At 38.9% G+C, this 102,981-nt stretch overlaps 4 protein-coding genes across 6 annotated transcripts; 3 read left to right on the top strand and 1 right to left on the bottom strand.

The window, feature by feature from the left end:
* The first annotated feature begins 11,164 nt into the window (after positions 1 to 11,164).
* Positions 11,165 to 35,365, top strand: LOC129376858 (axin-1-like). Its single transcript, XM_055056475.1, has 13 exons — positions 11,165 to 11,316; positions 13,497 to 14,178; positions 16,500 to 16,693; positions 18,203 to 18,343; positions 18,873 to 19,007; positions 19,130 to 19,226; positions 20,120 to 20,257; positions 21,862 to 22,252; positions 28,090 to 28,261; positions 28,406 to 28,591; positions 28,952 to 29,251; positions 29,336 to 29,485; positions 30,159 to 35,365. The coding sequence occupies exons 2-13, from the start codon at positions 13,567 to 13,569 to the stop codon at positions 30,283 to 30,285; spliced, it is 2,643 nt and encodes an 880-aa protein (XP_054912450.1). The 5' UTR covers positions 11,165 to 11,316; positions 13,497 to 13,566; the 3' UTR covers positions 30,286 to 35,365.
* Positions 35,366 to 37,135: 1,770 nt separating this feature from the next.
* LOC129376889 (general transcription factor 3C polypeptide 1) lies at positions 37,136 to 60,243 on the top strand. Its single transcript, XM_055056535.1, has 40 exons — positions 37,136 to 37,561; positions 37,783 to 37,995; positions 38,296 to 38,472; positions 39,163 to 39,306; positions 39,780 to 39,876; positions 39,956 to 40,079; positions 40,200 to 40,376; positions 40,931 to 41,046; positions 41,511 to 41,563; positions 41,651 to 42,000; positions 42,107 to 42,175; positions 42,451 to 42,584; positions 42,672 to 42,760; positions 42,838 to 42,991; positions 43,707 to 43,810; positions 44,032 to 44,162; positions 45,419 to 45,733; positions 45,851 to 45,996; positions 47,122 to 47,219; positions 47,328 to 47,424; positions 47,781 to 47,964; positions 48,071 to 48,167; positions 49,283 to 49,415; positions 49,503 to 49,590; positions 49,705 to 49,766; positions 49,891 to 49,999; positions 50,773 to 50,915; positions 50,996 to 51,138; positions 51,218 to 51,302; positions 51,385 to 51,497; positions 51,957 to 52,016; positions 52,204 to 52,297; positions 52,927 to 53,099; positions 54,139 to 54,702; positions 54,886 to 55,025; positions 55,217 to 55,321; positions 55,400 to 55,689; positions 56,991 to 57,931; positions 58,017 to 58,203; positions 59,788 to 60,243. Exons 1-40 carry the CDS (start codon positions 37,341 to 37,343, stop codon positions 59,995 to 59,997), a joined length of 6,930 nt encoding a protein of 2,309 aa, XP_054912510.1. The 5' UTR covers positions 37,136 to 37,340; the 3' UTR covers positions 59,998 to 60,243.
* An 835-nt stretch (positions 60,244 to 61,078) lies between these two features.
* Positions 61,079 to 84,286, top strand: LOC129376829 (uncharacterized). The gene is made up of 14 exons (XM_055056426.1): positions 61,079 to 61,207; positions 62,101 to 62,376; positions 62,536 to 62,877; positions 65,409 to 65,525; positions 67,173 to 67,448; positions 67,599 to 67,925; positions 68,255 to 68,509; positions 68,680 to 68,841; positions 73,603 to 73,652; positions 77,984 to 78,299; positions 80,919 to 81,194; positions 81,354 to 81,680; positions 81,983 to 82,237; positions 82,409 to 84,286. The coding sequence occupies exons 1-14, from the start codon at positions 61,123 to 61,125 to the stop codon at positions 82,579 to 82,581; spliced, it is 3,237 nt and encodes a 1,078-aa protein (XP_054912401.1). The 5' UTR covers positions 61,079 to 61,122; the 3' UTR covers positions 82,582 to 84,286.
* Positions 84,287 to 87,313: 3,027 nt separating this feature from the next.
* LOC129376794 (anionic trypsin-2-like) lies at positions 87,314 to 95,369 on the bottom strand. Of its 3 annotated transcripts, XM_055056368.1 has the most exons (7): positions 95,034 to 95,369; positions 91,635 to 91,809; positions 91,220 to 91,412; positions 90,949 to 91,137; positions 90,561 to 90,622; positions 90,317 to 90,455; positions 87,314 to 90,240 (listed from the first exon to the last, which is right to left on the bottom strand). In XM_055056368.1, the coding sequence occupies exons 2-7, from the start codon at positions 91,669 to 91,671 to the stop codon at positions 90,084 to 90,086; spliced, it is 777 nt and encodes a 258-aa protein (XP_054912343.1). In that variant the 5' UTR covers positions 91,672 to 91,809; positions 95,034 to 95,369; the 3' UTR covers positions 87,314 to 90,083. The 3 variants fall into 3 exon arrangements, 1 of the variants encoding a protein (XP_054912343.1); XR_008607822.1 differs by lacking the exons at positions 91,220 to 91,412; positions 91,635 to 91,809; positions 95,034 to 95,369 and adding an exon at positions 90,824 to 90,878 and having other exon boundaries at positions 87,314 to 87,639; positions 87,825 to 90,240; positions 90,334 to 90,455; positions 91,002 to 91,197; XR_008607821.1 differs by lacking the exons at positions 91,220 to 91,412; positions 91,635 to 91,809; positions 95,034 to 95,369 and adding an exon at positions 90,824 to 90,878 and having other exon boundaries at positions 90,334 to 90,455; positions 91,002 to 91,197.
* Positions 95,370 to 102,981: the final 7,612 nt, after the last annotated feature.

Consider the following 102,981-nt stretch of genomic DNA (forward strand, 5'->3'; position numbering starts at 1 on the left):
AAGGATGAGCGAATCTCTGCTAACACGTGTCAGAAATTTTAGATTAATCTCAGAAATTTTCTAGGAAAAACATGAAAATTTTGAGTTTGAGAAGTCAAACATTTTTGATTTTTGAAATTTTCCGAGTTTAAAAAGTCAAGCATGTTCAACTTTTGAAACACAGAAATGTTCATGTTTTTTCAAGAATATTTCTGAAATGAATCTCAAATTTCTGATGTTTTTCCAGCTGAGAAATCTCTGAAATTTACTCCTCTTTTTTTCTATCTACAGTGTCTCCAATACTACATTGAACAATTCACAATTAGCAAATCAAGACTGTATTTTACTGATGACATTCAGGACATTCCCATCAAAAACAGAAACGTGACAGTGTTACTTCATAACAGGGGCGCCGCCAGGAATCTTGGGCCTCAAAACAAAAAATTTAATTGCCCCCTTACCCCCCTTCGCAGCTGCTGTTACAAGTTCTTGTGTCTATCTGACCCATCAAAAGTGTCACAATTTTAAAGGCTTGCAACTGCCTTGCTTTCTTTGTCAATACCGATACTAGCACAATATTTACATACAGAATGCAATAGGTTGCTTACATTTTTTCTAATAGTTTTAGATTACTGAAATGTCTCTCCCAGGAGCAACAGTCATAGGCAACATGCAAAATACACATAAAGCAATCCAGACTTCTCAAAAAATGCTATGGAGTTGCATTTTATTCAAGCTGTAATACATAACTTTAATAAAAAAAATGTTTTCTCCATATTTCTTTCAAGCTGTCACCATGTCATTTTGATTTTGACAACTGGTTCAAAATGTTTGTATGAAATCTTGTCTCAGGCAACAAGGACTTTTATTTTTATTTAATTGACTAGTCAGCATTCATAGGTATAGTTCATTTTGACTGGTGTGACATAAACAAATGATAATGTGATAAAGCAGCAGAGAATAGTATGGCAGCAACTGATGCATGTCCATAAAGGTTTAGCCTTTTGTCAGAAGGAAGAAGAAACTCCAATGTGCACAAATGACTAAATGTTGTGCAGGTTGAACTAAAAAGTTATGAAAATGTTCATTTTGATCAGAGAAATGTGCCAAATCAATTGTGAAAACTAGGAAACCTCTTAAGACTTTCTTTCCCTCAGTTCACTTTGGAGACGTGTCCAGCTTTTTAAATCAGTACAGTAGTCGTTATGTAAATCTTGTAACAGACTTGCAGAAGTTGCTGGTATATTGAAAGTTGGACAAAAGCTTCTCCTTCTTTTGGTAATTGTGTGTTTTTGGAAGAAGATCTTATTGGATTGGATAGCAGCTGCCTCCCAGGTCTGACAGTGTGACAGTGAAACATGTATATGGGCTTTTCAGGCAGATGTCAAACAGACAGAGGGGTTCCTTCAGAGGACACACAGCTCTAACAGGATTGGAAATGGTGCTGACCGGCTGCACGAGAAAGCAGGGGATGAGAGTCAAAAGTGTCACTGAGGAGGGGTTTTCGAGGCAGGGCTATATTGTCTTTCAGCGACAAAGTTGTCCTGGAATACAATTTTCTATGCTGCAACAGCTTGAGGAGATGGATAAGGAGGATGAATTAAATTTGGAAGAAAAGCACAGAGCTTAGCGAATGAATAAAGCTGTTTGAACACGTCATCAAACGCTGCTGGCACAGCAGGGGGGCCTCGGGGATACACCCGTCTCTGAGATGGCTGCGGGTGTGGGTGTGTGTGGAGGTTTTTGCATTGGCCAAATAAACCATCCATCTTCATGCAGAGGCAAGCGGCGGATGCGAGTTGTGGGGTGGGGACTTACGGCGCTCTTTCCGCTCCATATTCGCACCTCTTTCAAATGTGCAGGGCCGACAAGCTTGGCGGTCCTGGGCAGAGGTTCTTTGATGTTCGTCGATACCTCTGCGTGATGATGTCACACGGCAGAGAGCAAAGGAGGGAGGTGAGATCAAAGGAGGAAGGGAGGGATGAGGAAACAACAGAGGATAACCAAGACAACAACAAGACAAAGATGGCGACTACTTGTTCTGCAGCGGGGCGTCCACTGGTGTCCACTCTTCCCAGCCGTCGAGAAGAACCGAAGGAACGTGATGCGCTTGTTCCCCTTTTTTGTCCAAACCGGATGACCGCCAGCGTTAGATGCTGGGAACCGCCACGCCAACATCAGCCGTCACCACCGCCAGGCTAGCAAGGTGAGCTCTCCGTGTACCATAGCCTTTTCCTCCGCTTCGACCTGCTACGCCCTAATGTCTGATAGTCTTCACTCTGGGCCCATGCATTTATCATGAGTTGCCATTCTTTTTGATATCACATTTTCTACCCATTATCCCTTCTTTTTTTTTTCCAGGCCTTTCATCATGGTGTTTTTTTTGCTGTTAATATAGGCCTCTCCTTCCCATCAAAGGCAGCACATCAATTGCCTTGACTCCCAAGTGTATGTGCGAGGGTGAAAGGAAGAAAGGGAGAGAGAGTGGGAAGAAAAAAAAGGAATAACACTATGTATCAAAGATCAAGGCACGCTTTCAAGCCTGTTTTTTGGCCTCGGTTTGGGTTTGCCTTCCATCGCTTTCTCCTCGTCTTGTTTTTTTTTTCCCCTGCGCCAACTAAGGCGAGCGATGCCGTCTCCGAAACTCTCCTACGATTCCAGCAATAGCGCCGCGGCCCCGAAGTGAGATTTGCCAAAAGATGAAACCAGACGCTTTTGTGACGAAATGGAAAGCATGGAAGATTTTTCTTTGAGAATATTGGGTAGCTAGTGGACTCCGAGGCCAGAGCTTTGCCCCGATGATGACAATACGTGAAACAATATTTGAATAAGCAGCAGGAGGGCACCCAGCTAATCCACTGTGGCTAATCCAGTATTGGTGCGGGCCATATTGGTTAGCTGGAGTATTCAGCCCAATCACAATACACATCAGCAGGACGCCATGGCAGATATGCTGACACTCTGACTACAGGCATGGAGAGGAAAGACGAGCAGATGGGTAGATGGACAGGAGAATAAATGGATGGATGAAAAGTTTAATTCCAGTCCACTTGTACAACTTAATTAGAGTATTTAGGGAAAATAAATTAAGACAAGATCATTTTTTAGGAACGATAAACTACAAGAAACAGAAGTAAGTGCCAGGTTATGTCTTTATATTAAAGGATTGAGACGAAGCGAGGGAAAATATCAAAACAATCCTACACCAACCTGCTTCACACATAAGGTCCACTGCACACCTATTTTAGGTGTACAGTGGACTCCTAACCAAATAATAAACACGTGTCTAATTAACGTCTATAAAATAGCAGGAATCGGCTTCCATTTCAGGAGGCATATAATGAAGATTTCATTCTCCCTGAGCATCTAAATGGGTCTTTGTGTCGAGAGGCCCCAAAAGAGATAAGCCTGTTTCTGACAGGCCTCCGTACAGACGCCCAAATTTGCTGTGGCAGCTGGAACAAAGAGACCCCTGAGCTAAACCAGCAGACTGACAAAAAGAAGAAAAAAAAAACAGAATATTACTCTGTATTTTAAGGTGGATGTCTCGGTTTAAAATTAAGTGATCTAATTGGTTTATATATATATATAAAGTTATTTCTACTGCTCCTATAACAGCAGCTCAAGAGTGACTGGAAGCTGACTCATCAATCAGTCATTCAGTGCTCTGGTTGCACCGTCACCACTCAGCAAAAGCACCATTACTGCTTGTTTATTAGTTCTGCAATATGCCTCAAGACCTGTCGCAACAAGCACTTAATGTCACTCTCTTTCTGCCAAAAACTGGGTGACAAAAGTCTTCAGTCTGGTGCTTTGGTTTAAACTAGTTTTTTTGTGAAGGATAGTTTTATTTATAGAGACCTCATAATTCATTTTATTTGTTGTTTCTGTTTATTTGAATCTCCTTCCAGATGCAGTGTTCAACGTTCATTAGAATTTAAAGTTTGATTTTTGAGAATTTGCTCTTACATTATTGTCCCATCACCATTATATTACTTGAAAATGGCCTCAAAGCAACATTATTTATCACAATAACTTCTGGGCCAATTTATCATCCAGCAAAATTAGTCACTGTGACAGCAGGTTTATGTGCTACAAGGTATAAATCACATTAAAATAAGACACACTTATACGGATTAATTCCTACATTTGCATTCAAATGACCAAATGTCTGAATTAAGCCACATCAGAGTTAGCTTCAATTTATTTTTCCCGTACAATTTGCCAGAAAGAGGCAAAATTCAACGATGGGACTTGTAGCATATGACCAATAACAGAAATAATGAGAAATAACAGGTAAAGGGAGTAACGCTAATTATCTCTTCTCTTCAGACATCTATGAATATTTTCTCAACAAACAAATATCCTAAAAGCAAAAAAAGGGCAAGAATAAATATGTGCGTTTGATAAAGGGCCACATCTTTGGACAACGGGGTCAAATAATCTTTAAGTGCAACTATTTGCCAAGTGCTCGAGTTCTGCAGTGATCAATATCTATTAAAAGATAGAATAGAGGGGATTGGCGGCACTCTTTTAGTTTCCATACCATTTCAAAAAGCTGAATTTGCATTTCTTGTGAGCAAGATAAATGGACGGCACTCCTTTTTTCAGACAACTGAGCGACAGTAAACTAAAGTGAAGCTACTATAAAAACTGAAGGATATTTCAGTAACTCTGGAACTGTCTCTGGCACCTTATTAAATCACAGAAGCTATATGCCAGAAAATTTCAGCATTATATCTTGGTATACCAACGTAAGCAGCTCTTGCATACTTGCAGACCATGTACACCTTTTCAATGACAGCAGCTCATACAGATAGTTGTCATTATCCTGCTTGCAGAATAATGATGTTTCAGGTTTTGTCTGTGCTTTGTTTATTGTTTCCTGTCAAGTGATTCTGTGCTAGGGGCCTGTTTGTTTGCTTCATTTGATCCACCTGTGTCTTGTTTGATTATCATCTAGTCTCGCATGTTGTTCCCATTATTTAAGCCAGACAGTGTCAATCACGCTTGGTTGGATTCTGTTTTTGTTTCAAGTCCAGTATTACATCTTGTTTTCATGTCCTGTATCCACACTCAATTCAACAGGTTACTATTTTTACAAGTTTATTTCTTTTTATAAAATTTCTCCATACATCCTGACACATTTGAACAATTTACACAATAACAATCTGTAATAGGTTTGGTGAAAAATTGCAAGTCAGGAAAGCTGCTAACAGTACACCTAAAAGTCCAAAATGTTACCCAGAATACACTTTTTGTAATGCAAACATCAATAAAACTTTCAGAAAATCGTAGTTGTAGTTAAATAATGTGGTTTTTAGCATCTGTTTTGCAAAGCTGATTGCGTAAAACTGTGTAAAAAGTCTACATTGAGGTAATTGACTAGTGACGAAGGTTTTCACACAGATTTGTTAATAAAATGGAAATATTTTAGCATAATCCAAGAAACTCAAAGTCTGCTTAAAGCTGCAGTATGTAGCTTTTGTAAAAAATAAAATAATATATTTTCCATAATTGTTAAAACAACCACTTTACTGTGGCAGTGCAAGATGAGACAGATAATCTGTGAAAAGAACAAGTTCCTCCACCTTCTCCCAATGCTGCTATTGTGGTCTGCATAAATGCACTGCTCCTGGTCAAACACAACCAATCAGAGCTACAGAGCCAGGAGGAGGGTCTTAGTGCTGTCAGTAAAACTCCTGTATGCTGCTCAGTGTGGTAATGATGGAAAAACAATATACCATTTCAGAAAAACCATTTATCTGCTGTCATTGTAGATAGAGTTATTTGAACCAGCTAAAGCTGTGATAAACTAGCTTTAGCGTAGCACAGAGTAAATGGGAGGAGGTGACCACGAGTTTGATTAACAGCTCTAAGACCCTCCTCCTAGCTCTGATTGATTATTTCCAACTGACTGGTGTATGTCTGCTCTTCGTACCAGGAGCATCTGTTGGGAGAAGGCAGAAGAGCTAAAATGTTTCACAATTATCCATCTTATATTATTATACTGACACGACATAAAAAAGTTACATACTGCAGCTTTAAACATGGAACAAACAGACTTCAAACAGACAGACAGACAGACACAGACAGAGACAGATAGACAGACAGACAGACAGACAGACAGACAGACAGACAGACAGATAGATAGATAGATAGATAGATAGATAGATAGATAGATAGATAGATAGATAGATAGATAGATAGATAGATAGATAGTAATTATTGTACTGTGTACACTTGTGTGATGACCTTTCTTTAAGTCCGACTTCTACAACGCTCTCTCTCTTACACACCCACACACATAAGCAGCGCAGGTTCATTATAGATTCATAGGTAGCAACATGGCCCCAACCCCTCCTCACCAAGACATCATAAAGGTCAAGTTCATCTTCGTCAGTATTCTCTCTTTGTCTCCCTTCCTCTCTCCTCAAAGTCTCTGGGGGAGCTACCGCAAAACAACACCAGCCTGTTGGTACAGGAAGCTGTCGATGCATATTGTTTATAGCTATATGTACATACTGACGCCTGAGAACGCAGCCACAATAATATGAATGTTTCCATATTATGGCATGTTTTCTTTGGGTATAGCATCTGCCAATTAAATATCTAATTCTGGTTAACAACAAGCCGACTTCTTTACTGGCTTTTGAAAGCATCGGCTTCGTAAATGTTTCAGGTGAAAGTGAAGTGGATTTTATTGTTCCACAGAAAGACATGCTGTATTTAATATTTATGTACTCCAAAGAAATATTTTTAGATAATAAATTCTGCATTTCCTTACTTAATTCAGAGGTTTTTGAACCTGAAAGCCACAGTTTAATTCAAATGATATTTGCACATAAATTTTTAAAAAGCATAAATTATTGGTGCTGTTTACATCCATCCATCTATTGACTATACACTGAAGAAAATTATTTAATTGAACCAACTTTTAAAAAGTTACTCTAATTTGTTACAGCCTATTTTGATTCATTTTGACCAAGCTTTTATTGTAATTTCAGAATTATTCAAATAAGAATTAAAGCTTGATCAATAAATGAGCTGTAACAAATTAGAGTTATTTTTACAAGTTTTGTTCAAAGACAATTTTTTTTTGTGGACACTGAAAAAAAAGAAAGGAGCTTCAACTTAAAAAAAAAAGTTGATTTGTTACATGTAATTGAGACTTAATTTATTTACATGGCAATTTAATAAACTTAATACATTTACATGGATAAGCTTAATTTGATTACTTAACAACTCTTATTTTTTTTAAAGTTGGATCTCCTGTTTTCTTTTTTCAGTGTACTCCCATACACACAGGGTTCAAGAGGCAAGAGGCAAGGTACACTCTATTCAGTCCGTCTAATCAATAATTGTTATTATCTTTTTATTATGTTTCCCAGAAACCGATAGTCATGGGTAAACACTCGGACAGTGATTGGTCAGAGATGAGGACCAGTGCTGGAACCTCACATGAGCCACCAAGCCCAGACGTCCTCTCCATGGGATCGCCGGCCTCCAACAGGACACATGGTAAGAAACTATTTAATATCTGCAGCCAATGTTTTGACTGCATTTTGTTTTGATCAGATGAATCAAGACCTAGTTGTATTTTTCAACTGCTCGTCTTAGGAAGGTAATCAGTAAATTTGCAGATATTTCTGTATTTGAGTCCTCAACTACCTCAAGAAATAATTTAATTCTAAATAAATCTGTTGGTCTAATTAAAAAAAGAAAAAAAAGAAAATCAATTTTCTGAAGCTACATTTTTTCAGACGATTTTGCAAGGAATGCACGACTACAGAATTTCAAAAAGTATTCACAGCCAATTGAAGTTTGCCAACTTTTGTCACATGACTACTTGTTTGCGAGAAATTACCTGTCCTCTCTGAGCGAGTGACGTTTCTCCAGGTTATCAATAAGCAGTTTGAACCAGTTGTTTCGAGAAATGGTTGACAAAATGTTAAGATTTGTGTGAGAAATGTACCAAAGCAACGTAAAATAGAAACCAACACTGTAAGGATTTATCTCTTTCTGTCTCCCCCACCCCCATACCCACCCTCGTTCCTTCCTAACACACACACACACACACCCACACACACACACACACACACACACACACACACACACACACACACACACACACACACACACACACACATCCTCTCTCTCTCTAACACACACTCACCAGCTCCTGGATGACTGACGGCGGAGGAGAGTGACAGGGAGGATGTTGGAGCGGCGGCAGCGGCTGTTTCGGTCCTGCCAGCGTCTCTGCCTGTGTGGACATTGGCTCCTAAATGACTTCACACCTGTTCAAAGGAACAACAAGGCTAAGAGGTGAGGTCGCCATTGGCATGTGTTTTGCTTCAGGTACGTCGCGTATTTACAGCCAGAAGGGACGTCGAGCTTACCTGCGTATCGCTCGTGCGCCTCTTCTGCTTCTTTAATTTTTATCTTTCATTTCATACAAACAGCGACTTGGATTTATTTTTTATTTAAATTTTTTTTTTATCTAGCGGAGTTTGCTTCTGTTGTATCCGGGTAATTCGTGTAATAACTTATCAGTCCCTTTCGTCGCAAATCTCCCACTTTCTCTAATTGATGTCATTGTAAGTTCAAATCGATAGGGGCGCTGTTGGGCACATCTCTATACCTGCAATAGAAAATTAAAAAAATAGATAAAACTGAATCAGCTTAATTACTCCTTTTTATAATGGGCGCTCATATTTTTTATTTTTATATATTTCCATGTACTTTTTGTTTACTTGTTTCCTGCTTTCTCCTCTGCAGGAGAAAGCGGGAATTCTCTTCCTGCTTTCTCCTGCAGAGCAAGAAAAAGCTGCAAATATATCTGCCAGATATTATATTTTCCCTTTCAAAAGAATCATTTCATCCCATACATTCAAAACATGTCAACACATACACATTGACATGTTTCTCACACATTAGTGTATATGCCAAGTTGATGTGACTGTCAAAGCCGATTTGCCTGGCGCCCCATTTTCCTTATGTGGGATAATAAAAATTCTGCACTTTTATTTTACATTAATACAATCTTTATTGATGCATTGTTGCCCAAGTCAAATTGTATAATTCTTGCATTATTTATTTCTGTTATATTTATAAAACATCTATGAAAATGTCAACCAACCTCTGACCCAATCAATACTGGAGAAATGCACCATAGAGAATATATAAAACTTTTTTTTTTTTAACATTAATACTGACGTTATGTAGAACAGGTGAAACTAGCTGTGTTACAGGTATATATGAATGACCAGTGGTGAATAATTACATTTTAATTGCTGCCCATGTTGTGACTACATATTTCAAAATAAATAACTGTAATTACATCTGAAACCATTGGAAATGTCAATATACTGATGGTTTAAATGGTTTAATTTTAATAATCGTGAAAATATTAGAATTTTCACCCTGGGTAGTTTGCTTAATGCTGCTTATTATGATACAATATTACAAAGTCTGACTGAGTTTTATTTTCTGATTACATTTTTATTCTTTTATTAATCCACACTCAAATGAGGATCAATATTTGTAATTATTTAAACACTGTATCATTGTTTTTATGCTATTTTAAAAGAGCAGAAACATTTGGTTAAAAAAAAAGCACAAAAAAAAAAAACAAAGCACAAAAAGATCATTTCTGTGTCATGCATTTAGTCATCCAATTTGACCAATCCTAAATCTGCTTTTAATTTACTCAAAGAACTTAACAGGGGACGTATTTAAATATGAGAAATTATTTTGGTTATATATTTATTTTATTTCTTTTTTTAAATATCCACTTTAGTTATAGAGTGGGCAATAAAAAACAAATGTAATCTCCAGGTATTTTTGAAAAAACTAATGTTAAGTAGAATTGCATCAAGTCAGTAAAAAGAGATTCATATTCAAAAGCAAACAGTGCAGCTGAATCCATCCATCCATTTTCTAACTCCCTTGTCCCTAGGGGGGTCAGGAGGTGCTGGTGTCTATCTCCAACTAAAACCCTGGGCGAGAGGCGGGGGCACCCTGGACAGGTCGTCAGTCTGTTGCAGGGCAGCACAGAGTAAGACAGGACAAAACAACCATGCACACAAACTCACATCTAGAAAATACAAAATTTTGATTTTATTGTCTGCCCTTTGTCAGACAATTCCAGTTGGTAAAATAAAATCTATTGAGAAAAACCAACAGATTTATCATCCTAAGCAAGCATGGGGTGACAGTGGAGAGGAATAGCTTCATTTAAAGTTGCATCATGTAACTTTTATTAGGAAAATTATATTTTTTACATGTTTGTTCAAAGTGTCACTGTGCTGCAACAGTTTGGTACAAGACAGATAATCTGTTACTAAATGAAGCTCCGGCATCTTCTCCCAGTGCTATTATTGCAATCTCCAGAAATACTGGTTAAAAACAACCAATCATAGCCAGAAGGAGGTCTTAGAGCTGTTAGTCAATCTTGTCACAGGCTGCTAAATCCGCTAATGGCAGAGAAACAGCTTATTGTCAGCTGATGCTGACAATAAGCTATGCTATGCTTACTAGCTTAAGCATTCATGATAGGTGCTACTGTCAGGAAACACTGACAAGTTGGACTGTGTGAGTAGTGCACGCTCAAGCTTGATTGACAGCTTTAAGACCCTCCTCTTGGTTCTGATTGGCTCTTTCTTACTGAGTAGTGTATTTCTTCACTGGGAGAGGACAGTGAAGTTTGACTTTTTTCACAGAATATGTCTCTCATACTGTATAATATAGCGAGTTTTAACAGATATGTAAAAGATCAATTTTTAAATAAATGTTACATATGGCAGCTTTAAAATATTTGAGTAGAGCAATCTTTAAATAAAAAGCTTTTTTTGTGTTTTTTATTAATACTTTTAATTTTGTTCAGATTTTTATGCACATTTTACGGGTGGGATGCTGTAAGGGAATGTAACTCAATCTGTGCAATTGAGTTACATGAGCACCATAAAGAAGGGATATAATTTCTTACTCTGTATGTATGTTTTACAGTTATAAAACTCAGTTTTAAGTAATTGTTTTTGCTTCAAAACTAAGTATAAAAGAGCTGCTAGTTCCTGCAGGTTCAGTTCTGGACATCGCTCGGCTTCCTGCTGTCCCTGTGAACGTTCTTCACAGTTGGCGTGCTCGCACGTACTCCGTCCCTCTCTGTATTATTGCTCTGAAACTAACCACCATGGGGAGTTGAGGGCAAGGCGACGGGATATTTTTGTTAATGTTTTATTCACTGAAATCGATCCATATGCCGCGTTTCGGAGCACCGTGTTCACGCCAGTATCCCCAATGCAGCGGACCACGGGGAACGGGGTTTCAGAGACGGTAGGACGGACACTTTTGGGGGGAAAACACGGGACGTTAACGCACCTAGCTTCGGAAGCTAACAAACTAGCTAAGAAGCGAAGCTAGCTGCTTCTGCCGCCGCTGCTGCAGCTGCTGGAGTGGAAAGTGTGCCATCGCTTTCTTGTTTCTTTTGATGTTACATCAGCCGGTTTATGTCGGGCGTATTCATTGGGAAAGTTGGTGTTGCTTTCGCAGGAGTTTTCTCTAAGTCTAAATCACGCTTGTGTTGAAAGTGTTGTTGCATGCAGGCCCGTCTTGTGTGGCTGTGGAGTTTGTTGCTGTACCCATCCCCCAACCGTCTTTTGCAGGCCAACATGAATGAGATTCTCACTTCAAAGCTCTGGCATCGCTGGTGGCATTGCTACGAGGCTAACTAGCTGTCTTAGCTTCTTAACACTAGTTGATTGTTTGAGAAATGTCGTTTAACTTTCCGAAGAATGAGCTACACCGGCTCTTAGCGCTGCTCGGCGAGTTTAATGGTAAACAGACAGCAAGAACTTAGCAATAAACCTCTGCTTTGAAATTTGCATACACTGTTCTCAGTTGTATTTGGTCCCTCGGGAGCTTTGCTTTCAAGTCGCAAAACTTACAGTTGCTAGCTAGTTTGTGGGGCGAATCAGCCGAGCAGAATTTTAGTATTTAAGCTGCTGTTTTGTATTCAGTCTCATTTTTGAGTTTTTTTTTCTACTCCAACTAGGTCTGATAAGATTTAGAAAAGAATTGTCCGCCACTAGAAATGGTTGTATTTAATAGAGCACTACAAGCAGCTGTTGGCGTTTTTTAAATTAAAGTTGTATGGCAAACTGTAGCCTCTCCTTTGAAGAGCAATAAAATAACTTATTGCTCTTGCATTCTGTCAAAGTTCTATGTGTAAATGAAATGGGACAACTGAAATGATCAATTCAGTTTTTGGCAAATGATTAGCTTGCAGTAGTGATTTTATTTAGTCAAGGTAGAATGTGATATGAAACAAAAATACATTTGACTTCATCATTAACAGGATGGTAAGAAAGAACAGGTTGGTTATGTTCTAAATATGCTCAATTTGCATTATGGCATTGAAAATTCTCAAAACTGCTAACCACTATGGCACATTAAAAAGGTTGCTTTTAAGGGATGATGCAGTGTCAGTTTCGAAATCACAAAATCTAGTGGATGACAAACAGCAGCCGAAGCACTTCGATACTGATGAGCAAGACTGGAGGGTTTATAAATTCAAAATTGTGTTTTATGTTCTGCAGTTTACTTTAAAATAAAAGCAAAGTGGTGACCCTTTATTAAATAGTAGAAGAAAATTGGCATAATTTCATAATTTGTTTTCGTTATTGCTTGGAAACATTTAGCGTTCGGCTGTCTCTTGTCATGCAGTGTAACCAGAGATGCCATCATATATTTTATACATGACATTATGTATATCATATGTTATATTTGGAGATTGCTTACTATGTACCAGGCTTTAGAAATTTAAGATAAAACCAGAAATAGGTCATGGCCAGTAAAAGCCCGATCAGTGCAGCTGTATTTAAAACCTAAGAGTTTTGTGTATTAACGTCAATCAGTTTACAGGTTAGACTCAAATCAGACTATTTATCACTATTTGCTGCTTGGATACTGGCATGATGCTGCTTTTGGATAAAATTTATTGAGTGTGCTACATGTTTTTAAAAGCAATATAAACCTGGCAGAGTAGCCATGTTCTCTTTTTACGTGACAATCAAATTTTACGGGGGTCAAAAGGAACTTGAGTTGGTGTACTTTAAAAGTTAGAGATTATTTTGTCCCATTTCAGATTAATCCTACACACTCTCAGGATAACTAAGTATGTTTCCATCAGATTTGAAAGTTTTTATTTTGTAGATGGAAAGAAAGAAAAAAAGAGAGAGCAGACTACAAATGAAAATCTGTCTTTCGTCTTGTCTTGGGGATTGAAAACGAATCCAACCTGCTTTAGCTAATAAAAAGCATTTTCTACGATGGCCCTGCCAGGTTGTAAAATAATAAATCCAGCAGCTGTGTGATCTCTGTTAGTAACCTCTCTAACACAGGCGGTCTGACTCATGTGGGTTGAGATAGAGCAGTTAGTCATTCCTATATTTTTACAAGTTTACGTTTGTTGTGTCGAGTCATACTGCTAAAGCTGTCTTCGTTTTCCTTCCCAGGGTGAATTGTTTTCCAGCAAACTCACTGCTACAGAGGAAGGTCTGACCTCCTTCTTCTGCAACCAGAGACATGAGCGTTGTCAGAGATTTACATGGGGTCGGGTACAGGGGCAGCAGAGGCGTCATGGCCTCTCTGAACGGCCCCGCGCACTTCACCGAAGATGCCCCCAGGCCTCCCGTTCCTGGCGAGGAGGGCACTGATCTGGACCCGCCGGTCCAGTCGGGCAACAGCCGTCCGGGCGGCCTGTCCCAAACCCAGGGATATCCCTCTTCTAAAATGGGAGACCCTTCAAGTCACGCGCCTTCCTCTTCGTCGTCTGCAACCCCACGCCGGCCCGACCTGGACCTGGGCTACGAGCCGGAGGGCTCGGCGTCTCCGACTCCACCGTACCTGAAGTGGGCCGAGTCGCTTCACTCGCTCCTGGACGACCAGGATGGCACCAACCTGTTCAGGAGCTTCTTGTGTCAGGAAGGGTGCGAAGATCTGGTCGACTTCTGGTTTGCGTGCTCGGGCTTCAGGCAGACCAGCCAAGACAAGAGGGCCAAGTTGGCCAAGGCCATCTACAAGAAGTACATAGTGGACGGGAGCGGGATCGTTTCCAGGACGATCAAAGCGGCCACAAAGAGCTTCATCAGAGACTGCGTGGGAAAGCCACATCTAGACCCCGCCATGTTTGAACAGGTGATTAAAACACTGCATGCATTGTGGGTATTATTATAGAAAATTAAAGGGAGGGTGTAATGTGAAATAAACGTTTTTGATCTTTACATCATCTTACAATGTCATTCCCCAAACAAAAACATACCTGGAGTATGTATCACAAGCAACAACTGTAATTTGTTCAGTCTTTGCAATTAGGAGTAAAACAGCCAATGAAAAGTGAGTTATCAAGAAACTGACAAAAGCAATAGATAAAAGAAATAAACTGCAACAAACTTTGTTTCAAATTGTTCAGAAAGTGCAAATAGAAATTCTAAATATAACATTAAATGAATAATAAAGCATGACTTTGCTCAGAGCACAAAACAGTTAAACTGAATAGATCTGCCCTTCTGGATTTGGCACATTATCACTGATACGTGATCTATATTTTTTTTCCAACATCTGGATCGACAAAGATGATATCGAATTGATGCATCTCTAGTGGAGGATCTCCCTCGCTTCGGGCTTCCGGGTCCTGTGTGTGTGTGTGTGTGTAGGGGGCGAGGGGTTATGTGTGTGTGTCCGTACAGTTTCCCTCCTCTCATTGGGCAGCTTTGTTCTGCACTTTCTAAACAGACTCGAGGATGAAGTGTCTGGTTCAGTGACTAATTAGGCGGGGTGTGCAACTGTTTAGAAGTTTTGGAAGACCACGCTCTGCAAATTTATCGCTATGACAAAAGTGCAGTGCATGAGGAAGGACGATTTGTTTGAAATTACTACTGAATTTAGTTTATGAAGCCGGTCAGATTTCTGTTCTCCATTTCATTCTGAACAAATGAGAATCTGGAACCATGTGTGATTGGTGAATTTGTCTTTGCCTCAACTTCATTTTGTCCATAATTTTCATTATCAACATGCTGAACACTTTAACGTTATTATTTTGAATAAAGAAATTCTAAGAGCTTCCTTATTTGATTTTATATGTGCCGATTATAATATGTTAATTTTTATAAAATGCTGTCATATTTGACAGCATTTATAACAACTGAAGGCAACATAGTTACTTGACTGTGTGATAAAACGACACTATATGGAGTATTGGCCCTTTAAGACACTAAAATGAGCAAAAATCAAATGGACAACAGCTTTCTTTCTTTTACTACAGATGTCTGTAAAATGACATCTTGCTTGTCACCAATGATGCAACCTTTTATAGGGAGATTGCTTTCAGATGAAAGCAGAGCAGGGCTCTGAAGCTTTCTTTATGGCTCACTTGTCAAATGTTCTATTCTTGTCATGACAATTTTGTACACACCATTACAGCCAAGGGATTAGTTTGAATGAAGCTTTTGGAAATCATGTTTGTAAAAACAACAAACCACTGATCAAACAGTGGGAGGACTCTGAAGTCGCATAGTTTTAGAAGTGAAGCTGGATGACATTTCAGCCAATAACAATAATCATAATATTGTATAATGTTTAATCAATACAGAGGAAAAGTAGTCGAAATATTTCACAGTTTGAAATCAGTCACTGCTTGTTTTCTCGTTTTCACTAATCAAGTAATGAAAACAATTGGTGCATTCTGCAGATATTTTTTTTATTACTAAAGCTTATTTTATACAATATTAAAAATTTATACAAAATGCAAGTAAACAAATAATTAAATTCATTTTTATTAAATACAAGTATAATAAATATTTTAGTCTGTGTGCCCCAGTTATCAAATAAGCTATTACTAGATTAGTGGACAATAATCAAGTAATCACGATTAATGCAAATTAACTGTGTAAAATGAATACTAAAAAGAAGCAAAGACCAAACAAAGTACAGGGAGAGGAATCGTTCAGTTGCTATTTATTGTGATGAGTTTTGTTTGTTTTTTAATTTTAGCTCAATGGGGAGACTACCAAGTTATTTGTAAAACAATTAGAAGAAAGTTGTCGTGGCACTCTGCTCGAAACAGACTGCGTAACAATTTAATTAAATTTTCCGTTCTATGTGAACACACTTACCCTTTCTCAGGATCTCAGTAATTGGGTACTGACCTGAAAATTAATAGAAATAAGCCAATATGCAAGAAAGACGAGATGATTAATAATCAAAACCCTCAAAGTCAATTAGAGAAAACTTATATTTCTAAAGTAAAATATACCAAAATGTGAGATGAGTCATGACTTTTGATTTGTATTATAAATCTTATTACATCCTGAAACATTGTCTTGTTTTCCCTGATCTCAGACACAATTCAAGTTTTGTGTTAGACCGCTCCATCGTGATTCATATCAGCAACTTTGAAACAGTACAATATCAGTCATAAACTTGAATAAAAAAATAAAAAAAACAACCTTCTGTTCTAGGCTCAAACAGAGATCCAGGCCATGATGGAGGAGAACACCTACCCGCTGTTCCTTAAATCGGACCTTTACCTGGAGTACACCCGGACAGGAGGAGAGAGCCCCAAGCCCAATCCCAGCGATCAGAGTCCCTCATCGGGCCCGGCCAAGCCGCCGCCTGGCTATCTGCCGACTCTAGCTGAGGATGTGGAGTGGAGGTGAGAAAAAACTTTTAATCAGCGTTCAAATCTTCAGCTTTTGTCGTCTGGTTCTTTGAAAGTGCATATTCCAAAACGATGAATGATTTGTAAAATCATCTGCTGTTTCTGAGAAGCGTCGTTCACATTTTTGTATCTCGCCTACCGTGCCAAGGTACTACTTTAGAAATTTGACCCGTTCAGTAATGGTTGTTGATGCAGATGGAAACTTTTTTTAAAATTTGTAATCAGGGTACAATTATTACAGACATAAAGTTCTCACTATGGAAAATATTAAGAACAGTACAAAGTATAAATTTTTTTAAATAATCAAGCTTTTGTAATAACTAGAACACCATCAATCCAGAGACATTTACTGACAAGCCAACAATACTGCTCCCAAACTAGCTCTTGTCTAATTTATTTAACTTTGCTAAAAAAAGCAAGTGTTTGATGCAAGCATTTCAAATCAGTCAATATCCATAATCATTGATTAGTTTTTTGTTTTAAATATCTGAAATACTGCCAAACTGGTGACGTGACGTTTCATTTCTCTCCAAGGAGTTTTTTTATTTTCAAGCAGTTCTGGCAAAATCTGAAACTATTGGTGCACAAGCTGCTCAGCAGGTTGTTGCTAGGTAACCAAAGAGAGAGGGCGTTAGTTTAGCGTAGCTCATCGTGAGAGCTGGAGCGGCGAAGCCTTTTTTCTGCCCACGTCTCCCAGAAAACTGATAGGTGCTGGATTGGAGTTCAGTGAAATGATTGAACATTCTTTCAGATGTATTGCATATTGATATTGATCACATGTCTTTTGCAATATTTTCTTATTTTTTTATTGTCCAGCCTAGGCTCCATCCAGAAAAACAAACTGTCCAAACCTCCATTTCAGTTTCAACTCTGCAGTGGTTCAGAGGGATTATATCTCACCAACTACTATGAATACTTTAAAACTTGAAATATTTACTACAAGTATCTCTTTTAAGTAGAGACAGAAACATGTATAACAGATAAATACATTTTAACTCATGCCTTCAATCTTTTGCTGTGCTTTTATCTTCATTTGACACACCTGTTGTGTCAAATGAACACACACTTACACACACTGCGGTTTGTTTTCCGCACAACTTACTGAACGTTACTTAATGCCTTGCAATGCAGCCACTATGACTAGTTGGCACATGTAACATTAGCCAAAATAAATCTGTAACATGACAGATTATCACACATTTATGTAAACATTTTGACAACATTTTGAAAATGGACAAAAACAAAGCCTGTTGGCAACTATAGATTAGTTTCCATTTTTAGCTAAAAATGGTGCTTAGCATGGCACAGCACACATGCATCAATAGAGTAGCAGTCTGTGGAAGCGTTATGTTTTCATGCAACACAAATAACCTTCAAAAATCCCAATATTGAACTTTGTGGATAGAGTGTTTCAAGAAACACTGTAGTTGAAACTGAAATTTACACACACTTTACTACTTGGGGAAAGTTTGCCTGTTTGAATGCGTTTTCTTTACGTTTTAGAGGTGGAGCTCGAGAGGAAGAGAAAGATGAAGACAATTGCGGCGACACACCAGTGAGTAGGCTGACTCAAAGCCTGCTGATGCAGACGGCACCGCAGAGGGCCTCACCCAACAGGAGGAGGCAGGACACCAGGGAGTACAGGTGTGTGCTGCCATGACCTAATTAGCAGTAGCTTAAAGTTTGATGCCATAATCCGTTTTGTTATTCAGGCAAAGCTGAGGGCTGTATAGAAAGGTTTCAGTTGTGTTGTTTTGCTTTAGCTTAAAGAAAATTCTTGTTACACCTCTTGTTTCTGTTATGTAACTTCATATAATCCATTTAATAAGTCAAACTGAACCCTTAAAGAAGTGTGAACAAATGAAAAATTGTCAAACTAATATGTGTATTTTAAAGTTGCAGTATGCAACATTTGTTTTACATTTGTTGAAACATGGTATGAGACAAATGTGTGGGGGGGAAAAAAAGAAATCGAGCTCATCTGCCTTATCCCAGTGCAAACTAGAAACAACCAATCAGAGCCAGGAGGCGGGTCTTATTGCTGTCAGTCACTCTCCATGTGGTTCTGCTCATATGTCTAGCTTTTTTTTTTTTTTTCACATTTAACGATTCTGAATCTCTAATCTATTTAAAAGTGCAGCATTAATGTCAACATCCTGATTTTTGTTCTCAGACCTTGGAAAGAGCCGGTAAACCCTTACTACGCAAACATGGGCTACGCCCGGGCCCCAGTAACCAGCGCCAACGACAGTGAGCAGCAGAGCATGTCAAGCGACGCAGATACAATGTCCTTGACCGACAGCAGTGTGTAAGCATTTAATCTTCACTTCATTCACACCTTTTATCCATTTAAATGCATTAAGACCCATTTGCTCAGGAGAATAAAGTTTCCGTTTTTAATATTTTCCTGTTTTTTATTTGTGTTCCCAGAGATGGTATTCCTCCATACAGATATCGGAAGCAGCATCGGAAAGAGATGCATGAAAGTGCCAAAGCCAATGGCCGTGTGCCCCTACCTCATATACCTGTGAGTGTCTTTGCTTGTGTGTTAGCTAGAAATATAAATATATGTGGAAAATTAGACGCCTAAATCCTCCTCAGGAGTAAATTCTTTGGACTTTATTTATCCTAAGAAAATGCAGGCCAAATATATGTATCTAGGTGCATACAGTTATTTCAAAGATGGTAAAAATATGTTTTTTCTATCATTCCTATTATTTATTGTCACTTAAATGTGATTTTGTTTGCCTGTATCGATCAGAAAGTAATGCAGTGCTGCCCCTCCCCCACATGTTCCTAAATACTAGCTATGGAAGGCAGTAACACATTTCCCTTGTTTATAAGAAAGACGGACATATTTTCAATTAACAATCCTTCTAATACCAAAAGTTTTGAATTCAAGAAAGTAGGTGTTTAAGAATTTTTGGAGTTTTCTTGAATCTTGTTGTTGATTAAAAGAAAACAAAAACTTCCAATTCTCCATGTCTGACTCTGATTCTGATTGAATCAGAACACCTGAGTGATCTGGAAGGTTGATACAACAACAGCTGGTCTTTTAATCCATTTTGGTTCTAAACCATGCATTTAATTATAAACAAATGTTTTCTAAAGTCTTTTCTCTGCGCTTTAGGGACCTAATGCCATGTAACTATAGTAACTAATTTTATTATTGTAATAACCCCGAGCAAATGGCAGCATGTAGAGATTAAATATGTACCCCAAAACCACTCTTAAATTTACCAGGTGAAATTTTTATAAACTTTCTAGATGATGTCCTCTAAAAAGAACATCGTCATCTAGATGATCTGGGGAAAAAACCCCATCCCGTATGGGTTTTTTTTTTTCCTCGTCTTAATATTCTTACTCGGGAAGCAGAATGTAATTTTTAAAATGTGATATGTTTGCATGTTTTCTTCAAAGCGCACGTATCGCATACCAAAGGACATCCACGTAAAGCCGGAGATGTTTGCAGCAGAACTCATCAACAGGCTGGAGGCTGTTCTCAAAGATCGAGATGCCCAGGAAATGCTTGAAGAAAGGCTGAAGAGAGTACGACTGGTGAGTATTCAGATTGTAAACGCTGAGGAGGTCTACGTCAGAGAAAGCATGCATTTGGTCTTGCATTAGGGAAGTTGCAAGACTGACCAGAAACGAGTTTCACCTTGGAGTTTATCCTCTAGGTTACATCATGTGTGTTAGTGTTGGGTATTTCATCTAATGTATTACGTATGTCAAGAAATTGTTCAACTTTTAATATCTCCACCTGTCAAGAAAGACAATATCATGTTCTTATTTGACATGACAAATAAGAACACCTGACAAATTGGGTCTGAATTTCCATAGCAACCATTTCACATCTGCATCTAGTTTTACTGATGGCCCAGTTTCGCTTAGAAAACGATGCAGCAAGCAGTCGGTTTAGCAGGTGAGGTGAGAGGGAGCATGACTATGATAAAAAATGTAAAGTGCTGGTGTCAAGACGCCTGACACCAGCAAAATACAACAAAGGAAACGAGGAGTGTGATGACAAAAAGACATAAAAAAATCTGAACTTTTAACCAGCAGGCATCATGGATTTCCGCTTGATGCCTTCATATTGCCCGATTTGTGAAAGCTATATTTTGGTTGATGATCTGACGAAAAGTATAAGTAAAAAAGTCATTGGCACAAAGCAGAAGTCTTTGATATTTCATATTTTGCTATTGGTCTGATGAAAAAGTAAATGGAATTGCTGATGCCAATTGGGGATGCACCCATCCATTCTTTTCACTGTCGATATTGATGTATCAGCTGATGCATCTGATGTTTATCATCTGATAAATATCAGAATTTTTTTTGAAACAGATATAAATATACAGTATTATATTTCTGATAACGCTGCACACTTAAATACACCAATAGTTTCACAAGTTTGAACAACGTGTAAAAACAGCTTTCATTTGTTCAGTCTGTGCAATTAGGAGTAGGACAAGCTATGTTGAAAAATGGATAAAAACAAAAACGGTAGGTTGACTACGCTGATTAAACATGTATGTAAAAATAAACTGAAACAATCCTTTCAAATTGTTCAGAAAGTGTAATAAGAAATTCAAAATATAATCTCAAATAAGTGACAAAGCATTACTTTGCTCACAGCACAAAACATAGAATTAGACTAGATTTTGCTATTATGCATCAGGCACATTGTCACAATTTCTAGATGTTTTTTCCCCATTATCTGGTCTGAAATTGATATTAATTTGAGATCGGTGCAGCTCTAGCGCCAATACTGAAATCAATCCAAGTTTGACGAATCATCAAACTTTTGACCTTTTAAGTGTTTTTGTGGTTTTTCTTTTGAATGATTTTGTTCAAATCCAGGGTAGAATTTGGATGAAGTTAATTTGTTACATTAATAACAAATTAACATAATTTCTCTGCATTTTGCTTGAGTAAATAAAGTATAAAAATTATTATTTGAGAGTAGAGCGAACCAAACTCTGTTTTGAAGTATAGTTGAGAAACTACAATAAAAATATTTTTAAAATTTTCGACAGAGAATCTGAAACTTTAAGTCTTAATGTGGTACCGATACCGATGTAGTATCGATATATCGGATTGATCCGCCCACCTGCAGCATAAAGACTCATGGAAACATAAGGATTTGTCTCCGTTCCCAACAGGAAGAAGAGGGTGATGATGCCGACGTCTCCATGATGACCTCCATGTCTTCTCACAGCATACCACTTCCCATCCCCTCGTCGTTTCCACCTCTGTACGGGGCCCGTTATTCAGAGACCACTGCGAACACGGGAACAGCCACCACGTACGGCGGCCTGGTGGCCATGGAGGACGCTCACGAAGACGACCCCGAATCCATTTTGGACGAACACGTGCAGCGGGTGATGAAGACGCCGGGCTGCCAGTCGCCAGGGGCAACTAACAGCAGCTTAGGCGGCGGAGGACGGCATACTCCGCCCAAATCGTCACGCTCCCCAGACGGAGGGATCGGGCCGCCTCACTACCCCTCACACAGAGGAGGGGGACAGAGTCTGCCAACCGTGGGGGCCAAAGGTAAACCACCCAGGGTTCCAACACTTTATCCATTTTGTTTTGTAGGAAGTCTTGCTCCTCTGTTTGCTTGGATTATGTATTTATTTCAGGCATTTATAGTTTAAAATGAACATTTATATCCAATTCATTGAATACCCCAGTGCATTGCAACATGCTAGTGATACTAGTCACTGTTAGTCAACATGCTAATGATAGCCCACATACTGCCAAGTAGTGTTTACATGCTTGTTCCCCTGTATGTAGCAATAGCCCTCAGGCTAACAATAGCCTTACAGCTAAAATAAGCATCTTGACTAATTTTTTATGTAAAAGCTACATTTAGCTACATTTAGCATACTGAATGGTGTAAGTCAATGTAAATCCATACCCAAATGCTACTGACAACATTTAAACTAACCTTAGCATTCTAGCTAATTTTAGTAGATACAGTGTTGGCATAGTGAATAGAGTAAGTCCATGTTAGCCAACATGTCACTGATACAGCACCTGCTGTTGACTATATGTTAGTTCAGAATCAGAACGCTGGGTTCTGACTGACATGCACTTTGGCTGTCCCCAATTAAATTTCTTCAGAATTTTTCTGGTTTTAAATTATTTCATTAGGCCCGAGCAGCTAAGCGCTGCGAAGGCCTATTGTTTTCCTATTGTTTTATTATTATTATTATTTTTCTTCCCACCTCTTTGGGGGGCTTTTTGGGGCCTTATCATATTGGAAAACTCACCAAACTTGGCGGAGGCCTTAAGCCTGTTTAAAAATTTTGATTTTTAAGGTCATCACAAAAATCCCACAAGAAATGGCTCAATAGCGCCACCTAGAAATTTTCAAAGGACCTTTGCTATTCACTTACTTTATCCTAGAGACATGAAATTTGGTACACTTGTAGAGCTCCCCAAGATACTCAAAATTTACAATTAATGTCATAGTGCAAGTATCACAGGAAGTCAGCCATTTGGATTGAAGGTCCAATTTTGAGGCCATTTTTGCCATTTACAGCCTCCGTATTTGATCGAACTCCTCCTAGGGATTTCGATTGATCGGCTTCAAACTCGGTCAGTCTGTTCATAAGGCATGTCCCATCTAAAGTTATCAAAACGGTGAGTTTTTGAGTATGCTGAAGGGGGTTAGCAGGGGTCAAAGTTCACCTACTCGCCGTAAAAAAATAAACTGCTATATCTCCTACACAGAAACTCACAGAGGCACCAAAGTTTCTATGATTGATCATCATCGGGTGTCCTACAATACCCTATGGTCGAATGATGACATCACTTTGGCCACGCCCCCTGAGAACAGGAAGTGTAATGTTTTACTGTGAACTTTCACTATCTGACCCCTTTGACCTCATCAACATGAAACTGTGCCCAGACACAGAAGACATGTTGGTGTATTGAGGATTCCAACCCCGACCTGCTTTGATGGAGCAGGTGGGCGTGGCGGCGTGGCGAAGTGACCTCTAACGCCATCGCCATACGTTTGGCTCTCAATTCCACAATTTGAGGCCCAGCTGCTCCAAACTCACAAGGATGGATCCCCATCAACTCCCCGACAGGAATCCATCATAATATTTGGTGGGTGTGGCCTAATTTCTCTATAGCGCCCCCTAGAAAACTTTAAATGATCAGCCCCAAGCCATGCTTTAACCTACAATTACGAAACTTTGTACACATGTGTACCATGTCAGGACTTACAAAAAAGTCTCTTGGTGCCATGGTCTAAACCCCACAGGAAGTCGGCCATTTTAGATTGAAGTTCAAATTTTGACCCCATTTTTGCCATTTACAGCCTTGGTATTTGATCGAACTCCTCCTAGGGATTTCGATTTATCGGCTTCAAACTCGGTCAGTCTGTTCATAAGGCATGTCCCATCTAAAGTTATCAAAACGGTGAGTTTTTGAGAATGCTGAAGGGGGTTAGCAGGGGTCAAAGTTCCCCTACACGCCATAAAAACATGAACTGCTATATTTCCTACACACAATTCACAGAGGCACCAAAGTTACTGTGATTGATCATCATCGGCTGCCCGACAATACCCTATGGTCGAATGATGACATCACTTAGGCCACGCCCCCTGAGAACAGGAAGTGTAATGTTTTACTGTCAATGGTCGCTATCTGACCCTTTGACCTCATCAACATGAAACTGTGCCCAGACACAGAAGACATGTTGGTGTGTTGAGGATTCTAATCCCGACCAGCTACGATGGAGCAGGTGGCGTGGCGGCATGGCAAAGTGACCTGTAACGCCATCACCATACGTTTGGCTCTCAATTCCACATTTTTGGGCACAGCTGCTCCAAACTCACAAGGATGGATTCCCATCAACTCCCCGACAGGAATCCATCACAATATTTGGAGGGCGTGGCCTAATTTCTCTATAGCGCCCCCTAGAAAACAGCAGCCCATAGGTTATGTTGTTATTAATTATTTAAATATACATTATTATAACTTTTTATATATATATAAGTTTATTTTGTGGGTTAAAGTACAAACATTCATTCATTTTTGCTAGAAATAATACAAACAAAGTCATTCAGCAAAATTTATGACACAGCGAAGTAAGAACACACTGGGGTCAGTGTTGATGGAGTACCACTGGCACCTTGTGGCGATATACTGGTACTGCTAGTGCAATACCAGTATTGCCCCAGCAGGAGGCAGTGGTACTCCATCAATGAGAAAACAGATCGACGCTACGTAATAACAGTCAGCCGGCGACAGCTGGAGCTGCGAAGTTTTCCTGAACATTTTGCCTGCTCTTTGGAGCCACAGAACTGGACTACGCTCAACATTTTGCTTGGATTTTGGAGTTGCTAATCCGAACCACGCTTTTGAGCAAGAAGGCTCTGTTGGACCGGAGTTGGAGAAGTTTAAACTGAGCAACAGCTTCCGCGGTGCGGGCGGGCGCTGAAAACTGCGTGAGAGCTTCTGTGGTGGCTGGCGTGAGGCGGCGGTTGCTCGTACCCCGCGGTGGCAATAGGCCGGAGCGGCGCTTGGGTGCGAGGGCCGTTCGAGGCTGCTTGCAGCTTTAATTATTATTATTCTCCCTCCAAATGAATTGGCTTTTTGGGGGCTTTATCATATTCAAAAACTCACCAAACTTGGCGGAGGGCTTAAGCCTGTTTAAAAATTTTGATTTTTAAGGTCATCACAAAAATCCCACAAGAAATGGCTCAATAGCGCCACCTAGAAATTTTCAAAGGACCCTTTGCTATTCACTTACTTTATCCTAGAGACATGAAATTTGGTACACTTGTAGAGCTCCCCAAGATACTCAAAATTTACAATTAATGTCATAGTGCAAGTATCACAGGAAGTCAGCCATTTTGGATTGAAGGTCCAATTTTGAGGCCATTTTTGCCATTTACAGCCTCCGTATTTGATCGAACTCCTCCTAGGGATTTCGATTGATCGGCTTCAAACTCGGTCAGTCTGTTCATAAGGCATGTCCCATCTAAAGTTATCAAAACGGTGAGTTTTTGAGTATGCTGAAGGGGGGTTAGCAGGGGTCAAAGTTCACCTACTCGCCGTAAAAAAATAAACTGCTATATCTCCTACACAGAAACTCACAGAGGCACCAAAGTTTCTATGATTGATCATCATCGGGTGTCCTACAATACCTATGGTCGAATGATGACATCACTTTGGCCACGCCCCCTGAGACAGGAAGTGTAATGTTTTACTGTGAACTTTCACTATCTGACCCCTTTGACCTCATCAACATGAAACTGTGCCCAGACACAGAAGACATGTTGGTGTATTGAGGATTCCAACCCCGACCTGCTTTGATGGAGCAGGTGGGCGTGGCGGCGTGGCGAAGTGACCTCTAACGCCATCGCCATACGTTTGGCTCTCAATTCCACATTTTGAGGCCCAGCTGCTCCAAACTCACAAGGATGGATCCCCATCAACTCCCCGACAGGAATCCATCATAATATTTGGTGGGTGTGGCCTAATTTCTCTATAGCGCCCCCTAGAAAACTTTAAATGATCAGCCCCAAGCCATGCTTTAACCTACAATTACGAAACTTTGTACACATGTGTACCATGTCAGGACTTACAAAAAAGTCTCTTGGTGCCATGGTCTAAACCCCACAGGAAGTCGGCCATTTTAGATTGAAGTTCAAATTTTGACCCCATTTTTGCCATTTACAGCCTTGGTATTTGATCGAACTCCTCCTAGGGATTTCGATTTATCGGCTTCAAACTCGGTCAGTCTGTTCATAAGGCATGTCCCATCTAAAGTTATCAAAACGGTGAGTTTTTGAGAATGCTGAAGGGGGGTTAGCAGGGGTCAAAGTTCACCTACACGCCATAAAAACATAAACTGCTATATTTCCTACACAGAAACTCACAGAGGCACCAAAGTTACTGTGATTGATCATCATCGGGTGTCCTACAATACCCTATGGTCGAATGATGACATCACTTTGGCCACGCCCCCTGAGAACAGGAAGTGTAATGTTTTACTGTGAAAGGTCGCTATCTGACCCCTTTGACCTCATCAACATGAAACTGTGCCAAGACACAGAAGCCATGTTGGTGTGTTGAGGATTCTAATCCTGACCATCTACGATGGAGCAGGTGGGCGTGGCGGCGTGGCGAAGTGTCCTGTAACGCCATCGCCTTACGTTTGGCTCTCAATTCCACATTTTTGGGCGCAGCTGCTCCAACCTCACAAGGATGGATCTTCATCCACTCCCCGACAGGAATCCATCACAATATTTGTAGGGTGTGGCCCAATTTCTCTATAGCGCCCCCTAGAAAATTTAAAATGATCAGCCCCAAGCCATGCTTTAACCTACAATTACGAAACTTTGTACACATGTGTACCATGTCAGGACTTACAAAAAAGTCTCTTGGAGCCATGGTCTAAACCCCAGAGGAAGTCGGCCATTTTAGATTGAAGTTCAGATTTTGATCCCATTTTTGCCGTTTATAAACCATTTCAGTAATTCGTCAATTGGGGTCAGCAGATAATCAGGATGAAGAACAATATCAGTATTTCGCCAGTAGGTGTCAGTGTTCCTCCACCGATGATAAACAGATCCACGGGCGGATGGGCGTGAAAACTTTGTGAGTGTGTTGCCATGACATTTCTAAAAGGATAGAAATGTCTCAGATAATTTTTGTTGAATTAAATCATGCAGTAAATGTAGCATTTTCTTACTTCTTACAAACCATTTCAGTAATTCGCCACTCTGAGTAAGTATTACTCCAACAATAAAATAGAGTGCTTTAGAAACACAGCTGAAAATGATGAAAAATGACGAACTGTAGTACTTCGCTATGTGCATATGATCGGCTGTAAATGTCACGTGGATCATCCGACTGACGCCAAATTGGATACGTATGACCTTTGTTGACCTCTAAAAAGAACAACAGCATTGAAATATGTTTTGACTCCACTGCGCGTCCTACATTAATCCGCCAGCTATATTTCCTCGCTAAAGCAATGAATCTATACCACATTTTTTTGCATCGTCAAGGATAGCCGCCGAACGCATAGATGCGTACCGCCTGGTGGACGGGCGCGGAAACTGCGCAACAACTTCTGTCTTAGCACGTGCGCAGCTTTGATGAAAACTGAGCAACAGCTTCCGCGGTGCGGGCGGAGGAGCTGAAAACTGCGTGAGAGCTTCTGTGGTGGCTGACGTGAGGCGGCGGTTCCTCGTACCCCGCGGTGGCAATAGGCCGGAGCGGCGCTTGGCTGCGAGGGCCGTTCGAGGCTGCTTGCAGCTTTAATTTAGTTTCTTTTTCCCTAGTTATCAAATCCATTTGAGGAAGAGCCTTGTGTTGTGGCTAAAAGCACATCATTGAACCTTTCCCTGATTTATTTCCAGGCATTTACCACCATAAGCAGGTTTACCACAGAGGAAGAGATGGACAAGAGGAGACGGGAGGTCGGCCTCTGCCCAACCTGGTGTGGAACGGAGACCAAGCCAACCAGTACGCGGGCCGGAGAAACTATGCAGACGGAGCTGGAGCCAGCACCCTCGAGGGCATGGGCTACGGGTATGCATGCGCATCTGCTCACTAGTAAAATACTGTCTTTTATTTTTTATTCAGTTGACCTAGTAACTGCACCAATACAGCACACTTAAATACACTAATAGCTTCACAAGTTTGAACAACATGTGGCTTATTATGTTTTTGCAGTAGCAAAGGCAGCACAATGTCGCGGCGGGGCTTTAAGAAGACGGAGACATCGAGCAAAAGTGACGAGAACGGGCGTGGCCTGGAAACCCAGGGCTATCCGGGTACTCAGGTGGAGGATCTGGAGAGGAACCAGAAGATTCTGCAATGGATGATGGATGGAGACAGGCAAAGGAAGAGTTCTCATGGGTCAGGACAACCTTGCATTTAGTATAGATGGTATTTTATGTCAGTTTTAATGTATTATTGCTATGTGGTAACATCTAGCATTCATTCTTCTGTGGTGCTTGAGTTATTAGAAGGTTTGTACAGATGTTTGAAATTGAATGTAGAGTTTTGGAAAGTGCTTTTTTTCTGTCTAAGGTCCTTGAAAGTGCTTGATGTTGAAACTTTTCTTATTTTTATCTCATTTTTTGGTGCTGGAAAAGATTAAAAACCTTAAAAATCCTTGAGAGATAAACTGTACACACCCAGTTACCATCTCGCTCAGCTCTCTTCACCTCCCTGCAAGCTCTGAACCTGTTTCTCCATCCTCTCCCTCATGCTCAGCGGCAGCACCAGCAGCTCCAGGAGAACGGGAGCCAGCACAGAGTCGCCACGCCCGACCTCCGTGGAACGACCTGGAGCTGTGCACCCATGGGTCTCCGCCCAGCTGCGCAACAACTCCTCCTCGGTGTCCACGACGATCCCCGGCTCGTCGTCCACTCAGGTCCAGCCTTCGCACCCGTTCATCCAGGATCCGGCCATGCCGCCCAACCCCGCCCCCAACCCGCTCACACAGCTGGAGGAGGCGAGGCGGAGGCTGGAGGAGGAGCGGAGGAAGGCTGCTCTACTGCAGTCGAAGCAGAAGTACAGCTCGTCTTTTTGCTTTAACTTCAAGTCTTCTGTCATTTCAAGCGTTTGACAGGGATTGTCCCCCACTCTTTCTGTCAGACACAAGTCTGGGAAGCGGCAGGTTTGTGAGAACATGACTGTGGCGTACTACTTCTGTGGAGAGCCCATCCCATACCGGACATCGGTGAAGGGCCGCGTGGTGACTCTGGGCCAGTTTAAAGAGCTGCTTACCAAAAAGGGCCACTACAGGTGAGAACACACAGCACACACTCCATTTCAGAAGTATTCATACTTCTGAAGCTTTATTACTTTAATTTATTAAAGACTTTTTTTTCACCAGGCTAACAATGCTTAGCCTGGTGGCCTGCCAGGCTTATAATACCCTGGGGGAAACCCTGGAAATGGTAGTTTTCAAATATCTGAAATGTGTGGGGTGTGTTTTCATTCAGCACTTTTTATGCTGATATTCCTAAATAAAACCCAGTTTTGCACATTTCTCTCAGAAATTGACTTGTTTCTATATGGAATATAATGTTGGCAGGTGATCATGCAGGATTGTAAAGACTAAAAAAGGGATATAGCGTATTTTCCATACTAAATCTCTCTGGAGAATAATAATTCGAACTGTGCTACCTCGTTATATTTTCCTATTGTAGCCAGCGAAGTGCACAGTGGAGACGCCTACAGTAATTTCGAGTGATGGACTGATCAGAGGAAATGAGGCACTACAGACCAAAACTGAACTTTTTGGCTTGCAGAAAAAAAAAGATAAAAAACTGAGACTGGTCAAAGTTTTGTGCTACTTTGTTGGTTTTTCCAATAAAATTGAACAACCTTTGCAATTGAAAAAGTTTCAGCCTTACAATAGGCTGGCATTTTGTTACCATATGTGGAGAACAACGGATTCTCCTCTGATCTTCAGGTTCTACTTCAAGAAGGTGAGTGACGAGTTTGACTGTGGAGTTGTGTTCGAGGAGGTCCGCGACGACGACGCCATTCTGCCCATCTTTGAGGAGAAGATTGTCGGGAAGGTGGAGAAGGTCGACTGAAATTCTGGGAACGGGAAACGGAACAGATGACTTTCGAAACGAGGAGATGCGACACCTACGAGAAATTGGAACGTTGGCAAGTAGAAAGATGGACGAGTGATGTCTCACAAGGGTAGAAAAACACAGCATAGAACGACTGATGGAAGATGGGAATTCATGGATAAACAAATACCTGCCTGGATTAAAAACAAAGAAAAAAAAATTGGGTCAGATAATGCTGGAATGGAGAAAAGAACAAAATATTTTCCCTATGTTCTGTTCTTTACAGATCAACAAGGAGAGGTATATATTAAAAAAATGTCGATGGAAGAGGGGTGAGGGAACTTCTGGAAGAAAAAAAAAAAGAGAATGAAAGTTGTCTTCCACTTCTGCTCTAAAGGAGGAGCGCGTGTCCTCTGCAGACCATTACAATGCTGCTACATTACCACGGAAACGCTTCAGTTGGTGCTCAGGACGGCAGCTCGCCGTCTTCGTTCCTCGTCAGCTGGGGACCGGTGGGGGAGAGGACAGAAACAAAAAATCTGAACGTTTTCATCTAGCTTCTTGGTTTTTTTATTTTATTTTATTATTTTTATTTTATTTTTTACAATTTTTGCCTTGGTAGCTTCAGAACAGAGAGACGTACTCACCGCCAGGCGGGCCCAACGCGTTCCAATCGCTCACATCCTACCGTTCAGACGACAGTTCTCCGCCTAACTTGTTTACCAAAGCTACATATTTTGTTTTGGATAGGACAAGTATTCTAGCTACTTGTTATCATTTTATTTGGTTTGTATATGAACAAAGGCAGGTACTATTGCTTATTTACTGCATTTTTGTTTTGTCATATCACACTTTATATAGTATTATTGTGTATGTTTTGAAAATCACGTGGAAGCGGCGATGGAGTTTCTCGTCACTAAATCATAAAAGTGCCCCTTGTTTCCGTTGTTTCGATAGGATTCGTCTGCTCTAAAGTTTTTAGGTTTTTTTTGTTTGTTTTTTTTCCCCCTAACTCTAGATTTTTTTTTTCCTCCAATATGTTTCTCAAAATTCCCACTTTTCTAAAACGCCTCTGCATGTTTTTCACATCTGCCCCAGTTGATAGCGTCGTGTGTGTCACAGCGGAAGCTGAGGGAACATGCAGGGTGGGTACACATCGCTGTGTTTACAAGACTTTAGAGTAAGCTAATAGAAATAGCCTTTTTTTTATGTTCTCTGCTTTATTGGAATTCTCAGCAGTAGGTTTATCCCGGGTGCTTGCCTTGTCGGTGCCATTAGGCTCTTCAAACAAAGGAAAAAAAAAAAAAAAGCAAATTCTCAATCACATTTGCGCCTTTATCCATCTTTTATGTGATCTCTGCCAAAGAACATGTGTCCTGCAAGCTGACATGAGTGTCTAAGAATCATTTTTATCGTAACAAGCCGAAGGGAATGTTGCTCCAGTAGTTTAGCCAATCTAAAAAAGACAGTTTATTTTAAATAGAGATCCACTGATACATTTTGTGATCCATTTTGACCTCCGTTTAGTTTTTTTTATTTTATTATCACCAGTTCTTTGGGGTGCCAGTGGAACCAGTAAACTTTTGTTGATTTCAAAGAATAATTTACTTAAAACAAGCTCTTATGTCTTGCTGAAACTTCGTTTGTTTTATCAACTCTTTGCCAAAGTTGATTTCATATCAATTCTGATTTCTCTTTACAAAGTTTAATTATCAGCATGCAATATATATATATTTCTTTCTTTCCTTTTAGCCATGAGCAGTCACTAATCAGGTTGTTAGAAGTGGGGGGTGATGCGTGCACATATGTGGGTGGGTGAGCAAATGGGCACAAAAAAAAGTCTTTACAATTTAAAGCAAACAAACAATCACAGGAGAGACTTCAAGATATTTTTTCTTTATTAAATATCACGTGGTTACAACAAGAGTATTTGTTTACACTAGAGGTCTGGAGCGCCGCAGCCACTTGTGGCTTAAATCATCCATAATTTTGTCCAAAATATTAAGGAAGTGAGTGAGCAATTTTTTTAAAGGAAATAAAAAACAAATGCTAGCTTCAGCAGTTTTTCCCTAGGTGATGGGCTTCTTTCTTTTGTCGATGAATTCTGTTCAGCTAGGCTAAGGGCAGAAATGGCTGACCCAGGTGAATGTTGCTGACCACTGGCCCCTTTACCTGAACCAGAAGAGAGGTTCCTACCAAACTGGTTTAAGTAATAAACGGTGCCAATACCTGCTTGTCACCAGTTCTTTGTGCTGCAGCAAAGATCAATAAACAATTTTAACTTTATCTTTTTAGCACCAAGAAGCTAAAACTAGCTAAAAAAAAAACTAACCCAGCCACCAGTTCAATTAAACTTTAATTAAACCAATCAAAACCTTCTGAGTGCCGATTTAGTCTTTCATCTAATTTAAGACAAGAAAACACTAGAAATGTCAAACTTCAACATTAAGTAGTTGGATTTGCATTGGAATGGCACAAACTTTCGCTTTTCTCCCCTCCTTGCTTCAACACAGTTAATCTTTTAATGTCACCAGGTTTTGTAAATTCTGGTCTAAAACTTGTCTCCCAGTTTGGCTGCTGGTGCAGATTTGTTTAATTCTGTGTCAACATCTTAAGATGGTGATGATATGACATCTGTTTGAGATGATGTGACTTCTGTACTTAAATTGTGTCCATGAACAAAACTGAGGGAGTATCTAACTTCTACTGATCAAGATGTTTAAAGGCGGCTCTGAGAACTGAAACTGGTTATTTTATAAAACAAGCACACAAAAATAAAACGGCCAATCAGATTTCTAACAGGCTCCTAATATGTCCAGCTGATTTTATTGAGGGAGGTTGGAAGCTCAAAAAGAAAAAAATATTCTGATATATTTAGCTACTGAAATATCACTCCCCATATAGAGTTTAAATAAAGCACAGACATTGTACCCATTTATGAACCATGATACTTTCCTTTCCAAATAGCCACCTTTTGTGCTTTTTTCATTTTGAAGACCTCATTAATAATAAAAATAGTTAACTGTGAGCCTTCCTCGATTTGTAGCAACTTCCTCCTTAAAGAGCACTGCAAAAAAATAAAATAAAATAAATAAATTATAATTTTACCAAGTATTTTTGGTCTAGTGTTTAGTACAAATATCTTTGTACAATATTGATGAACCAGGGTAACTGTTCAGATCTCGCCAGACTCCCGTTGGAGTCTGGCAGATTTTTTCAGATTATTTCACTTATAATATCTTGTTTATAAGTGAAATAATCTGCCAGTGGAACCAGTAAACTTTATTAATTTCAAATAATAATTTACTTAAAACAAGCTCTTATGTCTTGCTGAAAAGTTGTTAGTTGTATCTTTCTTCAAGTGTAATAAAAAAAACTTGTGCTATAAACTAGACCAACAGTACGGTGTAAGATTCAGTGTTTTTTGCCGTGAGTGTAGCTGAGACATTGGTAGCACTTTGAAATGGTGCGTTCTTTGACTGAAAAAAATAGAAAAGATCAGGTTGAATTTCAGGAGCAGTTGAGCTGAAATCTGGTGAATTTCTTTTTGCGCGCGTGTGTGTGTGTTTCAGTGCAACTTTTATTTGCAATCTGCAGTTTCTATAATTTACAAGTCTGCCATTTCATCTTTCTGAGAGTTAGATGACAGGATGTACAACTCCAATCTGAAAAGGCACACCCGAAGCCAAAGCAGCTGTTAGTTTACAGGACAGATTTTTTTTTTTTTTTTTTGTAATTATTTTGCTCATTTTTGATCTCATTGGATCTATAACTAAAATAGTCAATGACACGCTCAACTAAAAATGGATCAACTTAGAGAAATAGCAGAAAAATAAAGTAAGTTCAACTGTAATCTGGGTCTGGAACAATTTTGAGCTTCTGAGATGCAAGTTAAAAGGGAAAATATTATATATATATATGCTTTTTAATCCAGACCTGCTGTTTACTGTTATTCTAATCTCAGTTAGCCTGCTGTAGGTTTTGGTTCATGTTTATTTTACAGACACGATTGGCATAAAATCTCGTCGTCCAGTTGTTTCTGAGGAAATGGAACGAACACATTTTAAAGTCCCCTGTCTTTCCAGCAGTTTCCATCAGTGCCACAACATATTTTTGTACAGCTGGTTCACTGAAACACCAGGTATCTGAGCTGAATGTATATTTTTTATTTTTATTTTTTTGTCTTTAGCCGATTTCCTGTAAGGAATCCTCCCAAGTGATCATATATCATGTCTGTCTCCGGTATTGATCTCATGCTGTTGCAGACGTGTCGCGCTTTTCCCCATGCTGGTAGATAATTGAATGTTCCTGGCTTGTCGAGAACGTCGTCATACCCGGGTTGAAAATCTGAAAACTTGCCCTTAAAACCCCTTATGCCTTCAGATGAAAAATGAAAAATTTTAAATATGTATTTGTTTATAAGAAAAAAAACTTAATCACTGAGCATGTTGTTTATAAGGAATGTTTTTGATTGAATTTAAATCTATTTTTATTGTTTTTGTGCAGACTGCTTTGGCCCTCTGACATCTTGTTTTAACATTAGTGATGAACAGTCATGACATTTTTTTTTTTTTTTTAAAGAAAATTATAAAAAAAAGAAGAAGAAAAAAGAGCGCCTTCATCTGCAGCGTTGGGGATTGTGAAGCTCAGTGCCTTTTATTATGTACTCTTAATCAGTCTATAATTTTAATATAAAATTTTGTCATAAGTCACTCCTGGTGCGTGTTTTTTTTTTTTTTTTTTTTTTTTTTTTTTTTTTTCCAAAAGCCACAGTGTTGCTCTTTCTCCCTTCTGTTCAGATCAACCCTGTGCTGTAAATATGTACATTATCATTTCATACGTGTTGTCAGACCTGCACCACATTGTCCATGGTGTTTCTGTTTCTTTTTTTTTTTTGGTTTGTTTGTTTTGTTTTTTTTGTTTTGTTTTGTTTTTTTCCAATGCCAAGATGTCCCTGTGCTGGTTTCACTTGTACATTTCTTAAAAAGGTACTTCATAATAAAGATGTTGAATAAACTTTTTCTGTCTATTTCAAATTTGTGGGACTAAAAATTTATCATTTATGTTCAAATGGATTAGAACTACTTCTAGAAATCATAACTTTTCCATGTTGAAAATGGAAAAAGGAGCAAAATATTTATTTCTGCTGCAGGTGAATTCTTCAGCTAAATAATCCTGTCATTAAGATCAGCACTACAGGGTTGGTACTCCATGTACATCACATCAAATATATACGTGTTTTTGGTAAGTTTATTTTAATGATTGAAAAAGTTCATTTCATAGTAAGTAAGATAGAATAATGTTCAGGGAGTCGTTTTTAGCTCTGAAATGGGGAGAGAAAGCTGGTCGGCCCCTTCAGAGTCCCCGAAGGTGTGAAAATGACCTCAGCAAAGTATATGGACTTTCTGACTGACCACTTTTTCATGGTTCAAAAAGAAGAGCCATACCTTCAATAGCAAAATCATCTTCATGCATGACAATGCACCATCTCATGCTGCAAGGAATGCCACTGTGTCATTTGGCTGCTATGGGCATAAAAGGGGTGAAACTCATGGTGTGGTTACCATCCTCCTCTGACCTCTGACCTTAGTGAGAACCTTAAGAGTTTCATCAAGCAGAAGATCTGAAGGTGGGATACAGTTCATATCAAAACAGCAGCTCTGGGAAGGTTTTCTGACATCCTGCTAAGAAATTCTAGCAGAAACTCCACAAACTCACAAGTTCAATGGATGTAAGTGATAGATGATATCAAAGAAGGTTCTATGTTAACATGTAACTCTGTTAGGGTGTTTTTGAATGAAATAGCTTTTGATTTTAGTACATGTGACCACTAAATGCTGCAGATTCAAAGAATGACCGTTTGCAGTTCTTTACAATCCATAAAATGTTTAGAAAATCTGCCGAGCATAATAATTTGAAACAGTGCATTTTGAAGTTTTATTAGTTTTGAAAAGGATATTGTCCTCCTGGTTTATACTGTAATAGTTTATGACTTGAAAACTATATTGACCATCATTTGCATTGACCATTTAAGAAAATCTGAGAAAATATCACTTGCATAATAATTTGGAACATGGTGTATGCGGCTAATGAACATACTGTTCTTTAAGCACACATTTCTGTGGTATTTGGATCTGATATTATATTCAAATTTTAAATGCTTTTCTTAGCTCTAAGCATAAATTTCATTTCATGAATGAATTATAATCCTTTGTGTCATGATTTTTTTTCTGACAGAGTGAATTGGAGGTTTTTCCAATTTTTTTATTTTTATTTTCTTAAGGCATAAAAAAGGCTGGAAGAAAAATTTTGGAAGAAAATAAAACAAAGTATACATATTTTTTTTATTTTTTTAGGTGATTAATTGTAATTTTCTCCAAATGCAAATTGTTATTTGAATAATAGAATAGTAGGAGGAACAGGGTCGGTAGGCATGCTTTTGTTTTGTCTGTCGGTCATATTGGATTTAACAAAAAAATGGCCAGAAGTTGATAGTGTATTGAAAGGGTTAACAGGAATGAATGCCTGGAAGCATCAGTCTGTGTATTATACATTTATTTTGCTTATTGAGTTGAGTTACTGAAACAAATGATTTGGGCCTGTTAAATATAATTCTAAAGAATTGGATGAGGATGTATAGAATTGGAAAATAGAATAGTTACACAAATTAATAACAAAATAAATAGTCGCAATATGAAAGGGAAAAAAAATGTGTGTAAGACGAGCAAAATCCTCGCGTTGGCCTCCAGACCACTGGGCTTCGTGAAACCGCTGCTTTTTAAAGTGTCCTCGAGCGCCGCCTTGAGACGAGGTTCATTCATACATACGTACGTGCGTAAGGTCAAAGTTGAATCATGACGTAAACAAACATTAGCTGGAGTCTGCAATCTGGTTGCTCCAGATGCGGTACCGTATTGTCAGGCATACTTTAATGAAAAAAAGTTATTGTTTTCTTGATTAACAGCAAGAAATAAGAAGAAGAATCAAACGGAAGGGAGCCGAACGGGTTCAAAGGTTCGGTTCGATTCGGTTTGCTCGCGTGGCGGCGTGTAGCATGCAGGGCTAGCTCAGCTATGGATGCGCTCAGCGTCGTTGTGGATGAAGTGGCTTTGGAGGGACTGGACGGAATAACCCTCCCGACTCTATGGATAAGACTGGAGGACAGAGAGCCCAAGTTTCCCTTGAAGCTGGACGGCTGCACCAAGGGTTTCATCTGGAGGTCTCTGGTTAGCAACGCCGACCTGAGCTTCTACGAGCTGCCCGAGGAGAGAGAGGACGTCGAGCTGTTTGATAGGTGCTCGTTTATCCAGCATGTTCTCTGTTTAACTCGCACAAATCAGTCTATGCAGTAAAATGCATGCCTAAAGATGACGTCATCACCATCGCGTTCCAATACATGGAGACGCATGGTGTTTTGTGCTTTTCTTTATACATTTTATTATTAAAGGTTTAAGCCTAACATAAACCTTAAAGTGGTTTTCCCTTTGATATCTTGTATTTTTTGTTTTGTTTTAGGTTTAAGGACATCGACCCAGAGACGGGCTGTGAAACACAGAAACAGAAATTCTCTCATGAGAGAAGAGACGTATATCCTCTTCATGTCATTCCTGAGAATAAGGATGGCATCCAAGGCTCGTGTGTCTTCTTTAAAGAGAGGAAGAACGTCACGAAGCAAATCCGCTCCAAGTCCTTCGCTCCTCTGGTTAATCTAGAGGAGGCTCAGGAAAGGTCGGTGCATTTTAATAGCAATTCATGATGATAATGATGAGGAACATGCCCTAAGGCAGAGACAATTGCCAGTAAATGTGGTTGCTCATGTTGAGCCTGCTTCAACTGGAGGTCTCTTTTTGTCAAAGCGGAGATGTTCCCTTTCACTGTCACCACATGCTTGCTCTGAGAGGGTTCCTGCACAGTCAGTGATTCAATGAACTTGCCTAGGCTTCCTTACATCGATAACTGTTTACCAATGAGCTTTCAACCTGTTTGGTCACTTAAAGCTGAATACATGTCTCTTACTTCACCCTCTAGATATGGACGAAAGCTCGTGGTCGTGGCTTCCCAGGCTCTGCGCTTCCGAACCCTGATCGGAAGCGACAGCGATCCCGAGTCAAAAATCAGCAACGACTCGTACTGCGTGCTTGAGAGAGTTGGCCGGGGCCGTTGGCAAGGAGAGCTGCAGAGCGATCTGCATGGGAGTCTGTTCAAGTAGGAGACTCTCGAGATGTCCTTCGCTTCAGTCTGCTGTTACAGTAGCTGCGTTTCCATTGCAAATGTGCGCAAATCTTTGTTTTCTGCTAATGCCCAAAAAAGATAATTTCACAATTGCGGCGTTTTCATTAAGAAATAAAATGAATACGGTTGTTCACATGAGGAGTTATTGAACATTAAGGCAGTGACAGATGTAAACAGTTACATAATACATATTCATAATTCAGCCAAACAGAGGAGACTTTGGGGTCTTATTCAGACGTTGGAACGACACGCACCTTATTCTTGAGAGCGGCTACACATGTTTTGGGGGAATTGTAGTCAGTCATTTTACGAAAGAGCTATGGCTTCAACACGTTGGAATGACTCACAGCTTTTTATGAACTATGTGATGCTGTGAGAGCTCTGATGCAGCCGGCTGCAGATTGTCTGAAACAATCCGCAGTTCTTCTTCAATGTTTTCGTCATTAGCAACATCCGGCTAATAAAGAATGAAGTGTCTCTATTCCAGTTTTGCAAAAATATTCTATTTCGAAAACCCCACCTCATCCTAGCGGGGGAAAACCTTTAATCAAAACAGTTTTTGCAAAATTGGCGTGCTTGCTTTAAGCAATTTCATGGTTGATGGAAACGCAGCTAATTGTTATTTTAATGCTCACACTGACACAAGCTGTTGATTCTGTGCAGGATAGATGCTCGAAAAATGCACTACTTGAGGAAGTGTCTTGTCAAGCATGAACTGATCACCATGCAGTCTTACGTCAGACGGCTGAAGACGGGACAGCAGCAGCACTCCATTCTGCTCCTGCTTAAGCGTTTCCATGTTAACAGGTCTGTTTTGTTTTTCAGCACATTTAGTCAACTCTTATAAATAAATTTAAAGCGTGTGAATCGTAAGATGCCGATTTACGAACCCCTGTAGTGTCAATATAATTACATTTATATATTTGATACAGTCAATATTAGTATAGACCAAGAATGGTCAATACTTTAAGCTTCTGGAAGCTTAAAACAACAGGAGCAACTGTGACTATGTATATTTAAAGTATGTAGTCTGGATTAATAAACCAACTAAACAAAGACAGAATAACAGAAAAGGTTTTGTTGGTGTGTATGTTGTTTTTATCCATTTCTACAATTGTTTTCATGCTTTCCAAAAGCAAAAAAACATCAAAATAAATTTAGAAATTCCACTTAAAAAAAAAAGTCTCAAAGAAAATATATATCTTTTGTAAATAACCTGTGTTGTGATCCTGTCTCATTTCATTTTCTTGTGGTTCACCTCCTTCTTTCTGCTCTCTCAGGCGGAACAAATACGACATCCTGATGGAGCACGTGTCCGACTTTCTGCTGCAGCTGCCTGATCACTTCACCACTGTGGACAATCTCAAAGAGCACCTTGTGAGCGTCTCGAGTGTGTGACTGCTCACGTTTCTTCTTGTTCGCTTTGCCATTATGTTCCTCCGTTTTCTTCTTTCAGAATTTGAACGAGAAGACCTTGAAGCGTCTGTTCAAAAACCTCCGATATAGCAAGCTGGTGGAGTTTTGTCAGTACGCTTTAGAAGACTTGGATCCCAGTGCTGAACATTGCACCAATAAAAATGGTAAACGGGATTTATTTCATACGTGACCACCACAATGAGGGATTATTTTAGTAATTGTTTTAATCGGAGTTTTTGGTTTAGCGCCTGATGAGTGATCATTCCTGTCTGCTTCTGCTCCAGGCAGTAAAGTCCTTATTCGCTGCATAAAACTCTTGAAGCCGTACGGAAAAAAAACTCCTGCAGATTTTGACGACGACGATGAGGATGATGACGACTACACTGAAGGAGGAGGAAGAGTTCTCCCGTCTGAGGGACGAATCATGGAGAGGGATATCATGTCGCAGGCCTACCACATCAGTAAGTTAGATTAATTTAATAATGAGAAATCGCAAAGTAAACCGATCATTTTTAAGCCATTTATAAACTATAAGAAGTGAAATATTACAAGAAATACAAAGGCAAAGAGTAAAAGCAGATCTTAAAATAGCCTTTTAAAAAGACGAGCTGCTCATTCCTCACTTTCTGTCATTAAATTTTCCTTATTTTGGCCTACATTTGACAAAATTATTAACTTTTACAATATACTAGACCAATGAGAGAAGCATTGTTATTTTTTATTTATTTCATAAAATTTGAAAACATATATACACTATTTCTTTTTTATTTAAAAAGCGAGATGGTCTGAGTTAGTTATACTCGTTCTGTTTGGAGAAATGGGCCAAAATTCCAGCATTTGACCCAAATGCTAAAGTTACGAGTTCACCCTTCTAATTTTGAAGGACTTGATTGAAAATCTCTTCTCTTATTGTGGCATTTGGCAAGTAAAAATAATTGTTTCTCATGTTTCTCCTTATTCCTAAACTGTGGAGCTAAATATTTTCTTTCTATTTTTTTTTTCTTTTTCCACTCAGTACTGTCTTCTGGTACAAAGGGAGTTCCTCACAGAGACATTGGACTAAGAATGAACGTTGGTCGGCTGGAATCTCGCATGATCTGTCGAAAGATGGACAGAGATGGTGTTATTAAGGTAAATTTAATTGTTTATTTCACCCTAAAGTCTGTGTTTATGTTAAGAGCAAAGTCTGTTCTGTCAGTCAAACCTAACCTCCAGTTAACAGAAAGTCTGACATAAACCCATAATGGGTTTTTCTGCAGCTTTTGCTTGGAACCCTCTCGGGGCTTAGAGGGTTTGTTTTGGCTCCCACTGGGTCAAAACAAGCGGCTTTTTCGTCCATCGCTTGTTGTTGCTTGTGCGTCAGATTTGTACAGGAAACATGTGAATATGAAGGTTCCACTTTGGGACTTTTGTCTGTTTAAAAAAAAAAAATGGAAAAAAAAGTGTGATTATTTGTACATTTCTAACATGTTAAAATCTCTAATTAATTTAGCAAAATAAACATGTTAAAGGGTTAGGATGTCCTTTTTTATAAAAGAAAAGTTACATCTGTTCTTCAGTCATTTTATTATATTCGATTCTTTTCCATCCTACAGAGTTTTATGGAGGACGAGGGTCGGCAGAGGACCACAAAATTTATCAGCCACAAGTCTGTATAAACGATTGACTGTTTTCCGTTTTTTGGATTCCTTCGTCTGCAGCTCGTCACTTCAGTTGTAATCGTTTCTCTCTACAGGTGCGCGAGCGCCAGCGATCAACTCCAGCTGTTTGCTAAAGAGCAGGAAAGGAACAAGCTGCTGTCCTCTTCAGCGTCGCACAAGTCCGACACCAAGACATCGTCCACCTTGAGCAAAAGCCGCAAAACTCCCAAAGCCCAGAAGGGTAAGAAAGCAGGCGGAAGTCGAAACAAAGACCAAGAGGAGGACCAGCCGGTTCTTGTTGATCACACTGAGGATGAAGAGCTGAACGGAAAGAATGACGAAGCAGATGAAAAATGTGGAGCAAAGAGGAGAGAGGAGGAAGACTATGTGACAGGAAAGCAGACAGAACCTGATGCTCCCGATTCACAGTCTGCTCAAGCTGAGAGTGAGAATCTAATTGATCATAACTTTTGACATCTCATGAATTATCAGCTTGGTGATGTGTTTAAAATGTTTAACTCTGTGTTTTTATCATTCCTGTCATTTCTCAGGTGAGAGCCCGTCCTGCAGCGGATCCAACAGTGCTACACCACCTGACTCCGAATCCATTCCTGCTCCAGGTAGTTTGACAAGAATAGACCGTAGTATGTAAACTTTGTCCAAAGTGCAGCTCTGCAGTCATCTGTGGCCCGCTCTGAAGGATTTTGTAAATTTAAAAAAAAATCTTTTAGGGCAACATTTACAGATAAACTACATCTTTAAAAAAATGTTAGGAACAAAAACCTAACCTATGTCAACCCACTTTTTCTGAAATGGAAACTGAATAGCTCAGATAAGAAATCAGTCAATGAGTTAGGGTTTTGGTTTGCTAACATTTCTTTTCTTGCATCAAAAGAATCTCCAGTGGAAGGAGAGGATCAACCCAACTCGACTCCTGCCAGCTCTTTGTCTCAGAGTGAGGCTGTGCATCCATCTGACAACCCGGCGAACGCCGAGATCGTTGAGATTGACAGCACCTTCCAGCCGCAGGTGATGACGCCTTATTGTCATCTGTTTGTTTTTTCCTCATGAAAAGGTTAAAGTTGACCACTTTTTCTTCCCCTCTTCTTCCTTCAGAGATCCCATGAGACCTACCGCCTGCTGAAGAGGAAGAACATGATTGTCGAAGCAATTCAGAGCTTTAAGATCATAGAGGGCTTCTTCCCGTTAGTTTTGTTTCCTTTGCTTTGTGAAGTGAATTGAACTCTGAAGAGGAAATCTCAACATGGTTAATTGTTTTCAGGCTGCAGAAAATCATCAATGATGCAGAAAAGAAGGATGGCGTCAGCTCAAAGTGTTGCAAGAAGACTGTTTTGCGGCTTGTCCACAATCTGTCCAGGGAAGGCCTGCTGAAGCTTTACAGCACCACTGTCATACAGGACGGGGTCACGAAGAAGGTAGGCAGACTCCACTCCACGGGTGGGAAATGGCCTGCATTTGTGTGGAGCCATACTTGAATTTATGCTAGGAGAACCACATGCTGTCAGCTATCATGAAGTAGTCACCAAAGTTATTACAGCTAATATTAATTATCACTTATTAATTAATATTAATGAATTGGCAAAAACTGAAATTGCAAAAAACATTTTGCTAACTGAAATAAATAAAAATGGTAATTAATGGCTGAAAGCTATAGTTATCTGAAACTGTACTGTGTTTATCAATCATACTAAAATTATAGATGGAATATGCTTTGTTTTTGTGTTTATGAATTTTTTTATCCGCCTTTCAGACTGAAACACAAGCACTTTGTCACCTGTCACCAAATTACGTCACTCAATTTTCCTGGCTGTTCTAAAATGGCGACAGCAAAATTTGGGAGAAAATATCAGAATCAGTTGTTCAGCAATAATTGATTGCTTTTGCTTTTGAAAATGGTTTCTCTTGTTGAGTATTTATAACAATTAAACTAACCAACTAACTAAACTAAAACTAAACAATACTTAACTAACATAAAATAGCAAGCACTCTAATAACTAATTAAAACTGACTTAATTAGACAAACAAAAGTCACATTGAAATAGGACTAAACTAGAATGAAAATACCTAAACTGTTAACTCTTGCTATAATGTTTTTGTGATTTCTTTCTCTTTTTTTTTTCACACACGAAGGTGGACATAATTGCTCATCCATCCATTCAGCCGAGTGATGGGAGGGTCAGTCAACTCATTGAACAGATCCGGTTCAGGATCTCCAGCTCCTATGCAGCTGGACGGTGAGCACCAACAAGAAATGCCATTTCTACTGAGGTCCAGTAAAAAGTTCTGCGTCGTTGTAGGATAGGAAGGAGTTTTTTTTCTCATCTTCCCTCCAACCTTCCTTGCCCCCCACAGCGACCACAACTTTGATAAATAGCAGCTTACGCCATGTTTGGGTTCTGATTGCTTTTTTTCTTTTAACTTATGTTCATTTAGTCTTTTATTGTCTGTCCCTCAGTCTGCAGGTTGCTGAAGAAAAAAGAGAGCAACTCAAATCAGAAAAGGCAACCACATCAAAAGCACAGAAGAGTGTCTCAAGAAACAAGATGTTAGGATCTGACGAAGACGCAAGCTTTAAGCCCACGCCAGGTTCTCTGTGATTACTTTTACTGAAGTATCCAGACAACACTGTGGTTTCAGGATCTTTTATTGATATACATTATTAATAATCACTTGTAATGACACATTGGGATTTAAGTGTTTGTCAAGCCAGCTTTTGTAAGCAAAGATGTGCATATTTGTTTTCTAGTTGATAGTTTGAATATCCATGTTAGAGGGCTCAACCAAAATGTGCTGGTGGGAGATTGTCACACTATGACATGAAGTAGAAACAACACAGTTTCATAGTATTTTCAAAAAGAATTTAAAACAAAATTGTATAAAATATTCATACTTTTATTTAAATTGGAAACTGAACTATAAACAATAACATTGTTTTTGGGACTATTTTCCAGTAATTTGTTGATAATGGAATAATAATGTAAGTTTGCTCTCTCAGAGGCCAACAGACTTTTATTTTGTAAAGAACACTTATTAGTGGAACTGAAAGACATTTGAAATATCTAAAATAAAATAACCAAAAGCAAAAAATAAAATTGAAAAAAAAAAAAAAAACCACACAAAATAGAAATCATAAACAAAACGGACTGTGATGTCTGGAAACAAAATTCTTTTTCAAAAAATAAAACACATCAGAATGGAAACTATCACTCTCATTTTAATTTACTGTACGATTGATTTATTAATTGCTTATTGTGACAGGCATATGCAAAAAACACATGCACAAAAAGAATTCTAATAAAAAAAATTAATAAAAAAAATTGTGGGGACCCCAAAAAATTGCCGCCCTGACTAACTGCCTCTGTAGCCGTCTGGCCCAACGTATGCTAAATCTAGCATGTTGATTATTATTAGAGTTCTAATTAAGAATTTTAATTTTGATGCATCGACTCAAGCAAAAATATGAAATAAATCTGCAAAATTTGGTTTTGAAGTGCTACAGATAGTTTGCTCATTGCAGTTTCAAAACAGCTGCAGAGTGATCAAAAGTATTTCTTTCCTCTGAGAAAAGCAAATCTGCCGCTTATAGTGGAGAATATTGTTGAGCTCGATAATTCCATCCCATCTGTTAATGAGGCTAATTATATTAGAAAATGTTTTTATGGCACTTTAAAAAAAAAGAAAATTAATACAATTTCAAGAATTCCAGGGAGTATAGTGCCTAATTTGTTATGGAAAACAAATAATTTTGCCGTAAGACAGCATTATAAATACATGCAATTTCAGGACTCTTTGTGATGTTAACTAATTTTCCAACTGTATTTCTTCTCTTTTGACTTTTATAGTTCCTGGATTGGGCAAAACGTTGGGCTTCCAGCCCAAGATGATTCGTCTGCGTGCCATTCACAGTTTCCTCTGGTACCTCATCTACGGCCACCCGCTGCGGGACAACATGACCGCGGCTCTCTCTGCCAGTCAGAGTCCGGCGGAACCATCCAGCTCCGATCCCGGCAGCTCCGATCCTGGCGCCGGGCTCCCAGAATCGCAAGCAAAGCAGGACGAAACCTCTAACCCGCCTCCAATAGACGAGGGATTAGGTGATGAAGAAGGGCTGCAGGGTGATCAGTCTAAACCGGATCCATCTGACGCCGACATGAAAGGTAAGAGAGTGGCATTGGGGTAAAGTGATAAAAAAAACTACAGGCATTTCTATGTAAAGCTACTTACCACTTAAGGCCATTAAAGAAACATATCTATTTCCTGCATCTTTCTGACAGTGTATGCTGATGAAGACTCATGGAGGAGATTTATCCCTCCTGTTCCTCTACACAAAGGCTTTACCAGCGGCTGGGCGATGGTTCGCAGTCTCCTCCTGTGTTTGCCTCTCTCTATTTTTGTGCAGATCGTCCAAATCAATTACAAGGTAAGAGCAAAGTTTTATGCAGATGTTAAAGCAACATGTGGTGCTCCAGTAAATCCTTTGTGGTGAGCTGAATACTTTTTGGTTGAAATTAAATCAAAAACTGTTGATGGTCAAGTCATTGACCCCAGATTAGGAAATGAGAGATAGAAAAACATAAAAGCGCTTTTTCTGTTTATCAGTTTGTTTCTTCATTGTCAAATCATTTTTATGTTGTTCTCAGTCAGATTTAGAAATTTCTTTGGCATTGCATCAGTCACACCCTACTTATAACCTGACAATGCCTGATAAATAGGGGCAGATCTATTCAGTCTAATTCAATGCTTTGTGCTCTGAGAGACAACAAGTGCTATTATTTATTTTACATTATATTTGGATTCCTAATTGAACTTTCTGAACCATTTGAAAGGTTTGTTGCAGTTTATTTTTACACGTTTGACCAAATTAGTCAACCTATTGTTTTAGTCAGCTTCAGTTTTTTATTTATTTATTTTACATTGGCTTTTATAGTTCTATTTGCACTGACTGAACAAATAAAAGCTGTGTTGTTTTTACATGTTTGACCTAGCTTGTGAAGCTATTGGTGTATTTAAGTGAGCTGTACTAGTGCAGAGTTATCAAGTACATTTGTATCTGTGTATAAAAAGAAAAAAAATCTGCACATGAATTTCTCAGATATCAGTATTGGAAGTAAAAACAAAAGTGGCTCTGTACATCCATAGTACTTAATCTTGCACTACGTTATGCTGTTGGCACCAATAAAAAGTTTTTGTCCTGATTCCTAAAACTGATGGCTTTTCCTGCTTTGCAATTAATTCAGCTAATAATTTTGGGGGTCTTTCACGGAACATTGAAATTTAATTCCCAGTTGATTCTTGAAATGTTATAAAATGTTTAAAAAAAGCAAACAAAACAAAATTAGCACAACAATGTGAATTCCACACATTCGATCCTAACATACATGCATTATTCAGCATCAAATGTGAAAGACATACTTCAAAGATATGACAGGACATGATGTTTCACAAAATCCACTCTATTTCCTCATGGTTAGACACGGGAAACATCCTTCTTTTTTCTTTTACGTTTACAAGCAACAATTTTCTGCTTATGCTTGTGCGTCCGCAGGTGGATGAGCTGGAGGATTACCTCAGTGACTCTGTGAAGCAGCACTATCTTGTCAGAGCGCTGCCTGCTAGAATGAAAAGACAGCTTCTTTACAAAAGGTGATTTTCATTTCTTCCTCTTTTTCTTCACCTTTGAATTGAATTTTCTGTCAGAAACCATGACCTTGTCTGCTGAGCAGCAATTACTGCCATTTCTTTTTTCTCCAGGAAATACATTTTTGCCTTTCATGAGAACCTGCAGAAGTTGGCCTACATGGGTTTGGTGCAGTTCGGTGTAGTTGAGAGATTCAAAGACAAAGACCAGGTACTGAGGGATCTCATAGATGGAATTAAAATAAAAACATTTATGTACTGACCTATTCAATTCATTAAAATACTATTAAAAATAATATTATTAATATTCTAACAGTGTTTTTGGTAATTTAAGGAACTTTATCATTAAGTGAAACACATTATATCATTAAGTGAAACACATTATACAGATTAATTACACACAGATTGATGCTTCAGATCCTCTGTTTCTGCTAATTAGGATGATTTTCTGCATACAGCTAAGGAAAATGTGACATTTAACATTAGAATGCTACTTATCAGTCTGGTATTCAAAAATTTCAAAGACAGAATTTGATTATTTCTGTCATTTGTTTTACTCTCATCCAGGTGTTTCTCTATCTGAAGCGCAACGCCTCCATTGTCGACACAACCACTTCGGAGCCTCATTACTGGCTGGTGCAGGAGCCGCCTGATTCACCTTTCGAGAGGCGCCAGTACACGTTCAACACCGCCGAGGACGTGGAGAGCTTCTGGTTTGACCTGATGTGCGTCTGCCTCAATACGCCACTGGGTACATTGACACATCAGCACAAAATGCTAAATCATTCCTTAAAACAATGTTAAGTAAAACAGTTATTTTAAGATCTGACTAATGTCTCGGTTTTTTTCTTTTGAAGGGGTGGTTCGTAGCAAGAGAAACAACCCGGACGATGTTTCGTCGCCTCCTTTTGTGCACGATCACAACATGATTGCTGGAATGAGTTACCTGCTAAAGTAAGCAGAATAAATTCTTCATGTATTAGAAGAAAAGATAATGTTAGAAAAAAAAACTATTAATTTTTGTAGAAGTCTTTCTAAAGACACTTCTAAATCGAAAGTGTCTTAATTAGGTAAGGAGAAAAAAAAACATATCTCATTTGCCAATATACAGCATTATTTGAGTTTGAATTGATATGAGTTACAACAACAATCCATTTCCCTTTGGGATGAAGAAAGCATTTTTGAATGTTGAAGTTTTGAATTATATATGCATACAATTTCAGGACCTTTTGAAATTTTATGCAGTTTCCAAGCTTTCGAGCTTTCGTCTCACAGAGCAGTGCAGGGGAAACTGTTAAGGTTAACTGAATCAATAGTACTTTGTATTATGATTCCTGTGTGATGCATGAGCTCATCAAAAGGCTCCTGATGCAGTTTCTCTGGCCTTAGCATTACAATAAAGTCATTGAATTGTTTCTTTATTTCTCATGGCTCCCCTAGTGAAAGAATATACGTGTGCTTTCTGTCTGTTCTGTAACCAAGTGGATTATCAAACGATGTGAATGGAATGAAGCCCTCCCTATAAAACTGTGTTCTGCTCCAGGCTCTTTCTGGAGCAGAACACCAGATTCTAAAATCATAATTTAGAATCTACCTTTTCAGTTAGATCTAAATTATGGCCCTCCACCTCTGTGGTTTATTATAATAGTTTGGACAGTTCGTTGCTTGGTGAAGAACTTTGTATGAGCTTACTTACATTCAGTGTGCGTACGTGTTTGGAAACGATCCGCCTCTCAGCCCGTTTGTCCTTGTTTTTGTGGAGTTGTGGGAGCGGATTAGTAAGGTCCAGCGTGGGAGGTGTTGTTTTCAGTGGTGTGTATCTTGTTGCTGCAGTGAGGCTGCACAGGGCCTTCAGGAATAATAATAATCATCTCAGCTGTTCTATGGAATCTCCAGAGGCTCTTCCTGTTGGCTTCAGTGCGGCTGCTCTATCGCACTCTGAATAACAGATAAAATGATGTAACGTTACATAGAAGCTTGCATCTACTTGTCGTTCACTTTTTTAGATTGTGAATTAAATCAGCTGTAATAATTAATATCTTTCATTTCTCCCATGTTTGCTCCCTCAGAGGTAGCTATGAAGTTTGTGACGACGGCTCCGTACCGGGAGACGGCAGAGGAGCAGCAGGTCTGGACTCTGAACTCTTCAGTCATCTGAAACGCAACTGGCTGTGGACATGTCACCTTCTCACCAATAAGCCGGTACCATAAACATCGGAATAGCAGGCCAAAATTGAAGCAGTATGTAGAAGTAAGACTTTTATTAACTGATATTATTATCATTTCTAGAGGCCAAATATTTCAGAGGGACCAGATTCCAAACTGAGACTGAAGAGCCTGCTGAGTAGAAATTCCCTCAGAATGAGTCTTCAAGCTGGTGAGTTTCTTGAAAGGCTTTTTTTCGTCACTTGTATCAAAACCCGGTGAGTTATCGTGAAGTTCCCGAGGTGTCATGTTGTTCCTGAATTTAACATGACGTTTGTAATTGCAGGAAAAGGCCTCACACCTTGTTATTTGACCAACAAGCGAACTCTGATCCCAGAAAACGTTGAGGTATGACTGCGTGTCAGCTTCCATTTTTTCTAATATCCACTTGCTGTAACTGCAAAATCATACTAATTTAAGTTTTTTATATCCACTTGCTGATTAAAAATATTATCAATTTCTCTGTAAACAGATGGGGATAGAGTCAGTTTTAAGAAACAAGCTGGTGGTTGGAGGAAAGGGACAGACGAGGAAGAGGAAGAAAACAGAAGTGATTAAGGCCCCACGCAAGAAGAAAAAAGGTATTGTGTTGTTTACCATGAAACATGGTTCGGAGGTGCTTGAAATATTTTTAGATTTGAAAGGTGTAATTTTTTTGACAGTAAAATTTCCAGGATGTTTTCTGGAGGGTTTGTAAAAATTCACAAAATCTGTTGAATGAAATCATCAATATCCAGACCTTAAAAGTTTAAAATGTTTTTCTTTTTATTTAGTAATATTATTTGTTTTTGTATTTGTTTGTTCAGTGGAACTCCACATCTGCCGAGCTCATTATAGGAGCTACTTCTCAGTGAAACACTGGTAAAAACATTAAAAGGTCAACAGGGGAGCCAGGTTTTGGAGACTTCCTGTGGGCGGACAGAAGTTTTTAAAGAGATAAGGGTCCAATTTACATAACAAAGTCAAATTCTTCTATTTCATATTTGATATGTAGCTTTTGTATAACAACTGAAGGCAACAGTTACTTGATCGCACTATAAAATGGCGCCGTGTGCCTGGAAATGCGTAATATCGCCCCTTTAAAAACAAAAATTAAAAGTATGTTTAATAGCTGCTTGAAGGTTGCTGTTTGCTAAAGATACTTTTAATTTGACAAGCGAGACTCTGTGTTACATATGTTCTAATTTAATGTATCATATTTCGTATTCAATGCACTGAACTTGGGTTACTATGCAAGAAAATTCTTAAACCTTTAACTGTTGTAAATTTGAAACTGAGCATACTGAAGCCCTAAAAAAATGAACAAAAAATAAATACCTGAAATTCCACTATTGTGTGTGCATTTGTTGTACAGAACCTAAAAAACGCAGTCGAGCCCATGATGCGACTGACCACCAGGCCCTGAAGAGAATGACCAGACACCGAGTCTACTGGTCCGTTCAGGAGGATTCAGTCATGATGCTCTGCTCCGTGGCATCACACCTGCTCAACAGCAAGGTACAAATACCCATATGCTTTCTTTTTTTACTGTTTTCTTTTCCTGTTATTTTTTCCTTTCTTTCTTTCTTGTTTTGCAGATAAAAAGACCGTTTGTGCCTCACTGTGTCGTAAGAGATCTTCTCCATGCAGAGTTTGACATATCAAAAGATAAAACGTCTGTCGCTGTTGGACGTCGCACAAGATACATCCTGAAAAATCCTCAAACACTTCTGAACTACAGGTGGGACTAGAGAGCACATGTTAGACTGAACTTTTGCAATTAAATTCCTCAAGGCGTTTTAATGAGCTATGCGTCTCAGGATCTGTTTGGCTGAGGTGCATCAGGACAAAGCTTTGATGAGGCTGCTGGAGAAGAACAAACCTGCTGACCCCGATCAAGCAGACGTGCGTTAATCCGTTTCTATTTTCTTCCCGTTTCATGTTGACGGTAGGGGATGTGGATTCACACTTGCTCATTGTGTTTCAGGACTGCGCCAAAGCCTTCTCGGAGTACGTGCGGCTGCTGAGACAGAAGTTCAGCACCATCATGTTTGATCGCAACCTTGTCATACCAGACTCTCAAGAGCAGATCTTTGCACGGTAAGAACAGATCACTAGGTGTCCAAAGTGTGGTTTAGGGGCCATTTGTAGTCCTTTAAAATGAGTTTTGTTCGGGCCCTGACGACAAGTCAAGATTGGAGAAAATTTGCCCAACAAAATAGAAAACAATGGATGATCCACAACATTTCTAAATTGCCTTTTTCTTTTAATAAGGCAGCAGTCCAAGGCCCATTTTTATGGTTTGGATCTTTATTGATATACAGATATATTTTTTTTAAGTTTATTGTTGAGCAAGTAAAACTAAAACAAAAAAAATTGCAAGAAACAAATGTGTGCACTTTTAAGTTAATTTTTTGACCCCACGGCAAAAAAGTGCCTTAGCTCTTTCTGAAAATGTAGTTCCAGAAAGAGCTGGAGTTCTTAAAGCCAACACTAGAATAGATGATTTTTGTGTGTTTATCTTTAAAGCAGACCATTTGCATAATGTTTCATCTGCAGATTTAAAGTTTCTGCGATAGACAGTGGAAAATATGTCCCATCCAAAGACATCATCAACTGGTAAGGATTTTTATGGATTTCACAACTTTTGACTCAGTGAGGTGTCTTTGATATTTTTTGTTTTCAAGATGTAAAGCACTTTGAACTACCATGTTGCTGAATTGCATTATACAACTAAACTTGATTGAATGTTTTTTTTTTTTGGTTTTGGTGCCTATCATAGTTTGTTTGTGTTTATTCCTCACAGCAAAGAAGACATCCATGCTATCGTCTTACACAATCTGATCCAGAGCTCTCTGTCTATGACCAATGGTCAGATGAAGTCTTTCAGATCATTTCAGGTGACAAAACATAAATGTAAAATGCAATAGGACATTATTTAAGCTCTTATTGTTGCGAGGTGTTCATTTATTGTGAATTTTATCTTCAGACGTGCTTCTGCTGGTCTTCTGTTGAAATTTCACAAGAAAAAATGAGCATTATTATGTTATATTGACCATTTGAGCTTTACATTGCATTATGTTATAGTGTTATTCCTTCGTCAAAAACATATCTGGAGTGTTGCTCTGATTAAATCCTTTAATCTCCCGTGCCAACTACTCAGACATTTGTGGAAACTGAGTTTCTTCTCAGTGCAACCCTTGTAATAATGTTGTTAAGGGGTTAATAGAGATGACTTTCTGAAAGTGGAGTTTCAGAAAGAGCTGGAGTTCTTAAAGAGACAGAGGCCCAATTTCAAGGTGTTAAATTATGAAGTAAAAATTATTTTTAAGTCATATTTGATGCAACATCTCATCACTGCTGATGTTAACATTTACTTCATTGTGCTGCAAAATGGCACTGTATGGCTGGAAAATACATCATATTGCCCCTTTAAAATATTTTGATTGAGTCTCATGACCAGATTCATAACATTAAATTATGAATTCTTAAATTTCTGCCAAATGAAGTTTTATTTTTCATGTTTTAGACTTTCCACACATACAGTAAGTATAACCCGGACCTGCTCTGTCGAGTGTTCATCCAGTGCAAGAAGAGGCGCATGTTCAATCGCCGTCGCATCAGTAAGACGCTGGAGCCCAAGAAGAACCGAGGTCTGCCCATGCTGCCCATGTCCTTCCAGATGTCCCAGACCTACTACAGGTCAGCGTTCTTATTTCCTGTATAAGTGATTTACATTTTTTAAAATTCAGGTTTGAACACAAAAACACGATTAAAACATTAATGTTTTCTGCTTTTAGACATATATAAATAAAATGACAGAACATAGCAGTTTGCAAAAACTGCGCCAGTGCAAACCTCCAACTCTTAATAATCAGTTTTGAGAACACAAAGCTCTGTATTATTTCTGCCAACTCATAAGTCTCAGACAAAATTTGAACCATTTTCGTAATGAATTATCCTCACAGCTGCTTCTTTGGCAGGAATCGTGCTCAACTTTGATGCTGCTTTTCTGTTTTGTGTTGTAAGTTTGGATGAACAGAGCCAAGTTTGCCAAAGTGCCATTTATGTTTCAGTTATGTTGCTGGGGGTTTGTTTTTGTAGTTTTCTTGTCACATATTGGAATTGATCTGATAAGTAAAAATTTTCTATTTACATATATAGAGATAATTTTCTCTCTCTCTCTCTCTATATATATATATATATACATATATACATATATATATATATATATATATATATAGAGAGAGATCTTTATTGATATACAGATATATTCTGTATATCAATACATATATATATATGTATATATATATGTATACATATATATACATACATATATACATATATATATATATATATATATATATATATATATATATATATATATACATATATATATATATATATATATATATATATATATATATATATTATATAGAGAGAGAGAGAGAGAGAGAGAGATTTTATATATATATATATATATATATTACTTTCTATATATGTTTGTGTTTATGTTATATATATATATATATATATATATATATATATATATATATATATATATATATATATATATATATATATATATATATATATTATGTTTTTTTGGTTATCAATATTGGCCCAAATTCTGAAACATACATTTTAGGGTGACCTGAAATTAATGAAAAAATGATATCCAGTAATTGATGGAAATTAACAGCTTAAACAAATAATTTGTGTGTATTTTATTTTCTGGCAGGCATTTTGTGTGGCGCTTTCCGTTTTCCCTGTGCACTGACTCCTTCTGCTTCCTGAGAAATTTAATAACCAGAGGGCCAGGGGCCGACAGGCCTACCACCGCTTTCTATCACGAACCTGAAAACAGGTCACAAACCGACGAGGAAGTGTGCGACAGGAAAACGTCAAAAAATGCCAAGCATGGCTCTGAAACGGAACCTCAGATACAAACAGCTGGATCCGAATCCACAGACAAAGTCGACAACAACCAAAGTGTAACGCGGGGAGAGGAGAAATCCCGGGAATCAGAAGAGAAATTTGAGAGCACAGAAGAGAAGAGCCAATCAGATGAGCAGAAAGATCCATCTGAAGATGATGATGCTTCATCCAGCAGAGAGCAGACGGATGAGTCGCCGAATCCTCCAGACCTATCAGATATGCTGCAGTTCCCTCTGAGCTCTCCAGGGGGCGCCTGCTTGGTCTCCCTCAGCCTGATGACTCTGGGATGGCTGAACATCCACGTGTCCATCCCCAAGCAAATCGTAGTGGTGGACAGCAGCCTGGTGGACAATGAAATAGTCAAGAAGTGAGTTCCTGTTTGAATGAAACCAGTGTCTGATCAGCTTCCCATTTTTCTTTCTTTTCAAAGATTTGAAAGAAGTTTATTTTGAGATAGACAAATCAAAAATAGCTAATCTTAAATAAACACATTTTGTGCATTAATATTGCAAAAATGTGATATTAAAAAATACGACTTATTAATTTCCAGCATGGCTTCTTTGGAAGAAGATGATGATGACGATGACAATGGGGATGAGTGTGATGGAAGAAAAAAGCTTCAAGTGAACGCTCACCAGGCGTCACACACCAACTACTTGTTGATGAGGGGCTACTGCTCTCCAGGGATTGGTAAAACTTTTTGTTATTATTTTTACTTTTCACTTTTATTTCCGCTGTGTTCAATGAAATTTGTCATTCTATTGATGGTGTTTTTTTTTTTTTTTGGAAAAACATGTTTTTTTCTTATGCAGCAGTTGTTCTTTGAAAACACTGAGAAAAAAACCTTCAATTTAATAAATGCATTTTTTGTTTTGTTTTAGTTAAGTTGCGCAATCTTAACATGAACGACAACATTGTGGTGGAGTCGTGCATCCTGAATCTCAGTCTGCGAGACGCTCCCGCTCACCACATCTTTTGTGAACAGAGTAGGTATCAGAGGATTCAAAACTTGCACGAGTAAGTTTTTGAGCTGTAAAAATCAAAGTTTTTGTTGTTGTTTCTAGCTGCTCCGCCTTTGGAGTTGACCAAATCCGGCCCCTCGCTGCTGCCCCCTGTCCTCACCCGCATCATCCTGTCGCCGTCCTACTCTCCGCCCACTGCAGAGGAGTGTGACAAGCGTTTGGTTGAGGACAGACAGTACAGCACTCAGGACATTGAGGCGTGCGCTCGGCTCAGGAGGAGTTTAGACGAAGCCGGTGAAAAGGGGTTGGATGAACGGGATCTCCACGTCTCTCATCTCCACCTGCAGGAGGCGCAGTCTGGACGCACGAGGAGCCTGCAGCAGTACCTGAAGGTAAACGTGCAAAGCTAATGTTGTCTACTCGCTGCTAACCTTTCACTTTTGCTTCACAAGTTAATGAAAGTTAATATAGAACTGAAGAAATGTTGGAACAGCTAAATGAACTTTCCCAAATAGTTGTTGAGATATCGATACATCTATTTTTTTAAAGTTACTGCATGAATAACGGTGATCTATTTTGGTGTATGCAGCAAATTATGTTGCCCATATTTGGCTTATAGGCTGCAGTGGCTGGACATTTTTGTCACCAGCTGCATTTCCATTAACCATAAAATTGTGCAAATTGCAAGTACAAAGTCAAATGAATAAAAAAATAAATAACACTGCAATTTTGAAAAATGTTTTTCACTAAAAGTTTTTGCACCACAATAAAGTAAATTTTTTTTTTGGCCATATCCATAAGAATGTATTTCGCAAAACTGCAATGGAAACACTTTTTTTTTTTTGCATCACACAAGTCATATGATCAGCAGCCGGATGTTACTACTGGCGGAGACAACAAAAAAAGAACAGGAAGTAGTAGAAGGATGATGTTTTGTATTTTTCAGACAATGTGCAGCTGAATTTTCACATCATCACACAGTTCGTAAAAAGTTGTGTCATTCCAACCTATTGAAGACATAGGTCTTTCGTAAAATGGCCAACTACAATTTCATGCGTAGCCACTCCCAAGTACAAAGAACTTGTCCTTATACTTGGGACAACGCTTCCCCAGCCTGTTGTTCGGAAAAAATGTCAAGAAAAAACTCAAAATAATTACTATTCAAAAGTATAAGGATGAACAGGGGTGATGAATTTGACTGGGAATAACAGCACTGTGGATGTCTTGGGCAATTGGGTGCAGGATGTTGTATGCGAGTGTAAATATATGTGGGTGTGTAAATAGATATATATTATTATGTAAATATGCAGGTAGATGTGTATGTATATATATGGGTGTATACTTACATCTTGTTCAGGGAATATTATCAGAGGAGACACCGGCTGAATTATGAATATAACTTATGTAACAATTCACATCCGTTACTGTTGTGATTTTCAGTGACTTATTGCATGATCTATCTTATTCACATGTGATTTTAATTGAATTTCTTATTTAATGGACAAACTACAATATCAAAAAATTGTTTTTTCAAATTTTTTTTTTTTTTTACATTAATAGGATGTCAACAAAGATTTGTGCACATTTGTATTGGAAATGCAGCTGGTGTGATTTTTTGTGGATGGAAAGTCGTAAAAATCTGGGATCCTCTTGGGCAAAGTAGATGTTTCTGATAGACGCTTTTCTGCTTCAGGACCTGCAGGAAGAAGGCCAGGTGGTCCGAGTCGGCAGCCTGAGCGTCCGCTGGGTCCTCATGGAGCACGCCGAGCCGTGGCTCCTGACCGTAAACTGCAAGCAAATGTCTCAGCCTCACGAGAACGCCAAGAGGCGTCCCCACCTGACGAGTCAGTACAACTTCCCCTTTGCACGTAAGAGGTGCATTAAAGCGATGCAGCTGGAGGCCGAGGGACCGCCTGCGAAAAAACCTGCATCTGACAAAGAGAAGCAAACAGACAGAGAGACCTGGGCTGATGGAACTGGGAAACCCAATGCAGACGATGGAACTGGGAAACCCAACGCAGACGATGGAACTGGGAAACCCAATGCAGACGATGGAACTGGGAAACCCAACGCAGACGATGGAACTGGGAAACCCAACGCAGACGATGGAACTGGGAAACCCAATGCAGACGATGGAACTGGGAAACCCAACGCAGACGATGGAACTGGGAAACCCAATGCAGACGATGGAACTGGGAAACCCAACGCAGACGATGGAACTGGGAAACCCAACGCAGACGATGGAACTGGGAAACCCAACGCAGACGATGGAACTGGGAAACCCAACGCAGACGATGGAACTGGGAAACCCAACGCAGACGATGGAACTGGGAAACCCAACGCAGACGATGGAACTGGGAAACCCAACGCAGACGATGGAACTGGGAAACCCAACGCAGACGATGGAACTGGGAAACCCAGTGAAGCTGAACAGCAGAAAGAGCAAACAGATAATGGAAGCGGAGATAAAACACTGATTTTAGAAACAGGGAAAGAAATGTCGACACAGCCTGAACAAGAAGGAGAGGAGATGGAAACTGAGCAAGAACAAGTCAGACCAAGGAGGTTCAGAAAATGCAGGTTAAGTGGTGAAAAAGTGGAAGAGGCTGTAGAATCACCATCAGTCGATACAGAGTGAGTTTCCCCTGCAGCGTGCTTTAGCCACACTTCCCAGATCCGGTTATTTGCTTTGTTCTACCGCCGATCTCGTCTCATGCAGGGAGAATTTGAGCTTCATCAGCCGGCCGTGGCGCTTCATCGACGGAAAGGTGAACCGGCCGGTGTGTAAGGCAATCCTGGAGGCGGTTCTGTACCACATCATGTCTCAGCCGGGCCTCACTCAGCAGACGTTGCTGGAACATTACAAAGACGCCCTGCAGCCTGTGACGGTGCTGGACATCGTGCAGGTAAATGGAAATCCACTTACGACAGGCAGCAGGTTTTACGTTCTCTTCTGGAAATGATGTTAGTGGAATTTTGGTTTTCCTGGTTCCTGCAGGAGAACGAGCTTTGCACTGCGTTTGCTGAGGAGAAGATGCATGCTGATGCTGCATTTCTGAGAAAATAGCTTTGTTTTTTGTCATTTACATTTTGATTTCTAGATTTTGTACATCACAAATCAACTTAAGAAAGTAAATGAAAGCAAAATTAGATAATTACAAAATGTCAGGTCTGACATTTTGGACAAATTTGACCTTTTTGACTAATGACATTCAAAAAACTGTCCATTGTGAAGGAAAATAGTTTTAAAAAATATATATTAAGGACTTCATAAAGCCTTTAATTTTACAGTTTAAATATAAACTGCTGTTGATAAAAATAAGAGATTGACACACGAGACCAAACTGTGCTTTTGCAACAATGGATGGTTTCCTGAAAGGTTTGAAGAATAGAATAGTTATTTATTAATCCCAGCGGGGAAAAGTGTGGAATTATAGTTAGTCTTTTATTACAATATGTTGGTGTTAAGGAGATAAATAAGTCTCACCGAAGGTGAAACACTGAGTCAATCAAAAACGAATCAAAATGCATTTTTGTTATTATTTTATTAAGAAATGAAGCAACGAATCTGAGCAACGACTCCCCTGGCCAGTCCAGGGAAGTGAGGAAAAGCATCTCTTTTGATATCCACCAGTCCTCTTACAGAGACGGGAGCAAAAGGGAGTATCCCACCAGCTTCAGTTTACTTCACAACTCTGGTATTTGTACTTGCAGATTGTGAGGGTTCGACAAAAGTTCAGTGCTTTACAGATCAAATTGATTGATTCATTGAAATAAAGCTACTTTTTTCATAACAGTTGGTCATTAATTGAACATAAGCTTCACTTAATGAAGCTTATGTTCATTAAGTGAGTATGCTCTGTATAATAATATCGTGGCACGTCTCTGCTGTTTGCCTGGAATGTGTGGACATTTCTGCGCTGGTCAGGAGAACCCAATCAGAGATGGTTTGGTTCCAGCTTCTGCATCTGGAGCTGCAGAATAACAACTCCTTATTAGGAAATATCACTCAAAAAACTGAAGCTGTTAGAAGTAACACAAATCATTAGTTATGCAAGGGGACAGAAAACAGTTTGTTTACAGCTTTTGGTGTGGCTTACAACTGAGAGTAATCAGTATGTTTGATTTAAACAGATGTTTTCCATGTAATCTGATTTTAAGATAATTAAAGCAAAACTGGTGCCTACCCAGACTGACCTGAAGCAAATGTTGAGAGGCTGGATGCACCTTTCACCATTTTTTTTTTTTGTAAGACATACCATATTACAGTTTCCTTCTGCTTTATAAGTCTGCAGTTTGTTTTAGTTTTATCACATGAAGAAAGAAAAGAAAATGCATCAAAGTCTGAAGTTGAACATGGCAAAAGAGGAGAAGAATGAACCTGTAATTAAAACTGAAGATTTTTTTATTTGGCAAGAATCGTATGAAACTCGCACCACTGAGCCTCTAATTTTTGACAACTAAAATCTGGTTCTTTGTTTTCCCACCAGGCACTTCTAGAATTGGGATGCGTAACGAAGAGAACTTTAGTTAAAGACCCTAAACCTTCGCTGTTCAGGAGTTCTGCGCCGGCCAGCAGGGGGAGCACTGTGGCGACAGAGGAACCGGACACAGTGTTTTATGAGCCCACCATCAGCTGCTGCCTGCGGCTCTGCAGGGTGCTGCCCAACGAGCGACACTGGAACAACAACCTGCCGTGAAGCTGCTGGGCCTCCTCGACTCGCACAGCCCAGGAGGACTGTCACGGTTTTTTTTTTTTTTTTACGTTTGCTCTTTTGTGTTGAGTAAAAAGTTGTAAAACTAATTTTTGCGAATATTTTTTCTCTGTAAAGATATGGTTAAATGCCAGCATTTTGTTCAGTTGTATAAATTTAGTTGTATCAATATTCTCTCTTAGTGCTTAATCTATAAGTTTAAAGTCTAAATAAAACATTTTTTTCTAAAGATGTTCTTGCTTTCTCCTTTGATTCCTCCTTCCTTTTTTGCAGCGTATGTGTCCTACCTCCTTTTCTATAACCTTAGGTCAGTCTCCTCCCTCCTCTGTTCTTGCTGCTCGGACAGGAACTGCACACTGTTTACGTGCAACTTTCTCTTGTTGTCTCTGTAAATCTTGAAGGGTTCAAACGTGCTTAAGGAAATGGTTTATGGCTTCAGGCACAGCACAGTAGCTACGGGAGGATTCTCAGGAAACGGATAAAATATTCGGGAAGTAAATTGATGAACTGCTCCAGATTCTGCTTGAGCTTCAGTCTGCTTTTCTTTTTTTGTTTTTGAGCACAGATTGACTTAATATGGTCCAGTGTTACTCTGAGGTCTGGACTCAAGTCCAATAGGTGGGCTGTCGTGTGCATTTAAACTCTTAATGGGTCAAATATGTTTTAAAGTCTTGAAGAGACTCTTCCTGTTTCCCCACAGCTTGCTGACAGCTGTTCTAAAAATAAATGACCCCTTGAAAAGGGCATTTTGTATTCACTCAGATTATTATTGTCTACTACTATGTCTTAGGAAACTGAAAATCTGTGGAGGATTTTTTATTTTTATTTATTTTTTAGCCACAACCTGTTAAGTTTTTGGCAAATTCCCACAAAAAACGGGGAAAATCTTTATTTTTTTAGGGGTGCAGTGGACGTTTCAAACAGACTTGGCGTAATTTGCTTCACTTTTGCAGATGGTTGATGTGTTTAGAGCAGAGGCAGGACGTCCGCTGAGGAAACGGGGCGAAGTGTCAACATTGTTTCACTCACAACAAGCATAAAAAAAAAAAAAAGGGAGAAGGAAAGGGGAGTATTTAGCTTCTGCCCTGCAGAGAAATTTTTCTTTTCCAGATGAAGTTCACTGGCTGTTTGGGAATAATGGTTTCCAGTTTGATTCTGTTACTGGTTTGCTCCTTCACCTGTGTGAGCAGCTGTAGTAAGTATAGTTTTTGAACTGTTCTTATTCTCCTTGGTCTGTTTTTTGTAAGAGAGAGAGAGATCATGTATAAACTCACTGATTTGTTACTGCTTAAACAAAAATTGCATCAGATCAGCAGTTCATCTTTGTCCTTCTCATTTCCATTTAAAATGATCAGCTTTGTAATAGACAAATTATTCTTGCTATTTTAGAACTTAATTTCTAGATTCCTTACTGTTTTTGTTAATCGGTCAAAAAAGAAAAAAAATGTATATGCCGTTTTTTGGCTCGTTTTATGAATTTAGTTAGAACTGATCAATAAATGGACTTTTATTGTCATTGCTCAAAGAAACAGAAGTAAAATTGGCAATTAAATACCATCGCTTGGCTACCGGAGCGCACACTGAAACACAAGTGTGCCTTTAATGACATAATAAAATAAATAATAATTTAAAATGAAAAGAAGATAAGATTATATAAAAAGGTTGTAGTTACTGAGATGCTTTGATGGTGCAACTGCTGGTTGCTTTTGACTCAAATATTTGTAATATTAAAAGCAACATTAAGTTCTATATTCAGCACTTTTAAAAATAAAAACCACAAGGTTCTTCAAAACAGATTATAGATTACAGACTGAGAACGAACAAAATGCATGCATGAAAGACAAACGTGAAACAGTCCAGAATAATAAAATCTAAAGAGATTACATCAACTGCTTTTGTGTGTGTATGTGTGTGTGTGTGTGTGTGTGTGTGTTTTTTTAAAAAGATCTACTGAATCCATTTCTGCTTTTAAGTCTTGCGACATAAAAGCACAAAAGCACCACTAGGACATGCATCTGCATGTCCTAGTGGTGACATGCAGATGCAAAACATCTGGGATGCATAATCTACATGCACTGTGTTTCTCAGATTTACGGTGTCCAGACAAACCTGTGATAACTCCATCCAGCCTGGTGGTGAAGTTCGGTGATCCAACCTCTGCTACATGTGTAGCCTGTCAGCAGGCCTGTCTTCCTTCAAATGAAAGTGTTATTAATATGGAAACTTCTCTTGGAACTTCAGTCATAAATGGAAACACAGTGACCTGGACAGTGGAACAAATGACTGTGTGGGATTTGACTCCAAAATGCTACTATACTAATGAGAATGATCAGTGTTGCACCAACCTGAACGTTATCGTCTACAGTAAGTTAATTAATGTGACCAGAACATTTTAGAGTGATTTTTATCCATTGTTGTTACCATTGACATTTTTTTATGTCCAGCGTTTTCAACATGAATGTTGTTGTTTGCTGTTATTAATCATTACTGTTCTTTCTATTTTTGTTCTTGTCTTCTCCCCAGAACCTCCAGAAAGTGTGTCCTTCAGCTTTAACCCCTCTGGACCTCTGACCGAGGGTTCAGAGGTCACCCTGCAGTGTGATGTTCTGAAAGTCGCTCCTGTTAAAAACCTCATTGTGACCTTTTACAGAGGTCAGACGTCTGTAGGTGAAATGAGAAGCAGCAATACCAAGAAGGGACCAGTTAATGGGACATTTTCTTTGAGCTACAAGACCAGCAAAGAAGACAATGGAGTCCAGTTCTGGTGTGAAGCCAAGCTGAACCTGGGAGCTGAAGGGCCACAGCCCCCTCTAGTGGTGAAATCAAAGAAGGCCAATCTCTCAGTTCACCGGAACGAAACACAAGGTAAGAAATGAATCACCTCAATTCAGCTTTTGTGACATTTTAAGACAGAACGCATCATCTAGTCACCCTCAGTCACTTCACTGTGTGATTCAACAAGAATCGAGTGATTTCATAATAAGACAACTAGAAGTTTTCTTTATTAAAATCTTTATCTAGATAAAAAATGCATTTTAATAAACTCTGCAGACATATTAAACATGTTTTCGAGTTTTAATTATGCAATAAGTATTTACATCAGCCAGAAAATGACAGAGTAAACCTAAGGTGTTTGAAATAATTCAAAGTCGTATGTAAAATAAACGATAAATATAAATAAATATTAACTTAAAAATGTATGAGCTGCATTTTTTTTGGGAGATTCTGTTCTAACTCGGATATTTTAGATAAATATGAAAACATGGAAAATCAAATGCAACAATAAAATACATCAGAATTTTATTTCTGGTTGTATTGTTGCCATCAACACGAATTCCAGACAAAATCCAAGATTAAGATTGAGATGTTGCTTTGGAATGACACCCCTCTTCCTATTTCCTTTCTGCTCATTTTAGGTCTCTCTTTCTCTCTCTCTCTCTTTATCTCTCTCTCTCTGTCTTCAGCTCCATCTTTTGGTGCATCCATGCAATTGTGAAAATGCTAATGAGCAGATTAGCATTCTCTCCAAACTGTCACAATATGTGGGAAAAGTAAAGAAGTGTCTCAAAGCAGTGTAGCGAATACAGAATTATTATTATTATTATTATTATTGTTATTATCGTTATTATTATTTAGATCCTCATTGTCTAAACTGAGAAATGCAAATAATAGTTTAATATAACTTTTCTATGACAGTGATAATGAATAGCTAATCAGCTCTTCATTTTTGCTTCCCAGCGGATTGGGGGACGACCGATGATGCTCCCAGTTGGAACCTCTGCAGGCTCATCCTCTGCTTGACGCTTGTAGTTTCTGCTTCTGTTTGAGTCCGAGGTCATTAAGATGCACCGATGAACTGAAGTCGGTAAAATCGGCAGTTCTGACTTTCAGGGTGTGACGTGTCTGAAGATATTTCCATGTATAGTTACATTTTATTTGGCTCGGCTCTTTTTTAACATTTCTCCTAATTGTGTTGATATGTCCTGCATTTCTATCCTGTTGAATGGTTTCTATTATTTTAAACTATTAATATGTAAAATAGCACTTTTCTACCACTTCTAATACATCAAACTCGCTAGTTTTTATAACATCACCTAAAGCAGGGGTGTCAAACTCAAATACACAGTGGGCCAAAACTTTAAATTGAACAAAGTCGCGGGCCAAGGTTCAACAAATGAATTGTTTAATATGGACCCAAACAAGTTCTAAAATAACAATAAATATTGAACAAGCAAAGCTTATCTAACTTAAAAGTGCAGGTGTGCAAAATTGAGTTACTAATAATAATAAAACATATTATATTAAATAAAATATATTTAATATATGAAATAAAATATTAAATATATTAAATAAAATTCAAATAAACATTTAATGCCTCCTTTCTGACGTAAATGTCTAATATTAATTTGAAATTGCCTCGCGGGCCAAATATAATTACACTGCGGGCCAAATTTGGCCCGCGGGCCAGAGTTTGACACCTATGACCTAAGGAGTCTCTGTCTCTGTCTCTCTCTCTCTCTCTCTCTCTTTCTACTTTTCTTAATCTGAATTTTGAGTCTTGATGATCAATGAGACATAATTATTAAAATAACAAGAAACAAAGGCTTGAAATGTATGTGTCATGATTCTAAATGAAATATTTTATCTCCACTTTTTGAGATGACTGACAAGAAATGTTGCACTTTTATACAAGTTTCCTATATTTGTAAATGCACCAGTGGATCAGGAGGCCAATTTCAGTTCTATTGAAAACAAAAACCAAAAAAAAAAAAACCACTAAGATTTTAACTAAGTCTCTAAATATCTCCTTTCTGCTGACCTCATTCCTTGACATTTGTACTAAACTACAAGACGCTTCTGAGATTTCTTTCTGTCGATGCAAAGTGCTGCACGTTCCTTCTGTTCGCTTTGTTTCTCCCTTCATGTCTGCTTCAGGAAGCAGGCTGTGACCAGGCTGAAACAATTTGGTTTCATATTGAAAATGACAGTTTCCTCATAAACATCCCCAGGAAGTGGATGTGAACATCTGTCTCTGGGGTCTGCTGCTATCTATTACTGCAATCACTTTTACTTACAGACTGAGACCGTTAAGCAAAAACAGGAAATGTACCTTTTTTTTTTTCTTTTCTTTTTTTTCATGGATAACACCAAATTTTTAAATAACGTTTATAAATGAACAACTTTGCATTCGGAGATGATCTCAACGAGCAACACTTTCACTTTCACATCCTGGCCACATTCACATCTTGGTAAAAGGTCAGAGGTCGGATGTGTGCTAAGGAAACAAGCCGAGTTGCTGACATTGTGTCACCCAGGACGATCCAAGTTTAAAATCGGAGTGAAACATCAACGTTTGGTTTCTGCCTCTTAGAGAAGATTTCCTTTCCAGACCTGAATATTTGTGAATATTTTTCACAAATTGCCCGGAGAAAAAAATAAAATAAAGATGCTTTCCAGTTTTGTTCTGCTGGCGGCTTCCTTCACCACTTTCCTCTGCTGCGTGAGCAGCTGCAGTAAGTAAAGAGTTTTCATCTTTTTGTGCTTTTCTGATGTAAAGCAGTTTGAGCTGCCTGGTTGTCCAAGAATAAACTCTCAAGTCTGCCAGTTGCAGCAATCTTTCCTCCTGAAAGCAAAAACAATGAACCAGGAACCATTTTAACGTTGAAGAGCTCACGGCAGCAGTAGCTCGTTTGGAGAAAACGACGGCAGCATCATGTCCTCCATGATGCTGCCACAGCTGGAATGGAGCTTCGTTGTTGTCATTTCTGTTGCTTTCAGAGCCATAAATTCTTCCTCACTGAAAGAATGTCAGATCACAACAGTTTCAGCCGATGCCTTTACAAAGTGTTTTGTTTTGGGGTTGACGTGTTGTCACGCCAGAACACGTGACATGTGTGACACAGAACCTGAGGATGAGATTGGTGTTGACCGCCACGCTGTTTTTAGAAACTGATGCACTTGAATCAGGAAAACGTCACAACTTTCTTCATGATGTCTGGACTCATTTCTTTTTCTTTTTTTCTCTCTTTAATGTCTTGAGTGTATCTCAAAGGGTTGTCCTAAAATCCATCTACATTTTCCTTCATGTTCCTCAAATGTTATAACTTCACAGAGCCGTGACATCATCAACCGGGCCGTCTCCACATGATCCCAACGGACGGGCTTAAAATTGACAGTGATCAATAAACCATGCTAAATCCACTTTTGTGTCGAAATCATTTGTTTTCTTGGTTTAAAACCTAAGAAAATGTTTTCCTCTTGATTATTTTTGACGATTTCTTTGCTGAAGTCTCTGTGTGGCTTCCATGTGTTGGGCTGTGGTGAGTTTTTTTTCTTACTTCTTTATTTTTTGGACAAAACCGAATGGTGTCATTTCATTTCACGGGTTGCTAACTGATCAGCACAGACTGAAGCGGTGGAATTTCAGTCTGTAACGTGGAACAGTTTCAGAAAAGAGTAAAAAACTTTTCTCATCCCCAAAAGGAAATTCCCCGACTCAAAGCAGCTGGGCATGAAAATAAAAATCAAGTCTTCAGTTGTGATGTAGCACAGTGAACACAGAGAAGAGTTATGAAGACAAGATACTACAATATTTCATCTGATGAACTTTTTACATCAATTGAAAGCAATACCTAGGAGACGGGTGTTGAGATGCTTCTTATAAGATGCATCTCGTTTCAAAAGCTGAAAACTGCAGAATTATTTCATACTGACAGATTACAGTTTGTGAAATGTAAACCGTTTTTTGGATTTGTAACAACTGCAAAAACACATAAATCAAGCCATCAAGGTACTCAAATCTAAATTTATTTCAAAGTAGAACCTTAAATGTAAAATATGTTTTTTTATGTCTGTCCTTTAATCTCAGCAGTTTTAAAGCAACTTGCAGTATTTATAGCTTATCTCTGTTATCTTTCTCTTTGGCATCAGGTAAAATGGCCTTGCAGTTTAATTAGATCTGTAATTATGTATTTAAACAAATGCTTGAAGTTTATAAGAATAGATATTTTCAGCCAATAATGAAAAGCATGCTCAAACCTGCAAAGTATCTCACTGAGACTTGAAGCAAAAACTGAGATGTACTGCGAATGATCATATCTGGAATTGTTTCATGTTGGCATATGGCGGATTTTATATTCAATATTTACTGTGTTTATCAGATTACAGCTGTCCAGATAAACCTGTGATAACTCCATCCAGCCTGGTGGTGAAGTTCGGTGATCCAACCTCTGCTACATGTGTAGCCTGTCAGCAGGCCTGTCTTCCTTCAGATGAAAGTGTTATTAATATGGAAGCTTCTCTTGGAACTTCAGTCATAAATGGAAACACAGTGACCTGGACAGTGGAACAAATGACTGTGTGGGATTTGACTCCAAAATGCTACTATACTAATGAGAATGATCAGTGTTGCACCAACCTGAATATTACCATCTACAGTAAGTTAATTAATGTGGCCAAAGCATTTAGAGTTTTTCACCATAATACATATTTTTATGTTTAAATGTTTTAGACATTAATGTTATTGCTTGGTGTTCCTAACAGGTGTTGCTCTTATTGTTTTTATTTTGTTATTCTCTCCTGTCCAGAACCTCCAGAAAGTGTGTCCTTCAGCTTTAACCCCTCTGGACCTCTGACCGAGAGTTCAGAGGTCACCCTCCAGTGTGATGTTCTGAAAGTTGCTCCGGCTAAAAACCTCATTGTGACCTTTTACAGAGGTCAGACGTCTGTAGGTGAAATGAGAAGCAACAATACCAAGAAGGGACCAGTTAATGAGATATTTTCTTTGAGCTACAAGACCATCAAAGAAGACAATGGAGTCCAGTTCTGGTGTGAAGCCAAGCTGGACCTGGGAGCTGAAGGGCCACAGCCCCCTCTAGTGGTGAAATCAGACAATCTCACTGCTACAGTTTATTGTAAGTTCAGAGACAGACACAAATACTATATACATATACACAATTACAAAAATATGTTTTTTTCCCCCAACATTAGTAAGATATGGTCAACATTTTGTGCACATTAATAATGGAAACTCAGCCTATGCTGTGTTCAAAAATACATTCCAGCTACAGTGGATATTGAATAAACATTGCATAAGTTTCTAAGTAAGATTTTGTTTAGATGTCCCTTGAAATGTGTAACATCAAGTGTAAATGTTTATCCAATAGTAAATCTTGGTGTTTTTTCCACGTTTTGGATGATTGAATGATTCCATTTTGTTCCCATCTTTGTTGTAAAAACGCAGATGGACCTGAGCTGAAGGTTCCGGCTGATCCAGCTCCAATCAGCATCATCAGAGGAGAAACTCTCCATTTGAGCTGCTTGGGTGAAGGAAACCCCAAACCTCAGTACAACTGGACGCTGCCGTCCAACAAAGGCCACAGCAGTGAGAACGATCTGAGAATCTACTCAGTTGATTCTCAGGATGGAGGGCAATACATCTGCACCGTCAGCAACACCGTGAACTCTGTCAGTGTTACATTTGACGTAACAGTCCAAGGTGAGCTTCCTCAGGGTTAGTTTTTAAAGTTTTTAACATTCAGAGAAATGAGTCGTAGTACTTCTTCCAGTATTATTATCTAGCTTGAACTCACGTCACCCCAAGAAGGAAGTTCAACTGTTTGGGTATTTTGAATCATCTCTGTTCCCTTTTTCCCTACTTTTCGGCAGAAAACTTCATTCCGTACATAATAGGTGCCGTAGTAATTGCTGCAGCTGTGATATTGATCATCGCAGGAGTCATCTACAGTTTTTATTACAAACGGCACAAGATGGGAGAATACCGACCAAAAGACGCTCTCTGTTTGGACGCAGTGCAACACAGCAATCTTTGTTAGTAGATGGTTTCAGTGTTGTGAGAAAGTTACAGGAACTCTTTGTATCTGGAATCTGGAGGTTCCATGTTTTACACTCAGGCTGCCACGGATTACAATTATTTCCTCTTGACTATTTTTACGTTGATGGTACTTTTGAATCATCTTTGTTCCTTTTTTCTCTTCTTTTCTGCAGAAAACACCAACGCGCAGATAATACGTGGCACAGTAGTTGCTGTGGTTCTGCTTGGGATCGTCGTTGCCGCTGCAGTCTACATCCGTCACAAAACACCGTAGAAATGGGAGAGAACCAAGAGCAGGACACTCACCGTTAGGACACAGTGTGTCACAGAGGGAAGCGCTGAGGCTGCAGGATGACACTGAGTCAGCCTGCTGTTTTCTGCTGTGTTTGGTTCAAACTTATGTTCCTATTTAGCTCATTTCCTTGTTGCTAATGTTTTCCATGTCAACTAAGAACATTGTAATGAATATCTTAGAATCTCTGTACAATTTAACTTGGACTGTATATTGGTATTATGTGTCAGTGGTGGGAAACGTCTCACCTTCTGACTTAGACGCAGGATTCAAAATGACTTCCGATTCATTTTCGCCACCTTAAAACTTCTGTCTTGAAAATATCTGTCCGTTTTGTGTTGACTGAATGATCTACAACATTCTATGACATGTCAGTAAATACAGTATGTAAAGTTCGGGGTGGTTTCTTATGCTCTTTTCTGTTTAGCCCTCCCTTCAGAGTTTTTAAAAAAAATAAAATCAATAGCTGTGTTTCCATTACGAATGAATGCAAAATTTCGCAACTGCAGTGATGTCATGAAATGAAAATCACAGTTTTGCAAAATATGTTAATTGTGAAAAAACACCCTCATCTTAACGCAAAATCTATATTATCAAGTAACGTGAGTTTTTTTTTCTTCTAAACTTGTTTAATGAGTGGGATTGTTTTTTTCTAACTGTTTTCACAAATACAATTTGAAAATAATTTTTAGTTTGCGCAAGTATGCGGTCAGTGGTCAGTTGTAGCAAACAAGCGTGATGCCCTGATGGAAGAGTATCGATCAGACATTTTCCTGGAAATCACTTTGATACGTTTTGATATATTTTCTGCTCGTTTCTAAGTTCGGAGTTACAAACGGGCAATGACTAATGACCAGCAGTCGTTGCTCACTGTGGTTTAGTTTTGAACTTTTGCCCTTTGTGTGAAAAGTCCGTACCTTTCCCCCCTCTGTTCGCTTCGACTTCCTCGTACGGAGAAAACAACAAACCAGCCGTCCATATTTCAATGCTGGTATCAGTTAATCTGTGTTATATCATCTTGTGCTGTGCTCAATGTAAAACTAGTTGTAGAGAAAAATGTGACAGTGATCTGCATTGTTTCCTGTCGGCAGCTGCAAAAACTCTCCGAATCGTTGAGTCTGTTGTTGTTGTGAACAGAACCGATTCAAGCCGGCAGCCTGCTGATCGTTTGCTTTGATTACAGCCTTTGTAAAAAAGGATTTCTGTTATTTGAAGGTTCTGAATGGTTTTCTATTATCGTTGACATCTTTGTGTGAAGTCACACAGCATTTGCACCTTCTGTGCTGTGTGAATATTATCAGAGGAGCTGATGCAACTTCAGGTTAATGATCACAAAGTGAAAAGTCTTTGAGAAATTAGACAAGAAAAAAATCTGTATTTTTAATTTCTGTGCCATTACTAACGACAGAAAGACGATGAGATTCAGTGTTTGTAGTTTGTAGTTTGGGTAGACCCAGATAAAGGCAGGAAAGAATCGATGGGAATGTGCAACATTTATTTATACATATAAAATAAACAGAACTCACAAGAACTGAGACAAAGGAACAACTTAGAAGAAAACTTTTGTTCCGACAGCCTGGTGAAAAAGACGGATGTTTGGCTTTTCCTGTGAGCTTCTGCCATCTTTGTGTCTTTCCTTCAATTTTACGATGACACCAAATTGACAACAGTTGCACACTAGTGTTCAATAATTTCCCAACACATCAGCGAGCGTCCAGTGGTGACTTTTAATGAACTTCTTAACCCACAATGACTTATAGTTTCATTGAAACAGATATTTCGTATGTGTCACAAGACTGTATGATGAAATTGCGTTTTAAATAAATCAGGAGTCTCAACGGCACGGTCCAAAAAATAAATCATGAGTTGCAAGCTTACGTAACTTGTTTTTAATCTGTTAAACAATGGTGGTTGGGACATACCGTTTTTTTTTTTTATTGCCTTTAATATTAGTGAACTTTTGACATATTTGACATTATGAAAGAAACAGGGTTATTTATTTTCCAGCAGCCTAGTTCCATTTTATAGCACCATCAAGTAACTATGTTACTTTATATGTCAAATTTGACAGTGTGATTTAATGCCTTGAAATTGGGCTTCTGTCTCTTTAAGAAACTCCTGCTCCTGAGAAATGAATGGAAGCTACTGATGCTTGTCCAAAAGGATTTGCATTTTGTTGGAAGGAGTGAGAAACTGCAGCGACGACGTTCACAAATGACTAGATGATGTAGATTTTGAACTATCAGTTATGAAAATGTTATGTTTGGTCAGAGAAATGTTGTAAAACAATTAAAACAAACAAATAAATGAACAAGAACATTTGTAATTTTTATATAATTAGCGACGTCCGCTGGTTCAGCTTAGATTCTGGTCACTTTTCTCTGAAATCTTAATGACGTTACAATTATCCTGAATAAATTCACTGGAGCTTTCACTTCAGATTTTGTTTTACAGAAATGGAACTATTTCTAAACAACCCCACGTCAAAGTGCTTGCTCAGAGCGGAAAGGGGATTTTGTCGGGGAAACCCTGAGTGGAACTGGATGCCTAATATATTCATTAGTTCAGTTCCTAAAATGTCTTTCTTTACAGTGTGTTGGATTGTGTCAATAACACAATTTACGTTTTGTTCTAGAGACAAATGTGAGACTGTTTGTCAGAGAGATTTAAAGTAGATTATGGTTATAAAAAGGAGGAACAAACAGTCACTCTCTAAAAAAATGGATATAATTAAGCAGTTTTGACCTTTGACCCATGCAAAAGGAGGAAGTTGTCAGTTTCATTTATGTGAAGGGATTTTTGGACTTTTCTTCTGTATAACATTTTTTTATTAAAGTTTGAAACACATTTTACCCTGAAAGCCGCAGTTTGTAACTATTATAAAAAATTGTTTGTTTTGTTTTAAAAATTATTTTATGATAGAATAATATAAGACAGATAATCTGAAAAAAGGAGCTCCTCTGCCTTCTCCCAATGCTCCCAGTACAAAGTGCAGAAATACACCACTCAATCAGAAAGAACATCAGAGCCAGGAGGCGGGTCTAAGCGCTGCCAATCACTCTCATGCTCAGCCCCTCCCACTTGCTCTGTGCTAAGCTACAGCTGGTTCCCCACAGCATAGCCTGCCGTGAAAGCTAAGGCTAGTTAGCATGGCCACCAATGATGGCAGATAAATGTATTTTCTGTAACAATAAGTTGCTTTTCCACCATTAGCGCATTGAGGAGCATACAGGATGTTGATTGACAGCGCTCAGAACCTCCCTCTGGCTCTGATTGGTTGTTTGTGAATGGCAGTGCAACAGTTTTTCACTTGGAGGAGTTGAAAGAGGTCTTTTCCGTTGTCAAAACTTTTCTGATAGCACTTAGCTTGCTGCTGAGGTCAACAGAGTGTGAGACACAGCTTTGGGGATCCTTTTGTTCTATGAAGGCGTTTCTGTCGGACTATTAGGCGAATTTTCTGAAAAATCAATTCTTTCAACTGACAAAATCAATGTAGAGCCCCAAGACTGACGACCAGCACCAGTTGGTTTCTTGAAGGCATTGAGGTCGTTTTCACATCTTAGCATTTTGTTAAGACGCTCCTGTCTGCTGAGGGCCAGCAGACTGCCAGGACTCTGGCTTTAGTAAAGGAGCTCACATTAATCCAAAGCTTCCTCTATCACTTCCCATAAGGAAACCATGAGGGTGTATCTGGTTTATTGTATCACTGAATGTTGTTGTTCACTAATGCCTGAGATCACCGTTTCACTATTGTTTTCAACGCACATATGCTCAGAAGTCGAGTCGAACATTTTCCACATTTATTTTTTCCAAATGATTTTCTCAAGATATCATTTTCTGATGTTTTCCCATGAACTCATTGTCAAGAAAAATAAAAGGAAATTAATCTATTATCTCAAGAAACCTATCAAGAAAATGGGAAATGAACTTATTTCAAGAAAACAACTGTGAAATGAACTTGTCTCAATAAAACAGACAGGAGATTAACTCATTATCCAGAAAAGAGGGAGTTGCTCTTACACAGAAAACTTTCTGGTTAACTTCTTTGCTTCCCAGCATTTCTCAGATTAGACAGACAGAAGCTGAAAAGAACAGATAAAGCAGCTCAGAGGTAACGTCATTATTTCTCAGCTGGAAATGAGCGCAGCCTTTCGGCAATTTCTGCAACTTGTAAAGTTGAGCAACCCACGAACAAAAGGACTTTTTAACCCTCTCCAGGCAGATGTTGCAGATTTGCAACAGATCAATGCTACTTAGCAAGTCTTTGCAAGTAATTTGAGCCTGAGAGGGTTAAAGGTATTCCAAATATGCAGGCTGAAACCTACACATGTTTTAGCAAAACAATTAATGCTTCAGTTTTGTTTTGTCTTGATGTTTTATGAAACAATATTTTAAAAAAATAGTTGTGGTTGCAATTAAAATTACGTGAATAAATTTGTTCACTCGATGATTCATTAAAAACCAGCGGCGCCGTCGTCCTCCGACTACTTCCTGTCGTCTTCTTCGTCTTCGTCAGTAGCATCTTCTTGTTGACGACACCATTTAAAACGCGAAAACAAAGTCTTTCCGTTGTAGTTTAATAAATATACTAATTTTGATAAAAGCCAAAAAACCACCTGAGTCTGGCGGAAAAACTTTTTATCAAAAAGCGTGTTGCTTTTTATCCACCCCAAAATTCTGTGTTTTATGATTTTATGATTAGTGGAAACACATATGCTATCATGTTTATTTACTGTAAGGTCAGCTGCTTGATCTTCCCTTCCTGCAAGATTCTTATTGGAAATAAGAATTTGTTCTCAATAACTCAAACAGTAGTTAATACCAAGAAGCTTTTTGGCCTCATGTTGTCCTGAGTAGATGAAAAGAGGATAGAACCACTAACATGTCATGAGTGAACGAGGTCATTCGCTCAGCCAGTTTTTCTCCAGTGGCAGACATGACTAAATTTGGACATGAGGGGAAGTGACAGAGAAGCTTGTCCTGTGAAGTTGTTTACGTTCGAGCCTCTGTGCTTCACATGGAGCATTCCTGCTGCTGGGAGGCACGCCAAACTCAGACCACTAAGCCACAGCAGCTCCAGTATTCTACAACAACAGCTTGCAAAAGCATGCATACGTCTGAAAATTATCAGGAAATGGGATTTCATGAGCTAGAGCAGTGGGTCCCAAAGATTTTCTGGGCCCCGCTCTGTATTGCAATAAAATCCCTGCCAAAAATAAATAAATAAATAAATAAATAAATAAATAAATAAATAAATAAATCAACTGGGTACACACATTGTTCAACCAGACATTAACCTAGACACATATTTAATTTTCAAACTACACTGAAGTTTATTTCATACTTCTGGCTGCAACAAAACAAACCACACACCATCTTCACAGAGAAACACTTTTGTGTGACTGTTGTTTTGTTTGTTGTTTGTCTCATTCATTCATAACGCTTCGCGCGCTCCACACTTTGGGAACCACAGACCAACACAAAGTGTTACGTATTTGCAAAGCAAGAAAAATATATACACATACATTGTTTTCCAACTTAAAAAAAGTTTGAAATGCTGAATTAAAACAGTCTGCAACCTCGAATGTAAGGTTTTATTTACCTAATACAATTATCATTATTCATAAGAAGTGTGATAATCTGTAACATTCAATAGAAAATATGTAGAAAACTGATGAGTGTTAACATCCTGGAGAGAGTTCAGAACCAACATGGCTTCGGGTCAGAATGCAACTAGTTTTATGTGTTGCTATATTGACGACTTTCTTTACTGTACAGCATCTTCACACAATGTCTAAATCTGCTTCAGGATGTGCTTTGGTGGCGCAGAAGTTAATCAAAACCCACATATGGAGGCCTTAATCCTCAATGTGGTTGTTGCAGGTTCGATTCCCGGCCTGCTGGACTTTGCCTCACGTCTTCCCCCTCCTCTAATTACCCATTTTGCTAGCAAATAAAGGCCGATATAAATAAATAAACTTGCTTTAAAGTCAGTTTTTTTTTTCTTCCAACAAAATCTAAAGATAGCCACAGATTAAGACTTTAATGGCCGTGCAGGCAGCAATAATTAAATAGTATCACATCTTTAGCCGACCACACTCTGTGGTTTGTGTTACGAACCGTTCTTACTTAGACTGCTTAAATAATGAAAATTATTACATATTAGGTGCAATCAACAAACTGCTTGAAGCTGTTGTTCTGGTGTTTGACCGCAGCGTCACATGCACAGCCACAGCTGCTCAGAGACGAGTCTCTGCTTATGGACAGAATGTGCTTGGGCGTGAAAAGTGACAAAATACCACGTCTTAAATCGTCTGCTGGCTGACATTTATGTGGTATACCTCCTCCTGGGATCATTGTTTATAATAATTTAGTATAAATATGTCATAGATTAGGCCCACTGGAAGAAAAAAGAAAATTCAGGCTCATTTTTCTCCAAATTCAGAGTTTAATCTTCTGGGATCAAAAGTCGTCGTAATTTTTATTATTTTCCAGTTTCCCTAATCTTCTTCTGTAAATAAAATATTCTTTCTAGATTGTTATTTTTTGTAAAGCATTCGGCATAAAAAGTCACAGTATGTGAGTGGTCCATGCTGCAGCTAAAATTTCCCATAACATAATGCAGAAGTGATAAAAGGAAGTTCAGTTTTATGTATGCAACCAAACATCCCCTCCCCCCATGTAAAGCCTAAGTTTGACTTTTATTCAATAATTGCCATTCATCAACATGAACCTGAATATATAATAATGCACGCTTCTCCCTTGTAGTCATATAACTATTTGCTGTAAAGCATCTAAACAAAAGCTGATCAGATTACTGTTCAATAGCTAAAGATTTCTGTTCTCAGCATTTAGCTTCAGTAACATGGAGCTCAAAGCACAGTAAGGTTTATACAGTTCTGACTGCCAGATGACTCGTCCTTTCTATCAAGGCTGTTGTTTTTCCACTCCGACTTTCTTTACTGTACAGCATCTTCACGCAATGTCTGCATTATTTCTTTGAGCTGTTGTGAAAATGCTGCACGACACATTTTCAAATGACTCAGAATGCGCTTCAGTTATTTCTATTCATGTTGCTCCTCGCATCGCGGCGATATTCACACCTTCAGCTGGTGAGAATTACGCAGTCAAATCAAAAATAACTCTTTATATTCAGTCACTTACTAACCTTGACTTAAGAAGGGTATTTCTGCTTCTGAGCTGAAATAACCCTGACCTTTTTGTAGAAACAAACATCAGTAAAGGTGACCTAGCGATAAAGTGGAGCGTTTTCAGGAAGCATCATTTGGAGTGGCCTCAAAGACAAATAGGCACACAAGTAAAGGTGGTGTTTAGCAGACAAAAAAATAAAAAAATTAAAAAATGAGGACAGCACTTCGTTTTGATAAACAGAGGAAGGACTGTTAGGAAACACACAGAGGGAAGTTTAGTTATATTGCAATTCAGAAATGACTTCCTTTAAAGTTTCTTGAACATAAAAACATGGAGAACTTTCAGACATGTTTGGTTTGAGACTCAACAATTTCTTAAAAAGATGGTGCGATGTATTTTCCAGGCACATATAGTGACATTTTTAGTAGTTGATAGCTTCAGTTGTAAAAATGCTGAAAATGTCAAATATTTAACTAAAAGAAATGTAACTTTGTAATTAATCTGTTGAAATTGGGCAACTGTCTTTTTAAAAACTCCGCCTTCAGGACATCATCACAACATGGCTCCTCTTTTAACCCTTTAACAACGTTTTTAACCAGCATTGCACTGAGAAATAGTTCCTGTGACAAACTCTGCAAATGTGGAGATCAACAAGGTGTTTGCTAATTTCTGCTGGCTAGTCTGAAGGAGCTGAGTGTGGCAGAAACATGGAAACTGTGACTTAGAGGAGGAGCTGTGCCTCAAAGGCGGAGCTATGTCCACCCAGGCATTTTGCACAGCTGAATGGTTGCCACGGGAGATTCAAGGATTCTTCAAACATGCATAAAAGAATCAAAGCAAAACTCTAATTATGCTGTTGATCAGGGAATCACACTATAACTTTGGGTTGAGTTCACATAATCCTGCACATCTTCTGAAAATGTGAATACAGTGGTGGTTTTTGATATGTGCTACATGGGCAATTTCTTTCTGCTTCATAATAATTGCTTGCATTTTAATTGGTTGGAGAGCAGGAGAAGGAGGGGCTTGTCCAGGTCACCAGTCCTGCAAGAAAATGCAAGCACATTTATTTTTCAAGCTTTGGAAGTCAGGCATGGTAATAAATCGTGAGGAAACTGATTTTTTATTTTTGTATTCGATTGCCAGCAATGTTCCATAAACAAATGATGAGGTTTATGGTTTGAATTTGAACCCACTGCTGATGAAGTGGGTTCATCAGCTCTTCAGAAACAGTGAAGTGTTTTTATGTTTGAAGCTGCTTGAACTTCAGCTGCTTTCATGCACGGCCATATCTTCTTACAACGCCAACAGGGTGGAGATGAAGCAAAGAAGCAAAAGAAAACTTGTAGGAATGAAATGGATGTTGTTTTTAGACCCACCAGGCAATGCTGACCGAGTCTGTAAATATATCATCCACTTCAAGCCACCGCTGATTGCGCCATTAGAAAATGTCATCAGTGTTTTACTTACACTGTATTAGTATGAGCCAGCATTCATCAGTGTCAGGTCTCTATCCAAATATTTTTTCCACATGACAAAAACGTTTTCCACCTTCTGGGAAGATAGAAAACAAACGGACTAACGTAATTTAGTCTACTTTCTTATCCTTTCAGGAGGACAGACAACTTGTGATTGGATTAGACCAATCAGGCCGATAAGAGCAGACTCATGAACACATTCCCCTCTGCTGACAGTACCGGGATTTCCCAAAACGCGTAATCTGTGTCCCTCTGAAACACGGCCTCCAATTCCACTTTCAATTTCAGCTTCTTAAAGCGAAACGCCGCGGTGGGAAACTACAGAAGTTTCTTTGCGCCTCCCTCCTCGCGCTGCGTCTCGTGAGTGCGAAGCTTTTTGCGTTTTCACTTCAACTCCGCCGTCGGGCTTTTCTCCACCTTTTTCTGCGACCGGAGAGTCGATCTGAAAACTCGAGGGTCAACATGTTCCCCTGCCTGTTTCTGCTGATTTCTTTCCTGAATGTGCTGCGGTGGCTCCATGTGTCCGCGTGCGGTGAGTTTCCCGTCACGCGCCGGGATTTGATCCTCCGTCGGTCAAGGATGGAAAAGTTCAGGATGGTGGCTGCTTTCCCCCACTTGATCGCTTTCAGCTTCCCATCGTCAGTGCCAGTCTGTAAACAAGAATCCGTGGATCGAGTCGTTCATGTAACGGGGATCAGGGTCCCGTTATTCCCGCTGTTAGATCTGAACGTGTTTTTTGTTGTGTTGTTAGTGAGATCCGGCGTTTGCTTTGACGTAGGTTTGAATCCAAAGAGTTATTCTATCACCTCAGATAAGATAACTGAATTTTGCTTTGCATAAAAGAGCAATAAATAAATAAATAAATAAATAAAGTCAAACAACTGAGAAAAACATTATCGGCAGCAGCTTTAATAAAACCTTAACCTCTGAGAATACTTTCTATTATTGAAGGTTTAGATCACAGCTTGTGGGTCCAAATAAGGAATTTGACTTTGGTCATATTCTTACTGACACATAATTAGGTAAGTCTTTTTTTTTTTTTTTTGGCAAAAGTGATGTTGGAACAAAAAAAAAAAAAAAAAGATGTCTCCGGAGCCACTCTTTAACATGTTAAACCTGATGAATCCTGGAAATGTCTTGTTTTCTTGGAATGCCATCAGAAAAAACTAATTTTATTGATGTAGTAACTTGGTTGTCCAGTATATCGAGGAAGTCTCATGACATCAACTATAGCATCCATAGATCATAGTACTGATCCCACATGCTTGTACAATAAGCACTGGGGAAGATGGACACACCACTTTATCTGGCTCTCTTCTTACCCTGATGCGGCAAAACACTGGAGAGTGTTTAATATTTCATTACTTATCTCAACTCAAAGATTGCATCAGTCAAATCTTTTGATCTTTTAAAGACTTTGTTGGCCCTAGTGGCCTTTATTCCAGAGTGGTCAGATGGGAAAGTGGGTAAACAGAGAAGAGGAAGATATGTGGCAAAGGTCATCAGACCGGGATCTGAACCTGTGATGGCCGTGTTGAGGACTGTGGCCTCCTTATGTGGGTTGTGTTTAACTTCTGGGCCGCTACAGCGCAAGAGTCCAGTCTTTATGCTTGCTTCCAAATGCAATTTTTCTTTCTCCAGTCAGCCTCCCTGATTAGTGGTTTTCTTAATGGCTACGAAGCTTTTCTGTGGGAACCTTCAGAGTTCTCTTCACATGATGCCTGTGGAAATACTTTTACTTTTACTTTGAAACACAACCCTGACTTCTGTTGTTTCGCTGAGACTTGATTTCACTAAATGTTTAAGAGATTGTTGATCATTATTAATTTATTTTCTCCAAAGGTGACGGTTCTTCACTGTCCTTCCAGTTGGACCGTTCTTAACTCGGTTTTGTCATTCTGTGTCTCCTTTAGACCATCTCTCTGTTTACCACTTGCCAATGCTCTGATGACTCTCAAACTAACATATTTGTCACAATCAGCTGACTCTTGTGAAACATGACCTCTGAATAACGTCCTATGATTAACAGACTATGTATTGGAGTTGCATATCCAGACATCCTCAAGATTAAACCAGGAATATTAAAATGTGCTCAACTTTTCATGCGTCAGATCAGAGGCAGAACCAAGGATTTTATTTGAGCTAACAGTCGTGTTTTGTACTGTGGCAGTAAGATGGAGTACATTTTTTTTTGTTGACATTTTTAGGTACAAAACTCCCAATTTACAGAATTTTGAAATGAGGAAGGGATGAAATGACCTGCACCTGCAACTGATCCTTTGTCATCTTTCTTTACGAAATGATGTTTTTTCAAAAAAGCCTGCATGTCCTTACGTTTTACAATATATTTAGATATATAATGTGAATTTGAACTATAATGCTTAAGAACAGTAGTCCTTTTTAAGTACCACAAACAGTCATTTTATCTTTGATTTTGGTCTTTTGATACTAGATAATTGGGCTGCATGACATTAGGATTGTGATATTATTGCTTCCAACAGGAGCCTATCGTCTTTGTCTGATATGATCATCTGCTGCAGCGAGATGCTGTCTTTATATCATTTATAAATAAGATTCAATCTTTTTATTTTCTGGAGTGAAAAAAATGATCTTGGGCTAGAGTAATGAAATGGTTCAGTTCATAGGTACCAAATAGAAGAGTAGCAACTCACAGAAAGGCAACTTGCTGCAATGAGCAACACCAGCATCAGACAACCTGAAGACATCAACAACCTGGAAGCAAAGCAAAGACTTAGAGAACAATGATGACAAAATAAATGGTGAACGAGAGCGTGCTTCACATTACCTTGTGTCAATGAGGTCGCTTAGTCAAAATCTAAATGATATTAGGCAGAAGAAAAGAGCTTCCAGAATCTAGATCATATTTATACATAGACAAAAATTTCAGGTTTCATCCAGCATTTCTAAGACCAGATCGAAGGTACTGATTGTGTCTGGGTTGAATAAAGTTAAATATAAAAATAACATACCAGTTAGTAGCACTATCTAAATATTAAAATGGTGATTAAAAAGCTCTAAGTTCCTAAGAACTTTATCCTAGATAAATTATATATTTACAAAGGCAAATTTTATTGTGTTTTGAATTCTGAGAATGCAAATGTAATAATATTATTATCCATGTTTTTCTCAGATTACAGCTGTCCAGACAAACCTGTGATAACTCCATCCAGCCTGGTGGTGAAGTTCGGTGATCCAACCTCTGCTACATGTGTAGCCTGTCAGCAGGCCTGTCTTCCTTCAGATGAAAATGTTATTAATATGGAAACTTCTCGTGGAACTAAAGTCATAAATGGAAACACAGTGACCTGGACAGTGAAACAAATGAATGTGTGGAATTTGACTCCAAAATGCTACTATACTAATGAGAATGCTCAGTGTTGCACCAACCTGAACGTTATCGTCTACAGTAAGTTAATTAATGTGACCAGAACATTTTAGAGTGATTTTTATCCATTGTTGTTACCATTGACATTTTTTTATGTCCAGCATTTTCAACATGAATGTTGTTGTTTGCTGTTATTAATCATTACTGTTCTTTCTATTTTTGTTCTTGTCTTCTCCCCAGAACCTGCAGAAAGTGTGTCCTTCAGCTTTAACCGCTCTGGACCTCTGACCGAGGGTTCAGAGGTCACCCTGCAGTGTGATGTTCTGAAAGTTGCTCCGGCTAAAAACCTCATTGTGACCTTTTACAGAGGTCAGACGTCTGTAGGTGAAATGAGAAGCAACAATACCGAGAAGGGACCAGTTAATGGGACATTTTCTTTGAGCTACAAGACCAGCAAAGAAGACAATGGAGTCCAGTTCTGGTGTGAAGCCAAGCTGGACCTGGGAGCTGAAGGGCCACAGCCCCCTCTAGTGGTGAAATCAGACAATCTCACTGCTACAGTTTATTGTAAGTTCAGAAATAGACACAAATACTATATACATATACACAATTGCAAAAATATGTTTTTTTCCCCAAGATACGGTCAACATTTTGTGCACATTAATAATGGAAACTCAGCCTATGCTGTGTTCAAAAATACATTCCAGCTACAGTGGATATTGAATAAACATTGCATAAGTTTCTAAGTAAGATTTTGTTTAGATGTCCCTTGAAATGTGTAACATCAAGTGTAAATGTTTATCCAATCATCCACGTTTTGGATGATTGAATGATACCATTTTGTTCCCATCTTTGTTGTAAAAACGTAGATGGACCTGAGCTGAAGGTTCCGGCTGATCCAGCTCCAATCAGCATCATCAGAGGAGAAACTCTCCATTTGAGCTGCTTGGGTGAAGGAAACCCCAAACCTCAGTACAACTGGACGCTGCCGTCCAACAAAGGCCACAGCAGTGGGAACGATCTGAGAATCGACTCAGTTGATTCTCAGGATGGAGGGCAATACATCTGCACCGTCAGCAACACCGTGAACTCTGTCAGTGTTACATTTGACGTAACAGTCCAAGGTGAGCTTCCTCAGGGTTAGTTTCTAAAGTTTTTAACGTTCAGAGAAATGAGTCGTAGTACTTCTTCCAGTATTATTATCTAGCTTGAACTCACGTCACCCCAAGAAGGAAGTTCAACTGTTTGGGTATTTTGAATCATCTCTGTTCCCTTTTTTTTCTTCTTTTCTGCAGAAAACTTCATTCCGTACATAATAGGTGCCGTAGTAATTGCTGCAGCTGTGATATTGATCATCGCAGGAGTCATCTACAGTTTTTATTACAAACAAAACAAGATGGGAAAGTACCAGCTAAAGGATGTTTTCCGTTTGAGCCCAATGCATCCCACTACAGTTCCTCTTTGTTAGTGAAATCAAATCCTCTGGAAGGAGTTAAAGATTCGCTGCAGAGCCTCTGATCTGAGTCAGGTTGGTGCTGCTGCAGGTTTTTCCTTTTCCCGTCATGGACATGAAATACATTCCACTTTTTGAATGGAAATATTCGCTTCCTCCTAGATGGTTTCAGTGTTGTGAGAAAGTAACAGGAACTCTTTTTATCTGGAGGTTGCATGTTTTACTCAAACTACAATGGATTACAGTTATTTCCTCCTAACTATTTGTACTTTGTTGGATTCTTAATGATGAAGGTAAAGGGACACAGTCATTACCAAAACTGTCAATCCAATGTGAAAACTCATAGGAAATTGTTTATAGTTTGAACTAAGCTCTCATGCCTAACTTGTTCCAGTTAGATTTTTTATAAATACATAACTCATGATGTCTCGCACCACTTACCATATTTATTTTTGTGTTTCGTTGCTTACCATTTGCAAGCTCGCCTATTACCTCTGTTCCTTTATGCTCTGCTAAAATGTATTCTAATGCAACTGAACTCTTAAAAAAGTTGCTCTCATTTGCATGCTTTAGTGAGCTGGACGTCAGAAAGCAACTTTTCTTATCAAGAATAAGTTCTTTTGTTGTTGTTTTTACTGTGATCACTGTAATGCACTACAGGACTGTTGCTATGCTTTGATTAAATCAGCTGGCAAAATGCCACAGACAAAGTCTGTGCTTTTATTTAAGGCCATATTTAACTCTGTGATGGTGCAACAGCAATGCTGGAAGTGACTAAATACATCCGGTGGGAATTTATCTCCCTGTCTCTGCTGAATTTCCACATTCTCACTTCTTGTCTGCTTCTCATTCAGAGGTCATTGTATCGGGAACAGTTTACCATCAGCATTGAAAATGGTAACATCTTAATAGTTTCTAATTCCTTGGTGAAACATCGGCTGAAATAAAAATAAAATCTGAACACTGAGGTATCCCAGCCCACTCTGTTGTGGCGAATTAGTTTTCTCTGCTATGCAAATTCATGTTTTTCTTGTTTATAGTCAGAGAAATTCTGCATAGATGTCTATATGTGGCAGGAATCATTCATTTTAATTTCGCTGTCTTTTAAAAATCACAAGCAATTCGTTCATGGAGACGGGTTGCTGTTTACAATGAGGTGGGAGCTAAGAGTCAAAGCGCATATGTGTTTCTATTTCATGCTAAAATCACAGCGCCTTATAGTGGCCTGGAGTGACAACTACAGCTGACTCGGTATCCGCGGTGTGGAACTTTTTCCCAATCAATATCCAAAGATACCGGAAGTGTCCAGGTGGCGGTCTTGCATAACCGTACTCTATGTTTAGTTCAAATGGTTAGGATATGAGTTACGGCTCAATTTCAGTCATATGATACAAAAATGATCAAATTCAGATTTCATTCCTCATAAAAATTTTTTTTTTTCTATAAAAAGTGAAAATTTAGCGTCCTGCTGGGTATTTGGAACAATTTATGATGCCAGAGCGCTTGTGAGCATTTTGATTATTATTCAGATAAAAAAAAAGTGTATTTATATCTGAATTATTGTTATTTGACTTGTAGGTAATTTGAGAGGGAGTGTGAAAAGGAGAGGATTCATTTGATGAAGACCTTTAACCCTCTATTCACTTACGCGATTTTCTGGTTCTTTCAGAGGTTGCTGTGAATTTAAACATTTATATGGATTTTCTTTTGCTTTTCTTGTGAGAGTAATGAATAACAAAACAGTGCCGTATTGAGCAGATATGGTGACACAGGGTTTTAAGTTAAAGTGAAAGGAAAAATACTTCTGGAGCGTTTAAGAACTTCACACTGTTTCATTGTGGATGTGTCTGTGCATGAATCTTTATAGCTTTATTTAGAGATATGAAGTCAAAGTGTTCTCTGAACGTCAGTACCACTTGTGAAATCACTGACTGTTATTTTCACTCACATACAAATGAGTCAAAACACCATTTTGTGCAGGAAATATAAGCTTTTGTTCAACTTTTGAAACTGTAAATAAAGTGCCATTTTCTTAAAAAAAAAAAACATGCTTCCTTTTTTTTTTAGTTATTCTTAGTATTTTGTTTAAAATGGTTTGGTTTATCAGGAAGTAAATGACTAATAGATGTGCTCATGCTTCACAGTGAAAACATGAGGTACTTACTGTATTAGCAGAAATTTTTACCAAAGTTCCAACAAATACCAGAAAGGGAATTTCAGAAATCCTTGGGAGGACTTAACTGAAAGCAGAAGGTGCAGTGAGGGCATTCATTCCCAGAAACAGTTTTCTCCTCCCATTCCTGTACTTTTATATTCTGCTAAGAAAGAATGCTGTGCTGGAATGTGTGTGTGAGTGGGATGTGTGTGTGTGTGTGTGGTGTGTGTGTGTGTGTGTGTGTGTGTGTGCGAGCGTACGTGTTCTGAATGACCGTGCTTCTTAAGTCCTCATCTTGTTAACCACAGCTTAAATGAGGCTTGAGCAGAAACTAATTCACATATCAGGCTTTGAATCAACACATTATCTCAGGTCCTTTTAAACGGATCTATCATGCTTCTGTCCAAACACGGCTTTGCTGCTGCGGCACACTCAACACTTGAGAATCAAAGTGGAGGGGAGTCCCATTCTGCTAAATGGTGTGTGTCGCTATCTTTGGACGATTGCCTCTCTGGTGGGTGGGCTGTGGCTGGGTATTATGTTGTGGGGGGGCCGTTATCATTGACATCAGTCCTTGACTTCCCTGAAATCAGGGAGATTTAGGTCCTGGTTTAATGCTCGTAAAAATTGGCGTAAAAGTTAATTTGGGCAAACTTGGGTGTTCTCTTTCCATTATTTGTTTACTTTGAAGCTACACTTCCTGTTTGTGTCACTTGTAGGTAGTGTTGGGCAGTTATGATTACTCACTTAAACTTACTTGAGTAACTTTTAATAATCCAAAAATTCGTTTTTAGGATTATTTTTACAGAGCTGCATTTTTTTATGTTCACTTGAGTAACTTTATTATATCGCCACTTCAGCAGGTTCAAAAGATGTCTCTTAAAACTAGTTTTTGTTAGGAATAAATAATTGCTGTTTTCCCCTGTCTTTGAACTGCTTGCATGTATTTACATACACAGCTAAGGTTAAAAGAAATGACACACTAGGAATCGCCCTCTTTAGGGCATAGCTTAGAAACAGGCCTAAAGGAAATTGTTAGGTCCTGTTTTGCTGTGTTATTATGACAATAATTATGTGGTGAAATAATTACAATTTAATAAAAGGAAAAAAGGTGCATCTTTGCACCTTTCAGTCTTAAACCAACAAAACCTGACAAGGTGCAGAGTTGCGTGCTCAGAATGTAGGTGTTAGGATTCAGTTTTGTGTCAAGTGTGAGTGCTCTGTCTGTAGAGGATCTTTGTGGGATTGTCCCAGAAGGCTGTCACACCTGCAGCTCATTTCAGAAATTGGCTGCTGGATTTTTAATGGATGGTGGAGCAGTTTGTTGTTCGATGGTCCAACTTGTTGATCTGGAGGAGATTTGAGAATCAAACCTGGAATCCCATCCAGACAAAGATGGCATCTTCACTGTCCAATGATTGCTCCTCACCCGACTGGGCTCCGGACTCCACAGTCTGGCCGCTCTCCCCCCATTTCCACCTCAGAGCCTCCGTTGCACATACCTGGATTCACACCTCTCTGTCAGCGCCCAATCCACCTACGAGACTGTAAGCTAGCTTCTCCCTGCACTGATCCATCAGATCCCTTAACCCCAAATTCCTCTGCTTGTATCGGACTGCCAGGATTCCAGCCTTGTAAAAGTTCCTAGCTTAGGGTTTACCTGGGACTGAAGACATTTTCAACCCTGTTATTGTATTTTAAAAAAACAGATTTTTTTTAATCCCTTTGGGAATAAAGTGTCTAAAACTCAAATGGTTTCTGTTCTGACTTATTACTTTCCACTTGTTTATGAACTAGTTGGTTCCTCCAGGCCATATTAGCATGGAGTTACACATACACACATTAGGGTAAAGGAAATGACACTTTGGGCAGTGTTCTCTTTAGGGGGTAGCTTAGATAAAAACCTGTTGCCAAACTGTTGTTTGACAGTATTTTGCTGTGTTGTTCCATAAAGAAACATGGTGATGGACCAGAGCTGCTTTTTGGTCTTAATAGGTGATTATTTAAACTCGTTGACTCTTCTAGAACCTCATACATTATGAACGAAGCTGGAGAGGGAATCATCTTGAACAATATAATTTAACTCTTCCTCCACTGTTAGAAGACCAAATTCTATCGTATTAAAACAAACATGGATTAGATTTGCTTTTCAATATCCACTTTCGAAAGTCTTTCTAAAAACATCTTTAAAAAGTTGTATTGTCTCAAAATCTCAGTCACAAAATGCACAGGAATATTTATTTTGAATTTCTTTTCAAGAAATTACTTATAATTGTGAAAATTTTTCTAAAAACATGAATGAAGGTCCAATTGTAAAAACATGTATTGTCTCAAAATCTCAGTCACAAAAGATTTATTTTTGAATTTCTGTTTCAGGAAAAACTTTGTACATAACTATAAAAATAGCATCTTAAATATTTTGTGGGACTGAAATATCTTTAGAGACATCTTGATTTTAAACAGTTGTTGTAGTTCACCCATTTTCCCCTCTGAGCACCACCGAGGTCCATTTATCAATCCCTAGACCCAACTGAAACCCCAGGTTCATTACTTTGAGAAATGATGAGATTTGGTCAAATATGAAACAGACTTTAATGCAGGAAATCAATCAATCAATCAATCAATCAATCAATCATATTTATAAAGCACCCATCATACTAAAAGCAGCTCAAAGTGCTGTACAGATCAATACTAAGAAACCATACGCATGAAAAATGCACAAACTAAACAGAAATTATTCAATTCAGCAAATGCAGTTAAAATGATGGGCTTTGAGCCTGCTCTCAAAGACAGCAACATTTTCATTATCCCTCAAGTTCTCTGGCACACCGTCACACACAGTACTGGGAAGAAGCCTCACAAGTGTGTGTTCTGACTCTTGGACCTGTTAATAGTCCGGTGCCACATCAACTCAGTGCCTGCAGGGGTTCATAAGGTAAAAGCAGCTCTTCAAGGTATGATGGTTCAAGACAATTAAGACGTTTATAAACCAGTAAAAGAATCTTAAAATCAATCCTGAGATGTACTGGGATGTTATAAGTCACAAATAGAACAGATAAGAGTATAACATTGATCGTGCAGCGCTCAGCTCCACTCAGCTCACCTTAGGGCTGACTCCAAGTGAAGCAAATCTTATAGCACAAGTTCAGCTTTATTTTCTCCTCATACAACTTCCTCTCTAAGGTGTTGGTCTGCCCATAATGACGTGTTGCTGTTTGTATGTCACAGACCATGGAGGTGTTACCAAGGCCCAAGGTTGAATGTATCCACTGTCTAAGCTATCGTCCCTGCACACTTTCTCGAACCACGAATGATAGATGTCTTCATTTCATACGGAAACATTTTACTCGAAGTGTATCAGCTATCTGTGTTTTTCGTCCTTTCAAACTACCTCAAATTGGTTCCTGAACTGCACAGAGCTCTCCTGACATCTCTTCTGACCTAGTACATCAAACAACAGATTTGATTATAAAGATTAGCATTTAAACTCTTATAAAGCAGACATGAGCAGTTTCAATACCAAAATATCTGTTACACTCAATATTTTCTGATTAGTTTTCTACTTCTTTGGTTATAATGATATATACACTCTTAAGAATGGGATCTAATACAGCAAACTACTGATTAGACTCATTTAAATCAAATCATGATCATTATGTCTAGGAAAAAGTTCTACTGATTAAGTTATGTATTGATTCTAAACTGAGGCCTACTCAAAACAGTCATGATCCATCCAATATTTCAACATGCGCTAAAGTTAAACATCATTAAAACTAGCTTAATTAAACTAATATTTCCAACACTGTGAAACATGATTTGTAAACCATAAAAAGAACATTTGTGTGTAACTCCAGTTACTGGTAAATATGTGGTTAAATGCAATGACAAGTATGAAGAAATTATGAATATAACATAAAAGTACACACACAATTACAATTTCTACAAACATTAAATTTCTACACACAAACATTTTAACTACAACCTCAAATCTGATAATTACAAATTTATTACCTTCTCCCATCTCTACATGTGTTAAGAATGCATGAGTCGCCTGATGCACACAGACAAAACTGCATTTACAACTCAGATCCGGTTACCAGTGCACAAGGATTTTTGAGACTCATTTCAGCTTCAGGACAGACTCATATTTGTGCGCAGGTGGTGCGTTTAAATGCTGGTGGAAAGCTGGGTCATATGATTTTTGCTTGGAGTCCAATGTATTAATCTTCTGAATGTTTGTCACAGTGTTAATGGCTAAGTGGCAAAGATGTTATTTAGTTGGAAAACAGAATATTTCAGTACTTCTTTATAATACCCCAAAATTGTTTATAGATTGTGTATTGTGCATTTTTGAGCAATAAAGATGAGATTACATGGTTTAAAAAATTATCACTGTGTGGCGTAATGATTCGTTGGCTGGAACAAGTCATTCTGGAACGCCTTGTCTTGTGTCCCGGTGGTCTTCTCTCCGAAGTAAGTAGAATTTAAATGTGCAGGTTTTGCTCTCTGATTATAATGAGACATGGATTAATTCAGTGGCGGAGCTAGACTTTTTTTCAAGGGGTGGCCAAAGGGTGAGCAAGGCTTTATCAGAGGGGTCCATATACAAATGAACGAAAGGAAAAAATATGTGTTTCCTTTCGTTCAAAATTAATTAATAAAACTAGTGAGGTTATAATTCAAAGCTTTCATATGACATAGCCTACTTACATTTCAGTCATTATTAAACTTAATGGTTTTTCACATATTCTTACCACACATTTCAAGCAAGAGCTGGGAGATATAAAACATTAGAGGGCAGCATGTGCACTAAAACATATGTTAAAAGAATCAGTCTAAAACACGATCTATCAGCACTAGCATGGCTAATATAATAAATGAGGGACTACGCAGCGGTGCACAACCATTTTTCTTTTTAGAAATGTATGACAAGTGCCGCCTCTCGTTAGGAAGGTAACATTGGTTACCGCTGAGCGGTAACATGTTGTAAATACCTGCAAAACTCCTAGACGGTGTAACTCTAAAGCCACGGATGTGTTTTGGATCAAGAAGGACCCACGTCAGTTTAACCAATGAACAGCGTCGGGCATCGGGCTGCCTTCAGGGATAGTCGGAAATTACAGTTTTCCTGGCAAATCTTTGCCGATCTCATAAGTATTATATTTTAAAATGACCATTTCCAGTGGGGTGGCAGTAGGGGTGGCAAGGGCTCTGTTGGGGGTGGCAAGTGCCACCCTGGCCACCCCTTTGGCTCCGCCACTGGATTAATTATAAATAATTTCAGATTACGTTTTATATCTCTAGTAGTTGTCCAAATATCTGTTACTGGGAGATAATGTCTATATGAGCTCCTAGTCTCAGTTCATGGTTGTGTATTAACCCTAATTGTTTTCCTTATCCACAACATGTATTCACAAACATCCACGATTAAAGCTGGTGTCCGACATGCATGGTCTTCTCCAATTTCAGAAATCACACCATAAATTTTCGTTGTGTAGATCACTCCACCACCAGTCACCCTGTAGATAAATTTATATCAAAATATTTATTCATGTTGTAAAACAGAAAAGTCTTCTAATCACTGTAGAGAGATACTGAAGAGACAAACTTACAAGACATGAATCTTTGTTCGGTGCTTCAATGAAGAACACATGCCCATGTGGCGGCATGAAGTAAAGAGCAATAACTTTCATGTCGACACACTGAAGATGTGGTGGAACAGAAGCACTGAGTACTGGAGAGAAAAATGAGAATGACAAGTGTTCTTCACTTGACATTCATTCTTCATTCGTACAGATAGAAACAAAGATTTTATTCTCATAACTTCAATATTTCTCACATCGCCGATTACTGGGGCCGGTTGTCATTCCTCCCTCTCCTGCCAGCTGAACTGTAGCACCACTGAAGCACATTTAGGATAAATGCCAAATGTCATAGTAACGTTGGTAAAGATGACAATGTAGAAAATGAATCATTAGAAGGAACAATGAAAGAACAGAAAATAAATCCATAAAGGTTATCATAAACTGACAAAGGAGTATCAACCCCCAGTCCTCAGTGACGGTGTCCTGCATTCTTTCATGTGTCTCTGGTCCAACATACCTGAGCTAAACGCGTTCTGGTTCTGCATGTGGCCTGATTACCTGACCCAGATGTGCTGAAGCAGAGGCAGCAGGACCGGAGAAGTGGCAACAGAACATTTGAAGTCATGTCAAAGAAAGGCTTACATTTTAAGACGATTGTTGCATCTTGGTAGCCGAGCAGGATGGATATTTCTTACTGGTCTCTGAAGCTTCAGCAACATGATGTCAGGCTCCAGATGTCGTTGGTCAACATAAATCACAGGATTGTTTCGGATTATCTGTTTCACCTGTTGAGCAGTCCGTGGATGAACTCCTAACTTTACTATGTTAGTCCTGCAGAACAGGTTGGATTATAAGGTTGGATAAGAAAACTTGATCATCTGGAGATAAAACTGTCTCAATGGCTCTTTCCTACCACCCTTGGTCTGACTTCCAGCAGTGAGCTGCAGTCAGGATCCACTCAGGGTGGATCAGAGATCCTCCACACACACTCGTATGAGTACCATTGTCGCCCTCCAGCCGAACATGATAAAGATGCTCTTTGTCATCACAGTCATGACCTCCAATGATTCTCTTCTGTAGAGAAACATGTGAGTTCATTGAAGCACCTGAAGAAGAAAAAGGAGGACTTTACTCAGAAATTGGGTCCAAACATGGCTGCTGGAAGAGAAAAAGGATAAACAGTTACAGATTAAAAATCATCACAATTTATATACAATGAAGTTTATGTCTGACACAGAATCAGAGGGAAGTTTGAGAGTCACAGAGAGCAGCAGGCTCCCTTGAACCAGTAGGAAGCGTCTCCAGTTTTTCCAGTGTGTCCGACTCACCCAGCCCGAGCAGCAGCAGAACCTTCAGCAGAGCCATTGCTGGTCCAGCTTCCTGTGAATATCTGCAGTCCTGCAGCAGCTTCTAACCTCTGTTCACAATTTCCTGCTGGACAGGAAGCCACCAATCACAGGAGGAACACTGATCTGTCCTTGAACTGGAGTTGTAGCATAAGCACTGAAAAACCGGAATGACAGTTGACATTTTTGTTTTCATGTTATACATTAGCTGATTAGGCACAGCTCTATAGAACTGGGTTGACATAATTTGAGATTTGCTTTTCTTTTGTTTGTTATTAAATATTACTTTGTATCCTTAATTTGTGGTGCTACTAATTTGGTTGCATTTGTTTTTGTATAAGTCTCAGATTGCTCCTATAAGAATTCACATCTGCCTTTGCTCCTGAAAGTAGAATCATTTTATTTGTTGACGAGCTGTGAAAATGACCCTCTAAACAAAAAGAAAAGGGTTTGCTTCTTTTATTAGCAAATAGAACAATATTACATTGCTGGGTGGTGAAGAGCATTTGCATTTATTGTAAATGAAAAATTACAACAAAGAATTAAAAATTAAATTAAAACTCACAGAAATTCATCCAATTAAATAAAAACAATTCACATTTAAAAGGAATCTATGGTAAAGATTTCTTTACAAAAGATTGGTGGTGGTTACCAGGGTAACCATCGATGGTTTTGTAAAGAAAGCTTTACAATAGATTTACCACTGATGGTAACCACTGATGGTAACCACTGATGGTTACCACTGATGGTTACCGGTGATGGTAACCGCTGATGGTAACCACTGATGGTAACCACTGATGGTAACCAGTGATGGTAACCAGTGATGGTAACCACTGATGGTAACCACTGATGGTAACCGCTGATGGTTACCACTGATGGTTACCGCTGATAGTTACCACTGATGGTAACCGCTGATGGTAACCACTGATGGTAACCACTGATGGTAACCACTGATGGTAACCACTGATGGTAACCACTGATGGTAACCACTGATGGTAACCAGTGATGGTTACCACTGATGGTATCGCTGATGGTTACCGCTGATGGTAACCACTGATGGTAACCGCTGATAGTTACCACTGATGGTTACCACTAACTGTTACCACTGATAGTTACCACTGATGGTAACCACTGATGGTTACCACTGACTGATGATTACCACTGATGGTAACCACTGATGGTAACCGCTGATGGTTACCACTGATGGTTACCACTGATGGTTATCGCTGATGGTTACCACTGATGGTAACCACTGATGGTTACCACTGATGGTTACCGCTGATGGTAACCGCTGATGGTTACCGCTGATAGTTACCACTGATGGTTACCACTGATGGTTACCGCTGATGGTAACCGCTGATGGTTACCACTGATGGTTACCACTGATGGTTACCACTGATGGTAACCACTGATGGTTACCGCTGATGGTTACCACTGATGGTTATCACTGATGGTTACCACTGATGGTTACCGCTGATGGTAACCGCTGATGGTTACCACTGATGGTTACCACTGATGGTTACCACTGATGGTAACCACTGATGGTTACCACTGATGGTTACCACTGATGGTAACCACTAACTGTTACCACTGATGGTTACTGCTGATGGTTACCACTGATGGTTACCACTGATGGTTACCGCTGATGGTAACCACTGATAGTTACTGCTGATGGTAACCGCTGATGGTTACCACTGATGGTAACCACTGATGGTTACTGATGGTAACCACTGATGGTTACCGCTGATGGTTACCACTGATGGTTACCGCTGATGGTTACCACTGATGGTTATCACTGATGGTTACCACTGATGGTAACCACTGATGGTTACCGCTGATGGTAACCACTGATGGTTACCGCTGATGGTTACCACTGATGGGTAACCACTGATGGTTACTGCTGATGGTAACCACTGATGGTTACCACTGACTGATGGTAACCACTGATAGTTACTGCTGATGGTAACCGCTGATAGTTACCACTGATGGTTACCACTAACTGTTACCACTGATAGTTACCACTGATGGTAACCACTGATGGTTACCACTGATGGTAACCACTGATGGTTACCACTGATGGTAACCACTGATGGTTACCACTGATGGTAACCACTGATGGTAACCACTGATGGTAACCACTGATGGTTACCACTGATGGTTACCACTGATGGTAACCACTGATGGTTACCACTGATGGTAACCACTGATGGCTACCACTGATGGTAACCACTGATGGTTACCACTGATGGTTACCACTGATGGTAACCACTGATGGTTACCACTGATGGTAACCACTGATGGTTACTATCAGTGGTTACCGTTAGTGGTAACCACTGATGGTTACCACTGATGGTAACCACTGATGGTTACCACTGATGGTAACCACTGATGGTTACCACTGATGGTAACCACTGATGGTTACCGCTGATGGTTACCGATGATGGTTACCACTGATGGTTACCACTGATGGTTACCACTGATGGTAACCACTGATGATAACCACTGATGGTTACCGCTGATGGTTACCGATGATGGTTACCACTGATGGTTACCGCTGATGGTTACCACTGATGGTTATCACTGACGGTAACCACTGATGGTTACCACTGATGGTTACCACTGATGGTAACCACTGATGGTTACCACTGATGGTTACCGCTGATGATTACCAGTGACGTAACCACTGATGGTTATCACTGATGGTTACCACTGATGGTTACCACTGATGGTTACCACTGATGGTTACCAGTGACGTAACCACTGATGGTTATCACTGATGGTTACCAGTGATGGTAACCAGTGATGGTAACCACTGATGGTAACCACTGATGGTAACCAGTGATGGTAACCGCTGATGGTAACCAGTGATGGTAACCGCTGATGGTTACCGCTGATGGTAACCACTGATGGTAACCAATTAAAGAACATCAAGGGAAAACAGTACAAAAAAGTAATTTGTGCGTCTTTTTGTGTTTCTATTGTCTGGAAAACTATAAGTAGGATTTTAACAACACCCAAAACAGCAACCGGCGACTCATAACATTGGCAAGCAACTTTAAAAAAAACAAAAAGCCCAAAGCCGCTTATAATAATCGGACGTTTGGAGCCGAACTCAAAATGCGCATCTCCCTCCACTGTTCATGTTTCTGCCGCAGAGAGGAAGTCAAATTGAATTACAAAAGAAAATAGTAACACAAAGTGATTTTGATGAGTCACTGTAGTCTGACTACTGGGTTTGAAAAGCAATGCGTTAGATTACTAGTTACTGAATCAGTGGTTAAAAGTCAGTACTGACATCACTGCACACAGGTTTGTCTTTTACCTTCGTGAACATGAACTCTGCCTCCCACCACAAACCCTCTGTTCTCAGCGTCCACTAACCGTTTGACCATTTCTGAGGAGGGGGACCTGAAAGTTGATCTCCACTCTGATTGCTGATGAAATGAAGCCACTCGTGCTGCAGCGGCTTCATTGGCCGGATTCGGCCCGCGAGCCTTGACTTTGACATATGTGCTGCAGAAGATGTAAAACCAACAGGAAACAGAAAAATGAAATCCCACGTGAAAAAGTTCCGTCTGTCCTTCCATCCATCTGTCCGTCCATCCTTCGATCCTCCCATCCGGTCGTCCTTCCATCCAGCCGTCCGTCTGTCCTTCCATCCCTCCGTCCTTCGATCCTCCTATCTGTCCATCCATCCAGTCGTCCGTCCATCCATCCATCCGTTCTCTGTGGAGAACCCCCCACAGGGCTTCCTGAAGGACATGGTCGAACTCCTTCTTCAAGTCCACAGAACACATGTGGACCAGGTGGGCGAACTCCCATGCACCCTCCAGACCCTGCTGGGGGTGTAGAGCTGGTCCAGTGTTCCTCGACCAGGAAGAAAACCAAACTGCTCTTCCACAATCCGAGGTTCCACTATCAGACGGACCCTCCTCTCCAAAACTCTTCCATCGTTCAACCCAGACCTGCTCTCTGGAAGAGACCCCAACACCAACAATGCTTCAGAGAGTCGGGCATGTTTCTTCTCAAGATGTTGCCCCTGAATTTGTTTTTTGTTGAGATGGCAGATTACGAGCATTATTAAAATATCCACGACGGGACCCAATATCCCAAAGTTCCCGACTCCCACATTGTTCGAAAAACACGCCCGACTCTCTGACACATTGTCGGTGTGGTCTCTTCTGGCTTCGTCTCTTCTTTTTCCTCTGTGGTCTGGATCTCCTGTAATTTCTTTTTATATTTAATTCTGTCTAGTTTAATTTTTAGAGTCACAATTTCCTCGTTTAGTTCTTTGTTCTCTGACTCCATCCAAACACGATCTCTGGCATGCTCCACTGATGAACTTTGTGCATGTCTCCTAATTGATATATTTGTTTGTTGAATTTGTTGACTTGTCCTATAATATCTTGAAACTCATTTTTCAAACATTTAATAGTGGCTCTTGCCTCCAGCAATTCTTTATTCAGGTCCTTGATCTGATTTTCATTTTGCTCTTTTAAATCAAAAAGCATTTTTGTTTTGTTCTTTGATGTACCTTAAATTGCTGTCAGTGCTGCTGGACATACGTTCAATTTTGCTCCTCAGTTTTGTCCACCGTGATTTTGAGCCGCTGGTTCTCCTCTTCCAAAACTTGCACTTTCGTAAATAAATTGTTTTGTGCCATCGTTGATGTGTTTATCAAACTTTCTGAAACAGCAAATGAATCTCTCTGTGGAATCTTGGAATATAGAGACAGTCACCAATGATGTCACAGAGAGGATGAGTGACATCACAGTTTTACGTCAAAGCCACAAGAAGTCTGTTGTGTGCGAGGGGGGAGGAGCGGGGGAAGATGTTTCTTTTTTTACTTTATTTGCAGGCACACTGTATAACACCAGAGTGAAACATTTATTATGCCTCAAGAAAAACAAATACAGATAAACAGTGTTCAAGAAAAAGCTAAACTAAGCTAATTCAAAGCATTACAGATTTCAATTGTTTTAATAGCTACTTTTTGTAACTTTATTGTAAAATACAACATGGCATGGCTTTCCCTACCTGGAACAATGAGTATGATATTTAGCTCGTGACAATAAAGGATTTATGAGAAACTAAAAAAAATAACCTGCAGCAGCATCATTCTCTAATACTTCCTGCCATTTTCTTTGTTATTTCTGCCAGTAGTAACATCCAGTTGTTGATCACATGACACGTGATGTGAAAAATGTGTTTCTGTTGTAGTTTTGTGAAATACACTAATTCTAGTTAGAAAACCAATTTATACAGTTAGAAAACCAACTCAACCTAATGAAAAAAATTAATAAAAAAAAAACATGTTTTTTTTCAAAAAGGTGTGTTTCCATTAGGTAAATTTATTGTTGTAATTCCAACTTGCACAATAATATGATCAATGGAAACATACCTGTATATTATTTACAATAGCAATAGCAGGAGATAATCAGTCAGTATGATTTTTATGCTATCTGAACCTGTTTATCACTCTAACCAGAAATGTTTCCTTGAACAACCTTCTACTTTCATTTTCTTGTGTAAGTAATTATTGACTTCCATCAAAATAACTTCCCAACACAAAGATGATGGTTTAAAAATTTAGAAAAAACATTTACACATGAGGCAATAACATTTTTGAGACTGGAGTTCACTTTGGTTTTGGCTATTCTCAGACTGGCTGTTAGCTTTAGCCTCTGGGATCAACTAATCAGGATTTATACAAAGTGAGGAGACATAAACTTTACTGTCTAAAGAGCCACCTCAAATTTAGGGTCTGAATTGTGGAATAGACTATATTTGTTACCCGACTGGTAAACATTCACTATTCAATTTCAAAACATCAGCTGCTTCCGGGGTCCTGCAGGCCATAAAGGCCCGATAGGACTCCTTCTTCAGCCTGACACCGAAGGTGTCCACGGCCACAGCTCTGATAAGCCGCCTCGAGGCGCAGAACATGGTCCATTCAGACTCACAACACATTTGGGCCTGCCAGGTCTGACTGGCATCCTCCCCCACTACTGGAGCCAACTCACCACCAGGTAGTGGTCAGTGGACGGCTCTGGACCTCTCTTCACCTGAGTGTCCAAGACATACGGCCGCGGATATGATGAAACGATGACAAAGTCGATCATCGAACAGCGGCCTCAGGTGTCCTGGTGCCGAGTGCACATATGGAAACCCTTATGCCTGAACATGGTGTTTGTTATGGACGATCTGAGACGAGCACAGAAGTCCAACAACAGAACAGCACTCAAGTTCAGATCGGAGGGAGCGTTCCTCCCAACCTTGACCCTCCACGTCTCACTGTCATTGCCCACTTTAGCGTTGAAAATAAGTCTATAAATCTAATTGAGATAAAGCAATTAGGACAGAAACAAAAAAATCGGATTAATCGATTTTTTACATAATCTTTAACTATTTAAGTAATCAATTAATTCTTAAGTGGAGTATACAGACTCAAAATAAGTCTGTAATTCAGCCAAAACTTTACAAAAATACATAAATTTTACATTTAATCTAAACAATTTTAGCCTCACCTGGTTCAAATTCTGTTAAAATATTCTACTAAATATCTTTTTATACCCCATTACTAATTGATAAATTCAAAATTAATCAACAAAATAAGTTTGAGTTTTTGATATGTTGATGTTGGAAGCATTTTTTATCTGCAGCTGTATCTTATGCTGCAAATAAGAATGCTTTGTTTTTACATTTTAGGCAATAAAATGTTTATTTTCTTCATTAAAAAATGGCATAATTGTTTATTTGCATCTTTTAATGTATTTCTAATATAATATACAAAAGTCTGAAATTATTGAAGGCACAATCTGTAGAATTTATCTGAATAATTGACAGAAAATTGGATCAAAAAGTTATTGTCTCCTGGTATAAACTCAGTTTTTCTATTTTTTGTTATTTTTTTGCACTGATGTCTTCCATCCTCTGCTGGAAGCTTTCTTACCTGGTGTCCTGCAGTCTACAGGTGAGGCGCCAGGTGCAGTCCTAGTTCCTGCTCTCGCCTGTCCACTGCTGTCAACACACCAACAATCTCCAGTGGGTCCATGGCACTGGAACGAACACACAAGAGGAATGACATTAATGAACACATAGTACGAATGAATGAAGAAACAGATGCAAAAGGAAAGTCTAGTTACCTGTTGAGGTAGGAACTGCCCCTGTGCGTCACAGCGAGGGACAAACACTGGAGCTACAAGGTGACGCTCCTGAAGCCTGGCCGGTGCGCTGTCTCTCTATTCCTCACATGCAGTTTTAGGATCATCTGATCCAAAAAGAAGAAGAAAAAGAGCCAGAAATGAAGCCATTTTACAACGTATGGCATGGGATTGATTAACAGAAATCAATTTTCTTCCATAATTCAACGTGACATTAATTTATTCCCTTCAAAACTGCAGTTTGTGACTTTTAGATTTGTTTTACATGTGTTTTAAACTGTCACCATGTTGTGATAGTTTGGTATGAGACAGATTAGCATGGCTAACGATAATGGCATCAGCATGACAAAGAATGATGACATTAGCATGGCTGTTGATGACGGCATTAGCATGGGTAACAATGACAGAATTAGCTAACAATGATGGTGGGTAAATAGTTCTCCTATAATTGTTGGTTCTCCACCATTAACCCAATTAGCAACAAGTTCATGAGATTGATTGACAGCGCCTAGCTTTTACAGTTTCTCCTGATTGCGTTGATGCATTTGTGAATACAGCGGGCTGAACAACAGCATCACTCAAGGCTCAAACCGTACCACAACATTTCAAATACTAAATAAAAGCAAATATTACTGTCAATCTGCCTTAAAATAAACATGACATGTTCCAATCAACCATTACACAATAAACAACAAAATCCAAAACTTCACCTTCAGTGAAGCCCAGAGGTTTTCAAAGTGTGGGCGAGCTAGCCTACATGTTAGTGTATGTGCTAGCCTCTATGCTAGTCTCCATACTAACCTTTATGCTAGCCTCTATACTGTTCTACATGCAAGTTTCTGTGCTAACTTATGTTTGCACAACATATGGCATGGGATTACTATGTATGAAAGTCTAGAGTTAGTTAGTGATTACTAACTAACTTACTCCATGTTAATCTTTATGCTAGTGTCCGTGCTAGCCTCTGTGCTAGCTTCCATACTGGCATCAGACTCATTGATGTTGGCTACATGCAAAATCTGTCTATACAGGTTGTGTCAAATTGTCCTTGAAATTTGACACAATCTGTCAAATTTCAAGGACAGGTTGTTTCTGTTTGGTTGCCATAAACGATGAAGTTTGGACTGCTTGATTTCTGTGTTTCTCGAAAGTGTGAGAGAAAACGTCAAGATATTTTTAACTTGAAGATTTAAAGAGAAAAAAAAATCCAATGTTGCCATTTCATTTTGTAACAAGGTTAGGATTTACTGTGGTTCTTAAAAACCTTTTTATTTATATTTAAATGTTTACATTACATCAATTTATTCCAACTGACTATGATGGACAGAGTGATTTTAAAATCACTTTTACCACACGTCATGACATGTGTGGTAAAAGTGTGGACCCAAATGCAGCAGAAGTAAAATTTTTGCTGTAGATTAAAAAAATAAAACTTACAAAAAAACAAACAAAAATAATAAAGCTCTTCAACCAGAGATATGAAGAGAACATCAGGGAGAAAGGACGAGGAGCAGTGTGGTGGGGTAAAAACTCAAACTGGCCAGCAACAGTCTGTGATTTGACTATTTAGAGACGTGGTTATATTCATCTGCTACTTAAAAAAAAACACTTGGTTTATGTTCCTAAAAGTCAGTTTGGTGTAAAAGTGGAGCTAATGTACTAACAAATATCACGTTAAGGACAAACATAAAAAAAAAAAAAAAAATAGAAAAAGATCCTGCTTCTACATTTGAAAAAAAAAAAGACTAATGGAACTAAAATGTTCTTCGTAAAAGAAACTATCAATATTGTAACTTTATAGACCAAAAATGTTACAAGAAATTCATAAGGAACACTCTGTTATGGACAAAAGGATTCTTTGTCTTCTCTGTTTTATCTGCTCACACGCACACAACTGCATGCTGACATAACCATAAGACTGGTGACAGTCACACATCAACAAAAACTGATTAAGGCAGACCAACACCTTAGAGAGGAAGTTGTATGAGGAGAAAATAAAGCTGAACTTGTGCTACAAGATTTGCTTCACTTGGAGTCAGCCCTAAGGTGAGCTGAGTGGAGCTGAGCGCTGCACGATCAATGTTATACTCTATCTGTTCTATTTGTGTGACTTACTATTTGATAATAATCTGCATTAAAGTCTGTTTCAGATTTAACCAAATTTTATTATTTCTTACACTGGGGTTTTAATTTATTCCTAGCAGCCCCACTGATGGGGTGGCACAGACACCACCCCATCAAAATCATTAAATGTGATACATGTGGATCCTAAGCTAAAATATGGCCGATTGTTCTTTCAAGCCATCGCATTGTCCCGTGGTCCCACATACAGAACACCATGTCTCCAGTAATGGCCAGCAGCCTTCAGTGTTGTAAAACCCCGGACACATCCCACATGGGTAAGCTAATGTGATATTAACGCCACCTAGGTTATTATCACATTGAAGTAATTAAACGTGATAAAAACATGGCTGAAACCAACGAGTAAAAACATGCCAAATTCAATATGATTCTCAAATAAAGTCTAACAAACATGATAAAACTATTTCTAATTTAAAGGAAAAGAGAAAATGGAGAAGTAAAGTAGCACCTGTGGAGTAAAACGTTGTAAAGAGGAAATTCTGTCAGTATAGCAAAATAAAATTGAAGATATTATGTGAGATTAATTCATAACAAACGTAGGCTCACGTTAGAATATTGTGGGAACATTTGTGTATTTGAGTAACTCACTTTGAAAAGTGAAAAGTAAAATGAAGCTTTTGATCTGTGTGCATGTGTCACAGATAAACTCTCAGGTCATTCTGCCAAAATCAAAATCATCTGAATTATTTACGGCTCAGAGGGTTACAGAGGTGAGATCAAATGGGGAGGTAATTTACTCAGATTCAGCAGCTGTTTAAAGGTCCCATAAGCTACAACTCAAACAGTTGTCAATAAAAAAAGGGAAAAAGAGTAAAAGCTTTGGCTGAAATTTTCAGGTCAAACTGTGAAAAAAACAACAAATATAAAAAAACCCTAAAATCAGTGCTCACATTGTCCACCAGGTAGCCGTAAATAAGGTATTTTATGCACTGCAGGGCTAATTTATACTCAAGTGGTACTGTCCTCAGCCTACATGACTGTAACACTTACACTCAAAAAGTCAACTATCCTTACTTGTTGAGTCAGAGGGGAATGGCGCCCTCCAGAGTTGAGCAAAGTGTTTATCACTAGGATTTTTGTAGTTGGTAAAGTAACAGTGTGCAAAGCTGATTGTTAGGTATTCATCAGCTTCAGGGTTTTAGTCCATTTACTGTTTTCATTTATACAAAAAAGATTGATATAGCATAATGAACAGTAATAATTGACATTTGCAGCCCGTTACAGCTTTAGTGTAAAACAAGTAACCACCAGACTTTAGATACAAGTTGTATAAGTGGATAAATCTGTAATGGTGCATGAGTATATCAGTTTGCATTTATCAAATGAGTATCATTTGATAAAATGATCAGTCTCAAATACTTAGAATTCTAAAAAAATTTAATTATCTTTTACAGGGAGCCTATATTATCTTAATATATCAAAAAGATGTATTAAGAATCAAAATAGAAACTCTTAAATTTGTTCATTGAATGATTATATAGCATCAAGTCATTAAAAATCATTAATAACTACTGTCTAACTAATAAATCCAAATGAAAATAAGTGGTGACATAAAACAAACTTAAAATCTAATGATTCAAAGGGAATTCTCAAAATGCTGGAGAAAATAGTATTAAGTTTAAAGAGCATTTAAGTTTAATAAAATCATTTAAGCATGTTATAACAGCTGTGTAAGGATTGGATTTTGGACCATATCCAGGATGGAGTCTGCTTAATCAAAATATTATTTGGTTCACATGATGACATGTGAAGTCTATTTCATTAGTCAAAATGGTAAAGTGCTTATGTATGAGCATGAATGAAATTTGTTCAAGCTCAATTTTGTGATTTCCTTGGCTCCACAAAAGAGTTCTTACAATTTTTGTCCCCAAACTGATTTTTTTAAGATGAAGTGAATGCTCACACTTTGTGTGATAGAAAGTATGTTTACAGTCATCAGAACATACTTTCTATCCTTGATGGAAAATAACACTATAACCTGACTCAGAGTCCTGTCTTTCATGACTGTGCTGAAAGTAATACAC

This window comes from Poeciliopsis prolifica, unplaced genomic scaffold (genome assembly GCF_027474105.1).
Source record: "Poeciliopsis prolifica strain line A6 unplaced genomic scaffold, Auburn_PproV2 SCAFFOLD045, whole genome shotgun sequence".
Lineage (NCBI taxonomy): Eukaryota > Metazoa > Chordata > Actinopteri > Cyprinodontiformes > Poeciliidae > Poeciliopsis > Poeciliopsis prolifica.

What these genes read in the sequence shown, in the direction of transcription:
- LOC129376829 (XM_055056426.1), top strand. Translation starts at nt 61,123, where the DNA reads ATGAAGTTCACTGGCTGTTTGGGAATAATGGTTTCCAGTTTGATTCTG. An exon ending in ATTTGACGTAACAGTCCAAG is followed by an intron (nt 68,510 to 68,679) that starts GTGAGCTTCCTC and finishes ACTTTTCGGCAG; the next exon opens with AAAACTTCATTCCGTACATA. An exon ending in AGTGCAACACAGCAATCTTT is followed by an intron (nt 68,842 to 73,602) that starts GTTAGTAGATGG and finishes ATTAAAAACCAG; the next exon opens with CGGCGCCGTCGTCCTCCGAC.
- LOC129376858 (XM_055056475.1), top strand. Translation starts at nt 13,567, where the DNA reads ATGAGCGTTGTCAGAGATTTACATGGGGTCGGGTACAGGGGCAGCAGA. An exon ending in GCTGAGGATGTGGAGTGGAG is followed by an intron (nt 16,694 to 18,202) that starts GTGAGAAAAAAC and finishes TTTACGTTTTAG; the next exon opens with AGGTGGAGCTCGAGAGGAAG. An exon ending in TCCTTGACCGACAGCAGTGT is followed by an intron (nt 19,008 to 19,129) that starts GTAAGCATTTAA and finishes TTGTGTTCCCAG; the next exon opens with AGATGGTATTCCTCCATACA.
- LOC129376889 (XM_055056535.1), top strand. Translation starts at nt 37,341, where the DNA reads ATGGATGCGCTCAGCGTCGTTGTGGATGAAGTGGCTTTGGAGGGACTG. An exon ending in ATCTGACGCCGACATGAAAG is followed by an intron (nt 45,734 to 45,850) that starts GTAAGAGAGTGG and finishes TCTTTCTGACAG; the next exon opens with TGTATGCTGATGAAGACTCA. An exon ending in CCACATCTTTTGTGAACAGA is followed by an intron (nt 55,322 to 55,399) that starts GTAGGTATCAGA and finishes TGTTGTTTCTAG; the next exon opens with CTGCTCCGCCTTTGGAGTTG.
- LOC129376794 (XM_055056368.1), bottom strand. Translation starts at nt 91,671, where the DNA reads ATGGCTCTGCTGAAGGTTCTGCTGCTGCTCGGGCTGG. An exon ending in TGCAACAATCGTCTTAAAAT is followed by an intron (nt 90,623 to 90,948) that starts GTAAGCCTTTCT and finishes AATGTGCTTCAG; the next exon opens with TGGTGCTACAGTTCAGCTGG. An exon ending in CGGCCCCAGTAATCGGCGAT is followed by an intron (nt 90,456 to 90,560) that starts GTGAGAAATATT and finishes TTTTCTCTCCAG; the next exon opens with TACTCAGTGCTTCTGTTCCA.